Raw genomic sequence first — 144,097 nt, forward strand, 5'->3', positions numbered from 1 at the left:
AAGCTTTAATTTTTCCTCTGCGTCGTACAGAGTACTACACTAAACAATTATACACTGATGGCGTACTAAAAGTGTTGTATATTCTCGCAGTTATGTATATATATACTTCATTAAACTGATAATCCATATGAAAATATCTTTCAACAATTATTTTTTATCATCGTGTATTTTTCTCCACAAGGCGCCATGTAGGCCTATTGTCTTGTGAGACATAGGCGCGGTTTCTTCACGATGATTTTTATAATTCAAATATAATTATAATTATGATTGAATGTAAATGTCATTTTGGATTAAGAAATTGTCATTGCTTGTATGTGGTTATGGGGGAATACAACATTTGAATGCCAAATGGTTCACTGAAATTCGTTTTTTTTTTTTTTTTTTTTTTATTTTTTATTTTTTTTTTATAGAAGCATTTAGGTTTTTAACTAACAGATTTACTATACTAAATCGTAAACGTTTTTCATGAACTTTGTTTATTATTTTTTCGTAATCATGACAAAAAGTATTGAATATTAAAACTTTGAATTGAATTGAATTAAATCGAATCGAATTGAATTGAATTTAATAGAATTGAATTGTAAGATAAATACGATTTAATTGTATACATTTTAGGGAATCCAGCCTTCTTTCTCGACCCTTAGTGAGCACTCATTTTTGTTTTTGTCCCCGAAAATTTGATTTTGTTTTCTTCTTTCTTTTTTGTGCTCAAGAGGGGGGGGGGGGGGGGGGGGGGGTTGTCCCATTTTTAAAATCTTTTTTATTCTCAACGAGGAGGGAACAGGGTAAGTGCCCAGTATTCTTTTGTAACTCAACACCCCCCCCCCTTGAACACAGACAAGAAACAAAAATTGACGTTAACCCAGACGTATGAATCATATTTGATTGATACACGTCTGTAAAAACACAATTACACACAATGGCAAAGCTTGATAATGCTTTACCAGTACCTTTATTGGACTTCTTCTAGCGACCAAACACGTAGAAATAAAACCAAACAAACAAATAAACATCATCTGTCCAATCATTAGTGAGCTTTTTCTTGTAGTTGTTAATGTGTGTTTTTATGTTACCTATATTCAATCTTTTTTTCCTTTTTCTTATTAATATCAATTTGAGTTGAATTATTGCAAATGCCATGTATATTTTTACCTTAGTATGTATGTTTTAAATTCCTTTAAAAAAATTTATTGTACATGTTCTGGGAGAGCAGGTCCAGAAATTGACTTGAAATGAGACCACCCTTTTGAAATAATACGATGTACTAAAATAAACAAGTCAACGCACAGCGTAGTATCCCCTCGCAGGGTACAAATGGCCTATACGTCAGAACACGTTACCTCCATTGGACTGTACTACAGGTTTTCCCGGCCAATTTCGTAAAAGCAGCAGTCAATTTCATTAACGTGCAGTGGCGTAGACAGGTTCGTACACCTGAGGGGGATGACTCAGGGGCGGATCTAGCTTTTTGCTAAGGGGGGGGGTGACCAAAATAATGACGATGCGAAGCATCGTCCACGAGCCGCGAAGCGGCGAGCCGATTTTTTGGGGGGTGTTTATTTGAACCCCGTAAGTGATGTTTTCCTGGATTCTATTAACACAATGGAGACCATAAAAAGCAGTGCATGATAACGTCTTTTTAAATCAAGTAACAGTTAAATACACAGTTATATCCAGAGTTATCATGTGTTTGGTTAAGTTACCAGATGAGTTGAATATCTTCTCACAATATTTGCACTTGAAAGGGTTTCTCTCCAGCGTGCGTTCTTTTTTCTTTCTTTTTTTCTTTTTTTTTCTTCTTTTTTTTCCTTTTTTGTTTTGTTTGTTTTTTGGGCCGCCCAAGGGGGGGGGGGGGGGGGTTAAACCCCCTAAACCCCCCCCCCCCCGTAGGTCCGCGCCTGTTTAATCTTGTGGTTATCTTAAGATAACCACAAAATACTTTTTACCGTCTGAATTGGCTTTCACCATGTGAATGCGGCTAATAACAATAAACACAATTACAATAATGATGAGGATTATTATTATCATCATCATAATTATTATTATTATTAATATTATAATTGTTATCATTATTATTACTATTATTATCATCATTATGACTTATTAAGTAAGCAAATATCATTCCTCAAAACCTGGGGGGGATGATTGTACATGCCATCCCCTCCACCTTGTGAGGTGGGGGGGATGCATCCCCCTCATCCCCCCCGTTGTCTACGCCCCTGTTAACGTGCATTCATGTTCGAAAAAATTTCTCCACTCGTTGCTCCCCTGTTTCATTTTTAAACTTGTTGCATTCAATTTCGTTTCGAGTCACCGAATTTTCTAAACATGCACATTCAAATTAAAGCTTGGTTCAGTCAATTTGGAAATGCGTAAGGGTCATTCAATTTCGCCAATGTTGAGTGGGAGGTGAATTCTTTGGCGAAATGCGGTTTCATATTCGTGTATGGGCAACCTCTTTCGCAAACTAGACCTCATAATCAAAGTATGAGGCTGGATGTTCATTCGGATATTCAGTATTTCATGTTCATTTGTTTATTCTTTTTCTCTATGATCTTTTCTGATATGATTTCACATTATACAATCTTCTTATTTGTCTGATATATTTATATTGCATTTTATGTTTTCTCTTTCTTTCGACATTCTTTATTTTTGTTGAAACATCTCTTTACTCATATCTTCAAATAATTTTTCATTATAACTGCCTTAGGGGTTATTTTTTAAATGGTTTGTTTTGATCAATCTTGAATTTAACATCTTTTTCTTTATTCATCATTGTATTTTGTTTCCATCATGTCCATGTCTATTAAACCTGAACTCTACCTATACTACAAGATCTGTTTATATATAGCTTGTGCTTAGAAGAGAATTCACAAATTGTGCACCTTCTCTGTGGACATGCAGTTACCTGTGCAATGACAGAACGAATACGCATCTCATTTTCCCAAGTAAACTTTGCATAAAACTATTCAAACAGAAGTATATTAAGTGACAAATTAACATCAAATGAAAAGCAATGCACAAATGTCTCATAAGTATGCCTAATCACGAAATTGAATGTATGAAGACATACCACCGTCTGTCCGGCGCGAATTTGAATGCTCTTTGCACGCTTTTCTAAATTGAATGCTCGTTTTGCACGTCTCCGTGGCAAGAGTATGAAATCGCTTGCTACTAAATCAAATTGAATGACGCAATTAGCTTTTTGAATGTTGATCTACATAGTCATTCAATTTCGCACGAACTTGAATGAACGTAACGTAAATACGGATGCTAATTTTACGAAGTTGGGCGGGAAAACCTATATTATATTACTAGGCAAGGAAGTTAACCACATTTGCGCATATATAATTAGGTGTTTTTGCATATTTAATGGGCTGTGAACTTTCACCTTTGACCTACATACTCAGAAATCGAACTTAGGCTGTACCTGTATTTTGATACCATGTACCTTCATATTAGTTTTATTAAAATTCGTCAAACATTACTGAAGTTATCAAATGGAAACCAGATTCGCATATTTAATGAGCTATAACATTTGACCTACATACTCCGAAATCGAACTTAGGCTGTGTTTTGATACCATGAACCTTCATATCAAATTTCATTAAAATCCGTCAAACAATACTAAAGTTATGGATCGAAAACCAGATTCGCATATTTAATGAGCTATGACCTTTGACCTTCGACCTACGTTCTCCTAAATCGAACTTGGCCTGTATTTTTATATCTTGTACCTTCATATCAAATTTCATTAAATACCATCTTCTTATTTGTCTGATATATTTATATTGCATTTTATGTTTTCTCTTTCTTTCGACATTCTTTATTTTTGTTGAAATATCTCTTTATTCATATCTTCATATTTGTCATTATACATGTCTTTGAGGTTATTCTTTAAATGGTTTGTTTTGATCAATCTTGATTGAGTAGGTGATCTTTCTATCTTTTCATTTAACATCTTTTTCTTTATTCATCATCGTATTTTGTTTCCATCATGTCCATGTCTATTAAAGCTGAACTCTACCTCTGTCCAGGATCTTTTTATATAATTAGGTGGTCTGTCGATGACAGATCACCTATTGATTTCGTTAGAATTTTCTTTCTTTATTCTTTATTCTTTATTCTTTATTCTTTATTTATTTTTATTTATTCCGTACACTTTTTTTGTGTATACGTTTACTCGAACTCGACCTGGTCAATTTCCTTCAAATTTCTGCTAGTCATCAGGCCCTATGATATGAAGTTCCCGAAACCTTTTTCAAGTTCATGGGGTCATCGTGACGTCATCCAGGCGCCATTTTGTAAAAATCAGGTCATTATCATATCTCGATAACGAGTTATCAAAAATCAACCATATTTGGTATACATCAACTTCAGGTCAAAGGTCAACGAAAAATGTCAAAAATTTTTGAGCGCGCACCTCGACGCGCACGTACGCGCGCATTAAAATTTAAAAATGGTCAAATTCGTTCCAAATTAATTTTGCATACGTTTCAGGCCATTTTAAGCATTTTCAAAATTTGCGCGCGCGTAATTATGCGCGCGCGTTTCCGCGCGTATCCGCGCGTCTTGGCATTTTGCAACATAGAATCGCCAATTTTTTTCTGTTATCATATTTATTACATTTTTCCAAGCATTTTGATACCTTGTTTACCTGTTTCCGACCAGTAATACCGCAATTAGCGGCTGTCAAAGTTGAACGCACGCGCCGACCTGCGCTATCTGTATCCACAATACATGGGCAAAAACATGCCTATACAAAATTCATTTTAACTCTTCAGAATTGATAGATAACCCCCAATTTCTTTCATATTTAAATAGATTATGAGTTGGAGGTATGATTTCATGTCTCATTTGACCCTCAATTAACTCATGACGTCATCATAATGGCCTCCGAACTCAAAATTTCAATTTGCATATTATGACGTCAGCAGATTTTTGGAAAATTGATTGTATCTCTGTAAATATTAATCAATTTTGTTTCAAATTTTGATATGTTCTACCTGAGAATATTCTCTACAAATACAGTCACCACGAATTTTCATTTTGACAATGGTATCATGGCGTATTTTTGCGATTAAAGGAGGCATGTCAATTTTTTACATTTTGCGTGTATTCTCTATGGGACATGACTTTTTCTCAAAACTGGATTCTACATTCTCGTCTTTTGCGAGCAATATCTCCGTCGTTGTATCTTTGTTTACGCTGAGCTTTGAGTATGTTGTAGCTGAGACAATAAGCTATCACAAATGTGCCCTTTATTTTGAGATCAGATGCCGGGATCATGCTCATATTTCACTTACAAAGTGGGATTTGAGAATTCAGTTTTCAGTTTACGTGTAATCTCTATTGGAAATGTTTTGGTATATCGGTAACGCACTTGACTTCCGACCTCGAGGTCCCTGGTTCGAGTCCGGGCGTTTCCAACAATTTTTTTTCTTCACTTTTTTTTCTTTTTGACCTTTCACTGTACCATCTCCTTTGAATATTAAAACACGTACAATCGCAAATAATGTAATAAACAACCATATTTACTTTAATATTACCCTATTATCACTTGATCCATTACTTTTGGCGTGTAATCCTTATGGGAGATGACTTTTTCTCAAATCTGGATTCTACATTCTTGTCTTTTGCGAGCAATATCGCCGTTATTTCGGCTTGATTTTTGTTGATTTTGGAGTATGTTGTAGCTGAGACTATATACTATCTAAATGTTCTCTCATTTTTTTCAGTCTGATGTCATCGTGGTCTGTTGATGATAATCATCAACATCATCATGATCATCATCATCATCATCGTCATCCCCATTACTATCAAGATCATCATCATCATGATCATCATGATGATCATCATTGTTTACATGTCTATATAACTTCTCCCTTTCTCAATATAGTAAATATTATAATCTATCATAAGACTTGAAGACAGACCACCTTAATCGTCCTCGTGACGATTTAAATTCTAGTTCTTTATTCTTTCTTTATTAGGTGGTCTGTCGATGACAGATCACCTATTGATTTCGTTAGAATTTTCTTTCTTTATTCTTTATTCTTTATTCTTTATTTTTATTTCTTCCGTACACTTTTTTTGTGTATACGTTTACTCGAAATCGACTTGGTCAATTTCCTTCAAATTTCTGATAGTCATTAGGCCCTATAATATCAAGTTCCCGAAACCTTTTTCAAGTTCATGGGGTCATCGTGACGTCATCCAGGCGCCATTTTGTAAAAATCAAGTCATTATCATATCTCGATAACGAGTCTTCAAAAATAAACCATATTTGGTATACATCAACTTCAGGTCAAAGTTCAACTAAAAATGTCAACAAAATTTGCGCGCGCACCTCGACGCGCACGTACGCGCGCATTAAAATTTTAAAATGCTCAAATTCGTTCCAAATTTTTTTTGCACACGTTTCAGGCCATTGTAAGCATTTTCAAGATTTTGCGCGAGAGCACTTTTTTGCGCGCGTTTCCGCGCGTAAGTGCGCGTACTGACATTTTACAACATGGAAACGCCAAATTTTCTCTATCATATCAACCACATTTTTCCAAGCATTTTGATACCTTGTTCACCTTTTTCTGACCAGTGATAACGCAATGAGCGTCCGTCAAAGTTTACAGCACACGCGGATCTGCATTATCCCTATCCACATTACATGTGCAAAAACAAGCCTATACAAAATTCATTTTAACTCTTCAGAATGGATAGATACCCCCAATTTTTTTCATATTTAGATAGATCATGAGTCGGAGATATGATTTCATGTCTCATTTGACCCTCAATTAACTCATGACGTCATCATAATGGCCTCCGAACTTAAAATTTCAATTTGCATATTATGACGTTAGCAGATTTTTGGAAAATTGATTGTATCTCTGTAAATATTGATCAATTTTCTTTCAAATTTTGATATGTTTTAGCTGAGAATATTTTCTACGAATGTATTTCACACGATATTTCATTTGAACAATGGCATCATGGCGTATTTTTGCGATTAAAGGAGGCATGTCAATTTTTCACATTTTGCGTGTATTCTCTATGGGACATGACTTTTTCTCAAAACTGGTTTCTACATTCTTGTCTTTCGCGAGCAATATCTCCGTCGTTTTATCTTCGTTTACGCTGAGCTTTGAGTATGTTGTAGCTGAGTCAATATGCTATCGTAAGTGTGCCCTTTAATTTTCGATCAGATGCCGGGATCATGCTCATATTTCACTTACAAAGTGGGATTTGATAATTTCATTTTCCGTTTACGTGTAATCTCTATGGGAAATATTTTGGTACATCGGTATAACGCACTTGACTTCCGACCTCGAGGTCCCTGGTTCGAGTCCGGGCGTCTCCAACAATTTTTTTCTTCACTTTTTTTTTCTTTTTGACCTTTCACTGTACCTTTTCCTTTGCTTATTAAAACACGTAGAATCACAAATAATGTTATAAACAACCATGTTTACTTTATTATTCCCCTATTATCACTTGATCCATTACTTTTTGAGTGTAGTCCCTATGGGAGATGACTTTTTCTCAAATCTGGATTCTACATTCCTGTCTTTTGCGAGCAATATCGCCGTTATTTCCGTTTGGTTTTTGTTGATTTTGGAGTATGTTGTAGCTGAGACTATATGCTATCTAAATGTTCCCTCATTTTTTTCAATCAGATGTCATCATGGTCTGTTGATGATCATCATCAACATCATCATGATCATCATCATCATCATCAACATCGTCATCACCATTACTATCAAGATCATCATCATCATGATCATCATGATGATCATCATTGTTTACATGTCTATATAACTTCTCCCTTTCTCAATATAGTAAGTATTATAATCTATCATAAGACTTGAAGACAGACCACCTTAATCGTCCTCGTGACGATTTAAATTCTAGTTTATTTTTATTTCTTCCGTACACTTTTTTTGTGTATACGTTTACTCGAAATCGACTTGGTCAAATTCCTTCAAATTTCTGATAGTCATTAGGCCCTATAATATCAAGTTCCCGAAACCTTTTTCAAGTTCATGGGGTCATCGTGACGTCATCCAGGCGCCATTTTGTAAAAATCAAGTCATTATCATATCTCGATAACGAGTCTTCAAAAATAAACCATATTTGGTATACATCAACTTCAGGTCAAAGTTCAACTAAAAATGTCAACAAAATTTGCGCGCGCACCTCGACGCGCACGTACGCGCGCATTAAAATTTTAAAATGCTCAAATTCGTTCCAAATTTTTTTTGCACACGTTTCAGGCAATTGTAAGCATTTTCAAGATTTTGCGCGAGAGCACTTTTTTGCGCGCGTTTCCGCGCGTAAGTGCGCGTACTGACATTTTACAACATGGAAACGCCAAATTTTCTCTATCATATCAACCACATTTTTCCAAGCATTTTGATACCTTGTTCACCTTTTTCTGACCAGTGATAACGCAATGAGCGTCCGTCAAAGTTTACAGCACACGCGGATCTGCATTATCCCTATCCACATTACATGTGCAAAAACAAGCCTATACAAAATTCATTTTAACTCTTCAGAATGGATAGATACCCCCAATTTTTTTCATATTTAGATAGATCATGAGTCGGAGATATGATTTCATGTCTCATTTGACCCTCAATTAACTCATGACGTCATCATAATGGCCTCCGAACTTAAAATTTCAATTTGCATATTATGACGTTAGCAGATTTTTGGAAAATTGATTGTATCTCTGTAAATGTTGATCAATTTTCTTTCAAATTTTGATATGTTTTAGCTGAGAATATTTTCTACGAATGTATTTCACACGATATTTCATTTGAACAATGGCATCATGGCGTATTTTTGCGATTAAAGGAGGCATGTCAATTTTTCACATTTTGCGTGTATTCTCTATGGGACATGACTTTTTCTCAAAACTGGTTTCTACATTCTTGTCTTTCGCGAGCAATATCTCCGTCGTTTTATCTTCGTTTACGCTGAGCTTTGAGTATGTTGTAGCTGAGTCAATATGCTATCGTAAGTGTGCCCTTTAATTTTCGATCAGATGCCGGGATCATGCTCATATTTCACTTACAAAGTGGGATTTGATAATTCCATTTTCCGTTTACGTGTAATCTCTATGGGAAATATTTTGGTACATCGGTAACGCACTTGACTTCCGACCTCGAAGTCCCTGGTTCGAGTCCGGGCGTCTCCAACAATTTTTTTCTTCACTTTTTTTTTCTTTTTGACCTTTCACTGTACCTTTTCCTTTGCTTATTAAAACACGTAGAATCACAAATAATGTTATAAACAACCATGTTTACTTTATTATTCCCCTATTATCACTTGATCCATTACTTTTTGAGTGTAGTCCCTATGGGAGATGACTTTTTCTCAAATCTGGATTCTACATTCCTGTCTTTTGCGAGCAATATCGCCGTTATTTCCGTTTGGTTTTTGTTGATTTTGGAGTATGTTGTAGCTGAGACTATATGCTATCTAAATGTTCCCTCATTTTTTTCAATCAGATGTCATCATGGTCTGTTGATGATCATCATCAACATCATCATGATGATCATCATCATCATCAACATCGTCATCACCATTACTATCAGGATCATCATCATCATGATCATCATGATGATCATCATTGTTTACATGTCTATATAACTTCTCCCTTTCTCAATATAGTAAGTATTATAATCTATCATAAGACTTGAAGACAGACCACCTTAATCGTCCTCGTGACGATTTAAATTCTAGTTAGGTGGTCTGTCGTTCGACAGATCACCTATTGTTTTCGTCAGAATTTTCTTTCTTTATTTATTATTATTATTATTATTATTATTATTATTATTATTTATTTTTATTTCTTCCCGTTTTTTGTTTATCGGTTAACTCAAGATCGGTTGTGTTAATTTCTTTCAATTTCGACACAGTCATAGGTCATTGTCATGAGACGTGACAGTAACCTTTTCAAGGTCATCAGGTCATCGTGACGTCATCCAGGCGCCATTTTGTGAAATCACGTTATCCATCATATCTTCATGATGCATTAGCAAAGGTCATTCATATTCATATCACATATACTTCAGGTCAAGGATCAACAAGTCATGTCATCAAAGGTCACATAAAGATCATGACGCGCACGTACGCGCGCGTCAAAATTTTAAAATGCTCAAAATCACTTAACTATTAAAGGAGAGTACGAATCAGGTCATTTTAAGCATTTCAAAAATTTCCGTCCGTAAGTGTCCCCGCGCGCGGTGTGCGCGCTCACAGCGCGCGGAAAAGGTCAAATTCAAAATGTTTACATGATTTGGATTCCTCTTAACGTAATTGACAATTTACATTAATTTCAGTCACTCTTCATATTTCATAAGGCCGTGAGCGTGCGTCAAAGTTCAAAATCCGCGCGTACTGCTATGGGCAATATAGTGCAAATTTGATCAAAAACATGGCATTTTAAAAATCGAAATAGCTCTTCAGATAGTCCATTGACTCCCAATTTTTATATCATGGTTGGAGAAAGCATGAGTTGGAGATATGATTTCATACCACCCTGACTCGTACAAAGTGAAATAAAGTCATCATATTGGCATCTAAACTCAAACAAATGTATTTTGTTGATGACGTCATTTTTGTCGTTGTTTAATTGAGATTATCTCACTTATCGGTGATCGATTTTCTCCCAGATTTTGATATGTTGTAGCTGAGATAATTCTCTATCAGAAATATGTCATTTATTTTTCATTTATCTGACGTCATCATAGTAAAATATTCGATTAAAGGCGACAATGCATAATTTGTCATATTTGCGTGTTATGTCTATGGGAGGTCACTTTTTTCAAAACTGCATCTGCATGACAACTGTGTTTTGACCAGTATCTCGGTTATTATTCAACAGTTTTCTCCCAAATTTTAGTATGTTGTAGCTGAGACTATTTGCTATCTAAATATTTCCTCATTTTTTCAATCAGATGTCAGGATCATGTTCATACTCATCATCGTCATCATCATCATCAATATCATCATTATCATCATCATCATCAATGTCACCATCATCATCATGGTCTGAAGATGATGATCATCAACATCACCATGATCATGATCATTATCATCATCATCATCATCATGGTCTGAAGATGATGATCATCAACATCACCATGATCATGAACATTATCATCATCATTAACATTATCGTTTTTATTTATTATTAGGTGGTCTGTCGTTTTCGACAGATCACCTATTGTTTTCGTCAGAATTTTCTTTCTTTATTTATTAGGTGGTCTGTTGTCAACAGACCACCTATTGTTTTCGTCAGAATTTTCTTTCTTTATTTATTTATTTATTTATTTAATATTCTTTATTTTTATTTCTTCCCGTTTTTTGTTTATCGATTAACTCAAGATTGGTTGTGTTAATTTCTTTCAATTTTGACACAGTCATAGGTCATTGTCATGATACGTGACAGGAACATTTTCAAGGTCATCAGGTCATCGTGACGTCATCCAGGCGCCATTTTGTGAAATCACGTTATCCATCATATCTTCGTGATGCATAAGCAAAGGTCATTCATATTCATATCACATATATTTCAGGTCAAGGGTCAACAGGTCATGTCATCAAAGGTCACATAAAGGTCACGACGCGCACGTACGCGTGCGTCAAAATTTACAAATGCTCAAAATCACTTAACTATTAAAGGAGAGTACGAATCAGGTCATTTTAAGCATTTCAAAATTTTCCGTCCGTAAGTGTCCCCGCGCGCGTTGCGCGCGCTCATAGCGCGCGGAAAAGGTCAAATTCAAAATTTTTACATGATTTAGATTCCTCTTACCGTAAATGACAATTTACATTTTTTTTCAGTCACCCTTGACCTTTCATAAGGCCGTGAGCGCGCGTCAAAGTTCAAAATCCGCGCGTGCTGCTATGGGCAATATAATGCAAATTTGATCAAAAACATGCCATTTTAAAAATCATAATAGCTCTTCAGATAGTCCATTGACCCCAACTTTTATATCATGGTTAGAAAAAGCATGAGTTGGAGATATGATTCCATGTCTCATTTGACCCTCAATTGACTCATGACGTCATCATAATGGCCTCCGAACTCAAAATTTCAATTTGCATATTATGACGTCATCATATTTTTGGAAAATTGATTGTATCTTTGTAAATATTGATTAATTTTCTTCCAAATTTTGATATGTTCTACCTGAGAATATTGTCTACAAATGCAGTCAACACGATATTTCATTTTGACAAGGGCATCATGGCGTATTTTCGCGATTAAAGGAGGCATGTCAATTTTTCACATTTTGCGTGTATTCTCTATGGGACATGACTTTTTCTCAAAACTGGATTCTACATTCTCGTCTGTCGCGAGCAATATCTCTGTCGTTTTATCTTTGTTTACGCTGAGCTTTGAGTATGTTGTAGCTGAGACAATAAGCTATCACTAGTGTGCCATTTATTTCTCGATTAGATGACGGGATCATGCTCATATTTCACTTGCAAAGTGGGATTTGAGAATTTCATTTTCCGTTTACGTGTATTCTCTATGGGAAATGTTTTGGTATATCGGTAACGCGCTTGACTTTCGACCTCGAGGTCCCTGGTTCGAGTCCGGGCGTCTCCAACAATTTTTTTGTTTTGTTTTTTGTTTTGACTTTTCAATGATCATAAAATTGAAAACAGACCACCTAATTCGTCACCATGACGAATTCAATTTCTAGTTTATTATTATTATTATTTATTTTTATTTCTTCCCGTTTTTTGTTTATCGGTTAACTCAAGATCGGTTGTTTTAATTTCTTTCAATTTTGACACAGTCATAGGTCATTGTCATGAGACGTGACAGGAACATTTTCAAGGTCATCAGGTTATCGTGACGTCATCCAGGCGCCATTTTGTGAAATCACGTTATCCATCATATCTTCGTGATGCATAAGCAAAGGTCATTCATATTCATATCACATATACTTCAGGTCAAGGGTCAACAGGTCATGTCATCAAAGGTCACATAAAGGTCACGACGCGCGCGTACGCGTGCGTCAAAATATTAAAATGCTCAAAATCACTTAACTATCAAAGGAGAGTACGAATCAGGTCATTTTAAGCATTTCAACATTTTCCGTCCGTAAGTGTCCCCGCGCGCGTTGCGCGCGCTCACAACGCGCGGAAAAGGTCAAATTCATTTGTTTTACATGATTTATATTCCTCTTACCGTAAATGACAATTTACATTAATTTCAGTCACTCTTGACCTTTCATAAGGCCGTGAGCGCGCGTCAAAGTTCAAAATCCGCGCGTGCTGCTATGGGCACTATAATGCAAATTTGATCAAAAACATCCCATTTTAAAAATCAAAATAGCTCTTCAGATAGTCAATTGACCCCAACTTTTATATCATGGTTGGAAAAAACATGAGTTGGAGATATGATTTCATGTGTCATTTGACCCTCAATTAACTCATGACGCCATCATAATGGCCTCCGAACTCAAAATTTCAATTTGCATATTATGACGTCAACATATTTTTATAAAATTGATTGTATCTCTGTAAATATTAATTCATTTTCTTTCAAATTTTGATATGTTCTACCTGAGAATATTGTCTACAAATGCAGTCTCCACGATATTTCATTTTGACAAGGGCATCATGGCGTATTTTTTGCGATTAAAGCAGGCATGTCAATTTTTCACATTTTGCGTGTATTCTCTATGAGACATGACTTTTTCTCAAAACTGGATTCTACATTCTCGTCTTTCGCGAGCAATATCTCCATCGTTTTATCTTTGTTTATGCTGAGCTTTGAGTATGATGTAGCTGAGAGAATGAGCTATCACGAGTGTGCCCTTTATTTTTCGATCAGATGCCGGGATCATGCTCATATTTCACTTATAAAGTGGGATTTGTGAATTCTATTTTCCGTTTACGTGTAATCTCTATGGGAAATGTTTTGGCATATCGGTAACGCACTTGACTTCCGACCTCGAGGTCCCTGGTTCGAGTCCGGGAGTCTCCAACAATTTTTTTCTTTTCTTTTTAGGTGGTCTGTTGAAAACAGATCACCTATTGTTTTCGTCAGAATTTTCTTTCTTTATTATTATTATTATTCTTTATTTTTATTTATTGTTCCCACTTTTTTGTGAACAGGATAACTCAAGATCGGTTTAATCAATTTCGTTCAATTTTGGCACAGTCATAGGTCATTGTCATGAGACATCAGTGTAACATTTTCAAGGTCATCAAGTCTTCATGACGTCATCCAGGCGCCATTTTGTGTTTTTTTTGGTACTTTTTATTCATGATCATATCTTTATAACGAAAAGGCATTTCTCATTCATATTTATCATGATTAAGGTCAATATCCGTCCGGTCAATTTAAAGTCAGAAAACGCACGCGCATGCGTACGTCCGCGCGTCAGCGCGCGCGCAAAAAATAAAAATGCTCAAAATCGTCCCAAATTCATTTTGCATACGTTTCAGGCCATTCTAAGCATTTTTCAAAAAAACGCGCGCACGCACATGCGCGCGCGTTTTCGCGCGTACTGGTATTTTTCAACATAGAATCGCCAAATTTTCTCTGTCATCGTATTTGGCACATTTTTCCAAGCATTTTGATACCTTTTTCACCTTTTTCTGCCCATTAATAACGGAATGAGCGTCCGTTTAAGATAATTTCCGTGCGTGCGAGCTCTTGTAATACATAGCATACATGGGCAAAAACATGCCTATACAAAATCCATTGTAGCGCTTAAGGATGCAAGGTGATCCCAATTTTGTTTTCATATTTTGATAGAGTATGAATTGGAGATATGATTTCATGTCTCATTTGACCCTCAATTAACTCATGACGTCATCATAATGGCCTCCGAACTCAAAATTTTAATTTTCATATTTTGACGTCAGCATATTTTGGAAAATTGATTGTATCTCTGTAAATGTTGACCGATTTTCTTCCAAATTTTGATATGTTCTAGCTGAGACAATTTTCTACAAATGCAGTTGCCACGATTTTTCATTTTGACAAATGGATCATGGCGTAATTTGCGATTAAAGGGGGCATGTCAATTTTTAACATTTTGCGTGTATTCTCTACGGGACATGATTTTTTCTCAAAACTGGATTCTACATTCCCGTCTTTCGCGAGCAATATCTCCGTCGTTTTATCTTTGTTCATGCTGAGCTTTGATTATGTTGTAGCTGAGACAATAAGCTATCATAAGTGTGCCCTTTATTTTTCGATCAGATGCCGGGATCATACTCATATTTCACTTGCAAAGTGGGATTTGAGTATTTCATTTTCCGTTTACGTGTAATCTCTATGGGAAATGTTTTGGTATATCGGTAACGCACTTGACTTCCGACCTCGAGGTCCCTGGTTCGAGTCCGGGCGTCTCCAACAATTTTTTTTCTTCATTTTTTTTTCTTTTTTGACTTTTCAATGATCAAATTGAAAACAGACCACCTAATTCGTCCCCATGACGAATTAAATTTCTAGTTTTTTTTCTTTTTTGACTTTTCAATGATCATAAAATTGAAAACAGACCACCTAATTCGTCCCCATGACGAATTAAATTTCTAGTTAGGTGGTCTGTCAACGACAGATCACCTATTGTTTTCGTCAGAATTTTCTTTCTTTATTATTATTATTATTATTATTATTTATTTTTATTTATTTTCACACTTTTTTGTTAACAGGATAACTCAAGATCAGTTTAGTCAATTTCGTTCAATTTTGGCACAGTCATAGGTCATTGTCATGAGACGTTAGAGTAACATTTTCAAGGTCATCAAGTTTTCATGACGTCATCCAGGCGCCATTTTGTGTTTTTTTTGGTACTTTTTACTCATGATCATATCTTCATAACGGAAAGGCATTTCTCATTCATATTTATCACGATTAAGGTCAATATCCGTCCGGTCAATTTCAGGTCAGAAAACGCGCGCGCATGCGTACGTCCGCGCGTCACCGCGCGCGCAAAAAATAAAAATGCTCCAAATCGTCTCAAATTAATTTTGCATACGTTTCAGGCCATTTCAAGCATTTTGAAAAAAACGCGCACACGCGGATGGGCGCGCGTTTTCGCGCGTACTGATATTTTGCAACATAGAATCGCTGAATTTTTTCTGTCATCATGTTTGACACATTTTTCCAAGCATTTTGATACCTTGTTCACCTTTTTCTGACCAGTAATAACGGAATGAGCGTCCGTTTAAGATAATGTCCGTGCGTGCGAGCTCTCGTAATACATAGCATACATGGGCAAAAACATGCCTATACAAAATCCATTGTAGCGCTTTAGGATTCAAGTTGAACCCAATTTTTTTTCCATATTTTGATAGAGTATGAATTGGAAATATGATTTCATGTCTCATTTGACCCTCAATTAACTCATGACGTCATCATAATGGCCTCCCAACTCAAAATTTCAATTTGCATCTTATGACGTCAGCAGATTTCTGGAAAATAGACTGTATCTCTGTCAATATTGATCAATTTTCTTTCAAATTTTGATATGATCTAGCTGAGACAATTCTCTACAAATGCAGTCAACACGATATTTCATTTTGACAAAGGCATCATGGCGTATTTTTGCGATTAAAGGAGGCATGTCAATTTTTCACATTTTGCGTGTATTCTCTATGGGACATGACTTTTTCTCAAAACTGGATTCTACATCCTGTCTTTTGCGAGCAATATCTCCGTCGTTTTAGCTTTGTTTACGCTGAACTTTGAGTATGTTGTAGCTGAGACAATAAGCTATCACAAGTGTGCCCTTTATTTTTCGATCAGATGCCGGGATCATGCTCATATTTCAATTACAAAGTGGGATTTGTGCATTCCATTTTCCGTTTACGTGTAATCTCTATGGAAAATGTTTTGGTATATCGGTAACGCACTTGACTTCCGACCTCGAGGTCCCTGGTTCGAGTCCGGGCGTCTCCAACAATTTTTTTTCTTCACTTTTTTTTCTTTTTGACCATTCACTCTACCATCTCCTTTGAATATTAAAACACGTACAATCGCAAATAATGTAATAAACAACCATATTTACTTTATTATTACCCTATTATCACTAGATCCATTACTTTTTGCGTGTAATCCTTATGGGAGATGACTTTTTCTCAAATCTTGATTCTACATTCTTGTCTTTTGCGAGCAATATCGCCGTTATTTCGGCTTGATTTTTGATGATTTTTGAGTATGTTGTAGCTGAGACTATATACTATCTAAATGTTCTCTCATTTTTTTCAGTCTGATGTCATCGTGGTCTGTTAATGATAATCATCAACATCATCATCATCATCATCATCATCATCGTCATCCCCATTACTATCAAGATCATCATCATCATCATGATCATCATTGTTTACATGTCTATATAACTTCTCCCTTTCTCAATATAGTAAATATTATAATACATCATAAGACTTGAAGACAGACCACCTAATTCGTCCCCATGACGAATTAAATTTCTAGTTATTCTTTATTTTTATTTATTGTTCCCACTTTTTTGTGAACAGGATAACTCAAGATCGGTTTAATCAATTTCGTTCAATTTTGGCACAGTCATAGGTCATTGTCATGAGACATCAGTGTAACATTTTCAAGGTCATCAAGTCTTGATGACGTCATCCAGGCGCCATTTTGTGTTTTTTTTGGTACTTTTTACTCATGATCATATCTTCATAACGAAAAGGCATTTCTCATTCATATTTATCATGATTAAGGTCAATATCCGTCCGGTCAATTTCAAGTCAGAAAACGCACGCGCATGCGTACGTCCGCGCGTTAGCGCGCGCGCAAAAAATAAAAATGCTCAAAATCGTCCCAAATTCATTTTGCACACGTTTTAGGCCATTCTAAGCATTTTGCAAAAAAAACGCGCGCACACACATGCGCGCGCGTTTTCGCGCGTACTGGTATTTTTCAACATAGAATCGCCAAATTTTCTCTGTCATCGTATTTGGCACATTTTCCCAAGCATTTTGATACCTTTTTCACCTTTTTCTGCCCATTAATAACGGAATGAGCGTCCGTTTAAGATAATTTCCGTGCGTGCGAGCTCTTGTAATACATAGCATACATGGGCAAAAACATGCCTATACAAAATACATTGTAGCGCTTAAGGATGCAAGGTGATCCCAATTTTGTTTTCATATTTTGATAGAGTATGAATTGGAGATATGATTTCATGTCTCATTTGACCCTCAATTAACTCATGACGTCATCATAATGGCCTCCGAACTCAAAATTTCAATTTGCATATTTTGACGTCAGCATATTTTTGGAAAATTGATTGTATCTCTGTAAATGTTGACCGATTTTCTTCCAAATTTTGATATGTTCTAGCTGAGACAATTTTCTACAAATGCAGTTGCCACAATTTTTCATTTTGACAAATGGATCATTGCGTAATTTGCGATTAAAGGGGGCATGTCAATTTTTAACATTTTGCGTGTATTCTCTATGGGACATGATTTTTTCTCAAAACTGGATTCTACATTCCCGTCTTTCGCGAGCAATATCTCCGTTGTTTTAGTTTCGTTTTCGCTGAGCTTTGAGTATGATGTAGCTGAGACAATGAGCTATCACAAATGTTTACTTTATTTTTTTATCAGATGCCGGGATCATGCTCATATTTCACTTGCAAAGTTGGATTTGCGAATTCCATTTTCCGTTTACGTGTAATCGCTATTGGAAATGTTTTGGTATATCGGTAACGCACTTGACTTCCGACCTTGAGACCCCTGGTTCGAGTCCGGGCGTCTTTACCAATATTTTTCTTCACTTTTTTTTCATTTTGACCTTTCACTGTGCAATCTCCTTTGAATTTTAAAACACGTAGTGTCGTATATTATATGTCCATAAATACGAAAGTAATACTGCTAGAAGTATACGCCATTATGCTCGTTGCTAAGCTTACTTTATTCTGCCGGAGAGGGCAGTATTTCACTGTTTCGTACAGACAAGTTTCTGATGGATATACATAGCAAATATCACATTACTACACCTCTCCCTTCTTTGGGATAGAGTTTCCTATACTGTTGGAGAAGGTGCATTAAGCCTGTTGAATACATACAGTATCGGCACATAATAGTATGTAACTGAATCGGTTTGGATATTAAAATCAAATCTAACAACCAAAATATATATGAGTGATTTGGCTATTTTCTTCTGAGAGTTGTTAGCACTTGTATTTGTGTAGAATCCTATACGAGGTTAGTTATATTTCAGATCAACTGAATGCAAACACAACAATAAAAGGACTGCTGTCTTAAACCTGACATTACAAAATCCTTGTCGAAATCATGAACTGCAAAATACTAGACAAAGTCAAATAGAACTTTCATAACACTAACAACCTTGAAAACACCTTATTGAGGTCTGCTAAACACCAAACTGAAACATTAGAGTATTGTGCAACATTTGGCACTTCAACATCATTTGCAACAAAGTTGTGCATATATGTGTACTTGCACAGCATGACAATAAAATAGATGTTATTAACCAAAATAAATCATTTCTGTTCTTGTACTTTTTCTTTTGGGAACTAATGATGCAAAGAACAGTCCAAGTTAAAAATACATTGTACCACACAAATATACAACAATAATGCTTCTGAACGAAATTACTAATAAACACATCATGTTTTTACTTTCAGTGTACAGTAATTTCACATACATACATGTACGTACATTTATATCATTTTTTGTTTGTTTGTTTACAATATCTGTTTTGTTCGTGAAATATTAATCCTCTTTCCATCCTTCCTCTCTCCCTTTTCAATGAACAATAATGACAAACATATCAAAATAATCATCATCATTCGAACAGTATCTGTATATAAAAAAATAGACTGTTGCATTATTGAACTAACAACTGAAAATTGCTTGAAAAAAGGATTTAGGAAAAAAACATTCCGTATCAATCAGTGTGATGGAGTGGAACTGGTACATGGTAGATGCGAAGCAGTATGAAAAGATTACCGGTAAAGACAAACATCAGAATGACAAAATGCATAAACAACTATTGGGGGGGGGGGGGTCAAACTAGCTACTGAGATGAAGGCATTTCATCCAAAACATGCATGTAACCAAAACACTATGGGTACTGACAAAAGGGAGGAACCGAAATATAGTTCTATGGCCATCGACATATAGTCTGTCAAATATCGAGGCCGTCGCCGGGTACGAGAAGGGCGACTGGTGGGGGCAGGATGTCGGGAGTGAATGTTAGGGGCAGGGGGAACATCATAGTGATGTCCTGGAATGAGAATCCCATCCTCGTCGCCAAATGTCGTATCTTATATGTCCATAAATACGAAAGTAATACTGCTAGAAGTATACTCCATTATGCTCGTTGCTAAGCTTACTTTATTCTGCCGGAGAGGGCAGTATTTCACTGTTTTGTACAGACAAGTTTCTGATGGATATAGCAAATATCACATAACTACACGTAGAATCGCAAATAATGTAATAAACAACCATATTTACTTTATTATTACCCTATTATCACTTGATCCATTACTTTTCGCCTGTAATCCCCATGGGAGATGACTTTTTCTCAAATCTGGATTCTACATTCCTGTCTTTTGCGAGCAATATCGCCGTTATTTCCGCCTGGTTTTTGTTGATTTTGGAGTACATATGTAGCTGCATGAGACTATATGCTATCTAAATGTCCCCTCATTTTTTCAATCAGATGTCAGAATCACGCTCATGATCATCATCATGATCATCATGATCATAATGATGATGATCATCATCATCATGGTCTGAAATCTGGATTCTAAATTCCTGTCTTTTGCGAGCAATAATAATCGCCGTTATTTCCGCTCGGTTTTTGTTGATTTTTTAGTATGTTGTAGCTGAGACTATATGCTATCTAACTGTCCCCCTCATTTTTTCAATCAGATGTCAGGATCACGCTCATGATCATCATCAATATCATCATCATCATCATGGTCTGATCATGATCATGATCATCAACATCATCACCATTAATTACTATCAAGATCATCATCATCATCATCATCATTATGATCATTGTTTACATGTACATATCGTTATAATTTCTCTCTTTTTCTATATGGGAGATGACTTTTTCTCAAATCTGGATTCTACATTCCTGTCTTTAGAGAGCAATATCGCCGTTATTTCCGCTTGTTTTTAAAAATATTTTTGAGCATGTTGTAGCTGAGACTATATGCTATCTAAATGTCCCCTCATTTTTTTCAATCAGATGTCAGGATCACGCTCATGATCATCATCATCAATATCATCATGATCATCATCATCGTGATGGTCTGATGATCATCAACATCATCATTAACATTATCATTATTATCATCATCTAACATTATCATTACCATCACCTTCATGTTCATCATCATCATGATTGTCTATAACTTCTCCCTTTCTCTATATAGTAAATATTCAAATCTATTTATGCTAGTAGAGTGCCTCGATTGCATCTCTTTCTCTTTCTCCTCTCTCTCTTGCTATATTCCCCTTCTCCTCTCTTGTTCTGCCCCTCTCTCTTGCTTTGTTTCTGCATCCCCCTCTCTCTCTACTCTTCACCCTCTCCCTTCCTTGCCTCCCTCTGTCTCTCTTGCGATGTCTCGATCTATCTCCGCCCTTCTCTTTTGTTATACTCTCTCACCCTCTCCCTTTTCCGCCTCTGACTCTCGTTCTCCCTCTATTATGTCTTCCAGTGTTCCCCAATCTTCTTTAACTTTTCCTTCTAACCTTTGTATTCTTTTTTTACCCCTACCATGTACTATAGACAGAAACATGAAATGAAGTACATTAGTAAACAGGTCTATTCATTGTTAAATTCATGTTCAAAGCACTAAACAATTAAGCTTATCAAACCAAAGTCAAAGCTAAATTGCATAGACCTATCTACATGCATGTAAATGACATTCTGCACCAAACTTAACATCACGCTATTTCCTTGGCGATCTAAAAAAGAACCGCAATGCAATATTACAAATGGTAATCACCTATCATCTTCGAACACATTAAAAAAAAAAATAAAAAAAAAAAACAGCAAATCCAATTAAATTTGATATACCAAAATAAAAGCACATACTGAAAAGAGCAGCATTGTACAAATCTCTGAAAAGGGCATTTTAACATGTATATATTCAACAGAAATGGAATACATATATAAAACAGGTACATAAACAAGATACCTACTGATTATATGAAAGGCCCCCTACATAGGAAGTGAGATATAAGTTCAGATAAACACAATAACAATAAAACTAAAAAACAATGTACATTATGGATAATCCCTAACAGCCCTATATACATCTTTGTTACAGCAAGCAAGACACTGCTATGTATAGTGAATGCAGTAGATATTGACAGTTGATCGTAAGGTACCACTATATATGGGGTAAATGTTGCAAATAAACTGACATTATAATCATATCATAATCCAATATTGACTATTCACGAAACAAACTGGATATGTGACCTCTAATGACATAAAATTGTAGTGTACAAACATGTGCCATTGAAAATCATAATCGTGTAATATATGAAAATATAACAAATTACAGTGAATTGTCTTTCGCTGTACTAATAAGATCTGTTATCCTGATGTTAAAAAGAAGACAAACAGTAACTGTTATCAATGATATCCATCAGATTCTGTTTCATATATCAGCAACATCAACCAATATAAGAATTACGGTAATGCCAAGATAAGAAGAGTGACAAGCATGTATAACTTCTTTTCCCAAGGAGCATGCATAAGATCTATCTTTACAATATATCACTCAAAACACTGTGTGAATACAAGGATTTACAAACTTACAGAAAAATAAACGTGTTAAATCCCCGAAATCTTGCAATGTATGTGCAAAGTTAAAACACAAATGTAATAAAATACATCATGAATGGCGCTTTGTTTCTGCATCCCCCCTCTCTCTCTCTCTCTACTATTCACCCTCTCTCTTTCTCTGTCTCAAATAAGATACAACTATAAAGGAATGAGAGCGTAAAAGGAATTGAACAATCAGAAACAAAAACTATCATATAAAAATACATGTAGTTACATGGAAGTGCACACAAAATCCCAAAATATCTTGTGTGGAACAAAGGTATATGTTTACATTGTCATACCAGTAAAAATAAGACTAAAATCACACAGAAACATGGTATCAGAAAATAAATGTAAGAATCATAGGTGGAAAAATGGACATGAACACACGTTAGTATGAATAAAGAAAAAAAAGGATGCTGAGCCATACAGAGTGGCATTCAAAATGTCTTGGTCGAGATCGAGGCTACTTCTGCCACAATGCTGTTATGACAGAGCCGTAAACACTCCCCAAGGCCTAGTCTTCGCTGAACCAGGTATCACCGGAGGGCTGAAGTCCTGGGGTGATGTTACCGCTGTGTGTTGGACGATGAGGACAGCCTTCTGACTCGAGGGCAGTAGTTTGTTTGAACTGGTGAGCAAGGGGATATGGTGGTGCCTTGTCATTGGTGACTAAGGTTGTAGAAGTGAGCTTTGCAACGTTGCGCTTTGGAGTCATCTGAAGAAGTTAACTGAAGAAGTGAAATTAAAAAAAATCATTTGAAGATTAGGAATATAAACAGTACTAAATGTTTCTTTTTTAAAAGTGTTAACATTATTAATGAAAGCATTTAACTTAAAAAGTATTCTGTCTATGCAAACCCCAATGTAACATTTTCAAAGCAAAAAGATATGTCATAGAATTGCCAATTTACTCCAGGTGTGTCAATTTTGTGGGAATCAACAGTGTAGTGGCCGGGGTCAACCATCTATCCGGAGGAGCTTGAAATAACTCAGTACAGTAGGGTTAGGCTTTTTCAAACATTTTAGTTTGGCAATCTTTCCTTACCCTGTGAAGGTCCTGATACATTACATGTATATGCTGGTGTTCCATACTTCTGCCACAATGCTGTTATGACAGAGCCATAAACACTCCCTAAGGCCTAGTCTTCGCTGAACCAGGTATCACCGGAGGGCTGAAGTCCTGGGGTGATGTTACCGCTGTGTGTTGGACGATGAGGACAGCCTTCTGACTCGAGGGTAGCCTATCCGATATGCGTCGGGCTTTACAAGCAATCTAATCGCGTTTATATGGAGAGTAACATCGGCACGGTCAGCCCGAGCGCCTATCATCACTGGTCCTTACGAAAAGTTTTATTTTCTTTTATGTACCATGTTTCGTTCGTAGAAAATCTATGAACCCCCTGCAAAGCTCTTTCATGAATATTTATGTAGCATAGACCAAAATAGGCCAATGAGCGATGGGGAACGCGGAGATGATATTTGATTGGTTGAATCAAAGTGATCGATCACCAAATAAGGCTAGTCTTATGAATCATACATGGAATACGCTCGTCACACATACGATACACATATATGAATAATGATGAGTTGACCAGTGATGATAGGCGCTCGGGCTGACGCCCGCGCCGATATCAGTCTCCCAAACGCGATTAGTACACTTGCCATTTAGCCCGACGCCTATCGGATAGGCTAACTCGAGGGCGGTAGTTTGTTTGAACTGGTGAGCAAAGGGATATGGTGGTGCACTGTCATTGGTGACTAGGGTTGTAGAAGTGAGCTTTGCAACGTTATGCTTTGCAGTCATCTGAAGAAGTTATCTGAAGAAGTGAAATTAAAAAAAATCATTTGAAGATTAGGAATATGAACAGTACTGAATTGTTCTTTTTTAAAAGTGTTCACCTTATTAATGAACGCATTTGACATAAAAAGTATTCTGTCTATGCAACCCCAATGTAACATTTTCAAAGCAAAAAGATATGTCATAGAATTGCCAATTTACTCCAGGTGTGCCAATTTTGTGGGAATCAACAGTGTAGTGGCCGAGGTCAACCATCTATCCGGAGGAGCTTGAAATAACTCAGTACAGTAGGGTTAGGCTTTTTCAAACATTTTAGTTTGGTAATCTTTCCTTACCCTGTATATGCTGGTGTTCCATACTTCTGCCACAATGCTGTTATGATGACAGAGCCGTAAACACTCCCCAAGGCCTAGTCTTTGCTGAACCAGGTATCACCGGAGGGCTCAAGTCCTTGGGTGATGTTACCGCTGTGTGTTGGATGATGAGGACAGCCTTCTGACTCGAGGGCAGTAGTTTGTTTGAACTGGTGAGCAAAGGGATATGGTGGTGCACTGTCATTGGTGACTAGGGTTGTAGAAATGAGCTTTGCAATGTTGCGCTTTGCAGTCATCTGAAGAAGTTATCTGAAGAAGTGAAATAAACAAAATCATTTGAAGATTAGGAATATAAACAGTACTAAATGTTTCTTTTTTAAAAGTGTTAACATTATTAATGAAAGCATTTGACTTAAAAAGTATTCTGTCTATGCAAACCCCAATGTAACATTTTCAAAGCAAAAAGATATGTCATAGAATTGCCAATTTACTCCAGGTGTGTCAATTTTGTGGGAATCAACAGTGTAGTGGCCGGGGTCAACCATCTATCCGGAGGAGCTTGAAATAACTCAGTACAGTAGGGTTAGGCTTTTTCAAACATTTTAGTTTGGCAATCTTTCCTTACCATGTGAAGGTCCTGATACATTACATGTATATGCTGGTGTTCCATACTTCTGCCACAATGCTGTTATGACAGAGCCGTAAACACTCCCTAAGGCCTAGTCTTCGCTGAACCAGGTATCACCGGAGGGCTGAAGTCCTGGGGTGATGTTACCGCTGTGTGTTGGACGATGAGGACAGCCTTCTGACTCGAGGGCAGTAGTTTGTTTGAACTGGTGAGCAAAGGGATATGGTGGTGCACTGTCATTGGTGACTAGGGTTGTAGAAGTGAGCTTTGCAACGTTGCGCTTTGCAGTCATCTGAAGAAGTTATCTGAAGAAGTGAAATTAAAAAAAATCATTTGAAGATTAGGAATATGAACAGTACTGAATTTTTCTTTTTTAAAAGTGTTCACCTTATTAATGAACGCATTTGACATAAAATGTATTCTGTCTATGCAACCCCAATGTAACATTTTCAAAGCAAAAAGATATGTCATAGAATTGCCAATTTACTCCAGGTGTGCCAATTTTGTGGGAATCAACAGTGTAGTGGCCGAGGTCAGCCATCTATCAGGAGGAGCTTGAAATAACTCTGTACAGTAGGGTTAGGCTTTTTCAAACATTTTAGTTTGGCAATCTTTCCTTGCCCTGTGAAGGTCCCGATACATTACATGTATATGCTGGTGTTCCATACTTCTGCCACAATGCTGTTTTGGTGACAGCTAGAGCCGTAAACACTCCCCAAGGCCTAGTCTTCGCTGAACCAGGTATCACCGGAGGGCTGAAGTCCTGGGGTGATGTTACCGCTGTGTGTTGGACGATGAGGACAGCCTTCTGACTCGAGGGTAGCCTATCCGATATGCGTCGGGCTTTACAAGCAATCTAATCGCGTTTATATGGAGCGTAACATCGGCACGGTCAGCCCGAGCGCCTATCATCACTGGTCCTTACGAAAAGTTTTATTTTCTTTTATGTACCATGTTTCGTTCGTAGAAAATCTATGAACCCCCTGCAAAGCTCTTTCATGAATATTTATGTAGCATAGACCAAAATAGGCCAATGAGCGATGGGGAACGCGGAGATGATATTTGATTGGTTGAATCAAAGTGATCGATCACCAAATAAGGCTAGTCTTATGAATCATACATGGAATACGCTCGTCACACATACGATACACATATATGAATAATGATGAGTTGACCAGTGATGATAGGCGCTCGGGCTGACGCCCGCGCCGATATCAGTCTCCCAAACGCGATTAGTACACTTGCCATTTAGCCCGACGCCTATCGGATAGGCTAACTCGAGGGCGGTAGTTTGTTTGAACTGGTGAGCAAAGGGATATGGTGGTGCACTGTCATTGGTGACTAGGGTTGTAGAAGTGAGCTTTGCAACGTTGTGCTTTGCAGTCATCTGAAGAAGTTATCTGAAGAAGTGAAATTAAAAAAAATCATTTGAAGATTAGGAATATGAACAGTACTGAATTGTTCTTTCTTAAAAGTGTTAACCTTATTAATGAACGCATTTGACATAAAAAGTGTTCTGTCTATGCAACCCCAATGTAACATTTTCAAAGCAAAAAGATATGTCATAGAATTGCCAATTTACTCCAGGTGTGCCAATTTTGTGGGAATCAACAGTGTAGTGGCCGAGGTCAACCATCTATCCGGAGGAGCTTGAAATAACTCAGTACAGTAGGGTTAGGCTTTTTCAAACATTTTAGTTTGGTAATCTTTCCTTACCCTGTATATGCTGGTGTTCCATACTTCTGCCACAATGCTGTTATGATGACAGAGCCGTAAACACTCCCCAAGGCCTAGTCTTTGCTGAACCAGGTATCACCGGAGGGCTCAAGTCCTTGGGTGATGTTACCGCTGTGTGTTGGATGATGAGGACAGCCTTCTGACTCGAGGGCGGTAGTTTGTTTGAACTGGTGAGCAAAGGGATATGGTGGTGCACTGTCATTGGTGACTAGGGTTGTAGAAATGAGCTTTGCAATGTTGCGCTTTGCAGTCATCTGAAGAAGTTATCTGAAGAAGTGAAATAAACAAAATCATTTGAAGATTAGGAATATAAACAGTACTAAATGTTTCTTTTTTAAAAGTGTTAACATTATTAATGAAAGCATTCGACTTAAAAAGTATTCTGTCTATGCAATCCCCAATGTAACATTTTCAAAGCAAAAAGATATGTCATAGAATTGCCAAATTACTCCAGGTGTAAAGGGCCTCCTTCCTTTTTTTCGAAAAAACAGGACGCTAAACATGTTTTTTTTTTTTATTTGGCCTTACAATAAATATCAAAATGCAATCTTAACAGCTTCATGGTAACTATAATATGTAGGGATGACCTCTGTTTCCAATAAATCTAGTCCCTTGCTGTACACATGATCTATCAATGTTCCCTTCTCAGTAGTAGCATTAACAACATGCTGTTTGTAACCTTTATTACACATTAGCCTGTTTACCTGTGAAGAACCTTTAAACAAATCCTCATTAAAATCTCCCATCACAATACACCTAATGCTTCTTTTGTGTAATGCATCTAGCAAATTGTCTAATGATTCACAGAATGATTTGATACTATATGATGGAGGTCGATAAACAACTGAAATCACAACAGAAACTGGTTTGGTGACAAGAATTGCGATAAACTCTAAGTTGTCGACAGATATGTTTAATCTACTTGAATATGTATTCTTGATATACATTGCAACACCTCCGTGCGATTGTTCTTTGAGTACATTTCCAACTCCAGAATTACAGTATGACAGATGTCGTGGCTGATGATAAAATCGAAAGTTATCTAAAATAACGTCACAGAGATCATCATCATTAATCCATGTTTCGGTCAAGCAAATACAATCTACATTCACAAATTGGCACTGGGATTTGAAATCAGTAAAATGCTGTTTTAATCCTTGTACATTTTGCATTACCAAAGAAAAGTTATAATCGTGAATATCTTCAGAAGTTTCATTCTCGATAAACGGCTTCATAATCTCAATGCGTTCTTTAATTTCTGGATTACAATATATACGTTTAGGATCGAAATGTTCTATCACAAGTCCAGATAACGAAGTAACGCGACTAAGCCCAACATATGCCTGTCCAGATTGAAACACATTTTTTAATGATACAACAGCTTTGTCTAATGTCGAACCTTGTACTTTATGAATTGTGCAAGCATAAGCAAGCTTAAGTGGAAATTGTTTTCTCACATATTTCTTACCAATGGATTCTTGAGACATTTCGATTGAATGAATACCAATATCGGCCTTCTCAAAATTAACTTTGATGCAAACTGGATTCAAATTTGTATGATCCGTTATTATTTCTGTTACATTTCCGAAACATCCATTTGTCAGGCCTTTACTAACATCAATGTTTTTGAGCAACATCACTCTAGCATTAACTGCAATCCACAGATAAGGAGGCAACTGGGTTTTCATCTTTGTATAAGGTTTTTCCCGTATTTGATTTCCTTTTTTAACATCTTTGTCCATGTCTTGTGCTTTTACGCATATCACATCTCCACATTTTTTATGCAATAATTTCTTGTTCCAAGCATCTACTTCATTGTTACATGCATAGATATGCAGAGCATTTTCACATTCTTCACCAGTCTCACAGGACTTGAGCATTGCTAGGTCTTCATCACAGAGAATCTCTTCCCCTTGTTTTACACGTAATCTATTTAAGAGAAAAGCGAATTGGGTATCGTCTTTTTGTCTCATAATGTCTTCAAGTTCTACTTTCTTGAAATTAGCATTCCACAATGCACCATTGAGTGTGTCTTTATATAAAGGAGTTCCTAAGACTGGAGGTAACTGATACATGTCTCCCACAGCAATAACTGAAACACCAGCAAAAGCAGTTTGATCTCGTGATTGTTTTATTTGTCGTAGGCGGCCGTGAATGTAAGACATCATCTTTTGATCTACCATTGATACTTCATCTATGATTAAAATTTGCAATTCAGCCAGCTTATTTCGAAGGACACTTATTTTCTCATCACTCAGCGGTTGATACAGTACTTGTGCATTGATTGGAATAGAAAGAATACTATGTATAGTATGGCCATTGATATTGTATGCAGCTACTCCGGTTGGAGCCATTTTCAATACTGAGACATCATCAGGATGTGGCAACATTCGGGCTAGTATACGTGTTGCTTCATAGTAAAGACATTTGATCAAATGACTCTTTCCAGTGCCAGCACCTCCAGTTAGAAACATATGAAACGGTTCGACCGATTTTCCATTTACTCTATCTAAACACCACTGTCGTATTTTGTAAAAAACACTCTGTTGCTTCTCATTCAAAGACCTCATCAAAGAATGTCCATCTTGTTTGGAAATTTTTACAGAACGTAGTTCGATGCTATAGTCATCTTTTTTCGGTTCGTTCTTTAAATCTGGGATATCAAGATCTCCATCACAATCTTCGACATCTACATTTTCTTTGGGATGTTCAAGTCGCTCTACTTCCTTTTCCGGACATAAAAGACCCCATGCATCTTCGTGTGGACCAAATTTGTCAAGATGCTCCTGTGCATGATCAATTGCATCGGCATTCATTTCAAACTTCTTTCGGTTAGTACAGACAATTGACCAGACTTTCTCCAATTCACGTCCACATATTTTCACAGAACCTGTCTCGTAGAACTCTTCATGTGTTTCAAATGTTGGCGGCTTTAATTGTCCATCTTCAAAATATGGCAGAAAGAGTTGCAAAATGCTCAAATAATATTTTTCGGGTGAGATGATGGGTGAGAATCGGGGATATCTTACTACTGCATCTCCCGTACGAGTACGCTTCTGAATATACCCCAGATCGTTATCTAATTTAAAGACATTTTTACTTCTTGTACTTGGCTTTTGGGATGCAGTTAAGATTCTATACTGAGAACAAAACGTTGCAAGACACATATCACTGAATTCTGCGTTTTTAGGTCGAGCTTTGTATCTGTCGAGCTTGCTAGGCATCCAAACATTCTCATCATCATCATTATCGTTATCTGGTCTGCTTTTTATAACGCTTAATGGTAAACTCATTCTGACAGGGTCGGGTCCAACAGGAATGAATTCCACTTTCCTAGAACATTCTTTCAATCTGAGACTGCAAACACGATAGACGCTTTCTTGAGCAGACACTTCACGATTTTGCATGTACACCTGGCCAAGTTTTTTCATGCTTTCCTTTGCGTTCTCATTTCCCTCTTTCATTTCTGATAGTGTATGACTCAATAGCATTCCGATTTCTCGTTCAGCTTTTGACATGTAGGATACAATATAAGCCACGCATGCAAATACATTTGTTACGAACTGCAAATCCATGTTGGCATTCCAGCTTCTTAGTAGACTTGGATTAAACTGATTTACCCATACATCTTGTATTTCTCTTTTGATGATTATACTTTGTTGTGATGCTAATTCATTATGTGCATTCTCAAATTGATTTTGTGTAATGCCAAGCTTTTCAAAGAGATGGTTTACACTGTTGTACTCGATTCCATTGGATAATGCATCTTTAACTGACTTCAACAATTTCTCTGCATCATCTTTAGTCTTTTCAGAAGCTTTAACTTGATCATTGTCCTTTCCCTTATTTTGCACTTTCCCACAATCTTTAGCTGGAATCTCTTCAACAGGTGTTACAATGAATGTTTTTCCAGATGGTGGTCTCGGGAAATTAAATCTACACGCCTTCCCTGTTTTTGTGCAAGATTTAGAATGTTTCTTACTGTGTTGTTGGACCTTGCTTACTATTTCATGCAGTTCTCGATCTTCCTTTTCATCCGGTTTCTGGCAAGAAATGTATTTATCTACGAATTGTACGACATCATCATCTTTATCGATACCCAACTGTGGAGCATTTTGAACCCAGAACAAGGCATGAATGTGAGGGGAACCACGAGCTTGATACTCTACTCTCCAAAATGAATCAACTACTTTACCAATCGGTGCAGCGGGAGATAAAATAACTCTCTTTATAAAAGTGTGAAATCTTTTATCAAACATTCTGGCAACTGTTACTGGATTTGATCTTAAAAGATTACATTTTTCTGTATAGTCTAATTCACTCGATTCCCTGGTGTCTCCTTTTTGTCTAAGCAATGTATTCATTAATTCTGGCCATCTCATATCGGCAGATGAGAAAGAAGCAAACCATGTGGGCTTTCCAAGCTGTCTTACCATTGCGAGAACATCTTTTTGTGTCTTTTGCCAGAATGGAGGTGTTCCACGAATTTGCTTTAAAAATTTATAGCCCTTGTCTGATTTTAGTATTTTTTTAACTTTCTCTGCATCTTTCAAATCTGAGGCAGTTATTGAAGACGAATCATCTTTTTTGTTTGGACTTTGCCTTAAAGCGATAGAAACTTGTGATATAACCTGTTGAATTTCATAGATATATTGTGCATAAAAGATGTAATCTGTATTCTGAGCAAATCTATTGTCCACGTGCATCAGTCGGTTATGCAGATAACGGCCTAATGTTATTTTTTCATCTCTTCTATCATGGAATGTTGGTTGACCTTTAGGAAATAATACTGGGAAACATTTGGCCTCATTGCTTTCATCTTGAAGAATTGATACAGGGCTTCTTCCTTCACAAGGAGCACAACATATTATGTCTTCAAAATACTGATCTAATATTTCCTGTCCAATATCTACTGGCTGGAGACACGAGTCTAACTGAATACCACGTAAGCGTTCTTCCATATCGTCTTCAGTGTCTTTGTCATCTATTTTTTGTTGTAGTTTACTGTTGTCTTGCATGTTTTCATTAGCATTTTTGTCTTTGGACAAAATGTTATCAATTTGTTCTTCCATTTCCTTCCAATATTTTGCTAAACGAGCTTTACCACCGATTTCCACTGCTTCTTCCTTTTCATTATCTTTTTCATTTCGTTCAAGTGAGTTTTCCCATTTATCATTTACTGTAACATCAAAATACCACTTATTATTTGCTTTTAAATACTGCAGAGCATTAAGCAAGTTAGATTTATCTACAAATTTGTACTCATAATAGCTTTTGTACGACAATTTTCGTTTGAGTTTAACACGGATCAATTGATCTTCAGTCTGTGGTCTTGGCAACATATCTACTGTTTCATAAGTGTTTGAAGGCACGCACACGACTGGGCCATGGACTCCATTTTGACCACCTTTAGGCAAGGCCATTAACTTCATGAAAGGGATATTCAATGCAATCAAATGCTGTTCTAAATTGTTCAGATTGGCAAGTTCTTTTGGAACTTCATGTAGTTGTAAATTGTTCATATTTGCTTCTGCAGGTACTTTTCCAGCTTGCAATTTTCTATGACAGGTGAAGCATATCCATAGTGACGATCTGGCTGACTGGCCTATTAAACATTTTGACCGGCATTCTGAATTGCAAACATGCAAATATTCTTCACTTATGCATGTCTGAATGTTATAATTACTCTTTTTACATTTCAATACTTGGTTTTCAAAGAGAAGTTTTAAGCATACACAGCACACATATTCTGGGCCATTAGAAATTATCTTTCTAAATTCTTCAAGTACAATATCAAACTCGGACAATTTTACTGTTCGAAGTACAGACCTTTTTCGATTTCGTTTTATTACATTTTGCCTATATTTTTCAATTCTTTTATATTTAATTTTTAAGCTCATCAATTTCTTTTCCTTAAATTCGTTGCCTTTATATCTAATTTTTGACAATATTTTCATATTTGCCTTTTTTATATGTTTGAAGTGATCGTTGCGATATAATTCCTTCATTTGTTTTTTCATGGTATCTCGTTGTTTTTCCTTGAAATGTTGATCATTCGCATATTTACTTCTTATTTTTTGTTTGTGCATTCGTTTAAATTGTTCATCGTTCGAATATTTACTTCTTATTTTTTGTTTGTGCATTCGTTTAAATTGTTCATCGTTCGAATATTTACTTCTTATTTTTTGTTTGTGCATTCGTTTAAATTGTTCATCGTTCGAATATTTACTTCTTATTTTTTGTTTGTGCATTCGTTTAAATTGTTCATCGTTCGAATATTTACTTCTTATTTTTTGTTTGTGCATTCGTTTAAATTGTTCATCGTTCCAATATTTATTTTTCATTTTAGTCCTCATAGCTGTTTTAACTTTTTCTTTGAATCCTTCATTTCTCAAATATTTTTGTTTATTTCTATACAAAATTGTTTTTTTATAACATAAATCAAAATGATATTTGGTTTTCATAATATTTAGCTGTATGTTCCTGAAATTTAAATCCTCTTTATACATTTCTTTTTGCCTTCGTTTCACATGAGCTCCTTGCTTTATTTTTTGTGATAAATTAGTGTTGTAATTCTCTTTTTGTCTTTGTTTTACTTCATTTATTTTTTCCATGTTGTAGGTTAAATCATTTTGATATTTATTTTTCTTTTTAATCACTTTTTTCGTTTTTCTCATTTGCGCATTGTGAATACACTTTTCTTTTTTCTTAATTATTTCATCTTTGTTCAAGGCTCGTTTTTCTCTCATAAGCTGTCTAGTGCGCTCCCTTCTTTGATTAGAACTTTGTCTGTGTTTACGTTTTTTCTTTCCATGGTCTACATTTCCAACATCAACTTCTCCAATTATCATTAATTCGTCATTACTATCAGCACATTCGCTTGCATCAATTCTTAAGCCGTCGTTCTCATTCATTTTTACCAATTTGTTTTTTTGAATTTCCTTGCCAAGGTCGACATCAAATTTTGCATCGCTTTCGAGGTTACTCCATTTTCGTTTTCTGCTTAAGATAGAGTTGGAATTCTGAACTTTGGTCACTAAATTCAATCTATCAGAGTCATTCCCGCATTTAGTACAATTTCTGAAATCTCCATTTTGTTCATTTACATATTTTGTCTTGATAGAGTCATTTCTTTTCAAAAGACAACTATTATTCAGCTGTGGTTCTTTTAGTTTGGTTAAGCCAATTGTCACACTCTTCAGTTTCAATTCCTGACCGTTATAATGTACATCATGAATGATTGTTTCATTTGCTTCTTCAGGGAAGAGAAATACATTTGGGTTATCAATCATCTTTTGTGGGGAAACACTCTCATCCAATATTTGAACTTCATCAAAGCTTTCACAATGTATGGAACATCCAGAGCTTCCAGACTGACTTTCACTGTGCATATTTGACGAAGGAATTGGATTACAAACAAAATCCTGTAACTGTGGATAGCCTTTCAAGGTTTCATTCTTACCGGAAGTTGCTTTAGCACATACACTAGTTACTTCATATTCGGTGTGCAGGGGGCATCCCATTGATTTTGCTAACCTCATGCAATGCTTGTACACACCTTGCCAGCTTTGAGTACGAAGTACAACACTGTGTCCGTTACAACTCAGGAAACCTCGACTGCTTCTGGAATGTGAATCAAATATAAAGAAACCATCTTGACCAGATAATACAATGAAAGTACTTCTAGCAAATGTCACAAAACATGCATCAGAATCAGTACAGAGTTCTTTTTCGAATGCTTGCTTCAATGTCATCGAAAGAGACTGGGCCAATATCAATTCATCTCCATCTAACAATCCAGTGACTGGTTCACGGCGTACTATGTTAAACAATTCATTGTACGCATCCAAATATTCAAATAGATCAGATATCAATAAGTATTGGTTGTCGAGTGAAGTGGATCGCCGTATGTAACAGTATAATTCATTACCGTTATTCAAAATCCTGTCTAGATCTGTACTTTTCCAATCATTGGCATTTTTTACCTTGCTATACAACAGTGCAGAAAGTGAATTGGTAACACACTGCTTTCCACTTAAGTCACCAAATCTTGTATCACCTTGATTGAATGTCCCTTGGGCAACAAGCGTTATTTGTGTATCGACTCTCGTGCATTTGTCTTTGTGATCACTTTCAAGGGTTTCGTCCTTGGTGTTATGTTCGTTGTGAACGACTGATTCAGACTGATTACTTGCACACTGTTCATATGTCATGTCCAAAAGATTTGCAGTACCTTTTCTCTCATCGTGATTTATCGTACCAGTCTCCAACGTGAGCCTACGTTTTTTTCCCTTTGGATCAACATGGTTTTGAAATGTTTCAGGAGACTTATCCACTACTTCATCAATTTCTTCCTCTATCTGACACTTGGATCTACACTTTTTGAACACATGCTTTACTTTAACATCAGCCTGAATTGATGGACATGGCAAAGTTCTCTTTGACGTTCTATCTTCTTTAGTTGTTCTTGTCTGTTCCAATGAATTGAAATTGACAAAATCTACAGATTCAACAACATTAAAATGAACATTTCCTGTGTACAGTATATAAATTCCCTTATCAGATGTAACAATATTGATTCTTCCAGGTTTCTTTGCGGAGTACAATTGCCAACATGGTACTTGGTCATTGTATGAATAAATATCAGTATCGATTAAATTTGCTAAAGCGCTAATTTCAGTGTCTGTAGCCCACGTTCCGTCTTCCTTTATTCTACGTTTCAAAACATATTCTCTGACTGTTCTATATTCTTGCCTCAATGTATTACTAAACATGTCCTTGGTTTGCAATAAATGTTTCACAGTGGCATTTCTTAGAATTGCATGATTACGCTCAGTTCCAGAAATTACATAGGAAATTGCACGAAAGAAACAATTGCCATCACCAGTAATTTGTTTACTCTGTAAAGGAACTCCAATAGAGCTATTTCTATCTAACCTTGAATCACAGCCTTTGCCTTTATATCTGATATTCAGTTTTGAACAAATGTTCTGTTTGTCATTATTCTGGAGGGGTACAAATTTGAAATCTTTATCTGGTCTATCACGTAATCCAAGATCTGCTACAAATTCAACTTCTGTTTCTGTTTCATCAGTACATGTGTACATATTAGCATCTATTGCCTTTTCAATGTCTTCATCTTTGATATTTGAATCTGAAGAAGATTCTAAAGGATTCCTTGAATGAGCATGATCCTTAAATGACATACCAGTATCATTGTCTGTACCATCTTTTACTGTATCAAAGCTTCTATTCTTCAGGTCATTGTCAAACACTGCATCTTCTTGTACACCATCTGAAACATCTGAAAAATCATTTTTCATCATATCATCATTTTCCAATACCGATTCACAGACATTGTCTACTGGTTCATTTATGGGCATATCTTTTGGTCTATCACAAACATTCAAAGGCATATTGCGTTCTGGTAAAACACTTCTATCGAATAAAACACATCCAGGACTTGTGTCTGTATCACTATCAGATTCTATACAATTTCTTGCACACGAACGTTTCACTGGTATATGAACATCACTGCCACTATCATCGTCCGTTTCAATTTCCCTATTTTCATCAAAATTTGATTTCAACAGATTATTCTTTGAATCGTCCTGCACAACTCCATCTGAACCTTTGTTGTCTTTCATATTGCAAATATGCTGGTCTGAGTGTTCATCATTTTTACATGTATTTGGATCAAGTCCTTGGTCACTTGCATTCATAGATTTCTTTGTATCCAGCTTCTCATTCTTTACTGCTAATTCTATTCCTTCATCTTTGTCAAATCTAATCTCTGATTTATCAGAAGAGTGATTTCCATCAGTGCCTTTTTTCCCGGCTTTGGAAGACTGACCTTTCTTGTTCCTTGCTCGACCTTTCTTGTTCTTTGCTTCTTTTCTCTTGCCACCAGCATGAACTCTGTACATTCGGAAATCCTTGATCTGTTCAAAAAGATTACGAGTGCAGGCATGAATATCAACACATGAATCTGTTCTTGATCGAGATGGCAAATAACCTGCTACGTCAGCCCAAGATCTTGTCTGCATCGTTTCAATTTGCACACAGGTCTCACTGTACAATTTCATTGAACATGGGGATTGCACACTGTATGCATATATAGCCAAAAGAGTTTCTACATAAGACTGCAAACTGACATCTTCTCTTTTCACATTCTTGTTTTCCTTACATACATTTTTCTTTCGGTTTCCATTTTTTTTCTCATGACTTTCATAGAATTTCTTCATTGCTTTGCCAATGTAAGTCACACCTGGTTCCAAGACTACACCATTCACTGATTTTCTTCTGATTTTCCTGTGTGTTTGATGATCATCTATTGATTTGGGATACAATTTTCTTGATTTTAGTTTCTCCACCCATTTCGTCTTCCTTGATTTTACAATTACCCAGTCATCCTCAAATTTTTCATTTTGCATCTCTTCGTGTTCTATTTGGGATGGATTTTCCATAGCCAAAGGATTATGTCTATCAGACTCATTTGTTTTCCTGTCAGTTATATGATGTTGTGTTCCTCTCAATCGATTGGCTTTCTTTCCCTTTTTACAATACCTCTTCTTTGATCTGCCACATTTTCTTTTGTTGGTCGTACTTGATAGGGTCCTTGATTGGTTCAAATCCAAGTAACAGTGTTCATCATGATCACCAAGAAGTTCGTATCTATTGAAATGAGAAGGGATACATACTTGATCAAACATGCGATGAGCCATGTTGTTATTTCCACACAAAGAACAAATCCAAATCAATCTCCTATCATTCAGTTTGTCTTCACAGGGCAGTTGCATACATGAAACATGAAAATGACTATTGCAAAACTCACAAATTGAACTTATTTCATTTCCGATCTCACTTTCACATATGCAGCATGCATCAAATTCTGAATTCATCAGTGGTGCACAAGTAGACAGTACATCTAAGATTTCATCAACAACTGTCTTGAATTCAGTAGTGTCTATCAATCTTCTATCATTTGTGTCATTGATCGTCTCCTTACATGGAAAACCCATACAAGTAACATGATAGGGACCAGTACATGACTTGCAAGTTACAGTAATCTCATCCTCTCCAATTAAATTCTTACAAACACATGTATCAGTGTATTCCTCCATCACAAAATATCTCGTACAAAGCTTTGAACTATAAGATTACAACTGCCCTTTTGCTTCTTTGTCAAGACAAGGTTTTCCGTTCCAAATTATCTTATACAGTGTATCTGTATTCAAATTATGATGCACAATTGTAATTTGAAGTATCACTGTTGTCAATATCAATTCAAAATCTTTACTGAACTACAGACTATTATGTTTTTGTTTCAAGATAAAAACTCCTTTAGAGGAAGCCTTCTATTCCAGCTGTAATGTCTTGATCACCTCTAATTGCCTTATAATGGTCTTTGATTTGCTGTTCAAAGTGTTTGCTTTTGGGGGGATTTCTTTATTTTTTAAAGTTAAATGTAGGCCTATGGATTATAGGTCAATGTATGTTGTATTTTGTATAATAGACAATGCAATATCTTGTCAATACTGTATTCCTTCTTGGAATTATTTCCTTTTAACAAAAATGAAAATTAATGCCTAGAAAAATATATAGCTTTCGACAAAAGATGGCGCTCTTCGGCAATTGTGTTAAATATTAATCTAGAAGGTATTGATCGTGACGGAATTTCTCTTTATTATATTAATTTGCCTTGTGATGGCGCTCTATTAACAACAATCTGTATTAAAACTCTGTGTAAAAAAAGTCCACTTTATATCCTAATTTAAATATTTTTCTTATTATCTTTCTAATCAATCAAGCCGATTTATATTTATAAAACTATATATATATATACCCTGATACAATGTTCGTTCTCAACCTCTCTGCAATCGGCTTACTTATAATACTAAAGCTATGAACACTACAGGAGCCTATATCCAGACACAAATTTCTTTCTTTATCAATCAATTCACTTTTTTTTCTCTGTACACTAACAATTTTCTCCAATATCTTAAACAAGCAATCAACCAGTCAACTTTATTTCTTTCACTAAAAATCAACTCAAAAAAGAAATTTTCTTTTATTTATTGTTTATTAACACTCTTGTTGGTCTTAAAGTTAGGTTTCTATATTCAACCTTATATGCTAAAGGTAATATTCACGAATGTCACTTTTATCAAATCACTCAATCAACCAACCAATCAAAAATATCTCTATCTCTCACAATCAATTTTTAACAATTCAGTTATTCAATCAATTCACTTTTTTTTCTCTATACACTCCAATTTTCTCCAATATCTTAAACAAGCAATCAACCAGTCAGCTTTATTTCTTTCACTAAAAATCAACTCAAAAAGAAATTTTCTTCTATTTATTGTTTATTAACACTCTTGTCAAATCTCGTTTCGTATCTTATTTTGTAGTTTTCACACAATTTCACACAGTTTTAGCAACACAACACAGAAATTGAAGATTCAATTTCAGAAAGACAGAGTAAGATCAAGATTGAGTTTCAGTAAGACAGAGTAAGATAATGAAGATTCAGATTGAGTAGATAGAGTAAGATAATGAAGATTCAGATTGAGTAGATAATGAAGATTCAGATTGAGTAGATAGAGTAAGATAATCCAGATTCAGATTGAGTAGATAGAGTAAGATAATACAGATTCAGATTGAGTAGATAGAGTAAGATAATGAAGATTCAGATTGAGTAGACAGAGTAAGATAATGAAGATTCAGATTGAGTAGAAAGAGTAAGATAATAAAGATTCAGATTGAGTAGACAGAGTAAGATAATGAAGATTCAGATTGAGTAGATAGAGTAAGATAATGAAGGATTCAAATGTTCAAGTTCGTAAATTCGTCAATATGTTCAAAATTGTAAAATTTCCTGACTGTCTACCACAACTCTTCTTTGACTCACCAAAGCTTAAGAGTGCTAGGGTTATTGTCGTGAGTTGCCCGCACACAGACAAGTTGCTGTCTACCACAACTCTTCTTTGACTCACCAACCTAGCTTAAGAGTGCTAGAGGCTTATTGTCGTGAATTGCCCGCAAACAGACTTTCCCTGACTGTCTACCACAACTCTTCTTTGACTCACCAAAGCTTAAGAGTGCTAGGGTTATTGTCGTGAGTTGCCCGCACACAGACAAGGTGCTGTATACCACAACTCTTCTTTGACTCACCAAAGCTTAAGAGTGCTAGGGTTATTGTCGTGAGTTGCCCGCACACAGACTTTATGATGGATGAAGGTTTGAATGAGTGCTTCTTTTGTGGGTGAAGATGAAATGGTATGAGATGAGATGGTATGAGATGAGATGGAGATGATAATGAAATCTGCTTCAACCAGTACCTGTCAAAGAGAAACACAAGAAAAAAAAGTTGATAGCATATGTATTGTATTAGACTATACTGTCCTACTTTGGCAAAAGGAAGCAAGTGACAAAAGTTCAAAGTTCAAGTCGTAAATATTGTCAAAGCTGTAAAATGTTTTGCTGTCTACCACAATGCTAGAGGCTTATTGTCGTGAGTTGCCCGCACACAGACTTTCCCTGACTGTCTACCACAACTCTTCTTTGACTCACCAACTAGCTTAAGAGTGCTAGAGGCTTATTGTCGTGAGTTGCCCGCACACAGACAAGGTGCTGTCTACCACAACTCTTCTTTGACTCACCAACTAGCTTTAGAGTGCTAGAAGCTTATTGACGTGAAAGACTTTCCCTGACTGTCTACCACAACTCTTCTTTGACTCACCAACTAGCTTAAGAGTGCTAGAGGCTTAATGTCGTGAGTTGCCTGCACACAGACAAGGTGCTGTCTACCACAACTCTTCTTTGTCTCACCAACTAGCTTTAGAGTGCTAGAGGCTTATTGTCGTGAGTTTCCCGTACACAGACTTTCCCTGACTGTCCACCACAACTCTTCTTTGACTCACCAACTAGCTTAAGAGTGCTAGGGTTATTGTCGTGAGTTGCCCGCACACAGACAAGGTGCTGTATACCACAACTCTTCTTTGACTCACCAACTAGCTTTAGAGTGCTAGAGGCTTATTGTCGTGAGTCGTGAAATGTCTTGTAAAGAAACAAAATGTGTCTGTCATTTGCAGATATAAAAACATCAATAACTCAAATTTAGATGGTATGTCACTTGCTTCCTTTTGCCAAAGTAGGGCAGTATAATTTAGGCCCATTTTGAATGTTTTGATATACAGAACGCTTGTTTTGATATACAGTAAAATCTCATTATAACAAAGCCCTTGGGACCAAAAAAAAATTACCTTGTTAGGCCAACAAAAAAAAAGTTGTTTGGTTGTCCTCGACCGCCCGCTCGTTATTTTCGGGCCGCTCGTATTTTTTTTTTTTTTTTTCATTTTTTTTTTTTTTTTTTTTTGGGGGGGGGGAGCAATCTTAAATGCCAAACATACCATTTCATGCATTTGCAAGGATCAAAATGCATCCCGTTGCCAGTTTGATCTTTTCAGTATGCAATTAGGTATTTATTAAACTTGCCATTTTCATTTTTCTATGTCAAAATTCTGTTCATTCAAATCAGGTTCTGAGCATTCTTGAACTCATTTTAAAGCCCATCTGTACTAGTTCACAGGAGGGATTAGACCACCCTGCAAGGTCACTGGACAGGTGGTTATCTCATCAAATCAGCTCTCAGTTAATATAAGATAAAGAGGATCATGGGGACCAATGGTCACCGATTAGGCATTGTTTGCTACATAGAGGGCGCAAGTAGCTATAAGTAGTACAATGGAGATTTAAAAGGTGCTGTATTTCAAAGCCCAAAATACTTTCTGTGTTGGTCTTGATATTCATTGTACACTAAACTAGTCTTTTACCATATTAAAGTGTTTTATAGACGTTGTTTGTTTAAATGCTTGACAATCCCAATTATTTATTTTTTTATGGAAAAAAAAATATTTAAAAAAAAAAAAAATCAAAAAAATACACACAAAAATGAATTAAAAAAAAAAAAAAAAAAAAAAAAAAAATCCGCCCGCCCGCCCCTACTCCAGAAAAGCAATCGAGGACAACCAAACAATTTTTTTTTGTTGGCCTTATATTAGCCCCCAAAAAACCCCAAAGAAATATAAATAGTTGAGACCAGCAAAATGACCTCATGAATTTTTTTATTTTTTTTAGTACAGTGGAACCTCCCGTTGAAGCAGACAACCGTATAGTAGGGGATCTTTATGCGGCTCTGGTTTCGCTTGCAGTCGTTGTGCAAGCATGATTTCTGTACCTGAATAATAATTATTTAACTTTTGATTAACACAATAAGACTAAAAATCAGGGTTTCATTTCCTTTAAATGTAGTTGGGTGGGGTGGGGCAAGAGGTGGAACACATCATACACAGCCCAAACCCATATCCATCGTAATTAATCATAAATTCAACAGACAATTAACAATTGTTATGCTGGGGGACTTCTCGCTCAGCCAAATCTTGCGCAACCTAATTTTCATACCCTTTACAAAAGTGGCCAGTGCTTACCCAAGAAACAATTATTATTAGATTTGTTATTGCCATATGATAGACGAGAGCTTCAACCATCCATACATATGACAATTTCTCAAAAATGTTTCACATTTTTTATTTGGCAGAATATTCAAAAGTGTCAACTTTTGTTTCAGACACTCGGTATACCTACACTCCAAAAACTTACTTCAGTAAAAGTCCAAATGGCAGATGGCACCTGTCATCAAAACAAAAAATGAAAAATACAAGTAAAACATGACAAAAATATCTAATACAAAAAAATGAATAAAACCAAGTTAGATTCCTTCACAAATTCAACTTTGGCAACAACTAATTTGCATACTTTGATGTCACTCAAATACAGTCTAACCTCATTATAACAATTTAGTATTTCATACATATCAACCATCAAGGCCCCATTGCATAAAACTATTGTATCTTTACAATTAATGGTATCTCTGCAAACTATGGTAAATACCATTGATTTCTTGATTTTGATTAGCTATCAAGCAGTATTGCTATGGTAATAACCATAGTTTGCACAGATACCATAAATTGTTAAGATACAATAGTTTTATGCAACGGGGCCCTGGGCTTGACAAAACACTACTTACCGTATGCACTTTTCATGCTAAATTATTATGCTAGAATTGATTTTTCCCAAAGGTCACCTACATTAATTATCCAACCTGATACTTTTCTTCAAGATAGCATGAAGGCAGTACAAATATGTATCAAGATTCCATTCATTCTTTGGAAGCTACCTAGCTATTATCAAAATTGTATAACATTTTTTTTTTTTTTTTTGTTGTAAGATTCAAATTTAGAGATCTAATTCACGCCTACCTTTAAAGCAATAAATCTGTCCCACGTTCCTCCACAACAGCAGGCCTAAAATGTCCTACAATAGTTACATTTAAACAGTACCTAATCATCGACAATTGCTAATCATCAATAAGAGCTTACCCCATAAATAATGAGCGTCCACAAGACAACTTATGTTTAAGATTAAGTTTTTAAGCAACCCTCCCAATCAATCATTGGCCGGAAGTGGCGAGATAATCCCAGCTACAGGGACGCACAGAGGGTTGACGGAGAGGTCACGCTAATCGTGGAGCTCATTGATTAAATTACGTCCACACGGGATAATAGGGACTTTTAGATTTGCACGTCTACAGCTTTGACTGAAACGTGTGACGTCATTTCAAGGCACTGCGCATGCGTTACGTCGTCTCAGTCGGCGATCAAGAATGCGTCAACCTTTATTTTCCTAAATCTAGTACATACATACATATTGGTATTTTTATAGCGCCTTTACATGCTCAAGGTACTAGTATGCCGCGTGCGCATAAAATGTAAAACTGCCATAAATTGCCGTTTCAATTGTCAATGTGTAAATGGGGCTTTAGGCACTAACACCGTTTTCAGGCGCGTACACAGGGGGGGGGGGGGTTTATGTGTGTAAACCCCCCCTAAACCTCCCCCCCACCCCGTTTAGTTTTTTTTTTTAATTATAAAAAAAAAAAAAAAAAAAATTATTATTCCCATGGCTGACCTAAAAAGGTGACCTTACCCCCCCCCCCCCCCCAACGGAGCCAAATGTCAAATTTCGAGACCCCCCAAAAGAAGAAAAAAGTGTCCTCTTACCCCCCCCCCCCCCCTTATTCAGCGGCTGGCTGAGTCGTTGCGAAATTTTCGGCCCGATTTATAAATGTTAAAACCCCCCCCCCCCCCCCCCCCTTGAAAAATTCCTGCGTACGCGCCTGATCGTATTCAATCCACAGTGATCCGTCACTCATCCGCAGTAAAGCTGTAGTCAAAAGGTTAACCAAACTGAAACTGACCGTCTAAAGTCAAAACCGGTTTTCAATTTGAAACCATTTTTAGGTTTTAGCTCAAGATGAAGCAGAAATAATGTTGAATACTTTAAAAACATGGGTAAAACTGATCATGACCAACATCAAATTGATAAAAATCATTATTGTTCAATCACATTTTCAAAGAAAATAAATGAAATTAGGCTGATAGTACTACAAAACCCTTGTACCACTAAAGAAAATAAACACTTTGGTGTTTAATCCAAGCAAATTGATACATATCAGATTAAAATTATGTCTCACAATTCGGTATAGGTTAACCGAAAACCAAACGGATTTCGAGGGAGGATAACCGTTTTTGGAATAACTGGAATACTACAGCTCTAATCCGGAGTAATCCGTGCATACTGCCGGGAACCGCTTCAAAAATTAAACATGTTAAATTTGTTGTGGAGGTCATGGCAATTTCAAATGGATCGTGTTCATTTGCGTTCACAACCCTGTTGACCGTTTATTTTTTTTGGCAGTTCCCCGCGGTCTTCACATATCACTGCAAATAATTGACGGATCACAAATTTAAATTTGGTAACAACTAATTTGCATACTTTGATGTCACTCAAACATTTCATAATACAGTGCAACCTCATTAAAACAATTCAGTATGTCATACATATCAATCATCACATAAAACTATGATATCTTTACAATTAATGCTATCTCTGCAAACTATAGTAAATACCATTGATTTCTTGATTTTGATAAGCTATCGAGCAATGTTACTATGGTAATTACTAATGGTTCTTTCCCTATAAATAACCAGAACCCGAGTCCCAAATTACACTTAAATATATCTAGAGACATCAAATTCCCTATTTTCAGCGTCGTCTGCTAGCACTGGCAGCGCCCATATTCATGAGCTAAGTTTTTATTGATTTAATGACTTTCTTTTGTTAAGGTTTCATGTAAAGGTCAGTTAGGACTGACTTTATTTTGTTAAGGTTTAGGCCTAAGTCATTCTCCATTTGTTTAAATCCATTGCACTAAGTAACAACAAACAAATTATGCAAATTTAAAAATCATGCGTCCGGTAATTATAATTACCAGACGCATGATTTTGCCATGCATCCGGTAAATCTGTAGAATAACATAATTTTGTATTTTTGACAATATTGGGGGCCCCATCTTATAAAACAGATGATGCACAGGTTTAATTTGTGGGGCTGTGGGATTATGTGCACGCGGTACCTTTGAATTTGGTCTAAAACCATTCAAAGGTACCTTGTGCACACAATCCCTACCGACGCACTCAAACCTGTGCATCATTTGTATAATAACCAATGACTACTTGTGTATTAATTACAATTTTCTCAAAACTTGCTATCAAACTCTATAGAAATCTTGAAATTGATATGTGTATTACAAGAAAGCTTTGGTGTTGAGCCCTCCTTGTCACACATAGAATTGAGGATGCAACAAAACCTCTCCAACCTAATAAAAAAGGTAATCTTTTTTTTTCCCTCTGCTATGATTTACATCATCTTCTAATCTGACGACAAAACCTATAATTAATCGCAAAATATAAAGGGTGACATTTACACCTACAATGTACATGTTATTTCCATATAGTTATAAACATTATTTTGGGGGTGTGATTTTGTACATGTGCAGAACTCTATGTATTTTTATTTTTTTTTTTTAAATAAAGAAATGATTTACAATCCAAAATATATGCATTTCATATTACTAATGTATTACTTTACCTTTTTTTTTTTACACCTGGAAGATTCTGGTTGAAAGCTGTCTGGTTTGATGACAAGTGTGATGAGAACTTCCAACTGTAATACAAAACATAAATATATAATAACATTTAAATCATTAACATTCATATTATTTTGCATGAGTTTGAATATTTTATGAAATGAACAATTTTTGTTTCGGACATAGGTTTTTAAGGGATATACAACTGGTATGAATTGAATGACCCCAACACAAAATTGTGTAAATTTATTGTTGACTACTTGTGTATTAATTGCAATTTTCTCAAAACTTGCTATCAAACTCTATAGAAAACATATTAGAAGGCTATACACAATCTTGAAGTTGATATGTGTTTTACAAAATAGCTTTGGTGTTTAGCTCCCCTTATCACACATACAATTGAAGACGCAACAAAACCTATCCAACCTTCAAAATGATATTTTCTTTTCTATATTTAAAGTACACACACATGAAGTATATCTATGGGATTGTGCTTTCATGAAGGAGGTACAAAATCATGTCAAAGTTTTATCTGATCATTGTAATTTAATGAGTGTTAATATAGGGCCTAAATTTGTTATCCTACCGGAAACTTCATCAGAGGCTAACTGACGAGGGAACATTAAAAACATAATGTACTAAACATAATACAAACATATGCATACAACTAAGGAAGGGGGCGAAAACATAGAACAATAAAGAGGCTGTGACAGCCAATCAAACTTGGCTGGGAATGGAGAGGAAACCACAAAGAAAAAAAAAAAATATATATATATAAGTTATATATCATGGGACAAGAGAGAGGGTAAAGAAAAATGTAAATAAGAATAGGGGAGGCCTGATGAAAGCAGTGATGAAGACCTTGAATAGGAAGGCATTTGGATGGGGAAAGAGAGGAAGGCATAAGAACAAAGGAATCAGAGAGCTATAGTAAGGAAGGCCAAATTGAGAAGGGGGGGGGGGGGGGGTAAACAAAGGGATGCTTACGTGAATAATGGAGACAGTCGAGAGTGTGGAGAATGTGGTGATTACGGTACCATGCAGGATAAAACAGAAGCGAGGTTGGATGCGATGAAAGGCGGTCACAATAGGCAAGGATGGATGCGATAAAAGGCGGTCACAAGAGGTGATCTATCATTGGTAGTCTGGATGGAGACTCCCGTTTCAGGACCTCAGACCTGAGAGAGCAAACTTCCTTAATGGTTTGTGTAGCTGTCCAAATTGTAAATTAGAAAAGAAACAAATTATGCAAGTGTAAAAAACTAAACTAGATGGATCTCTGACTGTGTATGCCTCCGCCATTGCACAATATATATAAAAAAGCACCAATTAACATGCACTAAACAAATTTGTCAACTCCCTTTTGATAGTAATCTGCCAACTACATCTGATATCACAATTTTGAGCTATTCATGCATACATCCCGCCCCCCCCCCCCCCCCACTCCGTGAATGGAGGGATACCTTGAGTGTTTGTAAAATCTCCGGCTCCTATTAAAAGAAAAAGATCTACCCGTACTGACTTTACATAAGGGACTTTTGCTAAAAAAAGGGGGGGGGGGTGCTAAAAAAAGGCTTATATACATTGTACCAAAAGAAAAAGATCTACCCATATTGACTTTACACACTGGACTTTTGCTCAAAAGTTAGGATTGCTGGGAACATGCATATGCATAACCTAAATAACACTGAGTGGAGGGACCAGGGCATACAAACAACTGAGATCTTTACCTTTTCCCTAAATACCCCCAAATCAGGAACGGTGGGAGTCCGTCAAATGGTTCATGAAATAACGTGATCACAAGCTATTTTTGCAACAATATTGAGCCATGTTACCTTTGTCGTCATCCCGAACATACTGAGAACATATCGCCCCTGGGGGGTGTTTCATAATGCTGTTCATAAAGTTACGCATGACTTTACGAACAACTTGTATATGAAAAGACAAATGGGATGCTCAATCATTATTAAATACATCAACTAAATTTTAACTGTGCAGATGTAACTTAACATATTTATGATAACAAACATTTTTAGTGCAAAGTATTTTTTTGCCATAATTTAATTGAGGTTATTGAAAATATCAGGAAAAACTTTGGGCATCCTATCTGGCACTTCATATACAAGTCATGCGTAACTTTACGAAAAGCTTTATGAAACACCTTCCTGGCAACTTTAGAGGCATAAAAAAAACCTTCCCCCTCCCAACTTACTTGAAGAATGAGCGACGGTGGAGCCAATTCCTTGCTGTATGTATACTGCATGAAACTAAGGCATCAGCCAGATAGCTGGCCTTACAAACTTGACCACACGTTGTCAGAGCAGGGGAAGATCTGAAAACAAACAGGAGAAACAAGAATATGTATTAAATCCAAATCTCCTCTAATGACAGCTTTCCCACACACAAACAAATTACATCAATTACATCTATGTTCAAGTGCTAAGCTTAAAAATAAACTTTTTTAAAACATACAGTTGCTCTACAAAAAAAATAGAGCAAGAACCAGAGAATGATGAGGATGAACTTAATCACTGCCTTCTTGAATGGTGAGCCCACAGGAGTGAATGGGGGAACAACGCCAACAACGTCTCATCCAATATTTCACCCTGCTGCAACTAGTAAATCAATACAGTAAACCTAGAGATCCTAGGACCTATAGAATTATGTCAAAGATGATAGATCGGTCGGGGGAATTAAAATGATGGCCAACTGGAATGTCGAGCATGCATGTGCTGACGGTAGATCTGTGTCCATAAAAGCGTCTCATGAGAGCGGTCTTGGTTTTGCCTCCAAAAAAAATGCTGCACACTCTGCATGTGATCAGGGGCCCTTTTTTTTTCTTTCAAAATGGCCGCTCAAAATGGAGGCATGGTACATTTTCTGTGACAGTCGGGCTATTTTTCAAGATGGCTGCCAGATTTTTTTAATTTATAAAATCAGATAACGATCCATTTTAGCTGTGTTTTTCATGTTTTTTTTCTTTAAAAAATTAAATTACAAAAAAAAAAAAAAAAAAAAAAAGGGAGAGGCGGCCTCCAAAAAGGAAGCGGGCAGGAAACTAAACATGTGTATCTTTTATAATGGCCTAAATGACCTCTACTGATTCACAACATTTCAAACACCACTTTACAAAACTTGACTGAGTTCATTCAAAAGTTCTTTAGTGACAATTGATGACACCTACTAAATAGCAGGTAAAGATAATCTTTTCAAATTACCCATGATAAAAAATATTCCTTAAAAATACAAAACATGAGTCTGCCAAACAAGCCAGTCATCATTCTGTTATATTTTGGTCGCCACGCATGCGCGCAAGCACACTAAATCCTCATGTAAAATCATAAGCTCAGTCCACAACAGATTTACTGATTCCCTCTCACTCTCTTTACAGTATCAGGATTTCAATGACGTCTAAAAGGAAAGATGTAAACACCACACTTAATCAAACTACCTTATGAATAACTACTGTACTAGATGGCAAAACACAAACAATGCTACACTTCAATAATAATTATCTATAATAACATTTTAAAGGTAATACAAAGTTTTGGGAAATTTTGAAAATTGGGTGGATAGTGAATCTTTACAATTTTGAGATACAGTGTATTTGGATGCCCCTGTGGATGTATGTATAAGCAGTAAAAAAAAATTAGCCCCTAAAACACTTCTGTTTTCGAGAAAAATTGAATATAAAAATTTACCGGTGCTCCCGGTAAATTATGATTAATTTCAAATAGCGTCTATGGCCGTACAATGGTAGTTGCGACCATGAAAATCTCAGAATATGTAGTTGTGATATAATTTCCAAACGGGAATATTCATGAAACATTAATTGTTTCATAGCTAAATTAATATCTTGACCTTGAGAGGGAGCTATACAATTTAAAGAGTTTATTATTTATAATTTCATAACTTCAGACTCGATTTCAACCGCGACAACGACCAATGAATATTGAAGGAACGCACATGCTTCAAATATTTTAATTTGAACAGAATTCATGACCCCATACTAAAACTTTGTAATACCTTTAAGTTATAAACTGATACAAACACTTTCCAAGCTTCATGTGATGTTAACTTGTGAGGGCATATTTCCATGCATGGAAAATAAAATAATGAAAATGAGAAATAAGACTAAGACTAAAAATGAAAACAATTACAAGTTAATTGTTCTAAAGATATTTCCTGTCCAAGGAGGACATACATGTACAGTACCAATCAATAACAACAATTATGTACCAGTATGTAAGAATATTTATTCTTAATGTTTGTTTTAAGTTGCAATGGTGGACACCAACCTTTTTGAGTTAAACTGCCCAAGTGCCCATAGAAGCAGACATAGCACTGATAGCACCATTAATATACTAGTTATACTTTTTGTGTATCAAAAACTGTTCAGACAACCTCTATTGATTTTCAACATTTCAAACACCACAGTATAAACTCAACTAAGTTCACTAAAAATCAGTACTTTAGTTACAATTGATGACACCTACTAAACAGCAGTATAGTACAATCTTTTCAACAGAATAGCCTACACAGATGTTAGAAAATATTCTTTAAAAATCCTAATCAACATGAGTCTACCAGCAAACTTGCGAATCAGCCACTTCATATTATTCATTGAATACTTTTTTGTCACCACACATGCGCGCTAGCACGCAAAATCTCCATGTAAAATTGTATACACAAATTTGGTCGTAATGTTTAAGTTTTTCTACAGGATGTGCTGTGAATCAGCTGAAATTACAGATATTAATTATTTCAGTCACAATGAGTCATTTACGGTAAAAAAAATATTCATATATAAAGCGCTAGAGGTCAATACACATTAGCATTGACTGCTACTATGCTTTGCTAGCTGCTGGAACCGAGAGTGCATAGAGTACCGAAGCTGTGAGCCTGTGACATCATAAAAATCTATTTTTGAATTTTCTCAATTTTTTTCTTCATTTTCCGAAAGAACATCAAATATAATGCCCAAATGTTGAAAACCATCTATATGTTAAGTATTGGCTGAGGTATGACCATCTGAATAAATATATGTCCTATACGAGCTCAGTGTTATATTGCCCTGGCTCGTAATGTTATGAAGAGAGCAATATAAGTTTACTGACTGAGTTCCCATAGGGTATTTATTTATTCAAGTGGTCATACCTCAGCCAATACTTAAAGGTAAAGACCAGTTTTGGAAACGCCCTCCTCTCAAAAAATAAAATGAAAGATCTTATTACCAATCATGTGAAAGAATATGTTTTGACCAATTTGAATGATACAAATTTTGCAGAAAAAAAAAACCACCTACTAATTGATATATTTGGTACATGATTATTGGACCTGAAAGATATTGTGCACGTGTTGCCTACGTGTCACGTAGTCCCATATATATCTTTTTGTGTACAGTGCTTAAAACTTTACCAAGACTGGGCAAAATTTCTTATCATTTTGATGATTCCAGAACCTTGCAGTACACACAGGTACATGTACAGGTGTATGTTACAAAAAAAAAAAATCTCAGAATTCAAGCTCTTGCTTCAAATTTCATACCATCAAACAGAGATTGATAAGATCTTTTATTTGATGCCTCATTCATCCTAATAGCCTGAGTAATAAAAAAGTTATGCCAATTTTAAACGCCCGGAAATCATGTATTTAATTGCTTTGTTTTTAAAAGAAAAGCTGTGATTTGATTACAAAAATCGCCAAAAAATGTATGTGTATGTAAATACGCGAAAAACCACTAATGGAGCCGTCATTTTTGCATGACATTTCAGATTCCTCTTCCAAAAAAACATATTTCTCATCCATAGATTTCGCTTAAATTTCACCAAAAGCAAAGTCACATGAATAAACAATCAATTTATATACTTTTTATCTCAATTTCGTAGTGGGATCAGGGTACAGAATGGCATTAAACTAGTGCTGTAAGTCAGACGCTATATGTTCGTGTTCGGTTCGGTTCGGTTCAGTGATATAATAGCAAGCAGCGTTATAGCCACGGCGGTCACCACTGGGCGGGCCGGCCGGCCAGGCTCGTCCAGCACGGGGGACTTCTGCCCACTCCTGCTGAAAAACAGTGCCTCCGACCAGCACGAATTTCACATTAAAAAACTGCTCTAAACGTAATTATTTGTGAAGAAAAGTACTACTTACATGCGTATTTCCGTCTTGAATCATGTTTTATTTTCAATTTTAAAAGGATCATGTTTTAAATTTGTCAATAAATGATATTTTTCAAGATTTTCGGAGACGGTTGTTGTCAAATGTTAGAGTCATGAAAGATGCCATCTTGAATAGCGATTCAGACTTGTCAATAATTTTTTTTTTTATAAGTTTTTATTTTCAATAGGAAAAATATAAAATCCCTATTTTTCCTGAATAAATAAATGCCATACTATAATATATATTTATTTCATTATTTATCTTGTAAAATTTGTCTGATATTGTTACAATTAAAATATTGATTTTTTTTTTGTTAAATTGGTTTGAGCTGAACTTGTTTTGATCACGCACATTTATTCTTGTTTATAGCTTGCGATCGCGACGTAGCGTGGTCAGGATTTGGGATTTAAATGGCGCCAGTGAAGTTGCGCCCACCACTGGATAGGCATAAAAAACAAAGGCGGAAAATGGGAAAAAAAATTAATATAAAATGAGCAATCATGACATGAAAATTAGGTAAAAAATAACAAGTTTATTAGCTTGCAAAAACGTTAACATTTTCCTGCCGAACATCCGAACCAGGCCTTTGCGTCCGGTTCGGTTCGGTTCGGAAGTGACATGTTCGGTGAACTTCCGTTCGGTTTGGCGGTTCGGCGGTTCGGCTACAGCACTACATTAAACACGGCTCTTGTGAAACAGTGCAGCAAAACAAAATGACAAAAACATAAATCATAGAAAGTTTAGATCTAGTATGAAATGAAAGATAACAATGTCATTCTTCATATCCAATAGAAATCATGAAACAAAAATCTAATCAGCCCATCAAAAGATCGCATTTGCGTAGGCTTTCCAAATGGTCTCCAATAATGCATAACAGCCCCATGGCAGAAACCTTCATGGCAAAAGCACACACATTGACATTGTAACGTACATGTACCTACACATATGCTAGATGATCAACCTTTTCTGATCAATTCCACAATGTTTCTTTCACAATGCAATCGCATGACCATAACTGGTTTTTCTGGATCTGGATCTGGATGTGTACGATGCAGGGCCCTACTGGGCATAAGCGCATCGGTTGAGAGAGAGGGCGCGGGGGTATTTAGAAGGCTCTTTTATCTTTAAAAGGATTTAATACCATAGCCTACATCCAAATGATCCAACAGACCAGCCGAAAACTGCAGAAGGGCCCCAAACCCCCCTCCTCCTTGCCTTTATTATTTAAGTTTAATTACAAATTTGAATAGATTTTAGTGCTAACTAGTCTAGTTAGATCTAGAGGAGTAACTTAGAGATAGAGTCGGCAGTCTAGACCAGCAGAGTTAGCAACTAAAATCTAGATCTAGATCTATTCAAATTTGTAATTTTAACACATTTAACAGCAAATAAACAAGTAATGACATTCTCTAAGAATGAATCATATTTAGATCTAGGCATATTTTTAGAAGGTTTTTCATTTTTTAGAATTCATTTCACACTTTCCTTACTCAGTAAAAGTACACAATCGTACGTACGGTAGGCCCCCGGTTAGGCCTAGGCCTACTGCGTAGTCACAAAACGTACACCCTCAAAAAACATACCGTATCTAACACCTTCGGAATCGGACAGTGGTGCATTTTCATACGATAATTGTTACAAAATTAAAACATACCAAATATCACTATCAGTATCAGTTTCCACTAGACTGTCGGCAACATAACGGGCATAAATTGAGAACACATGAACACTCCAAAAAAGGACGAAGAAAGGCTACAACTCGAAAATCTTGTCAGCATTCGATCAAAAACTTTAAACCACGGCTTTACTGTATTGAATCGAAGGCTAGGCACTATACTGCATGCGTCGTAGATCTATGCACTATACGGACGTACAAATCTGAAGAAATCGTCTAATTGTGTACGTTTTTTGTATTGGTACGGTGGTCATTTATGCGTTCGTTCGCGCGCGCAAGCTGTGCGCGTTCGCATGTATAAAGTGCAATATATAACCTCTAAATAACGTAGATCGGCAACGTGACTTACTTGGTCTATTGGTCAAAGCACCCGACTTCCTTGTCAATGACTCTACATCAAATCCGTGGACAATTATTTTTTGGGGGGCTTTCGTTTCTTATTTTTTTTTGATCATTTTCTTCCGACTATACTATATAACACGATATATGTATATATATATATATATATATATATATATATATAATCACAAAAAAATGTAATAAAATGCTTAATTTTGCGTGTTATATTTCTGGGAGAGCAATGTCAATAGTGTGCGTACAACCCTACGGGAAATCTGAATCCTTGTATGATGCTAGTGTCCTTCCCAGACGTTTATATTTTTTCCAGTTAATAAGCCCAGGTATATGCAATGTTTGCGTCCATTCAATGGACCAATATATTGTTCACATGTCTATTCTCTCTTTCTCTATATAATAAATATTAAACTCTGTTAAGTGCTCGAAATATTGAATGCATCGATCGTTCTTCATTGAATCTCTCTCCTGCTCCGTTTTCCTTCCCCGCTATTGGTCTGCCCATCTCCTTCTCTTAATTGCTCTGCCTCTGCATCTCTTTCTCTCCTCTCTCTCTACTCTTTCACCCTCTCTCTCTCTCTCTCTCTCTCCCTCTCTTGCTCTGCCTCCCTCTGTATATGCAATAGATTTGTTTTCATACCTCACACAGCTATACAAAACATTCCATTGTGACATGGATTGTGCTATCAATAATCACATATCAACTTTAAAATGAGGTTCAATATGATATCAGCTAGGCTCACTCCATCAGGCATCAGCCATATTGTTTTCATTTATACAGATGTTTACAAATATTATTCTCACTGGCGACTGCCCCCCCCCCCCCCTCCAGCACAATTTTGTTTTCCACACATGTAAACTAACAGGTTGAGCTTTTCGTGACCACTTCAAATCTAATCAAACCAAATTGTTCACAATTCCTACAACACTTCAATCCATATTCACAAGTCAATGTAACATTTTTTTCAAACAAATATATATTTTTATTAGCCACCATTACATCAATATGTTTTACACTATAATTACATCATATAAATCATCCAACATAATTACTTTTATCCAAAACACAAGAAACAAATAAACACTAATCTTGATGTTATCCAAAATATTTAACTCAAAACTGCTTCACAAATCAATTACCATAAAACAAAACAACGATGTTTAAACTTTGTAAAACTGTCACAATTATATCAAATTACAACCATATGATTTTTAAAACATTTGTCATCGTGTACATATTTCAGATTGATTTGGTCATACATAAAACTGATATTAAATTTCTAAAAATCACTTTCATTTTTTTAATGTAAGTACCAAAAAAAAAAACACTTCAGTACTAAACACAAATCGTCTACAGATATCTAGAACTACTGATGCATGATTCAAACTCATTACAACAATAAAATCAGATATTAATGTGCTTTTAGTGACTGCAGAAAAATAACAAAAAGTAAACAAACTTTCATCAAAATCAGACAATCTGTTTAAGAGTTATAAATATTAAACATGTAATTAAATCCCTAATATGGGAGATCATTAAGTTGGCAACTCCACCAGCATCTATGATGTAACACTGGACAACTCTCCATTGGTTTTGTACACATAATTATTTTTTTAAATGTAAGCATTTTTTTAATGTAAGTACCAACAAAAAAAACACTTCAGTACTAAACACAAATTGTCTACAGATATCTAAAACTACTGAGGCATGATTGAAACTCATTACAACAATAAAATCAGATATTAATGTGCTTTTAGTGACTGCAGAAAAATAACAAAAAGTAAACAAACTTTCGTCAAAATCAGACAATCTGTTTAAGAGTTATAAATATTAAACATGTAATTAAATCCCTAATATGGGAGATCATTAAGTTGGCAACTCCACCAGCATCTATGATGTAACACTGGACAACTCTCCATTGGTTTTGTACACATAATTAATTTTTTTAATGTAAGCATTTTTTTAATGTAAGTACCAAAAAAAAAAACACTTCAGTACTAAACACAAATCATCTACAGATATCTAGAACTACTGATGCATGATTGAAACTCATTACAACAATAAAATCAGATATTAATGTGCTTTTAGTGACTGCAGAAAAATAACAAAAAGTAAACAAACTTTCATCAAAATCAGACAATCTGTTTAAGAGTTATAAATATTAAACATGTAATTAAATCCCTAATATGGAAGATCATTAAGTTGGCAACTCCACCAGCATCTATGATGTAACACTGGACAACTCTCCATTGGTTTTGTACACATAATTAATTTTTTAAATGTAAGCATTTTTTTAATGTAAGTACCAACAAAAAAAAACACTTCAGTACTAAACACAAATTGTCTACAGATATCTAGAACTACTGATGCATGATTCAAACTCATTACAACAATAAAATCAGATATTAATGTGCTTTTAGCGACTGCAGAAAAATAACAAAAAGTAAACAAACTTTCATCAAAATCAGACAATCTGTTTAAGAGTTATAAATATTAAACATGTAATTAAATCCCTAATATGGGAGATCATTAAGTTGGCAACTCCACCAGCATCTATGATGTAACACTGGACAACTCTCCATTGGTTTTGTACACATACTTACACATTCTCTCCCCCCCCCCCCACACCCATTTTCATCAAAATTTAACTTACTATTTGAGTATCACATTTCTACATCAATTCTGCAAGCAATTCTTTTATTACTAAAAGAATTATGCTGATTCTTCAAGTACTATTTTATGTAATTTATCTTTTGCACGCTTGTGTACAACACCAATAAACAGTCATCCATTCTTACATTAAGATGCTACCAGAATTACCAACTTAAGAATCCCCCATAAAAATTGTTACCGTACATAAACTTTAAAAAAATCATAACTCTTTATCAGATTGGCTGATTTCACTCAAAGTTTAACTGTTTAGTTTGTGTTTATTCTTCTGCATTCATTCAGAGCACACTCATGTCACAACTTCATTTCCCTTCAATGAATACTTAATCGTGTAAAAAATTTGTGGACCAGGAACTCTCAGGTTTTTTTATCGATTCATATTCGAGATGGATATATAACAAATTTCACCTTGGTTGCCACCTTGCCACCCTTGAGCAATTTTCGTAATTAACATAATTAACAAAAAGCCAGATCGATATATAAAACATATGATTAAAACAATATATTAATCCAGGAAGACTAAAATGATGACTAAAACTACTTTTTGGACTTTATGCTTTTCAGTAATTTCATTACTGATGGTAATTTATACATATCACCTTACCAACACTCATAGATCTAAGATGGCTGCCCCTAATTTGAATATCAATGATTGAGCAATCTTGAGTTTGCTTCAAAAAGACTAAAAGTATGAGTCATATTGCTTTTCTAAGGCAATGTAACTAAAAAAAAAATCATCTATGATGCATAATTATGCATCCATCATAAATCTAACTCTCTAAAATCCAAGATGGCCACCTCTCATTTGCATATATCAAACATAAGGTAAAATGTTAAATCTGATATTCGAACATGTTGGATCGTAAACAGATAACGAATAGCACAAAAATTGAGAGGTAATTTGGGTCAAGATGCTTACTTACAATGCCAGGTTTGTCATATTACCACGACAACTGTGTCAAATCCAAACTGCATGTCCCTAATTTGCATGTTATAGCATAGGATCAAATGCCAGTTTTGACCCATGAAGGTACCACACCACTAAATATATCTCCATAGGCTTGTGGACAAACCAGTCCATCTTCGGCTCTCAATTTGGACTACTTTCAGACTTTTCAATACATACCATGAGTTACTTGGGGGAACATTTGATGCAAATTTGAGCAAAATTAAAGGGGGCCCGGTTAACAACTGCCTGAATTTCAGGTGATTTGACGTGGTTTGACCCACAACCTAACAAAAGCTCCAAAATGTTTGAAAAAATTATAGGTTTGCCACCAAATTTTGTTGCTACCCTCTGATCAAGGAGATTTAATGATTTTCCCACTTATTTTACCTTATCAAAGGCTGACATGTGGCTTGACTACACACCGGCCAAAATATCAATCCACCACACCGAAAAAGCGTCAAATTTACATCAAATTGCACCCATATACAGTCCAAAGTGTTTTGTACAGATTTTAATCAATATTCAAGGGTAACTACTTGAATTAACCACTTTAATTCATCAAATTATACAGACTATAGTGTGTAGGGGAACCACAAAATTGGAGTAGGAACACAAAATCCTCAGAGTACTATGGATTAAGTGGTGTGACCTCTTAAGGCTAAACTGAAAAGTAATGCCACTTCTTGTATCAATAAAGGCAACACTCTCAGATCAAAGATGGCCACCACATTTGCATATTTGAATCATATGGTAAAATATTAAATCTGACATTTGCGAGCTAAATGGAACAGGAAAACCACTATTTTGAGGGAATTTAGTTCAATGAATTTGTTTACAATGTCAATTTTTGCATATCACCATGGCAACTGTATCAAATGTGCAAGACAACTGCTATTAATCTGCATATATCAAAACATAGGATAAAATGTAGTTTTGTTCCATGTCTGATGAGTAATACTACTATTCCAAGATTATTTTAGTCAATGAATTCATTTCCCATTCCAGTCCATGGCAACACTCAAATCCTAGATGGCTCCCTTTTAATGCTTTCATATGATTACATGTACATGTATCTTCATTTCCATAACAACCCCATCAATTTCGAGATACTGTAACTTCACCTCGCTGTAAATGTAAATGTAAATGACACATAAATGGTACAATTATGGGTAATTGTTTTGGGGAGGTCGTTTGAGACGGGTAATCAAGACAAACATGTTTTACCACTGCAAGCATCTTAAAATAAACAACCTGCCCGTTATTTACATAATATCATGCATAAAATCAAAGCTCAATTCTGATTCAGGAAGGATAAAACAATGAGAACATCTTCTTGACCTAAAATCAAAGCTCAATTCTGATTCAGGAAGGATAAAACAATAAAAACATCTTCTTGACCTAATCTTACATTATAAACATTTTGCTAAGTTGTTATGTTCTTTATCTAATCTTGAAAATTACTCATTGATTCGATCAAATACACTCAGCCCTACCAGTTCCTCTCTTTCAACACAAAAATACCCACTAAATATAACTAAAACACATACTACCTGTTAACAAAAATTCTCCTATTTCTCATCAGTTCCTAACTTTGTACCTTTTAACACATACAGGGTGTACACACAAAATTCCCCATATACCACCTAACCCACACTTCAATCCAACATCTTCTCCAACTTTACAACAACTTCCTTCAATCCCTCACTTTCAACCTCTCCTTTGACAGAGCATGGAAGCCTTGATAGGTCGATGTCAACCAATAAACTCTTCTGGTTTACTGTTAGCACACGCTCGTCTCCATCGTCCAAGAGAATAAGCTCATAAGGGATCTTGTACCTGCATTAGCAATGGAAAAAAGACACAAACAATAATATATAATAAGTTTTAGGGGCTGTAGTTTTTCAGTAATTTAAGAAGAAAAAAACAGTTATCCTCCCTCCAAAACCGGTCGGTTTTCGGTCAACCTACATGTATATCCAATTCTGAGACATAGTTTTCATCCGATTTGTATCAATTTGCTTCAATTAAACATCAAAGTGTTCATTTTCTTCACTAGTACAAGGGTTTTGTAGTACTAACAAGCCGATTTCCACTCATTATCTTTCAAAATGTGACTCAACAATAATGATTTTTATCATGATTTGATGGTGGTCATGATCAATTTTACCCATGTGTAAAAGTCTTCAACAATGTTTCTCCTTCATCTTGAGTAAAACCTGAAAACGGTTTAAATTAAAAACAAGTTTTGACTTTAGACGGTCGGTTTTAGTTGAATTAACCTTTTGACTACAACTTTAATTCGTTTTCATACAAACCATTTCCCATTGTACCCAAACACTTACGTTACACTTACTTAATCTATCATTTTCATCCTAGATCTTCAATACAAGTTCAATCCCTAACCTACAATGCACAATTTTCTAACTGAATTTCTTCCTTACACTGCCTACATGTATAAATCAATTCACAATAGCACTTGCAATAGGCCTGTTTACTAATGTATTCACGGACCTTTAAATTTGCACACGGTTGTAAGCTCTGGCAAACAAACCGAGCGCAGTGTCTGCTACGGCCCTGCTACACACACTTTGTATACGGCGATGTGGGGAATGCGAGGAAAAAAAGGCTGATCATCGTCCTAATAAACTTCGTTTAAAACTGTTTGTTTTCCAACCTTAGGGTATATAATTAAAATAAATATAGTTTTTCTCAGTTGTACATGACAAATCTTCGATTTTATTTTCCGAAATCCGACGAAATATCGCAAAAATGGGAGGTAAGCATTGCTGTTACGGCACGTGTAACAGCGATTCACGGTACGCAGACAGACCCCATATGAATGGTGTGTTTTTCATCCCGTTCCCCAAACCAAAGACGAACCTGGAGAAGTGTAAAATATGGATTAAGAATTGTGGAAGAAAGGACTTTGGAATCGACAGGATTTCAAGGAATACCTACGTCTGTTCAAAACATTTTGTAGGTGAAAAGGGTCCAACAAACGATCATCCACATCCTGTACCCGCTGCTGCAAGCGACTTGGAGAGAAGGATTGCGACTAAGGTCGTCCGCCCGCCACCCCGGGACCGTTCGGCCAGTTTACCGCCATGCAAAAAGCAAAAACAAAACGACGTCGAATGCAACGACCAAGAATTAGACCCTCATCAGGATCCTGTTGAATATGCTTTTACAGATCAAGGTAAGTTGATGTCATAATTATAATTTTTTTAGCGTGAAATCCGAGCATGGAATGTGTGAAGAAATTATGATAGTAAATCATTGTTGCAGCCCCACATCGCTAGCAATGGCTTTGTATGTGTATAGCGTAGCGGGCATGGAAAAACAATGTGGCGACCGTGCCGCACCACGCAAAGCTTGCCCTACGTAGTAACAATCGCTAGGGTGCGAGGGATTATGACGTCACTCGCATATCATTAGTAAACAGGCCTATTAAGATACATGTACGCAATAACATTCACAACCTACAAACCGCAGTCTATACCCACCACAATAGTAACAAAACTCAACTTTGATCGATCAATTTCTATAAAATCACAACTACATGTACATGTAGGTTGTCTTGAGTATCATTGTAAAGATTGGATATTTCCCTATCAAACCAACCTGACTTGATATAATTTGTTGAATGGGGCGTGTGCACATGGCCTAAATGTTAAAAGGGCCAAAATCCAAATGTTACAAAATTAGCAATAGTTTGGTTTTCAGTATACTTGATCGTCCTTAAACAAATTGTTAAAGGATTTCAATTCAAAATTATTTGCCAAATAAACCTCAACTTTTAAAAGACATCTCAACATTGAAAGGTCATCTCAACACAACAATGTCACTTTTCTTTAATGTGTTTATAATGATTGGATTAGTGGGGTCTCCACAGACATTCTCATTGTTAAAAAATTCCTTGCTGTGTTTTATTAATTGAGGTGAGTGATTGTTCACTTAGTGGTTACTTGTCTTCCAACTGCATCAAACCCAAAATGACAAATCTCAATAAGGCAAATACAAAATGGGTTTCCCTATAAGGATGTTTGGTGTCAGTAAAGGCACCATATCCAACCTAAAACACAATTCCAAGACACTGGCTTTGTCAAAGACCGCCCCCAATCTGGATATCCCAAAATCCACCACGAATGACAAAGACAGGTTAATTACGGTAAGCAGAATTAGCTACGGGACTTATGACGATCAGCAAGGGATGTACAGGCTCGAAGACCTCTCAAGAGAAAGTTGTTTTCCTATATTTTTCCACAATTAAATCAATTTTGCAACTTCCCTCTCCAACCCCACCCTACACCCCCCCCCCATTTACTTGCCCTGCACATGCCCCTTTTGACAAATCATATCAAATATGATACTGTTGGATAGAAAATTGTTCAAGCTTTAAAATGATACATGTAGCAAACATCACAGATATTATTATGATATAACCAAAATATAATCAATCAAAGTCAAGTTTCCTTACTTTTAGTCCTGGGTACTTTCATGGGACAACATAAATGTAGGTAAATTGCCTAAAATGTTATAATGCATGTCACTGTATGGAGCGAAGCATTTTGTGGCATGGCAGAATGTAAAAGACGACTCCAGTCCACTAATAATCTTACACGTGTATGTTATGTTAGGTGTACTAAAATCCCAATATTTTTCTTGTCAAAACAGAATAATTTCCAATGGGTGTCAGGAGCAATATCTTCTCGATTACATCTACTATTATCATTCATATGAGGCATTTTACCAGTAAAATAAAATTGTGATTTTGCTTGCTCTTTTGTCTTTAGTGTGATTGTGGCCGTATCAAACCATATTGCCCTTCTTCCGGGAAATTTCGCCACTTTTGCCATATTTCACTGTACTAAAAAACAGTGCAATATCAGACCATATCAGCAATATCGCCCTCTTCTCTCGTCGATTACGCGGATGCAACAACAACAATAGCTCATTTTGACCCTTTGGATCAAGTGAGCTAAAAATGCCCTTTTGTCAACAACAGTATCTACACAAGGCCTGTCATAACATCTCTATATTGCATTAATCATTATCTCGCAAACATACATTGTACATGTACATGTACATGTAACACATTTGTATTGGTAATATTACTTCAAACTCCTCCTATCCAGAATCCTCAATCTAACATTACACTTACAAACTCACAAACCTATCCACAATTCTATAAACACGAAACATTCAAATTTAAAAGCTGTACATTTGTCAACCTGGTCATATTCTCAACTTATTAAAAATAATAATCTACATACTCATCATCGGAAACCGCCATCAGTATTCCTTGAAACTCTGCGTTGCAAATAACCATCTGCAAATAAAAAAATTAAAAAAACACCAATACAACATTAATAAATAACTTAACAATTAAACACAAGTAATGTACTTACTAGATGCCACTATATACATGTATAAAAACACCTAACAAAGGACTTTTATGTACATGTAAATGTATTCATAACAGTATATCTTTTCAAAATGAACAAATCATTGTTCATTATTTAGCAAAAAGTGGGAAATTCAATTTCACGTCTTTTAAGCATTATTTTCATTTGTTTTAAAGGTCAGAATTAAATTCACTACCCTTTTTCATTTTGTCAAAGCTTACGTTTATATAATTTCAGCTAATTTGTTTCTTTTTTTAAATAAAAAAAGTCTCTCACTCGGACAGGTATCTTTGTCTTCACAATTGTAATACCTGGAAATGCAACACAATATAGTCACTCAATGGAACGCAATATATCACATTGATATATTGCGTTCCATTGTCATTGAGTGACTTTATTGTTTTGCATTTCCAGGTATTACAATTGTGAAGACAAAGATACCTGTCCGAGTGAGAGACTTATATATATATATATATATATATATATATATGTATGTGTATATAATGTAAAAGATAGTCATATCTTTGTCAAGTCAGGTCAGATAATATTAACTTGTCAAGTCAGGTCAGATAATTTTATCTTTGTCAAGTCAGGTCAGATAATATTAACTTGTCAAGTCAGGTCGGATAATTTTATCTTTGTCAAGTCAGGTCAGATAATATTATCCTTGTCAAGTCAGGTCAGATAATTTTATCTTTGTAAAGTCAGGTCAGATAATATTAACTTGTCAAGTCAGGTCAGATAATATTATCCTCGTCAAGTCCGGGTAGATAATTTTATCTTTGTCAGGTCAGGTCAGATAATATTATCCTTGTCAAGTCCGGGTAGATAATTTTATCCTCGTCAAGTCGGGGGATTATATTATCTTGTTCAAGTCAGGTCAGATAATAGTATCCTTGTCAACTCCGGGTAGATTATTATCTTTGTCAAGTCGATGCAGATCATGTCAATTCAAGGTAGATACATGTAATATCAGTTTTGTCAAGTCAAGGCAGTTATTGTCAATGTCTAGTCAGATCCCACTGACAAGGAGAAATAATCTGCGGTTCTCCTCGCAGCTGCTTGTTAATGGGTCCAGCTCGGCGATCCGTCCAGCTACCCGAAGTCCGACTCTAGATCTGCCCATGCCGCCGTCATTTTTACAGTTCTGATTTGTTGCGTTTAATTAAAAACTAGAACGAGTTCACAGTCTAGAAATCAGGCCCGATTTGTCTTTCGAAGGAAATATAAATCAAACGTACACCTCTGTCGGTTATTTTGGGACTGAATAGATATGAATAATAACAAACAAGACTAAGTTGAAGCAGCTAGGGAGGCGGTGTACCTGGTTGAAGCACCTATACATTTATGCTGTCAACAATGAAGCATCTACGTACCAGTACTTCACACTTTTTACTATGTACACGCGCGCGGCGACGCACGCTGTACTGTAATTGGTCGCTATTGTCCTGCTTGTCAGATTTTATTGTTCAGGTGCGAATTAAGGCTACCTAATCCCTTGGCTAATTTGAATCACCAAAGTCTATATTCAGCAGAGTTGGTGTATATTTAAATTCATGTTGTTCTATCGGCATGGAATGTGTGTGTTAGAATGGGGGGGGGGGGGGGGGGGGGTTGAACGCGATCGGATCAAAATGGCAAAGGCCCTTCAGCATACAGAGGCGATTTGTGATATAGGATTTCCCGGCCAGATTCGCATGTCATTCGAATTAATCTACTTTGCATTTGAGTTAGCGCAGCTCGGCATATTGCCATGCCAATTATCCCGTTATTTTATTTAATTTTGATTTTGGTCGAAGGGTTTTATAATCACTAGTAAAAGGAATATAAACCCGAGATATACCCGACAGCCGTTAAAAAGCGTCGAATTTGAACTCAAGACAATTAATTTTAATGACAAATTCGCGAATTTGGGTGGGAAATCCTTCTAAAAATCGAGCTATACTAGGGCGGAAAATAAATAATGGTGATGAGATTCTTTTCACTTCACCACGCCGTTAGATAAAAGTAGAGAGTGAACTTAAAAGAAACTTCAATTTTAAAAGAGAAAACATAAACTTTGTCGATCACAGGTGTGTGATTTTAAAAGGAGAAAACAAAAATCAACCTGTTAAGGGGTGTGTTTGTGTTATTAATCCTAGTTTTTTAGAAAAACGAAAAATAAAAGAAATTAATTAGTAGGCTTTTAAATCAAATGTGTTAAGACATAAGACACGGGTGTTATTTCTTTTCTGGGGAACATGCATTAACTATGTTAGGGCCGTGGAAATCCGTGGAAATCTCGGACAAAGTTCATAACAGTTTGAAAACTATTCAGTTACTGTTAACATGATGAAAAAAGGAAGATGATCAATATAAAAGAAAGAGAAGGGAGAGAGAGAAAAATAACTGACACTGTATCAAATAATGATATTGATGCGTTTATTTTAAAAGGAGATCAAATGACAGTAGTCTAGAGGCCTAGTCTGCATGTATAGACTTTGTTTTGTATTTTTAGAAAGCCGCGTGCAAACTTTGAAATTACTGTACCGGTATCTAGTAAAGATCAATTTTTAGTTGTTATTTCATTTGGCAACCATTCCAATATGATATGTTTTTCATTAATCCGATTAGCAATTGTAAAGTTTGTGTGTTTGTTTGGTTTGGGTAATATAAGAGTATGTTTCTGCAGACTATGACATTCTCGGGAAAATTCAAAAATACGTCGTAGGCATGCACGCACGGCAAAGTATTAAATGCTGTTGTTTGATCGCTATTGTCCGGCTTGCCAGTTCTATTGTTCAGGTAGGGATTAAGGCTGCATAACCTGAATCACCCAAGACTGTATTCAGCAGAGTGCGTGTATATTTTAATTCATGTTGTTCTATCGGCATGGCAAGTGTGTGTTTAAAATGGGGGGGGGGGGTATAAACGCGATCGGACCAAAATGGCAAAGGCTCTACGATTTCCCGGCCAGATTAGCGAGTTTGTAATGGAATTTACTTTGCATTTGAGTAATTAGCGCAGATCGGCTTTGCCATGCCAATTATAATTCAATTTCAGTTCAGTTCAGTTTATTGAATTCCATCTTTAAACACATTTTTACAAAGTAAAAACATACAATTTCATGTACAATATAATACATAAATTGGGATAGTATATACATGTTAAATGAATTAATACAAAACAGAATAAGGCACAGCTGTAAAAAAAACGAAAAAAGGTTTTGTCTGGACAGCTAATTCCTATCAAATTATATATAATAAACATAGTAAGAAAACAAGTAGCAAGTAAAGTTTCGGATAATATCATTCAGAAATTGCATAACAACCGGCACAAACCCAGTACATGATATACAACATGGTAGGATGAAAAAGTGAGAAGATAGCATAGGGGAAGAAAGAAAGAGAGAGAGAGAGTGAAAGAGAGAGGGGTAACAAGCTAGATAAATACATTCAGTGAGAGTCATGCGCAATCAAGAAACTTTTGAGATTACGTTTAAAACTGTTGTAAAATGAGATTGAAGTTATATTAGTTGGAAGCAAGTTCCAAATTTCAGGTGCATGATGTCTGCAAGAATATGATGCAAAATTTGTATTAACACACCATCGGTGATATTTCTTCTTATTTCTTCTTAATTCAATTCTCCCGTTATTTTATTTAATTTATGATTTTGGACGAAGGGTTTTATAGATTTGTCATTTGATTTAGAAACTGCTCAATTAGCATTCAAACTAATCGTCACTTGTCGAGGCATCGTTTTTATCATTAAATTAACACCTGTCACCATTCGTAATCGAAATATGTTTCTCCAAGTGAGGAATGTCAGAGGGGGAAGAAATTTAACACACGGTTACATGCTCAAATTGTGTGACTCTATTATAGTCCCTACCCCAGTCGAAATAAGGATGTGGTCAGTAGAATGGGTGTATAGCCTAGTTTAGATGATGTTGTTGTCGAGAATACAAGTGCTGGAATTAGAAGGAAAGATAAGAAAATATCAATATTAATTTTCTGGTCAGCTCACGTCTTAATTCTTTGTCATTAAAAACGGTGGCCAAACTCCAAATGTATTTTAAAAAGCGTTAAGAAAACACACGAAGAATTTGAAAGAGAGATAAAATGAGTTTGTCAAGATGATTCCAAAATGAGTGAGTAGTTAAGGAGGTGAGAAGAAAAAATGTCAGTAATAAATAGCCCGGTCTATTTATAAACCCTTTTTTTCACTACGGGAAATCACAAAATATCAATCATTTTATTGTTCTTATTCTTTAAAATACGATTAAGTCTAATAAATATATTTTTTTAAAGCAAACTGAAAAGGACGGTAGCTTTTATGGATATGTTGATAGTTTGACTTATCTAGGGATCGAGGTGAAGGATAATCATCAAACAAAATATTAATTCATGATGACACTGTTCAGTTTACCTCGCTGTTTGATCATTTGAGTTTTGTTGAGCGAAAACATAAGAAATGTTGCACTATATAAATGAGAAAACAGGAAATGTGGCGAGATATCAGGCGCCGAAGGAGAAAAAGCGAATGACTTACTAACGATATATCTCAGGCTCGAGGCCCGTGCTAAAGAAGCGATAGAAATGTTAATGTTAAAAACGGTTAACAACAATTTTCCATAACCAGAATGGGGAAGCTCAGATGGCGTATAATTGAATAAAAATGAAAGAATGTGAAAATAACAATAATATTAATAAAAAGAAAAGAGAAATTTCGACAGTGTCAATGATGCTCAGTTCCTCGCTTGTCTTTCTTTCAAAAATACACAAAACGAGATGCCAGGAAGTATTTATATTCGTAAGCATGCAAATAGGGGGATGGGGTATATAATGCTTGACGCCACAATGAACCGGCTTCATTGGTGTTTTTGAGTTTTTCGAGAGTGTCAACTGTACAAAGTCTGCAGAAACAGACTCTATTTTGACGCTAAAAAACCCACAAAGAAACAAACATTACAATTGCTTTCTGTATATACAAGAATATCACATTTGAATGGTTGTCAAATAAAATAAGAACTAAAAATATATCTTTAGAAGATACATTAATTTCAGAGTTCGCATGGCTTTCTGAAAGTGTCAAAACAATGTTTATACATGCAGACTAGGTTTCTAGACTTCTCCCCGTCTCTGTCATATGCCATTCTTCCCCTTTTCCCCCTTTTGCTATTTGTCATTTTGTTCGTATTGCCAATGCAAACTGATGTCAAGCCATTAAGTCTTACTTATTCATGGATCAGCAAGGTGTGGCATGGGCGTATGGTCCATATGACCCCTCCGGGGATGTGGATATACCCCCCCCCCCCCCACCCCGCACTTGTATTCGCGACGTATAGTTCCTGTTATCTTTCTTTTTTTAAATAGAGCTCTAGAAATTTAAAGACAAACAAAAATACACGCGAAAAAAACATTACAGAACATTCATGCAACATTGAACATCCGATTTAAAAAATATGCAAATTCGAAATTTTCTAGGCCAGCGAGTTCTGTTTCATTTCATCGTGACGGGTCACTTTTGCCTCTATATAGCTCTTGTAAGACAAGGCCATTAAAAAATATATACATGTTTAGCATCCCCGCCCGCTTCCTTTTTTGGGGGCCGCCTCCTATTTTTTTTTGTTTTTTTTTTGTTGATTTTTTAAAGAAAAAAAACATGAAAACACTGCTAAATGGATCTATTTCTGATTTTTAAAAAAAGGCCTCCTCCTTCCTATTTCCCCCCAAAATAGGACGCTAAACATGTTTTTTTTTTATTGTTTTGCCCAACATAATGATCTATGTCTAGGGAAAGAAGGCCTATTTATTTTTGGCTACTTATAAAAGATACAATTAATTGCCAGCTACTATATATCCTGGTGGGGTAGCCTCGCTAGTCATACGGACCGCTATTCATAACGTTACACGCTATAATCATGAAACGGAAAGGGTGTCATATATATATGCATAAAGGCATAAGGACCGCTATTTATAAAGTGAGTTGAAGGTCGCTATTCATAATTCACATTCAGTTCATAATTTAAATTGGGGGTCACTACTCGTAAGGACTGCTATTAATAATAAGAAAGTGAGGGTCGCTATTCATAATACGAAAAGCATGAGTGCCCACCTTGTCGTATTATGATGAACCTCAATCTTCTCATATGAATAACGACCCCGATTTATTATTATGAATAGCGCTCCTTAAGAATAAAGACCCTTATGCACCCCTCCTGATGGGCCCATACCCATACTACTGACCACATATAATTCGGGTGATTCAAGGTAGGCAGCCTTAATCCGTACCTGAACAAAAGAATCTGGCAAGCCGGACAATAGCGATCAAACAAGAGGATGTCAACTCTACATAGTCTGCAGAAACAGACTCTATTTTTACGCTAAAATCAAACCAAACAAACACACACACTTTACAATTGCTATTTGAATGAAAACATATATCATATTTGAATGGTTGTCAAATAAAATAGCAACTAAAAATTGATCTTTACTAGATACAGGAATTTCAAAGTTTGCACGCAGCTTTTTAAAAAGTGCAAAACAAGTCTATACATGCAGACTAGGCTTCTAGACTTCCCCCTCTCTGTCATTTGATCTCCTTTTAAAATAACTAACACATCAATATCATAATTTAATACAGTGTCAGTTATCTCTCTCTCTCTCTCCCTTCTCTTTCTTTTCTATTGATCATCTTCCTTTTAACATCATGTTAAATAGTAAAGATAAACTGAATTGTTTTCCGACTGTTATGCATTTTGTCAGAGATTTCCAAAAAAGCTATTGCTTTTTGTATAGGATTTACACGCCCCTAAGATAATGTTCCCCGGAAAAGAAATAACACATGTTTCTTAATCTTAACACATTTGCTTTAAAAGCATACTTTCTTTTATTTTTCGTTTTTCAAGAGCTAAAATTAATAACGCAAACACACCCTGGCAACATGGACTTTTGTTTTCTCCTTTTAAAATCACACACTGTCTTGTGATCGACAAAGTTTATGTTTTCTCATTTAAAATTGAAGTTTCTTTTGTGTTCACTCTCTACTTTAATCCAACAGCGTGGTGAAGTGGAAAGAAACTCATTATCATTATTTATTTCCCGCCCTAGTTAGCTCGATTTTTCGAAGGATTTCCCGGCCAAATTCGCGAATTTGTCATTAAAATTAATTTCTCTTGCGCTCCAAAATTCGACGGTTTTTAGTGCTGTCAGGTATATAACGGGTTTATATTCCTTTTACTAGTTTTCAAATCTATGAAGTTTCTATATCTCATATGTTTCATTCAAATTAATGAACAATGTGCTAGTCTTTCATTATTTTTGTCTGACTTAAATAAACATATTTCGATTACGAATGACAGGTGTTAAGTTAAATGATAGCAACAACGCCTCGACAAGTGATGATTAGTTTGAATGCTTGTTGAGCAGTTTCTCAATTAAATGACAAATCTATGAAACCCTTCAACTAAAATCCAAATAAAATAAAATAACGATAATTAAATGATAATTGGCATGGCAGTGCCGATCTGCGCTAACTCAAATGCAAAGTTAATTAATTCGAATTACAAACTCGCGAATCTAGCCGGAAAATCCTATATCACAAATCGGCTCTGTATATGAAGAGCTTCATTCCAAAAGGAGCTAAATCCATAATTTATCAAAATGGAGTTATTTGTCTTAAAATAATGATTTCCTACATGGGGACAAAATGCACTATATTACGTTCGAAAATGTCACCAGGAAGTATACAAAAAATTAGGTACAATATCATTTTTCATTCCAAAAGGAGCTAAATCCAAATCGGTTTCATTCCAAAAGGAGCTAAATCCACTTTGAGTAAATGACCTTTTTTATTTCTCCACTTTCCCTTTAGCAATGTACCTTTATATTGTTATATATCTTAAAGGGGTCGCCCTGGACCAATAATATATGATAAGAAAAAAAATCTACCAGTTATTTCTGATTTTTAGTAAATTTTTAGATTTTGTGGATTTAGCTCCTTTTGGAATGAAACATGGATTTAGCTCCTTTTGGAATGAAACGGATTTAGCTCCTTTTGGAATGAAAATGTGATATGTTGTTTACTTTCTTTTCAAAAGGTTTTTTTAGTTGTGATTTCACTATTATTATTTAAAAGGAAAGGTTTGCTACTAAATTTGAATACATTTCATTGACTCTATTGAGAAAATATAAAAATTTTCCGGGTACAATATCATGTTTCATTCCAAAAGGAGCTAAATCCACGAAAACAAAAATTCTAAAAATTTAGTAAAAATCAGGAAACACTGGTAGATTTCTTCTTATCATATATTATTGGTCCAGGGGGACACCTTTAACATATATAACAACATTAAGGTCCATGGCTAAAGGGAAAGTGGAGAAATAAAAAAAGGCGATTTACTCAGAAGTACCCAAAGTGGATTTAGCTCCTTTTGGAATGAAACTCTTCATATGCTGAAGGGCCTTTGCCATTTTGGTCCGATCGCGTTCACCCCCCCCCCCCCCCCCCCATTCAAACACACACATGCCATGCCGATAGAACGACATGAATTTAAATATACACCAACTCTGCTGAATACAGACTTTCGTGATTCAAATTAGCCAAGGGATTATAGGTAGCCTTAATTCGCACCTGAACAATAGAATCTGACAAGCAGGACAATAGCGACCAATTACAGTACAGCGTGCGTCGCCGCGCGCGTGTACATAGTAAAAAGTGTGAAGTACTGGTACGTAGATGCTTCATTGTTGACAGCATAAATGTATAGGTGCTTCAACCAGGTACACCGCCTCCCTAGCTGCTTCAACTTAGTTTTGTTTGTTATTATTCATATCTATTCAGTCCCAAAATAACCGACAGAGGTGTACGTTTGATTTATATTTCCTTCGAAAGACAAATCGGGCCTGATTTCTAGACTGTGAACTCGTTCTATAGCTTTCAATTAAACGCAACAAACCAGAACTGGAAAAATGACGGCGGCATGGGCAGATCTAGAGTCGGACTTCGGGTAGCTGGACGGATCGCCGAGCTGGACCCATCAACAAGCAGCTGCGAGGAGAACCGCAGATTATTTCTCCTTGTCAGTGGGATCTGACTAGACATTGACAATAACTGCCTTGACTTGACAAAACTGATATTACATGTATCTACCTTGAATTGACATGATCTGCATCGACTTGACAAAGATAATAATCTACCCGGAGTTGACAAGGATACTATTATCTGACCTGACTTGAACAAGATAATATAATCCCCCGACTTGACGAGGATAAAATTATCTACCCGGACTTGACAAGGATAATATTATCTGACCTGACCTAACAAAGATAAAATTATCTACCCGGACTTGACGAGGATAATATTATCTGACCTGACTTGACAAGTTAATATTATCTGACCTGACTTGACAAAGATAAAATTATCTGACCTGACTTGACAAGGATAATATTATCTGACCTGACTTGACAAAGATAAAATTATCCGACCTGACTTGACAAGTTAATATTATCTGACCTGACTTGACAAAGATAAAATTATCTGACCTGACTTGACAAGTTAATATTATCTGACCTGACTTGACAAAGATATTACTATCTTTTACATTATATACACACACATATATATATATATATATATATATATATATATATAAAAGTCTCTCACTCGGACAGGTATCTTTGTCTTCACAATTGTAATACCTGGAAATGCAACACAATATAGTCACTCAATGGAACGCAATATATCACATTGATATATATATATATATATATATATATCAATGTGATATATATATCTATCAATGTGATATATTGCGTTCCATTGAGTGACTATATTGTGTTGCATTTCCAGGTATTACAATTGTGAAGACAAAGATACCTGTCCGAGTGAGAGACTTTTTTTTAATTTAAAAAAAAGAAACATATTAGCTGAAATTATATAAACGTAAGCTTTGACAAATTGAAAAAGGGAAGTGAATTTCATTCTGACTTTTAAAAAAAATGAAAATAATGCTTAAAAGACGTGAAATTGGATTTCCCACTTTTTGCTAAATAATGAACAATGATTTGTTCATTTTGAAAAGATATACTGTTTCATTCAAAATAATCAACCTTCTTCATACATCTGATAATACCTCTATAACAGTTTAAATTATATTATCATTACCAATCTATCTTCATTCATCATATTTACACTATTAACCAATCAAAACGTCTACATGTATATACCACCAAATCACCCTATCATTTTAAAATATCAAAAAATGTTTATGTAATGTATAGTAGAGTGTAGGCCTGAGTCATCACGGGTTTTGCCGAACCCGGGTTTGACTTGAAAATTTCGGGCGGGGACCGGGTACCCGAAATTTTCACCACTGCACTGACACTAAAAATCGTGTGCATGCAGCGGCGGGGGTTAGACTAAGTTGCTGTTCTAATAATGCGACGGATAAGACAGTTACTGCTTTCAAAGCAATAATATAATCAATTGAATTAAATTAAGATGCTTTAAAAAATAAATGGATATCGTTTCAGTTGACGGTAGGCGTTTTTATCGCTCAAAATTGGGGCTGCAAGAAAGGAATCACGCTTCGTGGTACCGATCGAGTGCGTTCAGAAACGGAAGTGGAAATAGATCTGGAAATAGATCTATGACCCACTGAAGACAGAGCAAGAAAGTACCACACACAAGACTAAATGTTGATCAGACTATTGCAATTAAATCGTAATACTAAAGGCATTAATTTAATTGTCAAAATATATCCACAACATAATGGTTTACCCTTGATAGTTTGATGAAGGAAAATAAATTAAAGCTCTTGAAATAACATCGAAGTGCCTTTCGTTCGTTCTAAAAATGCGTGTATAACGTACGGCAAGCAGAAGTTACGAGTCAAGCTTACATCCCTACATCGTCATCCGACCTGATCGGAACAATAAGCATTAAACCAATTAAAAAACATCACGTAAGACTTTAAGGGACTCCAATTCAACAAAATTACCGTAAAATAATTATTTGCTTTGACAAATAATACTATGGATATTCATAATATCTTACAGAAATAATGATATTTCATGAGCTACGTACTCGATATCGAGTTCAGCTAGCCATCATTTTGAAATGAGACGTAGTTGTCATGCAGTAGACGGTAGAGGGCAGTATGCAGCAGAGAGAGGAAAAAAGCGCGGGCCTGAGATCACGTGATGTTCACGTGCCTATTACGTGTTTTTTTCCCTCTCTGCGAGCTGCCGCATTGCATGACGTCTCATTTCAAAATGATGGCTAGCTGGACTCGATATCGAGTACGTAGCTCATGAAATATCATTATTTCTGTAAGATATTATGAATATCTACAGTATTATTTGTCAAAGCAAATAATTATTTTACGGTAATTTTGTTGAATTGGAGTCCCTTAAAGTCTTACGTGATGTTTTTTAATTGGTTTAATGCTTATTGTTCCGATCAAGTCGGATGACGGTGTAGGGATGTAAACATGCATATCAAGCTTGACTCGTAACTTCTGCTTGCCGTACGTTATACACGCATTTTTAGAACGAACGAAAGGCACTTCGATGTTATTTCAAGAGCTTTAATTTATTTTCCTTCATCAAACTATCAAGGGTAAACCATTATGTTGTGGATATATTTTGACAATTAAATTAATGCCTTTAATAATTGCAATAGTCTGATCAACATTTAGCCTTGTGTGTGGCACTTTCTTGCTCTGTCTTCAGTGGGCCTGGGTCATAGATCTATTTCCACTTCCGTTTCTGAACGCACTCGATCGGTACCACGAAGCGTGATTCCTTTCTTGCAGCCTCAATTTTAGAGCGATAAAAACACCTACCGTCAACTGAAACAATATCCATTTATTTCTAAAGCATATTTATTTGATTATATTGAAATATAAGTTTGTGAATTGCATATTTTTAGTTCTATATATCAAAATATCAGTGTGAAATTTAATTTTGAAAAACCCGAAACCCGAAAACCAAAAACCGGGTTTCAGCTCGACGGTCGGGGCCCGGGCGGGGACCCGTTTCGACTCAGGCCTAGTAGAGTGCATTTACAGAGAAGTGGCTAAAGAATTCTAGAGGCTATTCATGTAGATATTATGATAGACCTTCTGCCAAATCCAAAAACATACAAATTTAAAAAACGGTTGCTTTACAAATATCTACATTTACCTTATTTGTAATATTCTTACTAGCACTTATTACATATTCTATATCTACAAAACACAAACCTAGATTCTAAATTTCCTCATTCATAATAATCTTTGTCACCAGCCTTTAACAGTTGACACCATCAATAAATACTTCTAACCTACCTATAACTTTTCATCCTTTCTTTTTCCACAAATGATAAAACTTTGACCAATTCAAACAAGTAATATAAAAATTCTCATACATAGAAAAATAAAACAATCAAAAGCAAACTGATATAAAAAAAAAGTTTAAAAACATACTGTAAAATAGGACAAAATCTATAAGTGTGTGTATTACTATTACAAATCAATCCTAACAACAACAAAAAATACTCAATCCAAACACAAATCATCATCAAACAATATCAGGAGATGCTTTAGTCTACAGATTCACTAAAAACTGTTGACTTTTTATGGCTCAATTATGATAAATAGTTAGTATAAACTTTTTTAAAAATATAAATAACGGAATACAACTCACCTTGATTAAAAGTAAACAAGGTCTTCAACAATGACTTGTAACACGAACAGTAACAACAAAAGCAACGACTGTCAGACAGGTAGGAAATCCGTAATGGCACACCCCAAATCACTGACGATATGCAATCAACTGTGACATTGGGGCATACGCCATTCACTCTCGGAAAAGGAGGAAGCATTATGAGCCAGGGGTAAAACCCAAACACGCAACACTCCTCCCAGCCCTCAAGATTTGTGGCTTACCAAAATATAGCACAAATCTATCGGATCCCCTAAACCACCAAACAATGAAATAATTTCAACTTTTTTGGGAGAAAAAAACTTGTTAATGAACTCATGCAATTAATTAAAGCTAAACAACAAAAACTCAAAAATTCAGCTCCCTTGTCCAAAATTCCCACCTAGTAATATAACTAGAGCAATTCGACTGTTGTGCAGTCGACTAAGACGCCTCCACCACCTGGCTGTCACACAATTAGTTCAAACCACTAAATGTATAGTACTCCATTTAACTTTCTCAACACATTTTGCCAAGTTCATTAACTTCTTTTTTTTTGTTCCCATCTGAAAGTGTGGCTGAAAAAAGACATATCTGGCTAGTATTCAGTTACCTTTCAAATATCATAATGGTTCCTTTTTGCCATTTCTCATTGACAACAAAGGTATAATTTGCCCTTCAATGACTAATAGCTCGTGTTTTACAATAGAATACAAAAATTAACAGGAAATTCCAACAACATATAAAACCTAAATTTCTTGGGAGGGCCATGTTTGATAAAACAAAAAAATATCACAGAGTTAAAACCAATAACAAAATATTTAGGCACTCCTCCCAAGACATAGTTTCTCCTTAGGTTTTCTACAGCTTCCAGTTTTCGTAAAATTGATTAATTCATCACTTCTCACTACTCAGTTTGCCGCTGATTCAAAAGTAGCATTAGGTCTATATAAAACACTTTCCAACTTAGTTATTAGTCATTTCGAATATATGTCTTTTGTTGTAGATGCTGCCACACACCAAATTATGCAACACCTTACTCAAAACTCCTTGTTCCCATCTACTCAAAGAGCATGTATAGCCAGTTTGACAGTACTCAAACAACATTACTTCTACTAACCCACCCCAATCTCTTGATGACCATGGACCACCAAAAATTGACTGTTTGTTTTGCTTGATTTCAAAATTCTGTTAATAAGTTTTCAAGCACCCTGAAAAAAAATAACAAAATCAAAATCCCCTCAAAAATATAAGAGAAGTAGCATTTTTTTCATTGATTTTGAATAAATTAGCATAATTAACCAATTTCAATATAACCCCCCCCCCCTACCCCCACCGAACCCTATCAGATAAAACAAACAAAATCAGCCACAAATGATATAGAAAAAGCAAATTACAACACCCACACAGACAAACGGAGACACAAACACATACCACACATGCGTAAAAACTCAAAACCCATTTCATAGTCCCCTCACAAACTTTGTTCCAACAGGACAATAACAAGATTATAATTCAATAAATCTCAAATAGAAACATAAACAGTCAAAATAAAGTAAGTGCATGGTAATAGACATGGCAAGACCATAGCCATACATCCCATAAATATTTAAAGGGACTTGGTAACATTGTTAAGATGAGAGATAGTGGTGTTAAGGTAGTGACTTCAATGCTAGATGTACAATTAAAGATACTCTAAAAATTTGAGTGAAAACGGACCATTATTCATTGTACAAATAGGACAAAACTGATCTGATCGATTCCTCAATTTTCTCAACTATTTTATTACAATTTAATTACATTTTAGGTAATTGGAAATCTTCACAAAGCAATAAAATGGCTCTACATTCCATTCCGGACATGTAAGTGTTGACAGATTTTTTATAGCCTGTTTTATGTATTTTTTTTCACAGAAAAACAGTTGGGGAAAATTCAAAAAATGGTTGGGAGAATTTACTGTTAATCACTGTTAGAGGGGTGTCATATATCAACCTTTTAAAAAAAACCCAGATATTTATATAGTCTAGATATAGATTTTTTGCATGTCAGAGGGTTAGTACAGTAGAAGGAAAATAGTAAGTAACATTATATACAAAAATTAAGCAATTTTTTTTTTATCAACCTTCAACAATGTTACCAAGTCACTTTAATGAGATAATAACAAACAAATATAAAATGCTGCTGGGTAACAACAATAACTTAAACATGATGGCAGTAACTATTAACAAGACTGTGTGAAGTAAAAGAGTAAATATAATATGCAGTCAAAAAGTAAACTTATGTCAAACAAGGGAAACGCTCTCAGCGGTCTCGCCTGCATAACGCAATTCAATATGATAAACCAGAACGTCAATGACGTAGCGCTCATCCACATCTCGCAACAAATATCGTAAATTTTATGTGGTAGTGGTACACTTTTGAACTGGTCAAAAAATAAAACTTTGATGCCCTGGAAGGGACATAATTTCATTTCATTTGCATAAAGTACCATAAATAATCAATGGAGCAAAATCTCACAATTCTGTGTAGAAGTTTAGTGTTCCAAATTTAGCTCTACCAGATAAGGCATACCAAATCAAAATCGGTCAAGAAATGAGGGAAAAGAAGCAATTTTTGTTATTTTTGGAATAATCTTGCATAAATTACCATTATTAATTAATGGAAAACAATTTCAAAATTCTGTGTAGAAGGTTAGTCTACCAAAGTTAGCTCTACAATATAAAGCAAACTAAATCAAAATCGGTCGAGAAATGAAGGAGAAAAGGCCTTTTTGTGATTTCGAATAAATTAGCATAAATTAGCATAGATAGTGAATTTTCACGATTCTGTGTAGTTTTTTAAAATCCCTCTCCTAGCCCTATCATATGAAATAATCAGAATCAAAATGGGTTGAAAAATAACAAAGAACAAGCATTTTCAAAATCGTGATGTTGATGCCACAACATAGTCCAAGTCTGTTGACCTGAAATGACATTTGACCTTGACTTTGTGATCTCAAATTCTACTCACATGATTGGGGATACTTGATTACCCTATAGTCAAAGTTTCATTGACTAAGAACTTATACTTTAAAAATTATATCAAAAATTCAAAAACTTAACCTTAGGTTAAGTTTTTGATGTTGACGCCGTCGCCGCCGCCATCGCCGTCACCGGAAAAGCGGCGCCTACATGTATGTCTCGCTTTTTGCTACGCAGGCTAGACAAAAAATGAATGTAAGTGATATAAAAAATAACAAATGAATATTCAAACTTAAAGTGATACTTGAGTACTGGTAAAGGTCCGTTTTTGTGACTGAAACTGGGATCTGATAATAAACGACTAGTCATGCTTCAATGATGTCAAAACAAATCATAATTAATCAGTTTAGAGTCAATTTCATGCAAAAATCATGATCGTCTTTCGACTGTGACTTGTGCGTGACAGAGGGCACACACAGATATGCATACATGGGAAAATGTTAACCCTTGAATATTTGCAGAGTGGATCGCCGCCAAGCCAGAGGACGAAAAAAGATGATAAATGAAGTATACGACCACTTGGGAGGGAATCAGTACTTTCACATAGATTCAAAACCAACCAAAACACTCACGTTTAAAAAAATCATCAACTACCAACACTCAAGTATCACTTTAAAGACAGTATAGTAAAGTTATAAATCAAAACAAAAATTAACTAAAAAACAATTAAAACACAAATTTAACACAAATTAAACTCTTACAATACATTTAAACATACCTGTAGCTTCATTGTGGCAGTCGATTCCAAACGCTTACGACTGTTAAATTCAGATACGACAACGGGTGTCACCTCAATCCGTTGGTCAACTGTTACTGCTACACCGGTATGCTCCTCCCACAGACTAACGCCGATCGAATCCTCTCCATCTTTGAGTAGAATATTTCTCACTCGCTTTTCCCCCCTAACTGTCCGAACTTCTCCCACCTTTATCAAAATAAATATACAAAATCATTAATCTAAACATGATTAAACATCAACGGAGGCGCAAATCTATTACAAAATCTGGGAGGGGGGGGGGGACACCACATGATTTTACTTTTTTAAGACAGGGCTATTTTGTGAAGCTAAAAAAATGGTGGCCTATCATTATTATTATTATTATATTACAATTATGTACGTGTGTCCTATTCCTAAATTTGTGGGGAGGGGGACATTAGATATTGTGTCCCCCATCTTCAAAATTGTAAGGGGGGGGGACATGTCCCCCGTCCCCCCTGGATTTACGCACATGAACATCAAAAAAATACATTTTAACCAATAAAATTAGGCAAAAGAAACCTGCCAAGCTGCCACAAACAAATATTTTTTGTTTCCAGCACTACATACCCACAAACTCAATACACTTTACAACAAAATTCCCTTCATACATATTACATCACATAATGATCATATTCTTGAACGATTCACAACATATACCCACCCTTACTTAAAAATAATCTGACTACATCTCGAAAATAAATCTGATTCAAATACTACAGTAGGCCTACCCCATATTAACAACTGCCAACATCATGTCTTGTCTTTCCAGTGATGCCCACAATCAATATGTTGATTATTATGGCTTATAAAGATTGCATGTATGTAGGCTAAACTTGCATTGCACTGTCTGTTCATCACATAGAATGTGTGTATCCTTCAATTTTATTTTCTTGTTGGTTACATTTTTTTCCCTGCTCATTACACACATTCTATGCCAATACAATAATCATAAATAACTTTGCATTAACACTCATAACTAATAATCAGTAACCACCGAACAATAACCAAGATACAAAGTCAATGACATTTAACAACTTGGTAATTAACAGCACCAAATTTTTTTCCAACAAACTAAACATTAACATTTAGATTATATTCATAATCACCTCTGACACCACACCCCTCACTGTGGCACGTCTTTTCGCTGGACTCTTGTGAATCTCTCGGATGGACAGAAGTGCTGGGTGCCTATACTCTCTGACAGCATCTCTAGGAATTTCGAAGGGCGCTCCAGTCAAAAAAATCTACAACAAAACAATAAATATGTACACATTCATAAATATCTAAATTCCATTGATATCTAGACTAGTCTATACATTATTAAAAACAAAACAAATCGTCAATGGACTAACAATAATTGTAACTCAATTTTTAGTAAAAATAATTTGTTAATAGACCCTAGGCCTAGAATCTATAGCCTCTAAGTCTAATATTGATCTTTTACTTGTAGCTAGGAAACTAAATATTGTTCTGTCCAAATTTTACATTTCAATCTAAAAAAATATAGAAACTGTGGCATGCAATGCACATCGACTGCATAGGGATGTGTGCAATCTCTATAAGATGGATTTTAGCACACAAAACTCATTGCGCGATCAGACATCCTACTAGAGTAGAGCCAGAGCCGAAGTCTAGATCTAGACTACGTCTACGACTAGATCTACGTTAACTCACCTGGCTCTTAAGATTCACTGTGACCCTCAAATTCAATTCGTCGCAAATTCCATTGCGGATTCCGAAATGCTGATCGCAACTCATCGCCAGCACCTTCTCTACTTGTTTCGGGTCCCTGTTGCCCGGGTCATTGATGTACACATCGTATATGGCATTTCCTCCTCCCTTTATCACCACATTTCCTTTTAGAAACTCTCTCACTCCCTGGGCCTGGTCAGTACTTGTTCCCTGTGTCCTTCGTTGATGAAATGCTTCAACTAAAAACATATACATCATGCCTTTCTTTCCGCTTCCAAGAGTCCCAGCCATTATTAATTTATTTCTAGCTAAAATTGAGTGTAGAGTACTATAGTAGTCTAGATCTACTGTAGACTAAAAGTGCCATGTGCGCGTACGTTCAGTTCGAAAACAACTCGACGCGTGTTTCACTTTTCACGTTTTCACGTTTTTCACTTTTTTTTAGTATCGCGGCAGATAATTGGTCCCTATTCTTACTCTCTCAAAGTTCTATCCAATCACTACCCCTGTACCTTGTAATCAAAATGAATATAGTCCTCGAATATCTATATAATGTACTCGTTCACTTAATGTTAATTTAAAAGTCTAAACAAAACATTGAAATGTATTTAAAAATACTTTAAAATGACCTAAAATACCATATTATCAATTGTTAAACACATGACGTCATCGTAATGGCCTCCGAACTCAAAATTTGAATTTACATATTATTACGTCAGCATATTTTTGGAAAATCGATTGTATCTCTGTAAATATTGATCGATTTTTTTCCAAATTTTGATATGGTTTAGCTGTGATAATTCTCTACAAATGTAGTAGCCACGATATTTCATTTTGACAAAGGAATCATGGCGTATTTTTGCGATTAAAGGAGGCATGTAAATTTTTTACATTTTGCGTGTATTCTCTATGGGACATGACTTTTTCTCAAAACTGGATTCAACATTCCTGTTTTTTGCGAGCAATATATCGACATTATTTCTGCTTGGATTATGTTGATTTTCGAGTATGTTGTAGCTGAGACTATATGTTATCTAAATCACCCCTCATTCTTCCAATACTTCCAAGATCACGCTCATGATCATCATCATTGTCATTATGATGATAATCATTCCATCAACATCATCATGATCATCATGATCATCATGATCATCATGATCACCATAATCATCATCATCGTCATCTTCATCACCATTATCATCATCATCATCATCATGACCATGATCATCATCATGATTATCATTATCGTCATCATGACAATCATGATCACGATCAAGTAGTTCATTTATCGATACTTTGTGTCATATTCATTAGAACTACTTATTTTGATATTTGTTTGCATTAAATTTGATCATGATTCATCATGTAGATAATTTCTCAATATTTCGTTCATCAGTTTAGTTCAGTTTATCAGTTCATCCTTTTAGCTCATCGATTCAGTTCATTTCACATCAGTTCAATCTATCAATTCATCAGTACTTCATCCATCAATTCAAGACAGACCACCTAATTCGTCCCCATGACGAATTAAATTTCTAGTATTTTAATTGAATTTGTACAAAAACACAATTCAATTAAAATAAATTTGTGACCACTCTTTTGTGTGCACGATTACTCAAAATTGAACCGTCCAATTTCTTTAAAATTTAAGACAGTCATAGGTCATCATCTTAAGACGTGACAGGAACATTTTCAAGTTCATCAACATATCGTGACGTCATCCAGGCGCCATTTTGTGAAGTGCTCTGAGAATCAACTCATGATCATATCTTCATAACCGTAAATCATTTCTCATTCATATTTATAACGATTATGGTCAATATCCGTCCGGTCAACTTAAGGTCAATTAACGCGCGCGTACGCGTCCGTCCGCGCGTCGGTGCGCGCAAAAATAAAAAATGCTCATAATCACTTTTTGATCAAATTAGAGTACGTTTTAGGCCATTTCAAGCATTTCGAAAATTTCGAAAATTTTCGCAAGCATAAATTTTCGCGCACGTTTGTGTTCGTAATGGTCGTACGCAACCGAGAATCGCCTTTTTTTTGTCTATCATAGTATTGCCTAATTTATTCCAAACGATTTGATACCATGTTTATCTCTTTATGACCATTAATAACGAAATGAGCGTCCGTTCAAGGTAAAGTCCGTTCGAACCCTCAATTAACTCATGACGTCATCATGATTGCCTCCGTTCAAGGTAAATGTCCGTGCGTGCGAGCTCTTGTAATACATAGCATATATGGGCAAAAACATGCCTATACAAAATCCATTGTAGCTCTTCAGAATGGATAGATACTCCCAATTCTTTTTCATATTTGGATAGATTATGAGTCGGCGATATGATTTCATGTCTCATTTGACACTCAATTAACTCATGACGTCATCATAATGGCCTCCGAACTCAAAATTTCAATTTGCATATTATGACGTCAGCATATTTTTGGAAAATTGATTGTATCTCTGTAAATATTGATCAATTTTCATCCAAATTTTGATATGTTCTAGCTGAGACAAATCTCTACAAATAAAGTCACGACGTATTTTTCATTTTGACAATGGCATCATGGCGTATTTTTGTGATTAAAGGAGGCATGTCAATTTTCACATTTTGCGTGTATTCTCTACGGGACATGACTTTTTCTCAAAACTGGATTCTACATTGTTGTCTTTCGCGAGCAACATCTCCGTCGTTTTATCTTCGTTTACGCTGAGCTTTGAGTATGTTGTAGCTGAGACAATGAGCTATGATAAGTGTGCCATTTATTTTTCGATCAGATGCCGGTATCATGCTAATATTTCACTTACAAAGTGGGATTCGACAATTGTATTTTCCATTTCCGTGTAATCTCTATGGGAAATATTTTGGTATATCGGTAACGCACTTGACTTCCGACCTCGAGGTCCCTGGATCGAGTCCGGGCGTCTCCAACAATTTTTTTTCATCAATTTTTTTTACTTTTTGACGTGTCAATGATCATGAAAATTGAAGACAGACCACCTAATTCGTCCCCATGACGAATTAAATTTCTAGTTAGGTGGTCTGTTATCAACAGACCACCTATTGATTTCGTCAGAATTTTCTTTCTTTATTTATTATTTATTTATTTTTATTTATTTCTCCACTTTTTTGTGTATCCGATTTCTCAATATCCATCCGCCCAATTTCTCTCAATTTTGACACAGTTATAGGTCATCATTATGAAACGTGACAGGAACATTTTCAAGGTCATCAAATTATCGTGACGTCATCCAGGCGCCATTTTGTGAAATCACATTATCCATCATATCTTCATGACGCGTCATCAAAGGTCATTCATATTAATATAACATATACTTCAGGTCAAGGGTCAACAGGTCATGTCATCAAAGGTCACATAAAGGTCATGACGCGCGCGTATGTGCGCGTCAAAATTTAAAATTGCTCAAAATCACTTAACTATTAAACGAGAGTACGAATCAGGTCATTTTAAGCATTTCAAAATTTTCCGTCCGTTTGTGTCCCCGCGCGCGGTGTGCGCGCTCACAGCGCGCGGAAAAGGTCAAATTCAAAATGTTTACATGATTTAGATTCCTCTCAACGTAATTGACAATTTACATTAATTTCAGTCACTCTTCATATTTCATAAGGCCGTGAGCGTGCGTCAAAGTTCAAAATCCGCGCGTGCTGCTATGGGTAATATAATGCAAATTTGATCAAAAACATGCCATTTTAAAAATCGAAATAGCTCTTCAGATAGTCCATCGACCCCCAATTTTTATATCATGGTTGGAGAAAGCATGAGTTGGAGATATGATTTCATACCACCCTGACTCGTACAAAGTGAAACAAAGTCATCATATTTGCATCTAAACTCAAACAAATGTATTTTGTTGATGACGTCATTTTTGTCTTTGTTTAATTGAGATTATCTCACTTATCGGTGATCGATTTTCTCCCACATTTTGATATGTTGTAGCTGAGATAATTCTCTATCAGAATTATGCCATTTATTTTTCATTTTAATGACGTCATCATAGTTAAATATTCGATTAAAGGCGACAATGCATAATTTGTTATATTTGCGTGTTATGTCTATGGGAGGTCACTTTTTTCAAAACATGAATCTGCATGACAATGTGTTTTGACCAGTATCTCAGTTATTATACAACAGTTTTCTCCCAAATTTTAGTATGTTGTAGCTGAGACTATTTGCTATCTAAATATTTCCTTATTTTTTCAATCAGATGTCAGGATCATGCTCATGCTCATCATCATCATCATCATCATCATCAATATCATCATCATCATCATCATCATCAATGTCACCATCATCAACATCATCATGATCATGATCATTATCATCATCATCATCACCTTTACTATCATGATCATCATCATGTTTATCATGATCATCATTGTTTACATGTCTATATAACTTCTCCCATTCTCAAATCTACCATAAGACTTAGACAGACCACCTTAATCGTCTTCGTGACGATTTAAATTCTAGTTAGGTGGTCTGTCGTTTTCGACAGATCACCTATTGTTTTCGTCAGAATTTTCTTTCTTTATTTATTTATTTATTTATTATTATTATTTATTTTTATTTCTCCCCGTTTTTTGTTCATCGGTTAACTCAAGATCGGTTGTGTTAATTTCTTTCAATTTTGACACAGTCATAGGTCATTGTAATGAGACGTGACAGTAACCTTTTCAAGGTCATCAGGTCATCGTGACGTCATCCAGGCGCCATTTTGTGAAATCACGTTATCCATCATATCTTCATGATGCATCAGCAAAGGTCATTCATATTCATATCACATATACTTTAGGTCCAGGGTCAACAGGTCATGTCATCAAAGTTTACATAAAGGTCATGACGCGCGCGTATGTGCGCGTCAAAATTTTAAATTGCTTAAAATCACTTAACTATTAAACGAGAGTACGAATCAGGTCATTTTAAGCATTTCAACATTTTCCGTCCGTTTGTGTCCCCGCGCGCGGTGTGCGCGCTCACAGCGCGCGAAAAAGGTCAAATTCAAAATGTTTACATGATTTGGATTCCTCTTAATGTAATTAACAATTGACATTAATTTCAGTCACTCTTCATATTTCATAAGGCCGTGAGCGTGCGTCAAAGTTCAAAATCCGCGCGTGCTGCTATGGGCAATATAATGCAAATTTCATAAAAAACATGCCATTTTAAAAATCGATATAGCTTTTCAGATAGTCCATTGACCCCCATTTTTTATATCATGGTTGGAAAAAGCATGAGTTGGAGATATGATTTCATACCACCCTGACTCGTACAAAGTGAAATAAAGTCATCATATTGGCATCTAAACTCAAACAAATGTATTTTGTTGATGACGTAATTTTTGTCTTTGTTTAATTGAAATTATCTCACTTATCTGTGATTAATTTTCTCTCAGATTTTAATATGTTGTAGCTGAGATAATTCTCTATCAGAAATATGTCATTTATTTTTCATTTCGATGACGTCATCATAGTGAAATATTCGATTAAAGGCGACAATGCATAATTTGTCATATTTGCGTGTTATGTCTATGGGAGGTCACTTTTTTCAAAACATGAATCTGCATGACAAGGTGTTTTTACCAGTATCTTGGTTGTTATTCAACAGTTTTCTCCCAAATTTTAGTATGTTGTAGCTGAGACTATTTGCTATCTAACTATTTCCTCATTTTTTCAATCAGATGTCAGGATCATGCTTATGCTCATCATCATCATTAACATTATCGTTTTTATCATCATATAACATTATCATTATCATCATCATCACCTTTACTATCATGATTATCATCATGTTCATCATGATCATCATTGTTTACATGTCTATATAACTTCTCCCATTCTCAAATCTGTCATAAGACATAGACAGACCACCTTATTCGTCTTCGTGACGAATTAAATTCTAGTATTTTAATTGAATTTGTACAAAAACACAATTCAATTAAAATAAATTTGTGACCACTCTTTTGTGTGCACGATTACTCAAAATTGAACCGTCCAATTTCTTTCAAATTTGACACAGTCAGAGGTCATCATCTTAAGACGTGACAGGAACATTTTCAAGTTCATCAACATATCGTGACGTCATCCAGGCGCCATTTTGTGAAGTGCTCTGAGAATCAACTCATGATCATATCTTCATAACCGTAAATCATTTCTCATTCATATTTATAACGATTATGGTCAATATCCGTCCGGTCAACTTAAAGTCAATTAACGCGCGCGTAAGCGTCCGTCCCCGCGTCGGTGCGCGCAAAAATAAAAAATGCTCATAATCACTTTTTGATCAAATTAGAATACGTTTTAGGCCATTTCAAGCATTTCGAAAATTTCGAAAATTTTCGCAAGCATAAATTTGCGCGCACGTTTGTGTTCGTAATGGTCGTACGCAACCGAGAATCGCCTATCATTTGTCTATCATAGTATTGCCCAATTTATTCTGAACAATTTGATACCATGTTTATCTCTTTATGACCATTAATAACGAAATGAGCGTCCGTTCAAGGTAAAGTCCGTTCGAACCCTCAATTAACTCATGACGTCATCATGATTGCCTCCGTTCAAGGTAAATGTCCGTGCGTGCGAGCTCTTGTAATACATAGCATATATGGGCAAAAACATGCCTATACAAAATCCATTGTAGCTCTTCAGAATGGATAAATACTCCCAATTCTCTTTCATATTTAGATAGATTATGAGTCGGAGATATGATTTCATGTCTCATTTGACACTCAATTAACTCATGACGTCATCATAATGGTCTCCGAACTCAAAATTTCAATTTGCATATTATGACGTCAGCATATTTTTGGAAAATTGATTGTATCTCTGTAAATATTGATCAATTTTCATCCAAATTTTGATATGTTCTAGCTGAGACAAATCTCTACGAAAAAAGTCACGACGTATTTTTCATTTCGACAATGGCATCATCGCGTATTTTTGTGATTAAAGGAGGCATGTCAATTTTCACATTTTGCGTGTATTCTCTACGGGACATGACTTTTTCTCAAAACTGGATTCTACATTGTTGTCTTTCGCGAGCAATATCTCCGTCGTTTTATCTTCGTTTACGCTGTGCTTTGAGTATGTTGTAGCTGAGACAATGAGCTATAATAAGTGTGCAATTTATTTTTCGATCAGATGCCGGTATCATGCTAATATTTTACCTACAAAGTGATTTTTGAGAATTGTATTTTCCGTTTCCGTGTAATCTCTATGGGAAATATTTTGGTATATCGGTAACGCACTTGACTTCCGACCTCGAGGTCCCTGGATCGAGTCCTGGCGTCTCCAACAATTTTTTTTCATCAATTTTGTTTACTTTTTGACGTGTCAATGATCATGAAAATTGAAGACAGACCACCTAATTCGTCCCCATGACGAATTAAATTTCTAGTTAGGTGGTCTGTTATCAACAGACCACCTATTGATTTCGTCAGAATTTTCTTTATTATTATTAGGTGGTCTGTCAACGACAGATCACCTATTGTTTTCGTCAGAATTTTCTTTATTATTATTTCTTTATTTTTATTTCCTACACTTTTTTGTGCCTAGGATAACTCAAGTTCGATTTCGTCAATTTCATTCAATTTTGGCACAGTCATAGGTCATTGTCATGAGACGTGACAGGAACCTTTTCAAGGTCATCACGTCATCGTGACGTCATCCAGGCGCCATTTTGTGAAATCACGTTATCCATCATATCTTCATGATGCATAAGCAAAGGTCATTCATATCCATATCACATATATTTCAGGTCAAGGGTCAAAAGGTCATGTCATCAAAGGTCACATAAAGGTCATGACGCGCGCGTACGTGCGCGTCAAAATTTAAAAATGCTCAAAATTACTTTACTAATGAAGGAGAGTACGAATTAGGTCATTTTAAGCATTTCAAAATTTTCCGTCCGTACGTGTCCACGCGCGCGTTGCGCGCGCTCACAACGCGCGGAAAAGGTCAAATTCATTTTTTTTTACATGATTTAGATTCCTCTTACCGTAAATGACAATTTACATTAATTTCAGTCACTCTTGACCTTTTATAAGGCCGTGAGCGCGCGTCAAAGTTCAAAATCCGCGCGGGCTGCTATGGGCAATATAATGCAAATTTGATCAAAAACATCCCATTTTAAAAATCAAAATAGCTCTTCAGAGAGTCAATTGACCCCAACTTTTATATCATGGTTGGAAAAAGCATGAGTTGGAAATATGATTTCATGTCTCATTTGACCCTCAATTAACTCATGACGTCATCATAATGGCCTTCGAACTCAAAATTGTAATTTTCATATTATGACGTCAGCAGATTTTTGGAAAATTGATTGTAACTCTGTAAATGTTGATCAATTTTCTTTCAAATTTTGATATGTTCTACCTGAGAATATTTTCTACAAATGCAGTTACCACGATATTTCATTTTGACAAAGGCATCATGGCGTAATTTTGCGATTAAAGGAGGCATGTCAATTTTTCACATTTTGCGTGTATTCTCTATGGGATATGACTTTTTCTCAAAACTGGATTCTACATTCTCGTCTTTCGGGAGCAATATCTCCGTCGTTTTATCTTTGTTTACGCTGAGCTTTGAGTATGTTGCAGCTGAGACAATAAGCTATCACAAGTGTGCCCTTTATTTTTCGATCAGATGCCGGGATCATGCTCATATCTCACTTGCAAAGAGGGATTTGAGAATTCAATTTTCCGTTTACGTGTATTCTCTATGGGAAATGTTTTGGTATATCGGTAACGCACTTGACTTCCGACCTCGAGGGCCCTGGTTCGAGTCCGGGCGTCTCCAACAATTTTTTTTCTTCATTTTTTTTTCTTTTTTGACTTTTCAATGATCATAAAATTGAAAACAGACCACCTAATTCGTCACCATGACGAATTAAATTTCTAGTATTTTAATTGAATTTGTACAAAAACACAATTCAATTAAAATAAATTTGTGACCACTCTTTTGTGTGCACGATTACTCAAAATTGAACTGTCAAATTTCTTTCAAATTTAACACAGTCCTAGGTCATCATCTTAAGACGTGACAGGAACATTTTCAAGTTCATCAAAATATCGTGACGTCATCTAGGCGCCATTTTGTGAAGTGCTCTGAGAATCAACTCATGATCATATCTTCATAACCGTAAATCATTTCTCATTCATATTTATAACAATTATGGTCAATATCCGTCCGGTCAACTTAAGGTCAATTAACGCGCGCGTACGCGTCCGTCCGCGCGTAGGTGCGCGCAAAAATAAAAAATGCTCATAATCACTTTTTGATCAAATTAGAGTACGTTTTAGGCCATTTCAAGCATTTCGAAAATTTCGAAAATTTTCGCAAGCATAAATTTGCGCGCATGTTTGTGTTCGTAATGGTCGTACGCAACCGAGAATCGCCTTTTTTTTGTCTATCATAGTATTGCCCAATTTATTCCAAACGATTTGATACCATGTTTATCTCTTTATGACCATTAATAACGAAATGAGCGTCCGTTCAAGGTAAAGTCCGTTCGAACCCTCAATTAACTCATGACGTCATGATTGCCTCCGTTCAAGGTAAATGTCCGTGCGTGCGAGCTCTTGTAATACATAGCATATATGGGCAAAAACATGCCTATACAAAATCCATTGTAGCTCTTCAGAATGGATAGATACTCCCAATTCTTTTTCATATTTGGATAGATTATGAGTCGGAGATATGATTTCATGTCTCATTTGACACTCAATTAACTCATGACGTCATCATAATGGCCTCCGAACTCAAAATTTCAATTTGCATATTATGACGTCAGCATATTTTTGGAAAATTGATTGTATCTCTGTAAATATTGATCAATTTTCATCCAAATTTTGATATGTTCTAGCTGAGACAAATCTCTACAAATAAAGTCACGACGTATTTTTCATTTTGACAATGGCATCATGGCGTATTTTTGTGATTAAAGGAGGCATGTCAATTTTCACATTTTGCGTGTATTCTCTAAGGGACATGAATTTTTCTCAAAACTGGATTCTACATTGTTGTCTTTCGCGAGCAACATCTCCGTCGTTTTATCTTCGTTTACGCTGAGCTTTGAGTATGTTGTAGCTGAGACAATGAGCTATAATAAGTGTGTTATTTATTTTTCGATCAGATGCCGGTATCATGCTAATATTTCACTTACAAAGTGGGATTTGAGAATTGTATTTTCCGTTTCCGTGTAATCTCTATGGGAAATATTTTGGTATATCGGTAACGCACTTGACTACCGACCTCGAGGTCCCTGGATCGAGTCCGGGGGTCTCCAACAATTTTTTTTCATCAATTTTTTTACTTTTTGACGTGTCAATGATCATGAAAATTGAAGACAGACCACCTAATTCGTCCCCATGACGAATTAAATTTCTAGTTATTATTATTATTAGGTGGTCTGTTATCAACAGACCACCTATTGATTTCGTCAGAATTTTCTTTATTATTATTAGGTGGTCTGTTGTCAACAGACCACCTATTGTTTTCGTCAGAATTTTCTTTCTTTATTTATTTATTTATTTATTTAATATTCTTTATTTTTATTTCTTCCCGTTTTTTGTTTATCGATTAACTCAAGATTGGTTGTGTTAATTTCTTTCAATTTTGACACAGTCATAGGTCATTGTCATGATACGTGACAGGAACATTTTCAAGGTCATCAGGTCATCGTGACGTCATCCAGGCGCCATTTTGTGAAATCACGTTATCCATCATATCTTCGTGATGCATAAGCAAAGGTCATTCATATTCATATCACATATATTTCAGGTCAAGGGTCAACAGGTCATGTCATCAAAGGTCACATAAAGGTCACGACGCGCACGTACGCGTGCGTCAAAATTTACAAATGCTCAAAATCACTTAACTATTAAAGGAGAGTACGAATCAGGTCATTTTAAGCATTTCAAAATTTTCCGTCCGTAAGTGTCCCCGCGCGCGTTGCGCGCGCTCATAGCGCGCGGAAAAGGTCAAATTCAAAATTTTTACATGATTTAGATTCCTCTTACCGTAAATGACAATTTACATTTTTTTTCAGTCACCCTTGACCTTTCATAAGGCCGTGAGCGCGCGTCAAAGTTCAAAATCCGCGCGTGCTGCTATGGGCAATATAATGCAAATTTGATCAAAAACATGCCATTTTAAAAATCATAATAGCTCTTCAGATAGTCCATTGACCCCAACTTTTATATCATGGTTAGAAAAAGCATGAGTTGGAGATATGATTCCATGTCTCATTTGACCCTCAATTGACTCATGACGTCATCATAATGGCCTCCGAACTCAAAATTTCAATTTGCATATTATGACGTCATCATATTTTTGGAAAATTGATTGTATCTTTGTAAATATTGATTAATTTTCTTCCAAATTTTGATATGTTCTACCTGAGAATATTGTCTACAAATGCAGTCAACACGATATTTCATTTTGACAAGGGCATCATGGCGTATTTTCGCGATTAAAGGAGGCATGTCAATTTTTCACATTTTGCGTGTATTCTCTATGGGACATGACTTTTTCTCAAAACTGGATTCTACATTCTCGTCTGTCGCGAGCAATATCTCTGTCGTTTTATCTTTGTTTACGCTGAGCTTTGAGTATGTTGTAGCTGAGACAATAAGCTATCACTAGTGTGCCATTTATTTCTCGATTAGATGACGGGATCATGCTCATATTTCACTTGCAAAGTGGGATTTGAGAATTTCATTTTCCGTTTACGTGTATTCTCTATGGGAAATGTTTTGGTATATCGGTAACGCGCTTGACTTTCGACCTCGAGGTCCCTGGTTCGAGTCCGGGCGTCTCCAACAATTTTTTTGTTTTGTTTTTTGTTTTGACTTTTCAATGATCATAAAATTGAAAACAGACCACCTAATTCGTCACCATGACGAATTCAATTTCTAGTTATTATTATTATTCTTTATTTTTATTTCTCCCCGTTTTTTGTGGCCCGGATAACTCAAGTTTGGTTTAGTCAATTTGATTCAATTTTGGCACAGTCATAGGCCATTATCATGAGACGTGACAGGAACATTTTTAAGGTCATTAGGTGATCGTGACGTCATCCAGGCGCCATTTTGTGAAATCACGTTTTCCATCATATCTTCATGATGCATCAGCAAAGGTCATTCATATTCATGTCACATATACTTTAGGTCAAGGGTCAACAGGTCATGTCATCAAAGGTCACATAAAGGTCATGACGCGCGCGTATGTGCGCGTCAAAATTTAAAATTGCTCAAAATCACTAAACTATTAAACGAGAGTACGAATCAGGTCATTTTAAGCATTTCAAAATTTTCCGTCCGTAAGTGTCCCCGCGCGCGGTGTGCGCGCTCACAGCGTGCGGAAAAGGTCAAATTCAAAATGTTTACATGATTTGGATTCCTCATAACGTAATTGACAATTTACATTAATTTCAGTCACTCTTCATATTTCATAAGGCCGTGAGCGTGCGTCAAAGTTCAAAATCCGCGCGTACTGCTATGGGCAATATAATGCAAATTTGATCAAAAACATGCCATTTTAAAAATCGAAATAGCTCTTCAGATAGTCCATTGACCCCCAATTTTTATATCATGGTTGGAGAAAGCATGAGTTGGAGATATGATTTCATACCATCCTGACTCGTACAAAGTGAAATAAAGTCATCATATTGGCATCTAAACTCAAACAAATGTATTTTGTTGATGACGTCATTTTTGTCTTTGTTTATTTAAGATTATCTCACTTATCGGTGATCGATCTTCTCCCAGATTTTGATATGTTGTAGCTGAGATAATTCTCTATCAGTTATATGTCATTTATTTTTCATTTAGATGACGTCATCATAGTTAAATATTCGATTAAAGGTGACAATGCATAATTTGTCATATTTGCGTGTTATGTCTATGGGAGGTCACTTTTTTCAAAACATGAATCTGCATGACAAGGTGTTTTGACCAGTATCTCGGTTGTTATTCAACAGTTTTCTCCCAAATTTTAGTATGTTGTAACTGAGACTATTTGCTATCTAAATAATTCGTCATTTTTTTTTAATCAGTTATCAGGATCATGCTTATGCTCATCATCATCATTAACATTATCGTTTTTATCGTCATATAACATTATCATTATCATCATCATCACCTTTACAATCATAATGATCACCATGTTCATCCTAATCATCATTGTTTACATGTCTATATAACTTGTCCCATTCTCAAATCTATCATAAGACTTGAACAGACCACCTTATTCGTCTTCGTGACGAATTAAATTCTAGTTAGGTGGTCTGTTATAAACAGACCACCTACTGATTTCGTCAGAATTTTCTTTCTTCTTTATTATTATTATTATTATTATTTATTTATTTTTATTTATTTCTTCACTTTTTTGTGTGTCGGATAACGTAAGATTGGTTATGTCAATTTGATTCAATTTTGGCACAGTCATAGGTCATTATCATGAGACGTGACAGAAACATTTTTAAGGTCATTAGGTTATCGTGACGTCATCCAGGCGCCATTTTGTGAAATCACGTTATCCATCATATCTTCATGATGCATCAGCAAAGGTCATTCATATTCATATCACATATACTTTAGGTCAAGGGTCAACAGGTCATGTCATCAAAGGTCACATAAAGGTCATGACGCGCGCGTATGTGCGCGTCAAAATTTAAAATTACTCAAAATTACTAAACTATTAAACGAGAGTACGAATCAGGTCATTTTAAGCATTTCAAAATTTTCCGACCGTAAGTGTCCTCGCGCGCGGTGTGCGCGCTCACAGCGCGCGGAAAAGGTCAAATTCAAAATGTTTACATGATTTTGATTCCTCTTAACGTAATTGACAATTTACATTAATTTCAGTCACTCTTCATATTTCATAAGGCCGTGAGCGTGCGTCAAAGCTCAAAATCCGCGCGTACTGCTATGGGCAATATAGTGCAAATTTGATCAAAAACATGCCATTTTAAAAATCGAAATAGCTCTTCAGATAGTCCATTGACCCCCAATTTTTATATCATGGTTGGAGAAAGCATGAGTTGGAGATATGATTTCATACCACCCTGACTCGTACAAAGTGAAATAAAGTCATCATATTGGCATCTAAACTCAAACAAATGTATTTTGTTGATGACGTCATTCTTGTCTTTGTTTATTTGAGATTATCTCACTTATCAGTGATCGATCTTCTCCCAGATTTTGTTATGTTGTAGCTGAGATAATTCTCTATCAGAAATATGCCATTTATTTTTCATTTAGATGACGTCATCATAGTTAAATATTCGATTAAAGGTGACAATGCATAATTTGTCATATTTACGTGTTATGTCTATGGGAGGTCACTTTTTTCAAAACATGAATCTGCATGACAAGGTGTTTTAACCAGGATCTCGATTGTTATTCAATAGTTTTCTCCCAAATTTTAGTATGTTGTAGCTGAGACTATTTGCTATCTAAATATTTCCTCAATTTTTTTAATCAGTTGTCAGGATTATGCTTTTGCTCATCATCATCATTAACTTTGTCGTTTTTATCGTCATACAACATTATCATTATCATCATCATCATCACCTTTACTATCATGATCATCACCATGTTCATCATGATCATCATTGTTTACATGTCTATATAACTTCTCCCATTCTCAAATCTATCATAAAACTTAGACAGACCACCTTATTCGTCTTCGTGACGAATTAAATTCTAGTTAGGTGGTCTGTTATCAACAGACCACCTATTGATTTCGTCAGAATTTTCTTTCTTCTTTATTATTATTATTATTATTATTTCTTTATTTTTATTTATTTCTTCACTTTTTTGTGTGTCGGATAACGTAAGATTGGTTATGTCAATTTGATTTAATTTTGGCACAGTCATAGGTCATTATCATGAGACGTGACAGGTACATTTTAAAGGTCATTAGGTTATCGTGACGTCATCCAGGCGCCATTTTGTGAAATCACGTTATCCATCATATCTTCATGATGCATCAGCAAAGGTCATTCATATTCATATCACATATACTTTAGGTCAAGGGTCAACAGGTCATGTCATCAAAGGTCACATAAAGGTCATGACGCGCGCGTATGTGCGCGTCAAAATTTAAAATTGCTCAAAATTACTAAACTATTAAACGAGAGTACGAATCAGGTCATTTTAAGCATTTCAAAATTTTCCGTCCGTAAGTGTCCCCGCGCGCGGTGTGCGCGCTCACAGCGCGCGGAAAAGGTCAAATTCAAAATGTTTACATGATTTGGATTCCTCTTAACGTAATTGACAATTTACATTAATTTCAGTCACTCTTCATATTTCATAAGGCCGTGAGCGTGCGTCAAAGTTCAAAATCCGCGCGTACTGCTATGGGCAATATAGTGCAAATTTGATAAAAAACATGCCATTTTAAAAATCGAAATAGCTCTTCAGATAGTCCATTGACCCCCAATTTTTATATCATGGTTGGAGAAAGCATGAGTTGGAGATATGATTTCATACCACCCTGACTCGTACAAAGTGAAATAAAGTCATCATATTGGCATCTAAACTCAAACAAATGTATTTTGTTGATGACGTAATTTTTGTCTTTGTTTATTTGAGATTATCTCACTTATCGGTGATCGATTTTCTCCCAGATTTTGATATGTTGTAGCTGAGATAATTCTCTATCAAAAATATGTAATTAATTTTTCATTTGGATGACTTCATCATAGTTAAATATTCGATTTAAGACGACAATGCATAATTTGTCATATTTGCGTGTTATGTCTATGGGAGGTCACTCTTTTCAAAACATGAATCTGCATGACAAGGTGTTTTGACCAGTATCTCGGTTGTTATTCAACAGTTTTCTCCCAAATTTTAGTATGTTGTAGCTGAGACTATTTGCTATTTAAATATTTCGTTATTTTTCAATCAGATGTCAGGATCATGCTTGTGCTCATCATCATCATTAACATTATCGTTTTTATCATCATATAACATTATCATTATCATCATCATCATCACCTTTACTATCATGATCATCATCATGGTCATCATGATCATCATTGTTTACATGTCTATATAACTTCTCCCATTCTCAATTCTATCATAAGACTTAGACAGACCACCTTATTCGTCTTCGTGACGAATTACATTTCTAGTATTTTAATTGAATTTGTACAAAAACACAATTCAATTAAAATAAATTTGTGACCACTTTTTTGTGTGCACGATTACTCAAAATTGAACCGTCCAATTTCTTTCAAATTTGACACAGTCAGAGGTCATCTTTATAAGACTTGACAGGAACATTTTCAAGTTCATCAAAATATCGTGACGTCATCCAGGCGCCATTTTGTGAAGTACTCTGAAAATCAACTCATGATCATATCTTCATAACCGTAAATAATTTCTCATTCATATTTATAACGATTAAGGTCAATATCTGTCCGGTCAACTTAAGGTCAAAAAACGCGCGCGTACGCGTCCGTCCGCGCGTCGGTGCGCGCAAAAATAAAAAATGTTCATAATCATTTTTTGATCAAATTAGAGTACGTTTTAGGCCAATTCAAGCATTTCGAAAATTTCGAAAATTTTCGCAGCATAAATTTGCGCGCACGTTTGTGTTCGTAATGGTCGTACGCAACCGAGAATCGCCTTTTTTGTCTATCATAGTATTGCCCAATTAATTCCGAACAATTTGATACCATGTTTATCTCTTTATGACCATTAATAACGAAATGAGCGTCCGTTCAAGGTAAAGTCCGTTCGAACCCTCAATTAACTCATGACGTCATCATGATTGCCTCCGTTCAAGGTAAATGTCTATGCGTGCGAGCTCTTGTAATACATAGCATATATGGGCAAAAACATGCCTATACAAAATCCATTGTAGCTCTTCAGAATGGATAGATACTCCCAATTCTTATTCATATTTGGATAGATTATGAGTCGGAGATTTGATTTCATGTCTCATTTGACCCTCAATTAACTCATGACGTCATCATAATGGCCTCCCAACTCAAAATTTCAATTTGCATATTATGTCGTCAGCATATTTTTGGAAAATTGATTGTATCTCTGTAAATATTGATCAATTTTCATCCAAATTTTGATATGTTCTAGCTGAGACAAATCTCCACAAATAAAGTTACGACGTATTTTTCATTTTGACAATGGCATCATGGCGTATTTTTGCGATTAAAGGAGGCATGTCAATTTTCACATTTTGCGTGTATTCTCTACGGGACATGACTTTTTATCAAAACTGGATTCTATATTCTTGTCTTTCGCGAGTAATATCTCCATCATTTTATCTTCGTTTACGCTGAGCTTTGAGTATGTTGTAGCTGAGACAATGAGCTATAATAAATGTGCCCTTTATTTTTCGATCATATGCCGGTATCATGCTCATATTTCACTTACAAAGTGGGATTTGAGAATTGTATTTTCCGTTTCCGTGTAATCTCTATGGGAAATATTTTGGTACATCGGTAACGCACTTGACTTCCGACCTCGCGGTCCCTGGATCGAGTCCTGGCGTCTCCAACAATTTGTTTTCATCAATTTTTTTACTTTTTGACGTGTCAATGATCATGAAAATTGAAGACAGACCACCTAATTCGTCCCCATGACGAATTAAATTTCTAGTATTTTAATTGAATTTGTACAAAAACACAATTCAATTAAAATAAATTTGTGACCACTTTTTTGTGTGCACGATTACTCAAAATTGAACCGTTCAATTTCTTTCAAATTTAACACAGTCATAGGTCATCATCTTAAGACGTGACAGGAACATTTTCAAATTCATCAACATATCGTGACGTCATCCAGGCGCCATTTTGTGAAGTGCTCTGAGAATCAACTCATGATCATATCTTCATAACCGTAAATCATTTCTCATTCATATTTATAACGATTATGGTCAATATCCGTCCGGTCAACTTAAGGTCAATTAACGCGCGCGTACGCGTCCGTCCGCGCGTCGGTGCGCGCAAAAATAAAAAATGCTCATAATCACTTTTTGATCAAGTTAGAGTACGTTTTAGGCCATTTCAAGCATTTCGAGAATTTTGCGTGCGCACACCTTTCCGCGCGCATAAATTTGCGCGCACGTTTTTGTTCGTAATGGTCGAACGCAACCTTAAATCATCAATTTTTGTCTATCATAGTATTTCCCATTTTTTTCCGAACAATTTGATACCATGTTTATCTCTTTATGACCATTAATAAGGAAATGATCGTCCGTTTAAGGTAAATGTCTGTGCGTGCGAGCTCTTGTAATACATAGCATATATGGTCAAAAACATGCCTATACAAAATACATTATAGCTCTTTAGGATGCAAGTTGACCCCACAATTTTTTGCGTGTCAAACTCGTGAGAAATAATCGAGCCAGTTGTAAATAACATCGCGCACCAGCTGCTGGTGACAATGACAATGTATATTACGCGTATAACAAAATGCGCACCATACACGAACTCTATTGTGACGTCACAATCAAACCCATATCTCCGTCGTTTTATCTTTGTTTACGCTGAGTTTTGAGTATGTTGTAGCTGAGAAAATAAGCTATTACTAGTGTGCCCTTTATTTTTCGATCAGATGCCGGGATCATGCTCATATTTCACTTACAAAGTGGGATTTGATAATTCCATTATCCGTTTACGTGTAATCTCTAAGGAAAATGTTTTGGTATATCGGTAACGCACTTGACTTCCGACCTCGAGGTCCCTGGTTCGAGTCCGGGCGTCTCCAACAATTTTTTTTTCTTCACTTTTTTTTCTTTTTGACCTTTCACTCTACCATCTCCTTTGAATATTAAAACACGTACAATCGCAAATAATGTAATAAACAACCATATTTACTTTATTATTACCCTATTATCACTACATCCATTACTTTTTGCGTGTTATCCTTATGGAAGATGACTTTTTCCAAATCTGGATTCTGTTTTGACCAGTGTCTCAGTTGTTATTCAAAACAGTTTTCAACCAAATCTTAGTATGTTGTAGCTGAGACTATATGCTATCTAAATATTTCCTCATTTTTTCAATCAGATGTCAGGATCATGCTCATACTTATCATCGTCATCATCATCATCAATATCATCATCATCATCATCATCATCAATGTCACCATCATCATCATCATCATGGTATGAAGATGATCATCATCAACATCTTCATGATCATGATCATTATCCTCATCATTAACATTATCGTTTTTATCATCATATAACATTATCATTATCATTATCATCATCATCACCTTTACTATCATAATCATCACCATGTTCATCATGATCATCATTGTTTACATGTCTATATAACTTCTCCCATTCTCAAATCTATCATAAGACTTAGACAGACCACCTTATTCGTCTTCGTGACGAATTAAATTCTAGTTAGGTGGTCTGTTATCAACAGACCACCTATTGATTTCGTCAGAATTTTCTTTCTTCTTTATTATTATTATTATTATTATTTCTTTATTTTTATTTATTTCTTCACTTTTTTGTGTGTCGGATAACGTAAGATTGGTTATGTCAATTTGATTCAATTTTGGCACAGTCATAGGTCATTATCATGAGACGTGACAGGAACATTTTTAAGGTCATTAGGTTATCGTGACGTCATCCAGGCGCCATTTTGTGAAATCACGTTATCCATCATATCTTCATGATGCATCAGCAAAGGTCATTCATATTCATATCACATATACTTTAGGTCAAGGGTCAACAGGTCATGTCATGAAAGGTCACATAAAGGTCATGACGCGCGCGTATGTGCGCGTCAAAATTTAAAATTGCTCAAAATCACTAAACTATTAAACGAGAGTACGAATCAGGTCATTTTAAGCATTTCAAAATTTTCCGTCCGTAAGTGTCCCCGCGCGCGGTGTGCGCGCTCACAGCGTGCGGAAAAGGTCAAATTCAAAATGTTTACATGATTTGGATTCCTCTTAACGTAATTGACAATTAACATTAATTTCAGTCACTCTTCATATTTCATAAGGCCGTGAGCGTGCGTCAAAGTTCAAAATCCGCGCGTACTGCTATGGGCAATATAGTGCAAATTTGATCAAAAACATGCCATTTTAAAAATCGAAATAGCTCTTCAGATAGTCCATTGACCCCCAATTTTTATATCATGGTTGGAGAAAGCATGAGTTGGAGATATGATTTCATACCACCCTGACTCGTACAAAGTGAAACAAAATCTTCATATTTGCATCTAAAGTAAAGAAAATGTATTTTGTTGATGACGTCATTTTTGTCTTTGTTTAATTGAGATTATCTTCCTTATCAGTGATCGATTTTCTCCCAGATTTCAATATGTTGTAGCTGAGATAATTTTCTATCAGAAATATGCCATTTATTTTTCATTTAGATGACGTTATCATAGTTAAATATTCGATTAAAGGTGACAATGCATAATTTGTCGTATTTGCGTGTTATGTCTATGGGAGGTCACTTTTTTCTAAACATGAATCTGCTTGACAATGTGTTTTGACCAGTATCTCGGTTATTATTCAATAGTTTTCTCCCAAATTTTAGTATGTTGTAGCTGAGACTATTTGCTATCTAAATATTTCCTCATTTTTTCAATCAGATGCCAGGATCATGCTCATGCTCATCATCATCATCATCAATGTCACCATCATCATCATCATCATCATGGTGTGAAGATGATCATCAACATCATGATCATGATCATCATGTTTATCATGATCATCATTGTTTACATGTCTATATAACTTCTCCCATTCTCAAATCTATCATAAGACTTAGACAGACCACCTTATTCGTCTTCGTGACGAATTAAATTTCTAGTATTTTAATTGAATTTGTACAAAAACACAATTCAATTAAAATAAATTTGTGACCACTCTTTTGTGTGCACGATTACTCAAAATTGAACAGTCCAATTTCTTTCAAATTTAAGACAGTCATAGGTCATCATCTTAAGACGTGACAGGAACATTTTCAAGTTCATCAACATATCGTGACGTCATCCAGGCGCCATTTTGTGAAGTGCTCTGAGTATCAACTCATGATCATATCTTCATAACCGTAAATCATTTCTCATTCATATTTATAACGATTATGGTCAATATCCGTCCGGTCAACTTAAGGTCAATTAACGCGCGCGTACGCGTCCGTCCGCGCGTCGGTGCGCGCAAAAATAAAAAATGCTCATAATCACTTTTTGATCCAATTAGAGTACGTTTTAGGCCATTTCAAGCATTTCGAAAATTTCGAAAATTTTCGCAAGCATAAATTTGCGCGCATGTTTGTGTTCGTAATGGTCGTACGCAAAAGAGAATCGCCTTTTTTTTGTCTATCATAGTATTGCCCAATTTATTCCTAACGATTTGATACCATGTTTATCTCTTTATGACCATTAATAACGAAATGAGCGTCCGTTAAGGTAAAGTCCGTTCGAACCCTCAATTAACTCATGACGTCATGATTGCCTCCGTTCAAGGTAAATGTCCGTGCGTGCGAGCTCTTGTAATACATAGCATATATGGGCAAAAACATGCCTATACAAAATCCATTGTAGCTCTTCAGAATGGATAGATACTCCCAATTCTTTTTCATATTTGGATAGATTATGAGTCGGAGATATGATTTCATGTCTCATTTGACACTCAATTAACTCATGACGTCATCATAATGGCCTCCTAACTCAAAATTTCAATTTGCATATTATGACGTCAGCATATTTTTGGAAAATTGATTGTATCTCTGTAAATATTGATCAATTTTCATCCAAATTTTGATATGTTCTAGCTGAGACAAATCTCTACAAATGAAGTCACGACGTATTTTTCATTTTGACAATGGCATCATGGCGTATTTTTGTGATTAAAGGAGGCATGTCAATTTTCACATTTTGCGTGTATTCTCTACGGGACATGACTTTTTCTCAAAACTGGATTCTACATTGTTGTCTTTCGCGAGCAACATCTCCGTCGTTTTATCTTCGTTTACGCTGAGCTTTGAGTATGTTGTACCTGAGACAATGAGCTATAATAAGTGTGCCATTTATTTTTCGATCAGATGCCGGTATCATGCTAATATTTCACTTACAAAGTGGGATTTGAGAATTGTATTTTCCGTTTCCGTGTAATCTCTATGGGAAATATTTTGGTATATCGGTAACGCACTTGACTTCCGACCTCGAGGTCCCTGGATCGAGTCCGGGCGTCTCCAACAATTTTTTTTCATCAATTTTTTTACTTTTTGACGTGTCAATGATCATGAAAATTGAAGACAGACCACCTAATTCGTCCCCATGACGAATTAAATTTCTAGTATTTTAATTGAATTTGTACAAAAACACAATTCAATTAAAATAAATTTGTGACCACTCTTTTGTGTGCACGATTACTCAAAATTGAACCGTCCAATTTCTTTCAAATTTAACACAGTCATTGGTCATCATCTTAAGACGTGACAGGAACATTTTCAAATTCATCAATATATCGTGACGTCATCCAGGTGCCATTTTGTGAAGTGCTCTGAGAATCAACTCATGATCATATCTTCATAACCGTAAATCATTTCTCATTCATATTTATAACAATTATGGTCAATATACATCCGGTCAACTTAAGGTCAATTAACGCGCGCGTACGCGTCCGTCCGCGCGTCGGTGCGCGCAAAAATAAAAAATGCTCATAATCACTTTTTGATCAAATTAGAGTACGTTTTAGGCCATTTCAAGCATTTCGAGATTTTTGCGTGGGCACACCTTTGCGCGCGCATAAATTTGCGCGCGCGTTTGTGTTCGTAATGGTCTTACGCAACCCAGAATCGCCTTTTTTGTCTATCATAGTATTGCCCATTTTATTCCGAACAATTTGATACCATGTTTATCTCTTTATGACCATTAATAACGAAATGAGCGTCAGTTTAAGGTAAACGTCTGTGCGTGCGAGCTCTTGTAATACATAGCATATATGGGCAAAAACATGCCTATACGAAATACATTATTAACTGTATAGAAAAAAATATTATGGCTCGATCTGAAAAGTCAACGGCAAAATGCGTGTAAAACTAGTGAGCAATAATTGACCCAGTTGTACATTTCATCGCGCACCAGCTGCTGGTGACAATGACAATGTATATTACGTGTATAACAAAATGCGCACTATGCCCGAACTCCATTGTGACGTAACAATCACACCCTAGGCAAACTGATTGCAGTGTATCGAAAATTCGTCAGCATATTTTTGGAAAATTGATTGTATTTCTGTAAATATTGATTAATTTTCTTCCAAATTTTGATATGTTTTAGCTGAGACAATTTTCAACAAATGTCGTTGCCACGATTTTTCATTTTGACAAAAGCATCATGGCGTATTTTTGCGATTAAAGGAGGCATGTCAATTTTTCACATTTTGCGTGTATTCTCTATGGGACATGACTTTTTCTAAAATCTGGATTCTACATTCCTCTCTTTTGCGAGCAATATATCGACATTATTTCTGCTTGGATTATGTTGATTTTCGAGTATGTTGTAGCTGAGACTATATGTTATCTAAATCACCCCACATTCTTCCAATAGGATTCGAGGATCACGCTCATGATCATCATCATTGTCTTAATGATGATGATTCTTGTCTCTCGCGAGCAATATCTCCGTCGTTTTATTTTCGTTTACGCTGAGCTTTGAGTATGTTGTAGCTGAGACAATGAGCTATCACAAGTGTGCCATTTATTTCTCGATCAGATGCCGGGATCATGCTCATATTTCACTTACAAAGTGGGATTTGAGAAATCAATCTTTCTTTTACGTGTACTCTCTATGGGAAATGTTTTAGTCTACCGGTAATGCACTTGACTTCCGACCTCGAGGTCCCTGGTTCGAGTCTGGGCGTCTCCAACAATTTTTTTCTTCACTTTTTTTTGGACCTTTTACTGTACCATCTCCTTTGAATATTAAAACACGTACAATCGCAAATAATGTAATAAACAACCATATTTACTTTATTATTACCCTATTATCACTTGATCCATTACTTTTTGCGAGCAATATCGCCGTTATTTCAGCTTGATTTTTGTTGATTTTTAAGTATGTTGTAGCTGAGACTATATGCTATATAAATATCCCCTCACTTTTTTTGCAATCAGATGTCAAGATCACGCTCATGATCATCATCATCATCATTTTCATTATCGTCATCATGACAATCATGATCATGATCAAGTAGTTAATTTCTCAATACTTTGTGTCATATTCATTAGGCCTACTTATTTTGATATTTTTTCCCATTAAATTTAATCACGATCATCAACAATCATTATAATTTCTAAATATTTCGTTCATCAGTTTAGCTCATCAGTTTAGTTTAGTACATAAGTTTATCCGTTTAGCTCATGAATTCAGTTCATTTCACATCAGTTTAATCTATCAGTTCATCAGTTCATCAGTACTTCATGAAGACAGACCACCTAATTCGTCCCCATGACGAATTAAATTTCTAGTTAGGTGGTCTGTTATCAACAGACCACCTATTGATTTCGTCAGAATTTTCTTTCTTCTTTATTATTATTATTATTATTATTTATTTATTTTTATTTATTTCTTCACTTTTTTGTGTGTCGGATAACGTAAGATTGGTTATGTCAATTTGATTCAATTTTGGCACAGTCATAGGTCATTATCATGAGACGTGACAGGAACATTTTTAAGGTCATTAGGTTATCGTGACGTCATCCAGGCGCCATTTTGTGAAATCACGTTATCCATCATATCTTCATGATGCATCAGCAAAGGTCATTCATATTCATATCATATATACTTTAGGTCAAGGGTCAACAGGTCATGTCATCAAAGGTCACATAAAGGTCATGACGCGCGCGTATGTGCGCGTCAAAATTTAAAATTGCTCAAAATCACTAAACTATTAAACGAGAGTACGAATCAGGTCATTTTAAGCATTTCAAAATTTTCCGTCCGTAAGTGTCCCCGCGCGCGGTGTGCGCGCTCACAGCGCGCGGAAAAGGTCAAATTCAAAATGTTTACATGATTTGGATTCCTCTTAACGTAATTGACAATTAACATTAATTTCAGTCACTCTTCATGTTTCATAAGGCCGTGAGCGTGCGTCAAAGTTCAAAATCCGCGCGTACTGCTATGGGCAATATAGTGCAAATTTGATCAAAAACATGCCATTTTAAAAATCGAAATAGCTCTTCACATAGTCCATTAACCCCCAATTTTTATATCATGGTTGGAGAAAGCATGAGTTGGAGATATGATTTCATACCACCCTGACTCGTACAAAGTGAAATAAAGTCATCATATTGGCATCTAAACTCAAACAAATGTATTTTGTTGATGACGTCATTTTTGTCTTTGTTTATTTGAGATTATTTCACTTATCGGTGATCGATTTTCTCCCAGATTTTGATACGTTGTAGCTGAGATAATTTTCTATCAGAAATTTGTCATATATTATCATTAGGATGACGTCATCATAGTAAAATATTCGATTAAAGGTGGCAATGCATAATTTGTCATATTTGCGTGTTATGTCTATGGGAGGTCACTTTTTTCAAAACATGAATCTGCATGACAATGTGTTTTGACCAGTATCTCGAGTGTTATTTAACAGTTTTCTCCTAAATTTTAGTATGTTGTCGTTGAGACCATATGTTATCTAAATCATTCCTCATTTTTCCGATAAGATGTCAGAATCACGCTCATGACCATGATCATCATCATTATCATATGGATGATAATCATCCTCATCAACATCATCATGATCATCATCATCATAATCATCATTGTTTACATGTCGATATAACTTCTCCCTTTTTCAATATAGTAAATATTATAATCTATTATAAGACTTGAAGACAGACCACCTTATTCGTCTTCGTGACGAATTAAATTTCTAGTATTTTAATTGAATTTGTACAAAAACACAATTTAATTAAAATAAATTTGTGACCACTTTTTTGTGTGCACGATTACTCAAAATTGAACCGTCCAATTTCTCTCAAATTTAACACAGTTATAGGTCATCATCTTAAGACGTGACAGGAACATTTTCAAGTTCATCAAAATATCATGACGTCATCTAGGCGCCATTTTGTGAAGTGCTCTGAGAATCAACTCATGATCATATCTTCATAACCGTAAATCATTTCTCATTCATATTTATAACGATTATGGTCAATATCCGTCCGGTCAACTTAGGTCAATAAACGCGCGCGTACGCGTCCGTCCGCGCGTCGGTGCGCGCAAAAACAAAAAATGCTCATAATCACTTTTTGATCAAATTAGAGTACGTTTTAGGCCATTTCAAGCATTTCGAGAATTTTGCGTGCGCACACCTTTCCGCGCGCAAAAATTTGCGCGCACGTTTTTGTTCGTAACGGTCGAACGCAACCTTAAATAGTCATTTTTTGTCTATCATAGTATTTCCCATTTTTTCCCGATCAATTCGATACCATGTTTATCTCTTTATGACCATTAATAAGGAAATGAGCGTCCGTTTAAGGTAAATGTCTGTGCGTGCGAGCTCTTGTAATACATAGCATATATGGTCAAAAACATGCCTATACAAAATACATTATAGCTCTTTAGAATGCAAGTTGACCCCACAATTTTTTGCGTGTCAAACTCGTGAGATATAATCGAGCCAGTTGTAAATAACATCGCGCACCAGCTGCTGGTGACAATGACAATGTATATTACGCGTATAACAAAATGCGCACCATACACGAACTCTATTGTGACGTCACAATCAGACCCATATCTCCGTCGTTTTATCTTTGTTTACGCTGAGCTTTGAGTATGTTGTAGCTGAGAAAATAAGCTATCACGAGTGTGCCCTTTATTTTTCGATCAGATGCCGGGATCATGCTCGTATTTCACCTACAAAGTGGGATTTGATAATTCCATTTTCCGTTTACGTGTAATCTCTAAGGGAAATGTTTTGGTATATCGGTAACGCACTTGACTTCCGACCTCGAGGTCCCTGGTTCGAGTCCGGGCGTCTCCAACAATTTTTTTTCTTCACTTTTGTTGTTGTTGACCTTTCACTCTACCATCTCCTTTGAATATTAAAACACGTACAATCGCAAATAATGTAATAAACAACAATATTTACTTTATTATTACCCTATTATCACTACATCCATTACTTTTTGCGTGTAATCCTTATGGAAGATGACTTTTTATCAAATCTTGATTCTACATTCTTGTCTTTTGCGAGCAATATCGCCGTTATTTCGGCTTGATTTTTGTTGATTTTTGAGTATGTTGTAGCTGAGACTATATACTATCTGAATGTTCTCTCATTTTTTTCAGTCTGTCATCGTAGTCTGTTGATGATAATCATCAACATCATCATGATCATCATGATCATCATCATCGTCATCACCATTACTACCAAGATCATCATCATCATGATCATCATGATGATCATCATTGTTTACATGTCTATATAACTTTTCCCTTTCTCATTATAGTAAATATTATAATCTATCATAAGACTTGAAGACAGACCACCTAATTCGTCCCCATGACGAATTAAATTTCTAGTTATTATTATTATTCTTTATTTTTATTTCTCCCCGTTTTTTGTGGCCCGGATAACTCAAGTTTGGTTTAGTTAATTTCATTAAATTTCGGCACAATTATAGGTCATTGTAATGAGACGTGACAGGAACATTTTCAAGGTCATTAGGTTATCGTGACGTCATCCAGGCGCCATTTTTTGAAATCACGTTATCCATCATATCTTCATGATGCATCAGCAAAGGTCATTCATATTCATATCACATATACTTTAGGTCTAGGGTCAACAGGTCATGTCATCAAAGGTCACATAAAGGTCATGACGCGCGCGTATGTGCGCGTCAAAATTTTAAATTGCTCAAAATCACTTAACTATTAAACGAGAGTACGAATCAGGTCATTTTAAGCATTTCAACATTTTCCGTCCGTTTGTGTCCCCGCGCGCGGTGTGCGCGCTCACAGCGCGCGAAAAAGGTCAAATTCAAAATGTTTACATGATTTGGATTCCTCTTAATGTAATTAACAATTTACATTAATTTCAGTCACTCTTCATATTTCATAAGGCCGTGAGCGTGCGTCAAAGTTCAAAATCCGCGCGTGCTGCTATGGGCAATATAATGCAAATTTCATCAAAAACATGCCATTTTAAAAATCGATATAGCTTTTCAGATAGTCCATTGACCCCCATTTTTTATATCATGGTTGGAAAAAGCATGAGTTGGAGATATGATTTCATACCACCTTGACTCGTACAAAGTGAAATAAAGTCATCATATTGGCATCTAAACTCAAACAAATGTATTCTGTTGATGACGTAATTTTTGTCTTTGTTTAATTGAAATTATCTCACTTATCGGTCATCGATCTTCTCCCAGATTTTGATATGTTGTAGCTGAGATAATTCTCTATCAGAAAAATGTCATATATTATCATTTAGATGACGTCATCATAGTATAATATTCGATTAAAGGCGACAATGCATAATTTGTCATATTTGCGTGTTATGTCTATGGGAGGTCACTTTTTTCAAAACATGAATCTGCATGACAATGTGTTTTGACCAGTATCTCGGTTCTTATTCAACAGTTTTCTCCCAAATTTTAGTATGTTGTAGCTGAGACTATTTGCTATCTAAATATTTCCTCATTTTTTTCAATCAGATGGCAGGATCATGCTCATACTCATCATCGTCATCATCATCATCAATATCATCATCATTATCATCAATGTCACCATCATGATCATCATCATGTTCATCATGATCATCATTGTTTACATGTCTATATAACTTCTCCCATTCTCAAATCTATCATGAGACTTAGACAGACCACCTTATTCGTCTTCGTGACGAATTAAATTTCTAGTTAGGTGGTCTGTTAACAACAGACCACCTATTGATTTCGTCAGAATTTTCTTTCTTTATTTATTATTATTATTTATTTATTTTTATTTATTTCTCCACTTTTTTGTGTATCCGATTTCTCAATATCCATCCACCCAATTTCTCTCAATTTTGACACAGTCATAGGTCATCATGATGAGACGTGACAGGAACATTTTCAAGGTCATCAAATTATCGTGACGTCATCCAGGCGCCATTTTGTGAAATCACATTATCAATCATATCTTCATGACGCGTCATCAAAGGTCATTCATATTAATATAACTTATACTTCAGGTCAAGGGTCAACAGGTTATGTCATCAAAGGTCACATAAAGGTCATGACGCGCGCGTATGTGCGCGTCAAAATTTTATAATGCTCAAAATCAATCAACTATTAAACGAGAGTACGAATCAGGTCATTTTAAGCATTTCAACATTTTCCGTCCGTTCGTGTCTCCGCGCGCGGTGTGCGCGCTCACAGCGCGCGGAAAAGGTTAAATTCAAAATGTTTACATAATTTGGATTCCTCTTAACGTAATTGACAATTTACATTAATTTCAGTCACTCTTGACTTTTCATAAGGCCGTGAGCGCGCGTCAAAGTTCAAAATCCGCGCGTGCTGCTATGGGCAATATAATGCAAATTTAATCAAAAACATGCCGTTTTAAAAATCGATATAGCTTTTCAGATAGTCCATTGACCCCCATTTTTTATATCATGGTTGGAAAAAGCATGAGTTGGAGATATGATTTCATACCACCCTGACTCGTACAAAGTGAAATAAAGTCATAATATTGGCATCTAAACTCAAACAAATGTGTTTTGTTGATGACGTCATTTTTGTCTTTGTTTAATTGAAATTATCTCACTTATCTGTGATTAATTTTCTCTCAGATTTTAATATGTTGTAGCTGAGATAATTCTCTATCAGAAATATGTCATTTATTTTTCATTTCGATGACGTCATCATAGTGAAATATTCGATTAAAGGCGACAATGCATAATTTGTCATATTTGCGTGTTATGTCTATGGGAGGTCACTTTTTTAAAACATGAATCTGCATGACAAGGTGTTTTTACCAGTATCTCGGTTGTTATTCAACAGTTTTCTCCCAAATTTTAGTATGTTGTAGCTGAGACTATTTGCTATCTAACTATTTCCTCATTTTTTCAATCAGATGTCAGGATCATGCTTATGCTCATCATCATCATTAACATTATCGTTTTTATCATCATATAACATTATCATTATCATCATCATCACCTTTACTATCATGATTATCATCATGTTCATCATGATCATCATTGTTTACATGTCTATATAACTTCTCCCATTCTCAAATCTATCATTAGACATAGACAGACCACCTTATTCGTCTTCGTGACGAATTAAATTTCTAGTTAGGTGGTCTGTTATCAACAGACCACCTATTGATTTCGTCAGAATTTTCTTTATTATTATTATTATTATTATTAGGTGGTCTGTTGTCAACAGACCACCTATTGATTTCGTCAGAATTTTCTTTCTTTATTTATTAGGTGGTCTGTTGTCAACAGACCACCTATTGATTTCGTCAGAATTTTCTTTCTTTATTTATTATTATTATTATTATTATTATTTATTTTTATTTTCCGCACTTTTTTGTGTAGAGGATAACTCAAGATCGGTCAAATCAATTTCGTTCAATTTTGACACAGTTATATGTCATTGTCATGAGACGTGACAGTAACATTTTCAAGGTCATCAAATCTTCATGACGTCATCCAGGCGCCATTTTGTGTTTTTTTTGGTACTTTTTACTCATGATCATATCTTCATAACGGATAGGCATTTCTCATTCATATTTATCATGATTAAGGTCAATATTTGTCCAGTCAATTTCAGGTCAAAAAACGCGCGCGCGTGCGTACGTCCGCGCGTCAGCGCGCGCGCAAAAAATAAAAATGCTCAAAATCGGCTCAAATTCATTTTGCATACGTTTCAGGCCATTTTAAGCATTTTGCAAAAAAATGCGCACACGCGCATGCGCGCGCGTTTTCGCACGTAATGGCATTTTCCAACATAGAATCGCCAAATTTTCTGTCTCATCATATTTGGCACATTTTTCCAAGCATTGTGATACCTTGTTCACCTTTTTCTGCCCATTAATAACGGAATGAGCGTCCGTTTAAGATAATTACCGTGCGTACGAGCTCTTGTAATACATAGCATACATGGGCAAAAACATGCCTATACAAAATCCATTGTAGCGCTTTAGGATGCAAGGTGACCCCAAGTTTTTATTCATATTTTGATAGAGTATGATTTGGAGATATGATTTCATGTCTCATTTGACCCTCAATTAACTCATGACGTCATCATAATGGCCTCCGAACTCAAAATTTCAATTTGCATATTATGAAGTCATCATATTTTTGGAAAATTGATTGTATCTCTGTAAATGTTGATCGATTTACTTCCAAATTTTGATATGTTCTACCTGAGAATATTATCTACAAATGTGGTCACAACAATATTTCATTTTGACAAAGGTATCATGGCGTATTTTTGCGATTAAAGGAGGCATGTCAATTTTTCACATTTTGCGTGTATTCTCTAGGGGACATGACTTTTTCTCAAAACTGGATTCTACATTCTCGTCTTTGGCGAGCAATATCTCCGTCGTTTTATCTTTGTTTACGCTGAGCTTTGAGTATGTTGTAGCTGAGACAATAAGCTATCACAAGTGTGCCCTTCATTTTTCGATCAGATGCCGGGATCATGCTCATATTCCACTTGCAAAGTGGGATTTGAGAATTTCATTTTCCGTTTACGTGTAATCGCTATGGGAAATGTTTTGGTATATCGGTAATGCACTTGACTTCGGACCTCGAGATCCCTGGTTCGAGTCCGGGAGTCTCCAACAATTTTTTTTTTCATTTTTTTTCTTTTTTGACTTTTCAATGATCATAAAATTGAAAACAGACCACCTAATTCGTCCCCATGACGAATTAAATTTCTAGTATTTTAATTGAATTTGTACAAAAACACAATTCAATTAAAATAAATTTGTGACCACTCTTTTGTGTGCACGATTACTCAAAATTGAACCGTCCAATTTTTTTCAAATATAACACAGTCATAGGTCATCATCTTAAGACGTGACAGGAACATTTTCAAGTTCATCAACATATCGTGACGTCATCCAAGCGCCATTTTGTGAAGTGCTCTGAGAATCAACTCATGATCATATCTTCATAACCGTAAATCATTTCTCATTCATATTTATAACGATTATGGTCAATATCCGTCCGGACAACTTAAGGTCAGTTAACGCGCGCGTACGCGTCCGTCCGCGCGTCGGTGCGCGCAAAAAAAAAATGCTCATAATCACTTTTTGATCAAATTAGATTACGTTTTAGGCCATTTCAAGCATTTCGAAAATTTCGAAAATTTTCGCAAGCATAAATTTGCGCGCACGTTTGTGTTCGTAATGGTCGTACGCAACCGAGAATCGCCTTTTTTTTGTCTATCATAGTATTGCCCAATTTATTCCAAACGATTTGATACCATGTTTATCTCTTTATGACCATTAATAACGAAATGAGCGTCCGTTCAAGGTAAAGTCCGTTCGAACCCTCAATTAACTCATGACGTCATCATGATTGCCTCCGTTCAAGGTAAATGTCCGTGCGTGCGAGCTCTTGTAATACATAGCATATATGGGCAAAAACATGCCTACACAAAATCCATTGTAGCTCTTCGGAATGGATAGATACTCCCAATTCTTTTTCATATTTGGATAGATTATGAGTCGGAGATATGATTTCATGTCTCATTTGACACTCAATTAACTCATGACGTCGTCATAATGGCCTCCGAACTCAAAATTTCAATTTGCATATTATGACGTCAGCATATTTTTGGAAAATTGATTGTATCTCTGTAAATATTGATCAATTTTCATCTAAATTTTGATATGTTCTAGCTGAGACAAATCTCTACAAATAAAATCACGACGTATTTTTCATTTTGACAATGGCATCATGGCGTATTTTTGTGATTAAAGGAGGCATGTAAATTTTCACATTTTGCGTGTATTCTCTACGGGACATGACTTTTTCTCAAAACTGGATTCTACATTGTTGTCTTTCGCGAGCAACATCTCCGTCGTTTTATCTTCGTTTACGCTGAGCTTTGAGTATGTTGTAGCTGAGACAATGAGCTATAATAAGTGTGCAATTTATTTTTCGATCAGATGCCGGTATCATGCTAATATTTCACTTACAAAGTGGGATTTGAGAATTGTATTTTCCATTTTTCCGTGTAATCTCTATGGGAAATATTTTGGTATATCGGTAACGCACTTGACTTCCGACCTCGAGGTCCCTGGATCGAGTCCGGGCGTCTCCAACAATTTTTTTTCATCAATTTTTTTACTTTTTGACGTGTCAATGATCATGAAAATTGAAGACAGACCACCTAATTCGTCCCCATGACGAATTAAATTTCTAGTTATTATTATTATTATTATTATTTATTTTTATTTTCCGCACTTTTTTGTGTAGAGGATAACTCAAGATCAGTTTTGTCAATTTCTTTCAATTTTGGCACAGTCATAGGACATTGTCATAAGACGTGACAGTAACATTTTCAAGGTCACCAAGTCTTCATGACGTCATCCAGGCGCCATTTTGTGTTTTTTTTGGTACTTTTTACTCAGGATCATATCTTCATAACGGAAAGGCATTTCATATTCATATTTATCATGATTAAGGTGAATATCCGTCCGGTCAATTTCAGGTCAAAAAACGCGCGCGCACGCGTACGTCCGCGCGTCAGCGCGCGCGCAAAAAATAAAAATGCTCAAAATCGTCCCAAATTAATTTTGCATACGTTTGAGGCCATTTTAAGCGTTTCGCAAAAAAAGCTCGCACGCGCGTGCGCGCGCGTTTTCGCGCGTACTGGTATTTGCCAACATAAAATCGCAAAATTTTCTCTGTCATCATATTTAGCACATTTTTCCAAACATTTTGATACCTTGTTAACCTTTTTCTGCAGATTAATAACGGAATGAGCGTCCGTTTAAGATAATGTCCGTGCGTGCGAGCTCTTGTAATACATAGCATACATGGGCGAAAACATGCCTATACAAAATCCATTGTAGCGCTTTAGGATGGAAGATAAACCAAATTTTCTTTTCATATGTTGATAGAGTATGAATTGTAGATATGATTTCATGTCTCATTTGACCCTCAATTGACTCATGACGTCATGATAATGGCCTCCGAACTCAAAATTTTAATTTGCATATTATGACTTCAGCAGATTTTTGGAAAATTGATTGTATCTCTGTAAATATTTATCAATTTTCTTTCAAATTTTGATATGTTTTACCTGAGAATATTCTCTACAAATGTAGTTTTCACGAAATTTCATTTTGACAAAGGTATCATGGCGTTTTTTTGCGATTAAAGGAGGCATGTCAATTTTTGACATTTTGCGTGTATTCTCTATGGGACATGACTTTTTCTCAAACTGGATTCTACATTCTCGTCTTTCGCGAGCAATATCTCCGTCGTTTTATCTTTGTTTACGCTGAGCTTTGAGTATGTTGTAGCTGAGAAAATAAGCTATCATAAGTGTGCCCTTTATTTTTCGATCAGATGCCGGGATCATGCTCATATTTCACTTACAAAGTGGGATTTGATAATTCCATTTTACGTTTACGTGTAATCTCTATTGGAAATGTTTTGGTATATCGGTAACGCACTTGACTTCCGACCTCGAGGTCCCTGGTTCGAGTCCGGGCGTCTCCAACAATTTTTTTTCTTCACTTTTTTTTCTTTTTGACCTTTCACTCTACCATCTCCTTTGAGTATTAAAACACGTACAATCGCAAATAATGTAATAAACAACCATATTTACTTTATTATTACCCTATTATCACTAGATCCATTACTTTTGGCGTGTAATCCTTATGGAAGATGACTTTTTCTCAAATCTGGATTCTACATTCTTGTCTTTTGCGAGCAATATCGCCGTTATTTCGGCTTGGTTTTTGTTGATTTTTGAGTATGTTGTAGCTGAGACGATACACTATCTAAATGTTTTCTAATTTTGTTCAGTCTGATGTCATCGTGGTCTGTTGATGATAATCATCAACATCATCATGATCATCATCATCATCATCGTCATCACCATTACTATCAAGATCATCATCATCATGATCATCATGATGATCATCATTGTTTACATGTCTATATAACTTCTCCCTTTCTCAATATAGTAAATAGTATAATCTCTTATAAGACTTGAAGACAGACCACCTAATTCGTCCCCATGACGAATTAAATTTCTAGTTATTATTATTATTATTTATTTTTATTTCTTCCCGTTTTTTGTGCCCCGGATAACTCAAGTTTGGTTTAGTTAATTTCAATAAATTTCGGCAAACTTATAGTTCATTGTCATGAGACATGACATGAACATTTTCAAGGTCATTAGGTTATCGTGACGTCATCCATGCGCCATTTTGTGAAATCACGTTATCCATCATATCTTCATGATGCGTACTCAAAGTTCATTCATATTCATATCACATGTACTTCAGGTCAAGGGTCAACAGGTCATGTCATCAAAGGTCACATAAAGGTCATGACGCGCGCGTACGTGTGCGTAAAAATTTTAAATAGCTCAAAATCACTTAACTATTAAAGGAGAGTACGAATCAGGTCATTTTAAGCATTTCAAAATTTTCCGTCCGTAAGTGTCCCCGCGCGCGGTGTGCGCGCTCACAGCGCGCGGAAAAGGTCAAATTCAAAATGTTTACATGATTTAGATTCCTCTTAACGTAATTGACAATTTACATTAATTTCAGTCACTCTTCATATTTCATAAGGCTGTGAGCGTGCGTCAAAGTTCAAAATCCGCGCGTACTGCTATGGGCAATATAAAGCAAATTTGATCAAAAACATGCCATTTTAAAAATCGAAATAGCTCTTCAGATAGTCCATCGACCCCCAATTTTTATATCATGGTTGGATAAAGCATAAGATGGAAATATGATTTCATACCACCCTGACTCGTACAAAGTGAAATAAAGTCATCATATTGGCATCTAAACTCAAACATATGTATTTTGTTGATGACGTCATTTTTGTCTTTGTTTAATTGAGATTATCTCGCTTATCAGTGATTGATTTTCTCCCAGATTTCGATATGTTGTAGCTGAGATAATTTCCTATCAGATATATATCATTCTTTTTCATTTAGATGACGTCATCATAGTTAAATATTCGATTAAAGGCGACAATGCATAATTTGTCATATTTGCGTGTTATGTCTATGGGAGGTCACTTTTTTCAAAACATGAATCTGCATGACAATGTGTTTTGACCAGTATCTCGGTTGTTATTCAACAGTTTTCTCCCAAATTTTAGTATGTTGTAGCTGAGACTATTTGCTATCTAAATATTTCCTCATTTTTTCAATCAGATGTCAGGATCATGCTCATACTCATCATCGTCATCATCATCATCAATATTATCATCATCATCATCATCATCATCATCAATGTCACCATCATCATCATCATGGTCTGAAGATGATGATCATCAACATCACCATGATCATGATCATTATCATCATCATCAGTAACATTATCGTTTTTATCATCATATAACATTATCATTATCATGATCATCATCACCTTTACTATCATGATCATCATCATGTTCATCATGATCATCATTGTTTACATGTCTATATAACTTCTCCCATTCTCAAATCTATCATGAGACATAGACAGACCACCTTATTCGTCTTCGTGACGAATTAAATTTCTAGTATTTTAATTGAATTTGTACAAAAACACAATTCAATTAAAATAAATTTGTGACCACTCTTTTGTGTGCACGATTAATCAAAATTGAACCGTCCAATTTCTTTCAAATTTAATACAGTCATAGGTCATCATCTTAAGACGTGACAGGAACATTTTCAAGTTCATCAACATATCGTGACGTCATCCAGGCGCCATTTTGTGAAGTGCTCTGAGAATCAACTCATGATCATATCTTCATAACCGTAAATCATTTCTCATTCATATTTATAACGATTATGGTCAATATCCGTCCGGTCAACTTAAGGTCAATTAACGCGCGCGTACGCGTCCGTCCGCGCGTCGGTGCGCGCAAAAATAAAAAATGCTCATAATCACTTTTTGATCAAATTAGATTACGTTTTAGGCCATTTCAAGCATTTCGAAAATTTCGAAAATTTTCGCAAGCATAAATTTGCGCGCACGTTTGTGTTCGTAATGGTCGTACGCAACCGAGAATCTCCTTTTTTTTTGTCTATCATAGTATTGCCCAATTTATTCCAAACGATTTGATACCATGTTTATCTCTTTATAACCATTAATAACGAAATGAGCGTCCGTTCAAGGTAAAGTCCGTTCGAACCCTCAATTAACTCAAGACGTCATCATGATTGCCTCCGTTCAAGGTAAATGTCCGTGCGTGCGAGCTCTTGTAATACATAGCATATATGGGCAAAAACATGCCTATACAAAATCCATTGTAGCTCTTCAGAATGGATAGATACTCCCAATTCTTTTTCATATTTGGATAGATTATGAGTCGGAGATATGATTTCATGTCTCATTTGACACTCAATTAACTCATGACGTCGTCATAATGGCCTCCGAACTCAAAATTTCAATTTGCATATTATGACGTCAGCATATTTTTGGAAAATTGATTGTATCTCTGTAAATATTGATCAATTTTCATCCAAATTTTGATATGTTCTAGCTGAGACAAATCTCTACAAATAAAGTCACGAAGTATTTTTCATTTTGACAATGGCATCATGGCGTATTTTTGTGATTAAAGGAGGCATGTAAATTTTCACATTTTGCGTGTATTCTCTACGGGACATGACTTTTTCTCAAAACTGGATTCTACATTGTTGTCTTTCGCGAGCAACATCTCCGTAGTTTTATCTTCGTTTACGCTGAGCTTTGAGTATGTTGTAGCTGAGACAATGAGCTATAATAAGTGTGCAATTTATTTTTCGATCAGATGCCGGTATCATGCTAATATTTCACTTACAAAGTGGGATTTGAGAATTGTATTTTCCGTTTCCGTGTAATCTCTATGGGAAATATTTTGGTATATCGGTAATGCACTTGACTTCCGACCTCGAGGTCCCTGGATCGAGTCCGGGCGTCTCCAACAATTTTTTTCATCAATTTTTTTACTTTTTGACGTGTCAATGATCATGAAAATTGAAGACAGACCACCTTATTCGTCTTCGTGACGAATTAAATTTCTAGTATTTTAATTGAATTTGTACAAAAACACAATTCAATTAAAATAAATTTGTGACCACTTTTTTGTGTGCACGATTACTCCAAATTGAACCGTGCAATTTCAATTAAAATTGACACAGTCATAGGTCATCTTCTTAAGACGTGACAGGAACATTTTCAAGTTCATTAAAATATCGTGACGTCATCCAGGCGCCATTTTGTGAAGTGCTCTGAGAATCAACTCATGATCATATCTTCATAACCGTAAATAATTTCTCATTAATATTTATAACGATTAAGGTCAATATCCGTCCGGTAAACTTAAGGTAAAAAAACGCGCGCGTACGCGTCCGTCCGCGCGTCGGTGCGCGCAAAACTAAAAAATGCTCATAATCACTTTTTGATCAAATAAGAGTACGTTTTAGGCCATTTCAAGCATTTCGAAAATTTCGAAAATTTTCGCAAGCATAAATTTGCGCGCACGTTTTTGTTCGTAATGGTCGTACGCAACCGAGAATCGCCTTTTTTTGTCTATCATAGTATTGCCCAATTTATTCCGAACAATTTGATACCATGTTTATCTCTTTATGACCATTAATAACGAAATGAGCGTCCGTTCAAGGTAAAGTCCGTTCGAACCCTCAATTAACTCATGACGTCATCATGATTGCCTCCGTTCAAGGTAAAATGTCCGTGCGTGCGAGCTCTTCTAATAACATAGCATATATGGGCAAAAACATGCCTATACAAAATCCATTGTAGCTCTTCAGAATGGATAGATACTCCCAATTCTTTTTCATATTTGGATAGATTATGAGTCGGAGATATGATTTCATGTCTCATTTGACACTCAATTAACTCATGACGTCATCATAATGGCCTCCGAACTCAAAATTTCAATTTGCATATTATGACGTCAGCATATTTTTGGAAAATTGATTGTATCTCTGTAAATATTGATCAATTTTCATCCAAATTTTGATATGCTCTAGCTGAGACAAATCTCTACAAATAAAGTCACGACGTATTTTTCATTTTGACAATGGCATCATGGCGTATTTTTGCGATTAAAGGAGGCATGTCAATTTTCACATTTTGCGTGTATTCTCTACGGGACATGACTTTTTCTCAAAACTGGATTCTACATTCTTGTCTTTCGCGAGCAATATCTCCGTCGTTTTATCTTCGTTTACGCTGAGCTTTGAGTATGTTGTAGCTGAGGCAATGAGCTATCAAAAAAGTGCCCTTTATTTTTAGATCAGATGCCGGTATCATGCTCATATTTCACTTACAAAGTGGGATTTGAGAATTGTATTTTCCGTTTCCGTGTCATCTCTATGGGAAATATTTTGGTATATCGGTAACGCACTTGACTTCCGACCTCGAGGTCCCTGGATCGAGTCCGGGCGTCTCCAACAATTTTTTTTCATCATTTTTTTTACTTTTTGACGTGTCAATGATCATGAAAATTGAAGACAGACCACCTAATTCGTCCCCATGACGAATTAAATTTCTAGTTATAGATTGTGCTTAGAAGAGAAGTCACAAACTGTGCACCTTCTCTGGGGACAGTTATACCTGTGTAATGACAGATATCTACAAACAAATACGCATGTCATTCCTCCAAGTAAACTTTGCATGAATTATTCAAACAGAAGTATATGAAGTGACAAATTGACATCAAATGAAAAGCAATGCAAAAATGTCACATATGTATGCTTAATCACGAACTTGAATGCACGAATACATATCACCGTCTGCCCGGCGCGAATTTGAATGTTCTTTGCACGCTTTTCTAAATTGAATGCTCGTTTTGCACGTCTCCGTGACAAGAGTATGAAATCGCATGCTACTAAATTAAATTGAATGACGCTATTAGCTTTTTGAATGTTGATCTACATAGTCATTCAATTTCGCACGAACTTGAATGAAGGTAACGTTAATTCAGATGCTAAGTTTACGAAGTTGGGCGGGAAAACCTATAGTTGCGATCCCCATGGGTTTACATGTTAAAACTTAGTTTGGGCGGAGCGCGGCTACCATACAGTTTTTGTGCGATAAATTTGATGGCTACATTTGCACACAACGCAGATGACCGCCGATCTCGATTGTGGGCCTAGATCTACATGCACTATGAACATCACTGACAAAGAAAGCGGACAAAATATACAGTTCCTCAGGTAGACAAAGGAACATCCCTTCACTGCTATTATGTAAAAATGTGTAGAACAGGTGTCACATGCATATTCACCTTTTTACATAAAAGCAGTGAAGGGATATCCCTTTGTCTACCTGAGGAACTGTATATTTTGTCCGCTTTCTTTGTCAGTTATATTCATAGTGATGTAATGACGAGATGACACACCTTTCGAAATATGGAGATAAACATGATCTTTCATACGGCACCTCATTTTTTTGGTATCACCTTCAGGATCACAAGCAACAAAGGTTTGAATCTCGATTTGGAAATAATTTACATACATTCCAGTCAGGTGTTACTTGACGCTCGAAAACTGTTTGACCAACAATGACCGTCGCATCTTACTGGGTACCCATTTAAACATGGGTAGAGGGTAGCAAGTGGAGGTTAATATCTTGCCAAAAGATAGTGCCTTCAAATAAAGATCAAGGTTTGATCTTGATCCCGCTCTTGTTTATAATTTACAAAAAAAGGACTTGGGCAATATTTCTAAAATGTTGAATTGCATTTTGTGTGCAGATGACACCAGCTTGCTCATGTCTCACCATAATATTGATACTTTACAAAATGTTTTAATAGTGAACTGAAATATGTATTTAAGTGGCTAATTGTCAATAAATTAACTATACATGTTAGGGAATAACATTTTATGGTTTTTACGAACAAAAATAAAGCCTCTTTCAAAATTGATGTCTATTTAAATGACATGCCTGTCATTGAAGTTGAATTTGCTACCTTTCTAGGTGTCACTGCTGATAATAGGTTAACATGAAATGAACATGCTGGTGCCGTCTGCAATAAGATTGCCAAAACATTGAAATTATTTATAAACTTCATAGAGAATTCTTCTTATATTGTATAATATTTTTATTTTACCGTACTTAAATTATTGTAATATAGCCTGGGGTCATACTTTCCAAATACATATTAATAGAATATTTCGTTTACAAAAAAAGGCAATGAGAATTATAACTCGCTCACCTTACCTTTCTCACTCTGGACCCTTATTTTCCTCCTTGAAATTTTTTCAATATTATGGACTTATTAAAACTGAATATAGCCTTGTTTATGTTTTCTTATAAACAAAATCTGTTGCCAAATTCGTTATTGAGCTATTTCCGGTTAAATACATCTGTGCATAATTATTTCACAAGAAATTCTCGAAATATCCACATCCCAAAGTGCAATACCTCCCTTTTTAAAAATAGCTTATTTTACCAGGGTCCAGTGAATTTGGAATTCAGTTCCCTTTAACATTCAAAATAGCTCCTCAGTATCTTTTTTTAGAAGGAAATATAAAGCAGTTTTATTATCTAGATATTAGATTCAGTATTGGGCTCTTGTGTTTGTTCATTAGGTTAGTTACTTCATTTCTTATCTTAGTCTGTGTTCCTTTTTGATCTGTTTTTATGTTACATATTGTATATCTTGTTTCTGAAAGGGTTGGCCTCTTACAAGGTTTGTTTCCTTTTGGGCCACTGCCTTCCTCACTTTTTATAATTCCTCTTAAGTATTATCATACATTTATCTGTTTATATACATGTATGTATTTTTATCTGTTGATCTCTTGAGGAGAAATAAATGAAACTGAAAGTAAATATGTAAAATGGAATATGAAAGAAATATGAAACCATGACAAACATGATAAAAAATAAACATGATGAATAATAAACATGTTGAAATAAAATTACTGATTTTAATTGTATTAAAATTGTAAGCATTTTGTGACTAAGTAGTTTTAACGATGTGTATATAATAAGAGCATATAACAGTGATGTAATTACAATATTCGAATAGAAATGTTTCCATAGAGTACCGAAGCTGTGACGTCATAAAAAAACTAGTTTTAGATTTTCTCAATTTTTTCTTCATTTGCCAAAAGAGCATAAAAACTATAGGAACTCAGTGTTATATGATCTGGCTCCTAATGGTTAGGAGCCATCAGGGGCGTCTCCAAAGGGGGTGTGTGGGGGGGGGTGCGACACCCCCCCCCCCCACCTTATTGCGCTGCCGTCGGGAAAAAAGAAAAAAGAAAAGGAAAAGAAAAGAAAGAAAGGAAAAGAAAGGAAAGAAAAGAGAAAAAAGAAAGAGAAACAAGAAAAAGAGGGAGGAAAGGAGAGAAAGGAAAAGAAAGAAAAGAAAGAAAAGGGAAAAAAAGAAGAAAAAAGAGAAAAGGGAAACAAAAGAAACGGGGAGGGGGGTGAAAGAGAGGAGAGAGAGAGGGAAGGTAAGAGCCTGAGAGAGGAGGAGTGGGAGTAAAAGAGAGAGGGGGTTGTTGGGTGGATTCGTTTCGTCGAGGGAGCAAGAAAGATACGGGTAAATATGTTGCTGTGTCGGGTCAACTGTGTCGGTATTCTTGCTCGATCATCGGTTACTATATCAATGCGGAAGTTTGAAGTCGGTGCGATGTATATTGTCGGTCGGCCGACAATTTTTTTTCCCTACGAACTGTGACTGTTTATCCGCTGTGACGACTTCGAGGGTGACTACAACTACAATACTTGTATTTTCTCGAAGCTTCACTTTCCTATAATATCAGCTAAAGAAATCATAGGTTTAAAATTTTCGTGGAAACTAAATTCAAACAAAATTTAAGAGTCAACAACGGTACGACGAATCGTCTTCCTTCCTCTATATTTTCATGAAACGCCAAAAATTCGGCCCCATGCGCGGAAGGGGAAAACTTCATTTAGACGAGCTGAGAACGGTACAACGAATCGTCTTCTTTCTATATTAATTAAATCAAACACCTAACCTTTTCGCTCTTCGCGCGGAAAGGGGGAAACTGAATTCAGACAAGGATTAAGAGTCGAAAACGGTACAACAAATCGTCTGCTTTTCTCATAATTTAATGAAACGTCAAAGCTGGTTTTATTTTGTTAGGTTAAGGATAATGGTTATTGTTAAAGTTAACTATTGTTGGACCTTGATTGAAGCTGGAAATTTGGTTGTGTAGTGACTTTCCTCGGAGGAAATGCCGCCACTCAATCACACAGTAACCGAGCTAGAACTAAGAACACACATCAATATACATTCACTCTACAGAAGTCAAATACATTGTCTTCCGAGGTCAGTCTAGCCTATAATCTAGGCGGAGTGCCGAGCTTTTTTCTTTGCTGCTAGACTAACCCTAAGCAGAACGTCTGATACGGCGAGACTACGAACCGTGAGTCGCGAAGCGGCTCACCAATCACTGGTCTAGCTAATCAATATTCATATATATTCAAAATGGCGGATCTATGAATCATTCAACAGCCCTACCAAATAAGGTACACCCATGTTACGTTCGACCAATCAGATATAAGAAACCGCAACCGCTCATCATGATCATAGAATCCGTGGTCGCGTAGAAAATCACAGCACAAGGGGATTGCTTGGTATATTGCACTCTTTCCAAAACCAGTAGGTAATGCAACAAAAATAACCCTGCCGGCTTCAATAACGCTACGAATAGCGGATTCCTGCAGTTCTCTGAATTTTCCATTAGGAATGCCTAGTTTGTTGGCCGCATACAGTGGCGTAGACAGGTTCGTACACCTGGGGGGGATGACTCAGGGGCGGATCTAGCTTTTTGCTAAGGGGGGGGGTGACCAAAATAATGACGATGCGGAGCATCGTCCACGAGCCGCGAAGCGGCGAGCCGATTTTTTTTGGGGTGTTTATTTGAACCCCGTAAGTGATGTTTTCCTGGCATCTATTAACACAATGGAGACCATAAAAAGCAGTGCATGATAACGTCTTTTTAAATCAAGTAACAGTTAAATACACAGTTATATCCAGAGTTATCATGTGTTTGGTTAAGTTACCAGATGAGTTGAATATCTTCTCACAATATTTGCACTTGAAAGGGTTTCTCTCCAGCGTGCGTTCTTTTTTCTTTCTTTTTTTCTTTTTTTTCTTCTTTTTCCCCCTTTTTTTTTTGTTTGTTTTTTGGGCCGCCCAAGGGGGGGGGGTTGAACCCCCTAACCCCCCCCCCCCGTAGATCCGCGCCTGTTTAATCTTGTGGTTATCTTGTGGTTTCCAAACCACAAGATAACCACAAAATACTTGTAAGATTTCCTTTTTTTTACCGTCTGAATTGGCTTTCACCGTGTGAATGCGGCTAATAACAATAAACACGATTACAATAATGATGATGATTATTATTATCATCATCATAATTATTATTATTATTAATATTATAATTGTTATCATTATTATTATTACTATTATTATCATCGTTATGACTTATTAAGTAAGCAAATATCATTCCCCAAAACCTGGGGGGGGATGATTGTACATGCCATCCCCCCCACCTTGTGAGGTGGGGGGGATGCATCCCCCTCATCCCCCCGTTGTCTACGCCCCTGGCCGCATATGATAAACTTTCTCGCAGAAGATCGTCGTCGCATGAACTACCCGCCATCTTGGATGAAGAAAATGACGTAATGTCACGTGATTTATAATATGCATATGCATAGACTCTTCTCCATACGTGTTTCTGATTGGTTGAGTTCATTTCGTATTCATGAGGTTTTTTCGTACGAAAAACTGCCATGGATTCATGGTCGATAACAAAAAAAACAACGACTAAAGCTAGACCAGTGATTATAGGCTTCGCGGCTCACGGTTCGTAGTCTCGCCGTATCAGACGTTCTGCTTAAGGTTAGTCTAGCAGCAAAGAAAAAAGCTCGGCACTCCGCCTAGATTATAGGCTAAGGTCAGTCTAGATTGCACATGCCAATGTCGCAATGCAAACCTTTCTGTAAATGAATGACCGAAGAGATTACGCATCTACTATTATTAGCGAGCCGGGGATTCCCCACATTGCATGTACGGTATGTGGGAATGAACGTACCATACGGCGCTGTGCTTAGTGTTATGAATTATGGTACGAGCGCAATTCAGTCCGTCTATTTGTACACACTTTTGCTGTAGTTCAATATTATAACATTCACATGCAGTACACTGACTGAGAAGGTTCATATCACGGTACGTACAATAATTACGTTCATACTCATTTGAAAGCTAGGATTTAAGGTACACATTTGACACCATTTTAATATATTTGTTTGGTGTTATCAATATCAGTGATTGATTTATTGTTCAAATATTCTGTATGGAAACATGAATAAGGAACAAATATGTTCTTATTTTCGTCCATCTTTGACTATGTCCAGTCTGCAGAAATTCAATCCATCTCCATTGTAGAGACTGCTATAGGGTTATAAGAAAGGTGCAGGCGGAGGGGGAGGGAAAGGGGGGGGGGGGAGGTTGCATGTTTCAAAACGATGAAATTCCAGAACTGCTGGGTAACCTAGCGTGTGTAGACTTTGTAGAGACCGACTTTGGAGTGGGGTAGCCCCTTCCCTGATAGATCCGCGTATGCATTAATGAAGACTAGATGAAATATTCTGTATTGGATACCACGGAAAACTTCATTTTCGTTGAAAAGATGGAAAAAATATAAATATATTTTGCTTTTAATTTCAATTTGAAAACATCTTCAGGTGGATATATTCAGGAACCAATAACCATGGCAACCAATTCCAAGATAGTACTGGAGAGTATCTTCAGATTAGATCCTGGAGCTGATCTAACTCAGAAGCAACGATCCGAGCTGTTTACAGCGATGAAACCAAGATGTCTTGTAGAAGCATTCCGAGATACTGATTTCATTAGGCTCGGGTAAGGATACTTACTAGCCATGTTTCCTTGATGTTTGTATTACAAAATATATAGTTTTATTTATTTTATATCCAACATTGAACTTTGATTTACACATGATTATGTATCTTGGAATAATAAATTCAAAAGATTTTGTCTTTTATTCTGCATCATATATAAATCAGCTAATTTCCAGCTAAATATTCGAGTGATCTTTTACTTCTATTTTGCATAATGATGAAAATTTTGTTTCCAAAGCTTTATACTTGTACGAAAGTGTGAGTATTTCGAATGATTTCGTACTTTAACTTTTTATTATTAATGCTTTGTTTATTTTTTTGTTGTTTTGTTTAAATCGATGATCCTAGTTTACGACCTTTCTACATTGTAAACATTGCGCAAATATTCACTAGACTACTATTTGTTTAATTTTTAATAAACCACATCGAATTGAATGTATTGAAAAACAGTGGCGGATCCAGGATTTTCTGATGGATGGGAAGGGGGTTGGTGGCACACGTGACAAAAGGGGGTTCATCACACTCTTTAAATCTACAGAAATGGGAGTGCACTCTTTCAGGATTCATGTTAGGATTTTTTTGTTTTGAGGGAGAAACACACACTGTTGAAACCATTCTCAAGAGAGTAATGCAAACAACTCATGGAGTGGATTCCACTTTAATTTGGAATTGATTCAAATCCAAAACGTAGTGATCTCTCATATTTTAGACTCCTCAGTGGATTTATACTCAGTATTGGAACATTTTCAAATGAGTTATTAGTCTTGAAATATATAAATTCTGACCAGAAAAGCAAGGAAAATGCATCATTTTTTTCAGGGCGGGGGGGGGGGGGATACCCCATTACATGGTCCCCAAGCATTCGCCATGACCTTGCCCATATAAATTGTGGAGGTGTCGTGGTATAGTCATTCATTCACCTGACTCTCAATATAAGGATTGTGGGTTCGAATCTCAGCCAGGCACTAACGTCTTTTGGCAAGACATTAATCTACATTTGCCACTCTTCTCCCAGATGTAAGTGGGTACCTGTTAATTGTTTGGGTAATACTAATTGCAGCGCCTTCAGGAAGAACAGCACTAATGCTGGTGAAGCCTCCCTCGGTAATAGTATTATTATTAATATTAAAGTTTGCCGTGGCATACAAATGTTGTGTATACCCCAAAGAGGATTCAAATCGATGACCTAAAAGTAGTCTTCCGTTAACCATAATTGTGAAACATTCGAAGAATTACACCTTTTTATATATGATTCGATGCACTGAATACATTGAATACTTGTATTAGTTTACAGTTTATGCAGCTTTGTTTGAATATCGTCAAATGCATTGGAAATGTTATCTTAATAATTCTGATCATACACCGTATACATTTAGCTTATAGCCCCCGCATGACTGTTAAAAATCAACACAGGCGCGTAGCCAGGGGGGGGGGGGGCGGTGTGGGCGGTCGCCTCCCAAAAAAAAGAAGAGAAGAGAAAAAAGAAAAGGAGACAAGAAACAAAAGTAAGAGGACGTAGGAAGAAAAAGGAGCAGGCAAAGAAACATTTTTGAAAATTCAGACAAGGACTAAGAGTCGAGAACGGTACAACGAATCGTCTTCTTTATCTAATAATTTTATGAAAACGTCAATGCTTCCGCGCTTTGCGCGGGAGAAGGGTAATTGAATTCAGACAAGGATTAAAAGTCGAGAAAGGTACAACGGATCGTCTCCTTTCTCTAATAATTTGATGAAACGTCAAAGCTTCCGCGCTCTGTAAGTGATTTGCACGCTTCGCGTGCTCGCTACCGCCCCCTAAAGTCAAATCTTGTCTACGCGCTTGAATCAACAGTATTATGCCACACCATTATTGTATGTAGGTCTATCTATCTTTATTAATCGAAGTATTGTTATCTACATGTGTGTTCTATTTGCAGAGACCAATATGCGGGCTTGAAAATGGACTCACTGAAGGAAACCTTTCTCCTGCTTAAAGATAACATTAAACTCTTAGAACAGGTACGTGTCAATACATTTAGTTTGTAATATTCATGTATGCAGAACTCTCAATTTCATTTTGGTTCATGATTGCAAATTTTATCTTCTGGGAATAACATTAAATGATATGCAAAACATGACTGCTATCTATGGGGCCACTCTCAGGGGCGTCGCTAAAGGGAGGGGGTGGGGGTGCGACACCCTCACTTGTTGGGGTTTTGTCGGTAAAATTGCGCTGCCTTCGGGAAAAATGAGAAAAGGGGGAGGGGAGGAAAGAAAGGAAAGGAAAAGAGAGAAAAGAAAGAAAAGGAAGAAAAAAAAGGGGGATGAAAGAGAAGAGAGAGAGAGGGGGTGGTAAGAGCATGAGAGAGGAGGGGTCGGAGTAAGAGGGAGAGAGGGGGTTGTTGGTTGGAGTCGCCTCGTCGAGGGAGCAAGAAAGATACGCATAGATATGTTGCTGTGTCGGGTCAGCTATGTCGGTATTCTTGCTCGATCATCGTGTACTATATCAATGCAGAAGTTTGAAGTCGGTGAGATGTATTATGTCGGTCGGCCGGCAAATTTGTTTTCCCTACGAACTGTGAATTTTTATCTGACAAAGTATACATTTTTGAAATTATGACAATGATAAAGAGTCGAGGACGGTACAACGAATCGTCATCTTTCTCTAATAATTTAATGAAACGACGAAGTTTCTGCGCTTTGCACGGGAGTGCGGAACTGAGTTCAGACAAGGATTTAGAGTCGGGAACGGTATAACGAATCGCCTTCTTCGGCTAATAATTTAATTAAAGATAGATAGATAGATAGTTTATTGGTTTCCACAATATCTCATTTTACAAAGAGTGTAACAACATATTGAAAATGATTATTTTATACTTGTACATACAATGCCGGTACACACTATTCAGAATATTGTCCATTAAGTTTAACTTAAGAGATGAAGTGGCGGAGCCTATGGAAAAGCAGAGCTTGTTGTGGATAGGCTCCTTAAAACTAAAAATGACATAATTAACTAAAGTAAAGTTTATAAAATACAAATACACGCTAAAAGAGGGAAAGGGGGATTACAGGGATACATGAACCGATACTCACAATTAACTACAGAAGACAAGGAAAAAGGGAAGGGAATATATCTGCAGCTTATTGAAACAATATTAAAATATAGTTTGTTCTCGATATGAGTATATAATAAACATAGTGTATGGTCATACCGTTAGTTACTCATTGTAATGAACAAAAGTAAACAGTTTGGAGACAAGAATGGTCAGGAATCAGGAATGACAATATGTATTCAAATAATATAAGTACAACGATCTTTCTTCTTTCTCTAATAATTTGATAACCGTCAAAGCTTCCCCCATGCACCCGCGCGACTAGTCCAGCCTCTGTACCGTTTTCGTTTAGCGCACCCAATCAGCTGATAAAATAACACACCCTCAACGTTGAAAGTAGACCTAGCCATTCCTCTAAATCTGGACCTCGAATGTGGACGGACATTTGGGGATTGCGCGATCAGTGGAGAGACCGCGCTGTGTGTGGGGGATAAAAAGAACGAACGGACTGAATCTGGACTACCGCGCGAAGCGCGGGAGGAAACTGAAATCAGACAAGGATTTAAAGTCGAGAAAGGTACAACGAATCGTCTTTTTTCTCTAATAATTTAATGAAACGTCAAAGCTTTCGCGCTTCGCGCGGTAGGGGCGAAAATGGATTTAGATAAGGATTAATGGTAAAGAAGTACAACGAATCGTCTTCTTTTCTAATAATTCAATGAAACGTCAAAGCTTCCGCACTTCGCGCGGAAGGGGTGAAACTGTTATCTGACAAGGATTAAAAATGGAAAACAGTATAACGAATCGTCTTCTTTCTCTAATAATTTAATGAAACGTAAAAGCTTCCGCGCTTCGCGCGGGAGGGGGAAACTGAATTCAGACAAGGATTAATGGTAGAGAACGATACAACGAATCGTCTTCTTTCAAACGTCATAGCTTCCGTGCTTCGCCTGAGAGGGGCAAAACAAGAATTAAGAGTTGGGAACGGTACAACGAATCGTCTTCTTTTGTAATAATTTGATGAAACGTTAAAGCTTTTCGCGCCTCCCGCGGGAGGGGAAAACAACCCCCTCCCTGCACCCACCTCTATAGGGAGCGCGCTATGTAAGTGATTTACGCGCTTCGCGTGCTCACTACCACCCCCTAAAATAAAATCCTAGCCACGCGCCTGATAGTTCGTAGGCAAAATAATTTAGCCCCCGGCCCCGGGTTTATACGGTTAAATTTGTAGACATTGATACATTGGCATTAATAAAGTTGTCGGTAATTGGTGGCTAGTTTTGTCGTTAATCGGTGGCCTCTACACCCCCCCCCCCCCACTGAAAAAGGTTTAGCGACGCCCCTGGCCTCTCTCTTGATTCATTGTGGTCGCAGGACTTTGTTCAAGTCGAGCCAATTTTGTTTGACTGGGTTTAGTTTTACATTTCTGAAACAATTTCTGAAATCTATGTGTCAAATCTTCGATATCGAATCGGCAATTTGGTCATGATTTGTGATGCTATAACCCTTCAATTCGCTGCTTACAAAATATCTTTTTCCCGCTTTAATAATAGAACAGACTTTTTCCTTCAAACATTATGGGTGACCTTTTTTACCTACTCTTTCGTGAAAATTTCTCTTTCATTATGATATTGAGAAAGGGGATATTTTAGTGAACTAGATACGGTGGAGTTTTTAAAATCTAAAAAAAAAAAAAATTGAAACAAAAAAAGTACTGGTGATTACTATGGGCCTCGGTGACTCCATAAAATAGTAATTTTGGAGTCACCTCTTGCCCATAGTTTCAACCAGAACCTCTCAGTATATATTTGTGTATACTATACTATACATACAACTATACTATTGTAAGAGTTGAAATGAGACTCCTCCATGCTTGTATTTGTTTCAATTACTATTTGTTTCTTTCACATCATTTGCTTATCACTTACATATACATTAACTTCAATTACCCAACCCAATTCCTTCCTCCATTCATCTCCTCTACATACCAAGTCTTCCATCTCAACTGGAATGTTCCTTTGTTCTCTTCTCATTCTCTATTCATGGATCTTGTGTTAATGCATTATGTATTTCCACTTCTTACTTATCATTGGTTCTCTTCTCCTTTACCTTTTGAATATTCAGTCTTAACTATTTTGCTATTGGTTTATGATGGACATCTTCTGAGTCAGTTGTATCATGGACTTATTACGGATGGACATTCATTGTTTTCTTTTAATAACGAATTCATTGTGATTGTCTCCGTCAATGTCGTCTTAATAACATTCCGTACATGTTTCGTCACTTTGATATCATGATGGTCACCGCCGGAAAGCCAGACGCGTCTTATTTGTCCGTACCACGGCGAGCCCAGATTGAGCTGGCGAGGGAAACCTGCGCATGCGCACTCGCAAAGGAAACCAGCGCATGCGCACGTAGAATCCGTTAGGGTGGTTAATAGGGTGATAGTAATTATACAAATCAATCTGTCATCAACTCATCGTCAGCTCAATCGGTAAGGACAGCGTGTTACTAATAGAACTATGAAGTTGACGTGAGGGTTCGAATCTCAGTTTATTCAGTTTTTTGCCTTTATAAATAGTGAGGCAAAGCAATAAATAATCAAAGTCAAATTGTTTGTGACCTCTTTGCAAGCTTTCGTAGCTTGTTATGTATGAAAATGAGTTCATACTGGAATCTGGGCTCGCCGTGGTACGAAAAAATAAGACGCAGCCGGGACAGAATCAAGATAGTGATTTTACACATGTAAATATACTTGTGCAGAAGATAATAACTCGCTTAAATCATGGAAAATCGATGTACAGTTCTGATTTATAATCGGAAATTGTTGTTCCGTGTACCGTATTTTATATTGAAAAACATGTTGATATTACCAGATAGAGGTTATATTTGGATTGGTTGTGATTTAAAATCCCGTTTCCCCCTATTTCCTCATAATATTCCAGAGTTACAACGCACAGGGCTTATAAAGATCATGGCCTTTTAATTGTTTTATAAGGTCATGGGTGTGTGCGAAAGTGTGCAAATCAGTAATAATACATTTCATATCACCAAAATCGTCTGCTTTTCAACTTTGCTGCTCCCCATTGGGGATGTTTTTATTTAAGACACACTCTTTCAGAGCACACCATCCAAACAAAACCCAAGAGAGGGAAAATGCTCCTTTGTCAATGACCGAAAGTGCTTACGCAGTCGTTATTGTTAAAACAGCTGAATGTTCTCATTAAGATGCACATAATTCAGAAGGCGGTGACTATCATTGGATCAAAGAAAGAATCACGTCGAATGTCCATCCGTAATAGGTCCATGGTTGTATATTGATTTAGGGCTCTTCTACTTTTATGTTGGAGATTTAAGAAAGAGGATTTATTTGAGTTTGGCAGTGGTTTTTAGGATGATTGGTGTTTTAAATTGATATTGGTGAGAGGTACATTTTTATTAGTTTACACTATTCTTATACACTATACTATATTTACATTATACTATACTATTCTCTACTATATACTGTAGTGATTGAATCAAGCATTCCTAATAAACATGAAGCCCGTTTTCTACTCAATTTCCCCAGAGCCATCCATACAAAGAGTTTGACCAATTTGAATCAGTTGGTCACAACCATGACGTGTATTATTTTCTTTTGTGCTTGCCTAGCAACGCAGTATTCACCATATATACATCTTTCTTCATAATTATTGTCCCTACTTTTTAAAAACTCCTCATCTTATTCTTTTCGTTTGGCTCATGTTTAATGCAGGTAGCAAAGTTATCTTCGAGCACCTGAAGGACACGCGGTCAGAATTATGCAAGGATGAAATCGAATCCGATCTTCTCCGAGTAGTTCCGATCCTACTCGAGTGTCCAGCCTTCGACAGACCGGATAAAGAGTGGGGTGATCGAATCATCAGAGAAATGGCAGAAACATTGATCTTGATGCATGAAGCAGCAAAGAGGAACTACGAAGTGCTTGGTAAAAACAAGATCAAAAGTGGCTTGAAGCATAATATACACTGATATATCTCAGGCCAGGGCATTGATTTGATTTGATTTAATTTGATTTGATTTATTGGTTTCTGCATCTTTTTTTCTTTTTTCATCATACATTTTCATGAACATAATATGGTTTGATACAATGTTTTAAGTGAATATAATTTTATACAGATAATAAACAAGATTAAACAAATATATTGAATGCATAATTAACATACATTAGATGCAGGAGGGCTACAGAAATAAGCAGAGTAGCTTGACGTGCCCGCAGCCCTCAACTTAGATACAACAATACAAAATATAAATAAAAAAGAGTGTGACTTGCAGAGAAGAACAGGAAAGGAGAGAGAAGGAGCGTTGGTAATTATACAATAAATCTCATACATCTGCTGATTGAATGCAGGTTCATTCACGAATGGATTACACATCATTGTTGAGTAAACAGTCAATGTACACACAAACATGAATACAGTAAAATTACACACGACAGGATCAATACTTAGACAATAACATAGTTTTAACTGCCTTCTTAAAAGAATACAATGTCCTAAGGTTTCTTATTACAATGGGCAGAGAGTTCCAGATGTCTGGGCCGGCATGTCTAATGGATTTGAGAGCCAATGCGGTTTTTGGATTTCTTAAATGGAATTTTTCAGTTTGCCTTGTAGGGTAGGAGTGGATGGTTTTATTCATATTAAACAATGGGGGAAAGTATGAAGGGAGTAGACCATTTTGTAAGCGAAACATGAAAAGTGCTACTTGTAGAAAATGTATATCATCAGCTTTTAGAGTTTTTAGTTTTGAAAACAAGGGATTGGTGTGGTCGCGATAGGAAGAATCAGTACATATACGCATGGCTTTCTTTTGTAACAGTAAAATGGCGTCAACGTTGCTTTTCGAATTTGCCCATATAATGTTACGATATGAAATAATAATAATAATAATAATAATAATAATAATAGTCTAATAGTCTAATAGGCAGTATTAATGAATTATATAACATAAACAAGATATTTGAAGGGACATAATGTTTCAATTTACAGAGAATACCAATATTACGGGAAATAGTATTAGAAATATATTGCACATGATTATTCCATCTCAGATTTTCATTGATCAAAACACCAAGGAACTTTGTGCTATCCTTTTTTTCCAATATTTCACCATACAAAGTAATTTCAATGTCAGGAATATCGTTATTTTTTCTGTTCTGAAAGTATATATAGTTTGTTTTCTTTAAATTAAGAAACAGTTTATTACTTCTAAACCATTTTGATAATTTTGGTAATTCAGCGTTAATATTTCTTAAAACGATCTGAAAATCTGAATTGGAACAAAATGCATTGGTGTCATCAGCGAATAAAATATACTGTAGTGCATTTGATGAATTATAAATATCATTTACATATATCAAAAACAACAAAGGGCCAAGGATTGACCCTTGTGGCACTCCACAAGTTATAGATACTAATTCTGATTCATTTGAATCATAACATACATATTGTTTTCTATTTGGTAAATAATTTTTAAACCATTGTATAGCAACACCCCTCAATCCATAGTATTCCAATTTACGTATAAGTATTGTATGGTCAAGAGTGTCAAATGCAGGATTTTTTCGAAGGGGGGGGGGTTAAAATTTGAAAATCGCGCCCCAAATTTCGCAACGACTCAGCCAGCCGCTGAATAAGCAGGGGAGGGGGGAGGGGGGAGTTGGGGGGGGGGGGGATAAGAGCATCCTTTTTTCCCCATTTTTTTAAGGAAAAATTTCGCAACGACTCAGCCAGCCGCTGAATAAGCGGAGGGGGGGGGGGGTTTGTTTTGTCCCGGAAATTGGAAAATTATGCCGACCGATATTTCGTTCAGTAGGGGGGGGAGGGGGTGGGGGTAAGGTAATTTTTAATCACCGTTTAGCACATAATTTTTTTTTTTGAATTTTGTTGAGGGGGGGGGGTAACCGCAAACACCCCCCCCCCCCCCTGCGGAGGCGTATTTCGATTTTATAACATGACATTATCAAGGTAAATTAAAAATATGTAGTTTGTAGGGGTCTACTTTTTCCAATTATCTGGGAGTCATTAGTTTATAATAAAAAACATTTCTCAGTCTTGAACTTCAAGGAAACTCATAATAAATTGACTACAACTAATTTTTTTTTTAGACTGACTTGAAGCGTAGAATGAGCCTTGATAAATTCGACCTTTGGACCATAAAATAAACTATTTTATTTTCGATTGACAGTTCGTTGGTGTGATAAGGACTCGGACCTTTTAACCAGAGTGATTAAAGTCTACCTACAGGCATTCAGGAATCTGCTGAAGTGTTGTTGGGACAATACTGTGCCGATACCACGTGATAACCTTTACTTAGCGATGCTGGAAATCTTGAGACAGGTTCGTATGTTTGTGAAACGGAAAATGATTTCATTTTCAATTTAAAACAGTTATTGGTCGTTTTGTCTGTCTGACTTCATGTTTGTTTTCATGTGACGTATTATCACAATATGAATATTCATAGCTGTGAAATACATAGTGATGTAGACCTCTATCAACAGAACGTAACATAGTCTGATGCATACTGTTGGGGCAGGCGCGGATCCAGGATTTCTTAGGGGAGGGGGCCCAACTTTTTTTTTTTTTTTGCTCCCGAAAATTTGAAAATCGCGCCGGCCGAAAAGTCGCTCAGTGGGGGGGGGGGGGGGGGGGGAGGGGTAAGCGGACACTTTTTTTTATGGTCCTCGAAAATTTTAAAATTTGCACCCCCCCCCCCCCCTTGAGCGCCAGGGGGGGGGGGGGGGGCCCAACCCCCAAAAAGGTAAAAATCGCGTGATTTTACATTATTTTTTCTCAAGGGGGGGGGGGCCGGGCCCCCCGGGCCCCCTGGATCCGCCACTGTGTTGGGGATAGGTTGAGCATTTTACCTTTCAACTCTTCCTGTCAGCAACCTTTACTTTTACCTCTCTTGATGTTTATTGTTGCACACCCAGTGGAAGATTATGCACTCATTGATACGCAATGGCGGATCCAGGGGGGGGCCGAAACGGCCGCGGCCCCCCCCCCCCCCCCTATTGGCGGCGCAAAAAAAAAAGAGAAAAAAAAGAAAGGAGAAGAGAAGAAAAAAAGGAGAAGAGAAAAGAAGGAGAAGAGAAAAGAAAAGAAAAGAGAAAAGAAAGAAGAGAGAGAAAGAGAGAGAGAGAAAAAAAAAGAAGATACCCCCCCCCCCCCCCCACCTCACTCCCACTCCGGGGTCGGAGGGACCGATTTTGTGTTCCCAAAATTTCCGATAAAGGGTTACTTTTCACGCAACAAAGTCCGGCCGAAATACACACAAATCCGGCCCGCACTGACTTTACAGACCGAAGATAAAGGGGTGCTTTCAAACTAAGAGAGGAAACGTATATGTGCGTACCCTAGATAACACTGAGTGGGTGGGGGGGGGGGGGGCGGGTGGAAAGGGGAAGAGAAAAGTCGGGTGAGAAAGGGGGAAAGACAAGGAAATGGCGCTAAGTGACAGTAACGACGAATAAGGGAAAAACTGTAATCGGGAGATTTGGGGTCATTCCAGAAGGCTTGGGAAACGTTATTGAATAGAGGGGGCCGGGCCGGCCGCATAAAATCTCGAGCCACGGATTCAAAGTTAAACGTTACAAACAGCCCCTGCTTTTTGAAAAAAAATGAAAAGGGCACAATATTTTGGATGTCTTTCAAATAGAAGCTATATACTAAACAGTCAAATTTTAAATTAACGGTATAGGGCCGCTTCACAACTCTTATTTTGCCCTTCATTTGGATTCAGCTCATACCAACTCGCTTGTGCTTATATTTAAACTCATGTTGGTAGTGATAATGGACAGGGGCGGCGATCCTGGGCCCGATAGAGGGACACGTCCTCCCGGAAATTTAGACATATAGCTAGAAAGAAATATACATATTGGACTAAAGGATTTTCTAGAATGCATAATTTCAGCATTCTACATTGCAAAATCTCGCTTGGTCGCTACGCCCCGGCCCTCGCCCGATAACACAAAACTAAGATATAACGCTCCCGGTCGCGATTATTTCATGGTTGGTGTATAAATAGATTTTTTTCCCCCTTTCATTTCTACTGACCTAATTGTATGCTATCAAAATCATGATTGTTTCATTTTCCCTTTAAAGCATGAGTAGCTAGGGGCGGTAGCGGCAGTAAGAGGACATAGGACGGAAAAAGGAGCAGACAAAGAAACATTTTGACAAGTCTAAAACGGTACAACAAATCATCTTCTTTCTCTAATAATTTAATGAAACGTTAAGCTTCTGCGTTTTGCGCTTGAGGGGGGAATCTGAATTCAGAGAAGGATTGAGGGTCGGGAATGGAACAACGAATTATCTTCTTTCTCTAATAATTCAATGAAACGTTAAAGCTCCTGCGCTTCGCGCGGAGGGGAGAAACTGAATTCAGACAATGATTAACAACCGAGAACGGTATGAAAGTTCAAAGCTTCCGCGCCTTGCGCGGAAGGGGGAAAATGAATTCAAACAAGGATTAAGAATCGAGAATGGGACAACGAATCATCTTCTTTCTCTCATAATTTAATGAAGCGTCAGAAGCTTACGCGCTACGCGGGGGAGGAGAAAAACTTAATTCAGACAAGGATTTAGAGTCGAGAATGGAACAACGAATCATCTTCTTTCTCTACTAATTCAATGAAACGTTAAAGCTCCCGCGCTTCGCGCGGAGGGGAGAAACTGAATTCAGACAATGATTAACAACCGAGAACGGTACAACGAATCGTCTTCTTTCTCGAATAATTTAATGAAACGTCAAAGCTTCCGCGCTTTGCGCGGGAGAGGGGGGGGGGGGGGAACTCAATTCAGACAAGGATTAAGAGTCGAGAACAGTACTCTTTCTCTAATGATTTAATGAAACGTCAAAGCTTTCGCGCTTCGCGCGGGAGGGGGTATGGAAACTGAATTCAGACAATGATTAAGAATCGAGAACGGTACAACGAATCGTCTTCTTTCTCTAATAATTTAATGAAACGTTAAGCTTCTGCGCTTTGCGCTGGAGGGGGGAATCTGAATTCACAGAAGGATTGAGGGTCGATAATGGACCAACGAATTATCTTCTTTCTCTAATAATTTCATTAAACTATGAAAGTTCAAAGCTTCCGCGCTTTGCGCGGGAGGGGGGGGGAAACTGAATTCAGACAAGAAATAAGAGTCGAGAACGGTACAACGAATCGTCTTCTTTCTCTAATAATTTAATGAAACGTCAAAGGATCCGCGCTTCGCGCGGGAGAGGGGGGGGGGAGGAACTCAATTCATGCAGACAAGGATTAAGAGTCGAGAACGGTACTCTTTCTCAAATGATTTAATGAAACGTCAAAGCTTACCGGGAGGGGGTATGGAAACTGAATTCAGACAATGATTAAGAATCGAGAACGGTACAACGAATCGTCTTCTTTCTCTAATAATTTAATGAAACGTTAAGCTTCTGTGCTTTGCGCTGGAGGGGGGAATCTGAATTCAGAGAAGGATTGAGGGTCGAGAATGGACCAACGAATTATCTTCTTTCTCTAATAATTTCATTAAACTATGACAGTTCAAGGCTTCCGCGCTTTGCGCGGGAGGGGGGAAAACTGAATTCAGACAAGAAATAAGAGTCGAGAGTGGTACAACAAATCATCTTCTTTCTCTAATAATTCAATGAAACGTCAAAGCTTCCGCGCTTTGCGCGGAGGGTGGAAACTGAATGCAGACAATGATTAAGAACCGAGAACAGAACAACGTATCGTCTTCTTTCTCTAATAATTTAATGAAACGTCAGAGCTTCCGCGCTTCGCGCGAGAGAGAGAGAGAGAGAGAGGGGGGAGGGGACTCAATTCAGACACGGATTAAGAGTCGAGAACGGTACTCTTTCTCTAATGATTTAATAAATCGTCAAAGCTTCCGCGCTGCGCGCGGGAGGGAGTATGGAAACTGAATTCAGCCAATGATTAAGAATCGAGAACGGTACAACGAATCGTCTTCTTTCTCTAATAATTTAATGAAACGTTAAGCTTCTGCGCTTTGCGCTGGAGGGGGGGGGGAATCTGAATTCAGAGAAGGGTTGAGGGTCGAGAATGGAACATCGAATTATCTTCTTTCTCTAATAATTTCATTAAACTATGAAAGGTCAATGCTTCAGCGCTTCGCGCGGGAGGGAGAAAACTGAATTCAGACAAGGAATAAGAGTCGAGAATGGTACAACAAATCGTCTTCTTTCTCTAATATCAATTAATGAAACGTCAAAACTTCCGCGCTTCGCGCGGGAGAGGGGGGGGGGGAGCAGGGGGGAGGAACTTAATTCAGACAAGGATTAGGAGTCGAGAATGGTACAACGAATCCTCTTCTTTTTCTAATAATTTCATGAAACATTAAAGCTTCTGCGCGTCGCGCGTAATGGGGGGGGGGAGGGAAACAGTGAGCTGCTCGAATATGAATTTGTTATATCTTTTCTCGTATATTTTGGTGATAAATAACACTTTCACAAAATACATATTATCCTCAAATTTTGCTTGCTCGCTTCGCTCACTAGCCGAATTGTGAAACCAGAAAATTACTTTTTCGGGCAAGAGGCTTCAGCCCCCCCCCCCCCCCCCCCCCCGATGAAAATGTCAAAAAAATTACCGGTATGGTGCTTCTAATATGACCTTGTCAGTATTGGTATGTTGAGTTGAAAAAACGGTCCGCGCAATTTTCAAATTTCCGGCCCCCCCCCCCCCCCCCCCCCCCTATTGGAAAATCCTGGATCCGCGCCTGGATACGTGTTTCAGTATTGAGCCTCTATTTGTACAATTAAAGGGCAATCCAACCCTTTTAATAAGTTCACATGTATGTAAGAAGAAAATTGAGTTAAAGAGAATGGCGAAAATTTGAAATAAATCGGACCAATAATAAGTACATTATGAATGTTTGCAATATGAGATCACTAAGTTTATGCGTATCTCAGTCAGTGGATTGTGTCGTAGTCACGGATAACTCTTCCGTTTGTCGTGTGCACAAATATCACTAATTATTGTATTTCTCCTTAGTGCCTTCTCCCTTCGGACACTACTAAAAAACAGTATGGATAGCATATTATTATAAGACCTATTAAGAGGATAGACCCTCCTGAATCATGCCTTTTTGATTTTTTTTAATAACAATGTTGTGTGTCTGAACAAAAGGGAGAGTTGACCGCCACTTCATCCTCGAGACATTACCGATTTAGCCAATGTCAAGAGCCCATGCCTGTAGGAATTACAAGTTTCAAAAAATTATTGGCTTTCTCATTTTTGTCCGATTTCATTCAAAATTTCATTCGACTACTTCTCTGATTTTTCTTCTTTCATCTAGAGTAGTTTGCTATCAAGGTAGAATTTCCCTCAATACAAAATTGTCTCACTATGATGCAGTGAGATTGAAATAAGTTAATGAGTCATTTCACATACAGATCAATGAATCGCTTGGGTACAAGGTTCCAGTGAATCAGTTTTACATCCTTCAACCAGGAGATGAAGAAACAAACAGGAAGATCGAGAATCATGTTCTCCAGCTTCATCATCAGCATTTGCAACTCTCTCTCCTGGTATTTATTCAGTCTTCTTATGCTTCACATTTTCAGAAAAATACAACACTACACTACCAAAAAAAAAAACAATCATGAAATTATAGGCAAATTCATCATAAAGGCGTTGTTGACAATATATCACTGTTATCAATATGACGTTCATCAACATCATCATTTCCATCATCATCGGCATTTCCATCATCACCATCGTCATCATCATCATCAATACTTTACCATTATGATCTTCAGCATCGATCGTTAAGGTACTGTATACAGGATGAAGGCACTTGTAGACAATAACATATTGAAACTACTCAATAAAAACAGATAATTTTCAACTCTTTTATTTTGAACAAGAAGATAAACACATGTCTCAACAAATGGGGTATACTACTTGATATAAATATATTATCGACAATGAATTAAATCTGTATCAAGATCTATTTGAAAATATATCATTTCATTCTAGATTCTTATAAAGAAACTTATAATGATAGGTTCATGAGGATTTTAAACCAAAAACAGGCCCCGTAATTTCGGCCATCTCATAGCCGGGGGGGGGGGGGGAATCTCGCCCATGGATTTTAGATCATATTGACTCCCTTCTTGTTATTTTCTCCTCTTGCCCGCTTATGTAATTGAAAGTATTTGTCTTTGTTTTCTAAGTTTATTCAAGGTCGCCGTTCATTAGCTCACATGCCATTTCTACTGGATGTACCTCTGAAGTGGAAAATGCTGTGTAAGGAGTTTGACTATGCACGTCAGGTATGTTTAAGGTTCTCTTCATTGACATGATCTAGTCGAGAAAGCAGTAAATTTCTTCTTGATTTCTCGATAAATGAAAACTAAATTGAGTGAATTTAAGAAATCCTCTACAATGGTCACTATCTGTATATTACGCTACTTCTCATAACCATGAACTAATTTATTTGGTATGTCTTTATGAAAAGGCGAATAAAAGAGGAGATTGCAATTTCAGTTAATGAGTCATGCAAATATCATTTTCAAGTTTTTTATTGAGACTATACAATGATTAAAGCATTTGAAATAAAAATCCTTCAGATTTTACTTCTTCACTAAGACCGGTTTTAATTTGATTTCTTGATCTGAAGGAACAAAAATGAAACCGGTCATAGTGAAGAATTCAACTCTCAACGATTTGAATTATTTGTTTTATTTATCAAAACAAAACCAGAATGTAGCTAGAGCTTTAAGTTTTTGAATAGTTTTCATTATTTCTTACTTTGTGGAAAAATAATCCAATATGAACTTACACCACTTAAAGGTAATACAAAGTTTTGGTATTGGGTCATGAATTTGGTTCAAATGAACATATTGGAAGCATATGCGATCCTACAATATTCACTGAACGTTGTCGCAGTTGAAATCGAGTCTAAAGTTATGAAATTGTAAATAATAAACTCAAAATGTTGTATAGCACCCTCTCAAGGTCAAGATATTAATTAAGCTATACAACGATGTTTCTTGACTAAAATCGACCGATTAGCTATTCCCGTTTGGAAATTATATATCACATCTACTTATTTGAGATTTTCATGGTCGCAGCTACCATTGTACGGCAGTAGGCGCTAATTGAAATTTATCAAAATTTACCGGGAGCACTGGTAAATGTTTATATTCAATATTTCTCGAAAGCAGAAGTGTTTCAGGGGCTAATTTTTCTAGTGCTTATAATACATCTACAGGGGC

The 144,097-nt window shown here is 36.1% G+C and overlaps 3 protein-coding genes and 3 long non-coding RNA genes across 16 annotated transcripts in view; 2 read left to right on the forward strand and 4 right to left on the reverse strand.

Moving 5' to 3' along the window:
• The window catches only part of LOC115926571 (probable E3 ubiquitin-protein ligase HERC4), a 12,045-nt gene extending 11,694 nt beyond the window's left edge, over nt 1-351 (forward strand). Inside the window, exon 12 of the mRNA XM_030991363.1 lies at nt 1-351. This exon is cut by the window's left edge and continues 1,363 nt beyond it. The gene's annotated coding sequence lies outside the window, so the exon portion shown is untranslated.
• Nucleotides 352-18,897: 18,546 nt separating this feature from the next.
• On the reverse strand, nt 18,898-20,536 carry LOC115926365. The gene is made up of 2 exons (XR_004065046.1): nt 20,447-20,536; nt 18,898-19,001 (listed from the first exon to the last, which is right to left on the reverse strand). It is a non-coding gene; the product is annotated as an uncharacterized LOC115926365 (long non-coding RNA).
• A 1,276-nt stretch (nt 20,537-21,812) lies between these two features.
• LOC115926572 lies at nt 21,813-24,054 on the reverse strand. Its single transcript, XR_004065113.1, has 2 exons — nt 23,871-24,054; nt 21,813-23,553 (listed from the first exon to the last, which is right to left on the reverse strand). It is a non-coding gene; the product is annotated as an uncharacterized LOC115926572 (long non-coding RNA).
• A 1,079-nt stretch (nt 24,055-25,133) lies between these two features.
• Nucleotides 25,134-54,353, reverse strand: LOC753605. Of its 11 annotated transcripts, none has more exons than XR_004065109.1 (12): nt 54,170-54,353; nt 48,566-48,685; nt 47,341-47,565; nt 46,356-46,430; nt 42,966-42,995; nt 40,479-40,645; nt 37,869-37,976; nt 37,156-37,243; nt 34,861-34,925; nt 27,282-27,569; nt 25,587-25,857; nt 25,134-25,233 (listed from the first exon to the last, which is right to left on the reverse strand). It is a non-coding gene; the product is annotated as an uncharacterized LOC753605 (long non-coding RNA). The 11 variants fall into 11 exon arrangements; XR_004065106.1 differs by having other exon boundaries at nt 25,587-25,870; XR_004065108.1 differs by having other exon boundaries at nt 25,134-25,246; nt 25,587-25,870.
• A 1,150-nt stretch (nt 54,354-55,503) lies between these two features.
• LOC105442332 lies at nt 55,504-82,179 on the reverse strand. Its single transcript, XM_011674324.2, has 5 exons — nt 81,690-82,179; nt 81,122-81,259; nt 79,974-80,180; nt 63,438-63,493; nt 55,504-60,000 (listed from the first exon to the last, which is right to left on the reverse strand). The coding sequence occupies exons 1-5, from the start codon at nt 81,996-81,998 to the stop codon at nt 59,820-59,822; spliced, it is 891 nt and encodes a 296-aa protein (XP_011672626.2). The 5' UTR covers nt 81,999-82,179; the 3' UTR covers nt 55,504-59,819.
• A 50,945-nt stretch (nt 82,180-133,124) lies between these two features.
• Nucleotides 133,125-143,078, forward strand: LOC105443678. Its single transcript, XM_030992506.1, has 5 exons — nt 133,125-133,203; nt 134,583-134,795; nt 137,057-137,208; nt 142,271-142,416; nt 143,054-143,078. Exons 1-5 carry the CDS (start codon nt 133,125-133,127, stop codon nt 143,076-143,078), a joined length of 615 nt encoding a protein of 204 aa, XP_030848366.1.
• Nucleotides 143,079-144,097: the final 1,019 nt, after the last annotated feature.

Source organism: Strongylocentrotus purpuratus, unplaced genomic scaffold (genome assembly GCF_000002235.5).
Source record: "Strongylocentrotus purpuratus isolate Spur 01 unplaced genomic scaffold, Spur_5.0 spur5_scaffold_2, whole genome shotgun sequence".
Classification (NCBI taxonomy): Eukaryota; Metazoa; Echinodermata; class Echinoidea; order Camarodonta; family Strongylocentrotidae; genus Strongylocentrotus; species Strongylocentrotus purpuratus.

Coding starts and splice junctions, on each gene's coding strand:
- LOC105442332 (XM_011674324.2), bottom strand. CDS start 81,998: ATGGCTGGGACTCTTGGAAGCGGAAAGAAAGGCATGATGTATATGTTT. Junction 81,260..81,689: donor CAGTGAATCTTAAGAGCCAG/GTGAGTTAACGT, acceptor GTTTTGTTGTAG/ATTTTTTTGACTGGAGCGCC. Junction 63,494..79,973: donor CTGCCACAATGAAGCTACAG/GTATGTTTAAAT, acceptor TTTTATTTGCAG/ATGGTTATTTGCAACGCAGA.
- LOC105443678 (XM_030992506.1), top strand. CDS start 133,125: ATGGTCACCGCCGGAAAGCCAGACGCGTCTTATTTGTCCGTACCACGG. Junction 137,209..142,270: donor TGCTGGAAATCTTGAGACAG/GTTCGTATGTTT, acceptor TTTCACATACAG/ATCAATGAATCGCTTGGGTA. Junction 142,417..143,053: donor TCTCTCCTGGTATTTATTCA/GTCTTCTTATGC, acceptor TTGTTTTCTAAG/TTTATTCAAGGTCGCCGTTC.